Source organism: Pezoporus wallicus, unplaced genomic scaffold, assembly GCF_028554395.1.
Source record: "Pezoporus wallicus isolate ANWC-B61680 ecotype Strahan unplaced genomic scaffold, APGP_CSIRO_Pwel_v1 contig_447, whole genome shotgun sequence".
Lineage (NCBI taxonomy): Eukaryota > Metazoa > Chordata > Aves > Psittaciformes > Psittacidae > Pezoporus > Pezoporus wallicus.
Window position 1 is genome coordinate 879151 of NW_026636385.1, and position 144179 is coordinate 1023329.

A 144179-nucleotide genomic window follows, 5' to 3' on the forward strand; every position below is an offset into this window, starting at 1 on the left:
CTTCCCATTTTCATTTGATGCTCACCTCCTCAGTCTTCAGTTTTTTGATAGCTAGTGTCTGGTCTGAGAAAACTGAGAACAGTTAGCCTTGGTTTACGTTACTTCTGTCCTTCCTGTGTGGTCTGTTGAATGTGATGCTGATTTCAGTGTGATCAAAAGCATCTTGGCTATGCTGCTAGTAAGTTGCCATCTTCATAATTGAGAAGTTCCCCTTGTTTTCTGCATTGGCATTACTCAAAATAAGATACAATAATATACATGTGAAAAATGGAAACAGCTCTGCTGGACACTATAATCTGGCTCAGAAATCTTTTATTCTTGCATGTTTAACATTTTTCAAGTACTAAAGTGTTGCAAAAACAATACACCAGTATGAACACAATTTTAGAAAGTATAAATGTGTGCAAAACTCAAGTGAATCTCCTTTAACCACTCAAAAACAACAAAAAAATACACTATTCAGTAACTTCTTCTGCTGGAACAACTTCCAAAAGCATCTGAAGGTGCATAGTGATGGGCTCTGAGGGGAGAAAAGTTACTGTTAGAGGCTTATGAGAACAGTATTTCTATTCAGACTTGTACTATTTTCCGAAGAAAATTTCCTGAAAAAAATGATCATTGTGAGTAGTTGTCTGTGTTTTCTGTATTCATATCTCAAAATACAAGGGATGGGGAGTAAAAACCAGATTCAAGATGCAGCATTGTAGGATTTCTAGACTTTGCATTTAGGGTACAGTGCTTCTGATCGTATAATTATGTAATATTTAACAATAGTGGGGGGCAGGAGAGACAGGGATGGATATTTTTCACGTCTTTAAAACTACTAATTCTGCCCTTTTAAGCTGGTTCCCCTTTCCCTCTCATAAGTATTTGTGTATCCTGGTATTCCATAGATAATTGCAAAGAGTTTCTCCTGAGATTACACAAAACACGTTTTATAAATGGTCACGCTGGGTTCTTGCAGGTTTCACTTTACTCAGCAGCACTGTCATTAATTTCGGTCTTAAATGTTCTTAACATTTTCTTCAGTGAGTATAGTGAAATTGCTAGCTTGAGCTCAAAGCGGTCTTTTGTGGCATGAGAATGTATGTCTCCTAATCCTTAGTTAATGGCTAAAGCCAGTGTTTCAAAATGTGGAGAGTCGAACTAACTTTACAGATAAAATAATTCTGTTCCTTTTAAGTCAGTTTCTTCATGCTACTAAAGATACGTATTTCTTTTTTGTAAATGAAGTTTCATTCTTCTTGAAGCCAAACCACTTTTTTTCAGAGGAAGGAGTAAAAATACACCCCCCTTTCCACACCCCAATCATGATTCAGATGGGATGGCCTATTTAATGAGCTTCAGCAGTTAATCAAAAGCTTAGAAGTACTGTTTTGAACTTGGAGCTGGCTATGTGAATTATACTTACTTGATATTTTTTGGGGCCAGTTGAATTTAAAATAAACAAAAAGTACATAAACTATAAGTCCACTACCTATAAATAAAACACAGTACAAATAGGCCAGTTCAGGTGCACTGATGACTGGTGCCAATATCAGTAAAATGGAGGCTAATGTCACTGCGACTGGAATGATGGTTGGTATCTGCAAGATACAAAGCACAAAATTACTTGTTCTTTTGCTGTTCTTAAAGTTGCATGTATGGAAGAATAATTTCATTGCCTTATGCATATTTTCCTTTCGAAATTTCCAGCATCAAATGGGGCAGTAGAGTAGCAAGAAGGATAGGGAAAACTCTTTTCCTATATCGTTGACCAAGTTCTCTTTGCCTAAATGGCAAACAGAAGTGTAAAAATTTGTATTTTAATGTATCTGGGGCCCTGACTCAAGTGAAATGACCTGGGGTCTTAATCTGGGTACTCTTTCAGTGGTAGTCTGCTGACTAATTGTTTCCCATTCCTGAAAACCTTGCAAACGGATGTTAAATATGCAAATATTTAGGATGAGGTTGTGTTTCATTATTTCTGGGAATGGAGGAAAAACCATTTTGAATGCTGAACTTACCTTGACTGGTCTCTTGAGGTCTTTTCTTGTAAACCTCATAACAATGAGTGCAAGGACAGTTAAACCGTAAAATATCCAGATTGCAAAACTGCAGTAATTTATTAGTGTGTCAATGTCACCGGGGATAATATAAATAATAGCAACGATCCCCTAAAAATGAAAAGAAAAATGAGTATAGTCTACTGTAAGAGAAGGCTGAATTTTACTTGTGTCAGTATGGATGATGATCTGTGAATGCTTTTCCTTAAACTTTTGGGTGTAAGTGTATTGCAAGCACCTTTAAAGATAGTGTCCACATCCTGCTAACATAATAGTATTTGTATGCAATCTTAATTACATTTTAAATCAAGACTTAAAATTTGAATGCATTAGTCTGTTCTGTTGTTGACTGTGTATCTAGGAGTAAGTGAAGATGCTAAATACATTTTTAGGTTATTACGGTTACTGGGAGTCAACAGCAATTGAATTTTCAACTTATCTTGGTTTACTTTGAAAATAAACAGGTAAAAATAAGATATTCTAGATTTATTTTAAAATGAGTATATTTTTGTGAGATGTAAATGCATTCTTAGAGGGAGGAAATACAGTGGTAATAGCTTGCTTTTAACATCCTGTGAAGTTAATACTGCCTAATAGTAATAATTTACTCTCTTAATTTGTTTTCATGCTGTGGATTCTTAAACATTTTGATTTTAAAATCCAGTTCTGCAGTGAAACTGTTAAAATTAAGAAGTTGGGGGTGGGTATATAGTGGGGTTTTTTTCTAATATATGTTTAGGAATTACCTAGTTAGTCAAAGATATGTGTCAAGACTGCAGGTAAGGAATTGTGGAAGTGTGTATTCCTAGAAAATTTTGTTGGTAAGTTTTCTGTACATAAAAAATACTTACATAAAATATGATAGCGGGGGCTGGTGTTAAACGCTTGACACTAATGTAAGATAACAACTTTAGCATGTGCCCTTCACGACCTGCAACATAAACAAGTCTGACAAAACAAACACAAGGGAATCTAGTTAGTGTAGCACCTAGACTTTCAACACCTTGCTGGAAAAAAAAGAGTACACTCACTTTGAGGTGTGTTTTACTGTGTGACTACACCCAACTATAAATACTGATATTTCCCTTGATATGCAATGGTATCTAAATTATGTTACAGGCTGGAATAAGGGAAGTAGCCAGTATTACTGGTGAAACAAAGCAGTGAATTTGAAACCAATTCAGAAACAGTATTAAATTAGTGAACTTCAAACTAGTTTCAGAATCAATTTGCACATTAAAATTATTTTGGAAAAAAACATGTTAGCTACTGTGTCCCTTTAAATATTTCATTTTTTAATTTGCTTTGTATCAGAAAGCTGTATTGACAGCCTGTCAACAAACTGGTCTTTAGAGCCCTCTGTTATTCAGCTGTGTTTGAGATTTTAAATATTTATTAAACACTAAATGGAGGCATTAATGGAAGCAATAAGGGACCTTATCATTTTCTAAACCTTCATAGCCAGGTTGACAAACAATATAGTTAGATTTGTGGGTACTTTTTAATTACATATTTTACATAGGGATCAAAAGAATGCCTGTATCTTTGTGTGTAGATACGTATGTATATAGAATTCTTTCTATCCTTCAAAAATTCTCATTTTAAAGTATTTGGGATGGGAGCTTACCTGCCTGCAGTAAAACAGGTCCCATTGGCAGATCCAATTGTAGAAAAGGCCACAAAGACAGGAACTATCCAAGAGGCTGGATAAAGGACTCTATCTCCGAATGTCTGGGATATGGGATTAAAATTAATAATTTTTTCATTTCAGTTTACCATTTGGTATATTGAGTAATGTTGGAGCCTCTTCTGAAGTACAGTAAATGAGTATCTAAAGTATGTCACCATTAAAAACATCAGTTGTATATTTTGTATAGTTACTAAAAATGTGTTTTGCCAGTTGAAGACCTGGATTAAGTCATGAGCCACTCTATAGAGTGGAATATTACGGTGTTTGAGATGCAGCATCTGTAGGAAACACTGGGAGACATGTAAAAAATAAACACACATTCTGTTCAAGACACTTGATTTGGGAATGCCTGCAGAACAGGAAGATTGCCACGCATGCATGAGCTCTTTCAACCTATGTGGAAGGGGTTAACACTAGCAGCGACAGCGTGACAGCCTGAGCCTTGTAGGTGCACCAGTGAAAGGCAATAGTCTCTCAGCACCCTTCAGTTTTCAGCTGTGCTGTGGTATGTGGGCTGCTACTGCAGGATGGAGTAGAGCTAATATAAGTACTGTAAATGCATTTGAAATCCAACTTTTGAAAGGTTTTGCGGGTTTAGTTGAGGGTGATTAACCTTTTATAGCAGGGCAAGCATTAAGAGTAACATCAGTGTTTCTTTGTCCAGTGGTAGGACACACCAGTGCCAAGCAAGAAGTCTGCTTTCAGATGTGCAGACCTCATTATACTGTGCCCTCCTGCTGTTTACCTTTCTGCTGCTCAGTGGCAGTTCTGATTTTGTTGTTAGTCTGACAAGTTCAGTGGTAGCTGATGTGTGGTGTTTAGATTGTAAATTTTGTGGTACATTGAAGTCCTTTAAGTCAATATATATACTGCTGTACTTCTTGATGCCAACAAGATGTTGAAATGCACCGAAGTTCTGAATTTTAATAACGTCTTTTAACATTGTAACTTTTTTTTTTAAATACTTAAGAATTTCTAAGTTCATGTACTTCAGTGTGCTGCACTGCATTTGGCGTGCATGGGACATACTGTTTGTTTTCCCCAAAAACTAATAGTAGAAAAAGTTGCTGCATGATCTCAACAGGTGAGAACCATGTCCCACAGAAAATTTACTGAGTGGAACTGCAGGGACAGATACATCTGTTAAGATTTTAGAAATCTCTATCATCTTTAATTTTATCTGTAATAGTCTTGTAGTAATACAAAAAGGGTAATTCTTAGCTTTGTTGAGGAAAAAAAATAATGAAGTGAATTATGGACTCCTTGCTGCCATCTCCAGCCTGACAAACTTTAATCTGGCGTTTTTGCATGTGCTTTTTTCTCAGAAATACTGGAAATACTGAAAAAGGCAAAGCAGCAGCCATGTGTTATTTTTCCTTCCACTTTCTGGTGCTTATGGAAGATAATCAGCCTCGAAGCTGCAGTGCTCACAAAATGTTAGCTGCAGACTCCATTACTTTTGCTTCCTTCTGTTTGTTTTTTTTTCTTGGGATATGACATAACTACTCTTGTAAGCATCACTGAAATAACTCTTAGATTAAGAAATGACAGTGGATGGTGTGGATAAAGAGGACACTGACAGCTTAGAAATTGATTGTATCCTAAAGAAAAATTACAGGTTCCTTTTTTGCTCATATGACTTTAATGCACACAGCCTTCTCCAGATGCTCTATTACAAAATAAAGTGGCTTACCACAGCAACTGCCCGGGACTGCAGGAGTTCTGTTGAAGTCATTACGGTGAAATATGAAATGTTTATCAGAACGTAACAAACTGTAACCAAGGGGATTCCAATAATTATAGATAGCGGTAGATTTCTAAAGGATGCAAAAGTAAGACTCTATCAGCATTGCTGTATCACTGGTAGAGTTGTCATAGTAAACTGTGGACTCTTACTTTTCCCCATATGCTCTTTAGGTGTATTTACATTTCCTTATTGTAGAGCCATGGAAATCAGGACTTAAAAAAAATTACAAACTTATGAAGCTTTGTCTATTAAGTGCTCAAGCTGAATAACCGTTGCTTTAAAAAACAAGGCAAAATATATGCCTGCTTGTACAGAAATAATAGTGTTCAATTTTTGTCATTAGAAACACTGCTTTCCTACATGGTTTTACCTGTAAGGATTTTTAAGTTCTTCTGTGATGTAATTGAGTTGATTCCTGGAAGGAGAAGCATTCATACAATGTTATTAGCAGTCAGGTGTTGAAATGCTAATACATTATGAAGTCTGGTGTTACTTGTGCTATTGATTTTTACCTTTGCAGTTAGAAGGGTTTGTGGGTTTTTTTTTGTTTTCTTTGTTTATTTTGGTGGGGGTTTTTTTAGTGGTAAAACTGCAGGACACAAACCTGTCTGAGCTTCTTAGCCAAATGTCAGCCTCTTGATTCACCATCTTTCCCTCCATTATCTTTTCCTTCTCACAGTATCTTACAAGTATCTCTTGAGATTTTGAAATGAGATTGTCTTAGTTCTTGGATAAAATAATCCCAGAAGAACAAAATAAAAATTTGGCAGACATTATCTCAAATTACAGGACTGCCTTTGAGCCTAAAGCTTTGCAATATCTGAGTCTCTTCAAATGAAAACAGAAGTGCACCCATCACAAGGACTGAAGTGAGTCATGTTGTCTAGAAAATGAGTGAAAACCTTTTTAAGGATTACACCAATCAGAATTATAATTTCAAAATACTCGTTTTTCCTAGAGTGTGTAGACCAGATTAAAACAAGGTTTTTACTTGTCCACTTCTGAAAGTGTGAGGAGTTGGTATTTACAATTCAAGAGACCGATCTTCAAACATCAGTGCCTGGTAGTTATATATACTGAAATAATTAGTTAGGCACCAGCTGCGCTGTCACCTTAAAACAGGTGAATTTCTGAATTAGCAGACTTGAATGCCTGAGTTGGGAATAGAACCTGAAAGAGTGATCCATTTAAAAACAAATTCAGTATAAAGCGTCTACATTGGACTTGCTTTGCTGGAAGTTAAGAGTTACGTTCTCAGTGCCATCCAAAATACAGATCTGATTGCAAGCCTTTACAGTTTGAACATTTAAGAATAGTATTAATGGATCAGATCATGATACTAGATTTATGCCAACAGTCTGTGACCAACTGACATTCCCTTTAGTTTCAGGAATTGAAATGTGTAAATTGTTTTCTGGATTGTGGTAGAGATTAAATATTCCTGCCAGTAAGTTTATCCCTGGGAAAATAATTCTGGAAAGCACTCTTCTGGGTAGTAAATATAAATGCCTTATGTAGAGCGTAAATGTAAACCTAAGTTCATCCATGTATGTGAATATTTTCAAATGTGTCTTGTTAAATCTAATACGGTAGATAATAGATAAACAGATGCGGAGAATAAAATTTAAAGCGTCTCAGGGAAGAAGACTTAATATTTTTTACATTAATTCCAAATGAAAAAAAAACCAAACAATTGGAAGTTGAACCTTATGAATTCTGACCTTTTTTTATGTCCTCCTGTACTAATCAGACACCACTACATTTCATAAGAAATGGAATTTGATGCGTAAGCTGCAGGGGCTCTGGGAAGGCTATTTGGCCTAACATAGTGGCATTAAAGTTTATATTAGTTATTTATATTATATTTATATTCTCATTACCACAGTATCTTAAGTACTGTAGCAACAAAGCAGCAGCTCCTTTCAGGATCTAGTATAGTTCCTTTCCCTTATAAACAGGAACTTGAGGGTTTGGGGGTTTTGTTATTTTTCCAGAATTCATTAAGAGATTCTTAATAACAGGTCAGATGTTAACTTTTTTCAGATCTCATCTGAGTTGTACAGAGGAAGAGTAAACCGGTTACAGGATGTTAAACTGTAACCGTTAAGTAGAGATACCTTACCATCCATCATATGCCCAGAGTCCATTATAAAATGCCAAACCAATAGATCCAAAAGAAACTGAACTGTCCTTGTAAGAATCTTTAAAATTTTCTGTTTTTCCTGCAAATAAGACATAGATTATTGGTCAGTATTGAAATTAATTCCTTTAATCCCCACCAGATGAAGAAACATTCTGACAGTTTAATTAATGCCGATTTTTATTAGTTGATCTGTAGTGCTACATTTCCCACCCAGCCTTTCTCTAAAAGAAAATACAATAGTTCCCAAGAGATCTGGAACTAAAACTCTGAAAACAGAGGTTTATTTTACACCACCTCTGTCCGTGGCAAATTGTTTAACGTCATAGCAGAAATTAAAATAGTTTTTGCAAGTAGTGTGTTTAATTACCTTGTGCAAGGAGAACAATTCCACTTACAATAATGATTGTGACAATGATCATTTTAGCAGCCGTGAGAAAATTCTGGAGATAGCTTCCCAACTTCACACTCAGTGAATTCACTGTTGTAATTGTCACTGAAATACATATTCATGAATTTCTGTATTAAATTTGTCAGAATTAGAAGTTGCTTCTTAAATACTTTCCCCTCCCCGCCTTACTTCACTACTTTTCCATACTGCTGTTTGTCTATTATTATTGATACAGGGGGTTTTAACATACTATGTTTGGATAACTTTTAAAATTGTGGGGAAAACCAGTTTTCTGAGTCAGGCACTGGTGTATCTTGTCTCAAAATCTTACCAATGGCAGCTGCTGCAAGACACTTGATGGCGACTTGGGGTGGATCACAACCGGGATAAAAAGGAGCTAACGTGTATTCCGCAAAGCTGAGACAAATGATTGCAAATGAGCTGGGTTTGGTGACCAGTAAGCTTGTCCAAGAAAATAAAAACGCTGGAATTGGGCCGAAGGCCTCCATAAGGTAAGGATATTCTCCCCCAGATTTTGTGATCATTGTACCAAGCTCAGCAAAGCAAAGTGCACCTGAGTAACAAGGAAAGTGTTACTAGCTTAGTTCACGTGCTTTCTAAAACAGATTATCACTTCTTAATAGGTAGAAAAGTTGAGAAAATAGATACATACAATGCATCATTACTCAGTTCATGTTTTCGGTATGTTTTACTGTATATGCAAAATAAAATTTTAATTACTTGTGAGCAACTGGAAAAAAATACACTGAAACTATTTTACAGACCAGAACTGACTACTGTTGGTGTTACAGACTTCAACAAAAAAAAAGTACATTCTGATTTTATATTAGATTTCTGCTTAAGAAACCAACACAGTAAGAAGCATCTAAGTGACAGCTGCACTGAGTGACCTACCTTTGGGAAACTTGGAAAAATGGACTTGCTGCACAATTTTAAATTAAAATGTCAACTAAGCTTTGGAGTAGAGTGATACTTCCAGCTGGCATCTTTCTCTGCTGTGTACCTGACAGAGTGCCCATGGAATTCCCTTTTTGGTTATCTTTTTGAAACTCATTTTGAGGTGCTTGGCACTATATTTTCAGAATATAGAATTATAGAATATCAGAATATAGAATATAGAATTAATATAGAATTAAATTCACAAGAAGGAAAATGGCAGAAGTACCTAGCTCACTGCCAGTGAATGTCTCAGTCCCTGTGATATAAGTAGCAAAGCATTGTCTTTATTAGTTACTGGATGAAGTAAGCAAAATTAAGACTTGCTTTCAGAATGAACTGTAAATGTGCTTTGCAGTCTTAAAAACCTATGAACAGCATATACCTTATTTCTCTTTGCTGAATACTGGGACACCTACCAGGATATGTTACTTTGGTCTAGGTGCTAATGGCTAATTTGTGAAATGAGAGTAGTACACAGAAACAGTAGATACAAAGATTTACCCAAAGATTCAGTTCCTTTGTTGATTCATTTACCTAAGGTTGCAAGAATTCCACAGGCTGCCCACATGGTTAAACAAGGACCCACAGCTCCCACATTGGCAAGTACTGATTTTGGAGAAACAAAGATGCCTGAGCCAATAATTGTTCCAACAATCATACAGATTCCACTGATGAGGCCAACCTTAAAATAAAATGAGACATTTTAGTAAAATAACTTCTGATAATTCAGTAATTGCTTCTTGGTATAATGCAGTTATGGTAATTGTCATTAGTGACTTACCTTTTTCAGCTTCTAACATGCAACTTCTAAAACTAATACATGAAACTGAAGTTTCTCTTTTCTTTGCATACGCACCCTGTGGTGTAGTCCTGCTGTTCCCACAAGTCCAGTTATTTGGACTCTGCATGCGTGTGTGTTTGCTGTATTAATCCATGCTTTGACTTGTGTGGGGCTCAAATCTAATGTTGTACAGGTCAGCATCCCCTTTCCACTCTCAAACACTGGAATTCTTTTATGAGCACTTGAGGAATTCTGAATTTTCTAAGCTTGTAAAACCTGATTTCTTGGATGGAGTTGGGTTTTTTTGTTTGTTTGTTTGCTAGTTTGTTTGTTTTTCCAGCAGTTGCTTTCACTTCATTGCTTCAAGTATTAGCGCACAGGAATTTACTTGATGCTGCTAAGTGGTGAAAGAATCATGTTACTTAAGTTTAAAGAGGAATTCCACTCCCTCCTGAGCGCAAGTGGCATATCTGATTTCTATGGCACCGGTAATTTTCTGGAGGAGACACCTTTTTACTTGTATTTCTGTCCCAGTGGCTATAAATATCAGCAAACTTCCAGAATCAGTGAGCTGAAAAACCCATTTCAGCCTCTGAGAAGTACTTGTGGAAGGAAAAGGCAAAATTTCTGAAGTGTCTCACTTGATCAACTTCAGTTACCAGATAGCAAAATAATTCAAAGGCTTCAAAAAATACATATTCTTACTTTTTGTGTTTTTACCAGAGCTTTGAGCAACCTGGTCTAGTGGAAGGTGCCCAACCCACAGGGTGGAACTAGATGAGCTTTATGGTTCATTCCAACCCAAACCATTCTGTGATTCTATTTGACTAGTACTTAGTAGTTTCCTGAACTGCAAGGCACCCACACTGCCGCGATACTAGCACATCGCAGCTAAACTGGGACACAACTGCAGGTTTTGCGTGCTGATGACTGCGCACAGAGCCTCCCTTTGCCAGCCCCTCACACACCGACAGACTGAAGGGGGAAAAGAAAATGGTTTACCTCCTTTTGTAGGTTCATTGCTTGGGGTTCATGGCTCTGAATGGACTGTCCATCCTCTTTTTTGTTGTCTTCTCCTTTTCTTTTCTTCAAGTTTTCTTCACCCATTTGGTTTACTTGCTGAAATCTCTAAGGAAATGCAAACAAAATATTGGTCTAGCATATGAATGTTAAAGTGTACATTGCCAGAAAATACAAATGCATGTGCACACACTTGCTCCCAGGCAAAGGCCTTCCACCCAACTATCCGCTCAGAGATGAAATCCAGGACGCATTAGTTGCATCTACTTCATCTCATCCATCCTACTTGCTGTAGATTTTCCTCATACCCACCTAGCAGTGGATGTCTTCGGCTCAGGTTACCTTCAGGTGACAGGATGTCCTTCCTGGAGCAATCTAGGTTTTATAGCTACTCCCTCCTTTGAACTATTCCAGAGGTTTAGACAGATTTAATCTCTCTCCCAAAACTATTCTGTTTTCTTATCTAGGAGCCTCCTCTCACCTTCTTGGTTAATTTAGGCCTTGTCTCATTTCCTTGGACGTGCAAGTACCTGCTAAATCAAAGGTGTTTGCTGTGATTGATTGTCTAATTAGCAGCTCTTTGCTTCAAAGAGTTATGGTCTTCTCTGTGTTGACTCAGCCTGAATGTCTCCTACAGAACTTTTTGTTCTGTTTAGAATTAGAATGTAAACAGATTGCTTTCAAATTGATGGGGTTAGGTCCTGAGTCTCAAAAGATGTCTAAGTCTCTTCTCCCCTGAGGACCTACAGCTACAATTAATGGAATCTGAATGCTGAAGATCGTTTTGCAGTTACACAGACAGTAATTCAGGAATGCATCATGTTTAGGCAGCTTAGCTAGTATACAGAAGTTCTTCACTACAGAAACCATAGCTTTTTACATTATCTCAGAACACCTATCTCCATATCAGTCTTCAAAAACATCTGAGCTGTTAGTACATCCAGTTTATGTTTTGAATTAAAGATTTTCAAAAGGAATCCATAATGAATCCAACCTTTAAGATTAAACCGTGAACAGAAAATTGCCCCAGTAAGGAATGCGGGGCCTGGGTCACTGAATTTTATTACAGCTTTGTGCCCAATTTCTCTCCTTTAAGTCATGTATTAGAATGTTTTAACAGTCATCTTTTAGCAGTTATACATTCACTTACCTTTTCTTATTTATGTTTGCTTGGTGTTAATTGGGCCCAGGAATCTCTGTGTAGTGTCTGTCTTTATTTCTCCCGTTAGATTTAGCAGCCACTTAGAGAGTGAGAGATGTTCATGTCAGAAACCAGAATATGCAGAAGCAGCAGTGGCTTAAGTACAGAGGTTATAAAAGGTAATCATTAAACCCATTCTCAGCCAAGAAGCTTTCAGATATGAACCACAGGTAAGCCAAGACTGCAGTTAGTTTATCTTTGAAAAAAGAAAGAAGTCTTTGTTCCATTACTGAGAATGTTTGTCCAGTACCTAAGTAAGTGGTATATTGCATAGTGAGAGTGAGCCATTGAAGAGTCTATTTTGAAGATTTTATATCAAGCAATTTCTAACTTAGAAATGCCTCTGAAAGATAACCTTGAAGAGGTTGTCACATTATGGGTGCATTATAAACATGAGTCCAGATGTTAGCTGTAAAACTGTTGATGTTTTTATTTTGAGCAGGTAGAGAAGTGTAAGCAGGGATTTTTTTCCTTTGTTTTTCATTAACCTGGAGGCAGCTGAGTGGACAGCTTGTGTTCCCTTCACTTGCTGTTCCAATTAATTTTTCATTTTTGTAAATGTTTAAAAGTCCTGCTTTACTGACAAGTGCCATTCTCTCTGTTTCCCTACAGCTGTATAGCCTTCAAAAATGTGTTGCTATCCTGAATGCTGAAACCACAGTACCATCTTTCATTCTGGCTAGTCATTCCTAAAATACTTGCACAAAACAAGCCTTAATCATGTTTCACTTTGTTGTTTTTGGCAGCACAGCTCCACAGCTCCTTCCCTGCTCCAAATCAGTAAGTCCCGATCAACCTGCTCTAACTGCAGCTGACTTTACTTTTTTTTTTTCCTCCAATATCTGCTGTTAACAGTAAAAGATATACTGGTATTAGCTGCTGATGTTAAATACAGGTTTATCTTGTTAAGATAATGCCTCCTGAACAGTAGCACTACAGGACTGGAAATAAGGCCAAGTGGTTGGACCTAAGTATCAACACAGCATTATCCTGGTGATACGTGGATAGGCTCCACAACTTGTTAAGGTTGTAAAGTAGGCATGCTTTATTCAGCGCTGAGGTGCATGGGGGATTGCTCCTCCAAAATCATGTGCACCCCAGCGTTGTTCTCCTCTATATTTATCCTCTAAACTATTTACATATGCATTAGATTATGCAACACACTTATTCATGACCTATCCCGCTTCGTATTCTAATGAGGTAAAGGTCCTTGCTTGCATAGGGTCTCCTGGTGGTCATGGGCAAGGGTCTGAAGATGAAGTAAACGAGTCTTCCCTGAACTTTTCATCTCTAGTCGTTGCACATGTTCCCTGGTGATTTAGTCACTGTCCAAGCTGCAAAGCAGATCTCAGTCAGTTTAGGGGTCCAGAGAGCAGGAACCAAGTTACTGTTCCTTCCTCTTATCAATAGCCTTGGTCCTCCCACACTGTTCCGGCAAGCATGATAAGTGTTGAGCAGGCATTTGTTGAATAAGCACGAGTAAGCAGTAACATTGCTAAGCAAGTGGATTAACCCTAACCCCCCTGTACATCGGTTAACCCTTCGCATCACTGGCAAGATTTGACAGTTGGCATTCTTTTTTTTTTTTTAACCTTTTGTTTAAGCATGCAGGCTTGATCCACAGGAATTCCAGTCTCTTGTAATGTAAATGTAAATCTGTGACTAAAAATGGACTCCAAGAAAAGGTGAAAAAGATGTATGTGGGGTTATGTTCGCCATGCTTGATCCAGACTCTGGGCAGTGGATGTCCTTCTTCAGACCAGATTGGAAAGTAATGTCAGGACTGAAAACAAAACCAAAGCTGTATTTTTTTACATTTTTTTAAATCACTGTCTTTTTCTTCTATGTGTGTGGGTTTTGGTTTGTTTTTTGTGTGTGTGTGTTTTGGTTTTGTTCTGGTTTCATTTTTTTTAACTCCCACTGAGTTAGGTTTGAGCCTCAAGAGAAGCTCTTCCCTCTTAACTAACTTCTTGTTCCAACATTGCCACCTGAATGATGGGTGGACAAATTGTGTTTTTTTTTCCTACAGATAAAGAGAATAAAGAGTGTTAAAATCAGTCTTACTACACGCATATGAATAGCCAGGTATCAACAACTTCCTTTCCAGTATCTTTTACAGGGACTTTAAAATATTTTTCATTGCAATTGCAGTGTAGAATTAAACTAACATTTTTGTATCCATCAACTGCAGATGCTTCATTTGGGATCAGATATTATGTAAGTACTTCTATGTTCTGTATAGCTGATAATTATGAAATTAAGTTGGGTTTATTTCTCTGAAATGCCACAGAGACTTTGGAAATAGCTAATGTGAAAAGAAAAAAGAAGGGGGGAATCATACTATGAGACAAACCTTGTTCCTCAAAATTAAGTAGGCATCCCTCTCACATCATCTCTTCCCTGGAATTTCCAGACAAAAAAAAAAAAAGAAAGAGAAAAAACTTACATAATTTTGATAAAAATATAATGGAGTTTGTCATATTTAATTCTATGTTAAGAAATGCTTTGCTCAAGATTTTGTTTTAGATGTAGTGTAGGTAATCTTTGAAATTCTTTGTGCAGGTCAGGTGCATGTTCTGCATGTTCTACATGTCCAGTGATGTTTTCAGGTGTCTTCCCCCTTCACTGACCCCAATCAGATCTATATTCTTACTTTGTTTCTTCAGGTACAGTAAAGGTAACATTGCAAGGATGTTGTTAGAGTTTTTGTCTAGGTAATCTGTTTCTTTAGTCTACCTGGAATGTGTATTTGGAGAGTTCCCATCTGTTCATTGGTGTCTTAAATCTCTGCCTGTGACTTGACCATGCCTGGGGTTTCCTTATGAAAATAAAAAAGTAACTTCATTCATTATTAGTTTTAGGAATTAATCTTCTTGGGATGCTATAAATTCATTAAAGGATTTGCAATATTACCAGCAATCCTTTTCCTCAGCCACTGAAGGAAAAAAGTAAACACTGAGTTCAAAGATTCTACTGCTATTTTTGTCATGGGTAAGAGAAATGGCATTTTTACAGCAATGGGAAGAGACTCCTTCCCTCTCAAATATACACATAGATGAAGAGATGAAGGAGTTCAAATTCCAAGGGGCTACAGAAACAAATACTCTGAGGGCTGGTCCTGTCTAAACAGTGTAATTTGAACCTTTTCAAATGCTATTTACCAATTAAATCGTAAAAAGTAATTTTCAACTTCCAATTCGGGAAATAGCAAGGGTGCAGTATATAAGTATACCTTTATTATCATTAGTCACTAATAATAAAGGTTAATGTTTGGTAGGGTTGGTATTTATTGCTTGCAGTAATGCACATGCTATGCTTTGGCCAATACTTTAACCAAATAGTAAAAGGATCATTGTAACCTGCAAATTTTAATTGTAGCTTAGCAGTATCTCAGAATGGGAACTTTCCATTCTTACCTTCCTACTTGACAGATTACGTCATTTTAATCGAGGATCCATCTGTTTACATGCACTTGCTCTTCTTTGAATCCTGCCATTAACAGATATGCTATAAAATGTGATCGCACTACTATCACCCTTAAATGCATTTGAATGTTTTATTTCTGAGTAATTGCAGATATGCTGCAAATGGCATATAAAGAAGCAATCTAAACCACTGTGTCGATGCTGGGTTATGCCACTGGATTGCAAACTGCGGGAGTCAATAGGAAAGATTAGATGACTATGTAGTTCTTAATCTCCATGCTATATATGGGTTTTAAATACCAGTGTTTTTCCTCCTACTTATTTCTGGGCTACAGTGTGGTTCGTTTTGCTTCTGTGATACATAAGACTCAAAGATCTTCAGGCCTGCTAAAGGTTTTGCACTAGACATGGCCAAATAATGTATATTTTTTAGGAAGACAAAGATTTTATTGTATTGCATTCTTTTAGAGCAAAGCTGTTCAGAAACTTGCAAGTGCTGGGAACATAATTCTATCCAAAAGAACACACAAAAAAAAAAAACCAAAGAGTCTAATCTTAAGGATATTCTGAGGGAATTTTGCTGCTCTCTGAAGGAAATTAGCTTGAGAATATGGCATTAGTTCTTTTCCAGAGCTTTCAGGAACTTTTTAAACAGTTAAGGAAGTTTTTAACAGTGCTTCAGAGCCTGGCCAGAATTGCTGACTCAGGGCCTTCCTAAATGGAAGAGCTGTGCCTGGCCAGGCAAGGGATTGTAGTCCCAGAGGAAAAGATTTTAAGAGCTCCTGATGCAAAGTGCCAGTGCAGAGGCATGAATTTTTCATGAAGAAAAATCTTGGGAGGCTCCCTCTTCTCAGCTGCTAAGAGCAGTGTTGTAGATAGAAGGTTCTGGCTTAAAAATGGAGGGAGGGAGGAAGGAACAAAGAAAAGTTGGGTTTAAATGACTTGTAAATGGGCAGGGGGAATTACCTAATAGGGTAGGAAATCAGAAAATGAATGACTCAATTCACAGGACCTTAGGGAATTTCTGCCTTAGTGTCTTTATTGAGTGTCAAAATCTCCCTTGGTATTTACACAACTGAAGCACACTGTGCGTCAGTACACACACTTCGCTCTGATGAAAAAGTAATAAGTAATGCCAATGTATTTTAACAGAAGTTGGAAAATGCATTGGAACTACTGAGGTTTACTCCAGAATCTGCAGTGGTTTGTTTGGGTTTGAAAAGCGGAGACAGTGTTTTGGGGTTATTATCACATTATTTAACCCAAATGTTTTTTTTTTTGTAGGGAAAGTTATGTTCAGTTATTTTTAAGGTCCTTTCCAACCCTAACTGTTCTATGATTCTATGATTTGTAGACAGGATATGCTGGCTGTAGACAGGCAGCAATGAACCTTCAATATGACTGCACTTCCACAGATTCTGAATCTGTTTTTCCGTTTCTTGATAGGAATTGGAGGATGCTACACGGTTCTATGGTGAAAGGAAGCTGGCATTTACAGGCTGGAAGGTACTGGAAATGGGAGGGAGGTGCAGTGTATCGGTATGCTGTGTCAGCAGTGGTTGTGGTAATGTAGTGAAGTTGTTAACATCAGGTGGGTAGCAATTCGCTGATAAATAGGCATGGACAGAGTTTTTGTAGTAAAATGATTTCTTTAATATCTACATTTAGTACAGTATCTGTGAAACAATGTAAAGTAACATGTTTTCCTTAATACCTGTGCACTAACCAAGCTCACTTGATTATGCAAAATTCCAACACACTCCACACTTGAGTGTGTTTGGAACTTGTTCCTAAATACAAGGAGATGATTTACTTGGAACAGAATAGTTGATTCTTCATTCCAGCACTTTAAAGATGCATAAAAATCGTTACCTGTACAAACAGGAAGAGTATTCTGCTGTTTGTTTCTTTGTGGTACAATAGCGCCTGGCATTAACAGCTGTGATACTGAACTATAAAGGAATTGGCTGCAGTAAGTATGACTTATCAGCAATTCTGTCATAATAAACTGGTTTTATTCCTCTGTAAGCAAAGCTGAAAGTGAAGAAACCGTATAACATATCAATTTTCAAAGGGCTTTTACTGGTGACTCTGTTCTCACCAGCAAATTGCAGCAGCAAGGCCTAAAAAAGTGTATTTTAAAACATCTGTAAGAGAGTAGATGAAGAATTAATTGAAAAGGTTGGGCAGAAGGAAGCAGTGGCTCATTGCTAGGCTAGGAAGAGGTTTGTTCTGCAGGAGTGTTTCCTGGGTCTGGTCTGTTCATGTTCCTATTTATGTTGCAGCTGACGGAAGATACTGGGAATGACAGATCTGTGAACAGTATGAAAATGGGGAGGATGCTGTAATGGAGTGAGCTGGTGAAGGGCTACAATGTTTTGCCCAAGGAAGTTAAAAGGATTCCTTCATTATACACCTTTAATGAAAGATTAATCTGTTATCTGTCAGTAGTAGCCCAGTAAATCCTCCTAAGGATAAGGCTGTTTTTCAGTGATCCTCAATATTCTGTAGTGTGCTGGGAACGACACCAAGCATAGGAGAGGAATCAGAACAAATGTACCAGCTTTGGAAGACATAGTTGGAATCACGGAAAGCTGTCATGGTTCCTTAGTTAGTGTGTATAGAAGACACCCTGAACGCTTTGTATTCATGCTTGTGAACATTGAGAAGGACTCGCAGCAAGTGCTTTGGAATGTGCAGTGATTTCTATGCAAATCGTGCCACTGGAGACAGCAGAGCAGAGCAGACCTTTGTGGGTCTGCCTGGTTGCTGCAGGAGGTACAGGTTTCAAAGGTGTACAGTACCCACACAATGTCCACAGTGTGCAGGGTAGTACTTCAGAGTTTAGGTAACAAGCTCTTCACGAGTGTGTGTGACAGCACCTCTGCAGCCTCTGTCACCTTCACGGTTTTGGATTTCCAAAGGCGGTTGTTTCACAGGTCAGCCTGTGCCTTTGGTACTTCTTCCTGATGCTATTTTCTTCAATGAACTTCATCCCATTACTTAGTGTAGTTCAAAGGTTACTTAAAGTAATTTATTTCCATCCTTGATGTTAACAGAACAGTGAAGAATGATTACAAGTTTTGTGCCTTCCTTAGTTTTCACATGCTAGTTAAAAAAGGAATCTGCAACTTTGTGTATCCCAGAAGTTCCATTTGCTGTGGTTTAGCAGCATCACATTTTTGTAATAGCAACAGTGGAAACAATTAAATTGATCAATGGCTAGTATTGTGTATTAGGGGTAGCTAAAACAATTGTAGAGGAGACAGTTCTCTTTGACTCCATGGAGAAATGGTAAGATGCCCGATTGTAGCAGTTAATTGGGGTTCAACTGCAGAGATAACATATTTAAAATGCTTAATCCTTAAAGAACTGACACACACCATATTGTTTACTTTTTATTCTTTTGCACTGTTTGCTTCCACTATTTGTTTCCCAGCTGAAGCAAGACAAGCAGGGCTGTCTGCTGTGTTGGTGCAGGTTACTGGAACAGCCTTTTGCAGATGCTACAGAAGGATTTCACCATGTGTCAGTTGGTGCCCAACAGATACAGATGCAGAAGCAGCATCCAGCAAGTGCACGGTGTGGTGTGACATGGTGAAAAAGCACAAATCCCTTGCAACCAGAAACCCCCTTCAGAACTTCACAAAGTTGGTAAGTTCGTATGAGACCAGCTCCTGTCTGGACAGGGAACCACTGCCTGCTGTTTGGGATTTTTCATGCTCACGTTCTTGAAAGCAGTGCTCAGTGAAGCTGGTGGCTTTGGTCTTAAAACACCATTTAATAATTTGTAACCACTGTCATAACCTCCTCCAGGCTTCATGAGGGTAACTTCTCTGAAACCTAAAGCTTTATGGATGATGCTGAAGAAAAGCTAAATTCCTACTACTTCTGCAAATGTTTGTGGTTACAATTTATGTATCTTACAGCAGGATGACCGCAACCCCTGAGTAAGAGCAGAGTCCTGGTGCTAATGCATGTACAACTATGTCAAAGCCATGAAATAGTTTCCTTCTGCTTTGGTGTGTTATCACCAAAGCAGTTCAGTATCATATAAAGACTTGTTTTCCTTTGGTAGAGATGTGCAGATTCATTTTGAATGGGTAGGAGTTGCTTTAGTTGGCTTTTGTACTGGGAAAAAAAAAATTAAATTACATTATAGATTTTCCAGCACTGGTGTCTGACTCACCAATGATGATGTTATATATGGTGTATAAATGTTTTCATTGGCAGTGCATCTTTATGGAGTGAATTGGTAATGAGAAATTAATACCAGAGAACATTGTCTGTCCATTCCAGGAGGATGGATCTTGTACTTGCATGGTAGCATGCATTTGGTATTAAGAAACAAAAAGTTTTCCATTTTCTGTGTTCTAACTTAATTCTAGCCTAACCCATTTAAAACTTGTTTTTCCCTTCTGGTTTCAGATGGAACCAAAGTAGATGAGGCTCTCACTGACATGGTTTTGTGGTGATCTTGGCAGTCCTGGGGTAATGGTTGGACCTCTTGATCTTAAAGGTCTTTTCCAACCTAGTTGATTCTATGAGTCTAGTCTGTAATTTGTTTTAGTTACCTGACTTGAATCAGGGTTCCTTCTGCTGGGTAAATCCTATGGCAATATATAGGAAAAATCATATTCCAAGTATTTTCAGTTTGTGACATAAAAGTCTCTAGGAACAGTTAAGGTTAGCCTGTCTGTCATCATTGTGATGGTTACATTGCATCTTCCTGTGGTTCATGGTAGGTTTATTTGCCTCATCCAAGTTGTATAAAGCGTAACAGAGCAGCTGTGTCTCGGCCATTAACCCAAGGAACCAACTGAACCGACTCTTCCACTGGACAACTCTTCCATAACCTCCACTGTCAAATAGCCTGTCCGTGCATCTGATTTGAGCTGCAGTGGTGAGCTATGGAAGTGCTCAGTGCTGCTTCACCATGCTTGGTACTGGCAGCAGGAGCTGGCACCTTCCTCAGGTGGTGTTTCAAGCAGTTGACTTCAACACTGTGTGTGTGGATGCTGACAATTAAAAATGCATCTAACTCTTACATTATTATATGTTTTAATATCCTGATTAACTCCCAGTAGTGGTTCCTGGTGGTGTCTGGTTATCAAGTAATGCTGTTAAATCCCCTCCTGACTGCACCTCCTGGAGTTCCTCAGTTCTCAATATTCTGAAGCTGTAGGCAGTAATAGTGAAAACACCTAAAATGCCTCCAGTTGGGTCGGTTTCTAATGTCTCATTTGGGCTTTTTCCAGTGCTCAAAGAAAATCAGTTTTTAACTGCTGCTTAAGTGTAGAAGTGATGGTGGTCGTCCTTTTAAGATGCTGCTTCCAGTTAGCTTTTGAGACACTGGATTTTTGTTTAATTATTGTAAGTAGTGGTGTTGCCTGTTGGGGAATCGTAACTCTGAAAATTACCAACTTTAGTAATTTCAGTGGGATTATTTGCGGGGGGGTGTGTGTGTTGGGTTTTTTTGGTTGTTTTCATCATGTTTAAATGTTGTGTTCTAATAAAAAAGGGTGGTTTTTTTTTCAGAAGAGCATTTCTGTGTGATGCCTATCTTTTATGTTTTTTTTTCTAGTCCTAAAACTAGTGCAGTAAACATGATTTTCATGTTCTTTTTGGACACAGAAACATCCTAAAAACAAGCATTTTAATGTAAGATGAAGAACATTCAGAACTTCATCTGTCATCTGAAAGAGACTTAAGGGAAAACCAGTTCTTTGAGAAAGTAAGAGTTTGTTTCCAAACTGTCAGAAGGCATTGGAGAGAAGCGCCTGTCTAATCATTAATGCTGTTTGTAAGACACTTGACGGTCTTGTAAATGTGTTTGCCTTTGTTAATCTGAAACAATTCCTGGATTTCACTGTCCAAGGATGTCAAGTACATGATCTGTACATGTGTATTTCACATAGCTGTTAACAGCTCTCCTTGGTGTACCAGAGAGTGCTCCTGAGCCACAAAAGGTCATTTTAACTCACGGGACATTGTGTTTTCTCTGTTTCCTTGCATATGCTGTGGAAACACTGTGGGATCTCCCAGGGATTCGATGAACTTTAGCTCATTTAAAGTTTAACATAATGTTTGAATGATATGCAAATGCCAAAGTGAGTGTAGCATTTCTGCATGTAGAGGGCTGGTGCTGATGTGCTGTCCTCTGTCCTTTGACCCAGGTATTGAACACTCCTCGAAAAGGGGAGCTGGGGAAGAGGCAGCTGATGTGGCTGGGGTGTCATTCTCAGGCATTCCCTCTTCAGTGGGAGAACAGTTAGACCAATATAGAGAGTTCTGAAAATCTCACTTGTGCTTCCAAGGACTTACCAGTATGATTGGGTTTTCCCTGTGCAGTTTACTTAAGACTTATTCAAAAGGGCAATTAAACCCAGAGGAGAGGAGTGTGCCACGACACTCCTTGCCACGCAGGCAGTAAAGATGCTTCATCACCAACAGTGAGAACATGCAACACATTTTTTTTTTTTCAACTTTGGTCATATTCCATGTGTCCTTTATTTGGTGATTTGGGAAGAATTTATTGGAATTTGTGTTTTAAATTGAAACATATATAACAGAGATGCGTTATTTACTGTATCAGAAGCTGTCTTGCTCTTTGCTTGTTTTGCGGCAAGGTATGTGTCTGTGCTTGAAGGTCAAGCTTACCAGTTTGTTAACTGGGTGTCTTTTATGTGGACTCCAAGCTGTGCCACGTTTTGACTCAACAAGGAACAGCTTTTTCTTCAAAAGCTGAAGTCCTATTTTAGGCTTAATCTACACTGCTGATGGTACAGCTGGGTAATAATACTAGGTTTTTATTCCGATGACGTTGAAAATACAATCATTTTGAAGAGGGCAGATCTTCCATTACATCTTGTGTTGCTGAAAGTCAGCTTCAAGCACCGTGTTCTGTTTCTTGGCTAAGATGCATAATGCATCTTTGCTCTTATCACTGAAATTCTTGCTCAATTTCACTTTTAGTAGTGGATGAAAGTTTCACATCACAATAGTTAAGATCATGTCCATATAGTAGGTCCTTCTGAGAGCTTTCATCTAAATGTGGCTCGTGAGCTATGGCAGTGCTCCACACGTTGTTCTTTCCCTGGGATTTATATAAGAGTTCTCGCATTCTCCTGTTTTCTTTGGATGTGGATTCCCAAATGACTTCAAGTTCCCCTTCAGTTTTCCTTAAAAATAAACAAAATTAAAAAAAAAAACTAATTTAAAAAGTGCTTTCCAGCAGTACATAATTTTGATATGTGGATAAACAAATAATAAACTGCAGGTGACATTTGAAATGATAATTGAAATTCATTCCTGTCCTGGGTTCAGCAGTAGCAGTCATGTTTTTTCCTTTGTGTTAACTGGTGCAGTGCTGTGTTTTGACTTCTAGTTTGAGAACAGCGTTGGTGAAGCCAATGTTTTCGGTTGTTGCTAAGTGATGTTTACCCTGACCAAGGACTCTGTGAGGCTCATGCTCTGCCAGGGAGGAGGGGAAGCTGTGAGGAAGCAGAGACGGGGCGCCTGACCCGGGCTAGCCGGGGAGGTATTCCATACCACAGCACGTCATGCCCGGGGTGGGGGGTAACTGGGAGTTACCCGGAAGGACAGGGGCTTCCGGGTGGAACTCGCTTTCTTGGCCGGTGGTATCGTATTCTCTTCCCTTGTTATTTTCCCTTATCATTGTTTTAACTGATAGTAGCGGTGGTGATTTGTTGCTGGACTGTTCTTGTCTCAACCCGTTTGTGTTGCACTCTCTCGGACCTCCTCCCCGTTCCTCCGGGAGCGGGGAAGGGGAGAGCCCCGGTGCAGGGTGGGGGAGACGGACACGGACCTCGATTGTTGTCAGCTCGGCACCACTCACTGGGAGTGAGTGAACAAGTTACCTGACTGGGTTTAAACCACGAAAATTCCTTTTTTTAAAAAAAGCTAATTGTAATGCTAGAGAGGCGAGGATGGGAAAAAAGATCTGGACCCATGTAGTAAGTAAATTGGATTTAGTCATAGAATCCCAGACTGGTTTGGGTTGGAAGGGGCCTTAAAGCTCATCCAGTTCCAATCCCCTGCCATGGGCAGGGACACCTTCCACTAGACCAGGTTGCTACAAGCCCTGTCCAACCTGGCCTTGAACACTGCCAGGGATGGGACAGCCACAGCTTCTCTGGGCACCCTGTGCCAGGGCCTCACAATCACGTTGCAGAATTTCTTCGTAACCTCTAATCTAAATCTACCCACTGTAAGTTTAAAGCCATTCACCCTTGTCCTGTCACAACACACCCTTGTAAAAGAGCAGCACAGGCAAGGTCCAAATATCATGACTGTCGCTGTCCACTGAATCCAGGACTCATCAGTATCTGTGGGGCTGTGGTTCTGCTTCCTAAGATGGGCTCGTCTGTACCACATGCCCCTTCTGCCAGGAGTCCTGCATCTCTTTGCTCCAAGGCTGAAGTGTCTGATCAGAAGGTCGCCTTGGTGCTTAGCTAATGCCTCTTTGTGGAGGCCAAATACAAGCTCTGGAAACCTCAAGGCCTTTTAAGGCATTATAACTTTATGGGCCTGTTTGTCTTGCCACCCAAGCATAAATGAGTGAATTATGTAATGTGTGTTGGGTGTTTTTTTCCTCCTTCAGGGTGCTGCTGCTGATGGTATGGTTTTCTCAACACTCAAGTTTCTTCTGAGAACAGCCCTCCCCTCCCTCCTCTTACATCTTCCTGTATCTCACCAGAAATTCCCTCAGCTGTGCACAGCACTGCCATCCTTGACTATGACTACTGTGACATTACCCTGTACAGATCACAGCCCCAGAGGTGACCCCTGGGACTCCTGTTACTGGTAACCAGTGTTACCATGCCCATAGCAGCTGGTTCACCTCTTCAAACACAAACTTGGCATGTAGAACCAGATACATACTCAGCTATAAATGTGTCCTGTTTCCAGATGTCTTTTGGAAAAAGCACCAATGTTTCTCATAGATGTTCACTGCTGTCCAGAGAAGCTGTGGCTGCCCCATCCCTGGCAGTGTCCAAGGCCAGGCTGGATGAGTCTTGGAGCAACCTGCTCTAGTGGAAGGTGTCCGTGCCCATGACAGGCAGTTGGAATTGGATGAGCTGTAAAGTTTTTCCAACCCAAGCCAGTCTGGGATTCTATAAAATGAGTAAAAATAAAAACTGCACTCAATCCCAAACCTGGCCAAAAAATGCAAGATTTGTATTTGCTTGAGAGTAAGCAAAATGCCAGTGCTGCACTGTGTTTGAAGATGAAAAAGTCAACAGAAGTAGATTTTAAAGCAGATTCTTCTTTACAAAAGACAAGAGCTTTCTGCCCTCACTGAAGTCATCCAACCTTAATCTGTGAGAAATGTTATTTGGGCTGGCACAATAACTCATTTTCATCTGTCATCTAACAGTTTATTTACATAATCCTTAACACAAAGATTAACAATCTGTATTTTAGATTAACATCCAAAGCTCCTACGATTGTAACTAAGTCTATTTTATGTGTGACCTCACAGGTAGGACAGCTCCTCTCCTTTGCCTGTGCATGGCTGTGAAGATTTTCTACCGTTGGCCCTCTTCTGAGTACAGCCTAAAGTAGTTCATAAATCAGACATTTAACATCCAAAGTACAGCAGCTGTAATGATCTCCTAGTACTGCTGCTCTGCAGAAGACTTATGAAACACACCGTGACCTTAGGGTAAGTGCCCTCTGAAAGAGACCTGAAGCATTTATGAACCTGGTTTTCTCCCCTGGAAGCACATTAACAACTTTGTTCATATCTGAAACATGCCATACAGCTAAGGAAAGGTATGTGATAATGATCACTCAGAAGATTACTCTGTAAACAATTAAAATGTCATTATCAGCTGCTCAAAGAACAGAAAATGGCTTCTTATCAGTTCCTGTAGGCAAAAGGTTGCTGTGAATTTCCAATATTCTCTAGCAAAGGCTGTAATTATTGAGAAGGTTCTACAGAGCAGCTTCTAGGAAAGTAAAATTTGGGTATCTTTAGAAGCTTTAAAAGCTTTTCTTTATCTAAAGAACAATTCACAAATTCACAGAATGGTTAGGATTGGAATGGACTGATTTTGTGTGCTTAGTGAAGAAAAGTCAATTGAGCCTGAAGAGGGAAAAGGGAATTTAGTATACTGTGTGGAAAGTGTAATTAATTATTTGACATTGCTGTGTTACATCATCTCATTTACCTACTTTGGGGGTAGAAAGGTAAACTTTTGAAGATCCATATTTTGGGACTTTGAATTATGCTACATCTAAAAAACCTCTTTAACTGTCTGTTAACCTGAACTCAGAGGTATGAAATGCAATAAATGATAAATCCTAAATAAAGTATTTCCAAATAAATGTGGAATAGTCAAAATACTGTTTTGTCACACTGCTTAATAGCACTGTATAAAGTAATCAAGAGAAACTCTGCTGATATCAGGTAGATGGTACCAAACCCTGTTTTTCTACTATTCTTTGATCTATTATTTCACAGAGGCTGAGATGACTTGCCAAATGACTGCTTACTTACCTCTCTTCAGTTGTAAAAACTTTTTGCTGTATGCTGATAAGGTCAATGTGATATGAATCTTTCCACTGCCAGAAGGAAAATGTGCCTTTAAAAGACTCTATTAAAAGGACATTTCAACACTGACAGTCATAATCTTGTACAATCTGTTAAATTATCTTTTTATACTGCACATAGCCCATCTAAGTCACTTATTAACAGAACAGTAAGGTAAGGAAACCCATCACATGTATTCCCTTAATTTCCTACTATTCTGAAAGCTGTTGAGGGGTGTGGAGGGGAAAGTGTTCAGCCTTTAGTAGAAGATTGATAATTAACATGCACCTTCATGATTTACAGACACACACCCCAAATCAAAGACAAGGTGCAGATTATTAGTCTTTTTGAGAAGAAATCTGAAGAACAGTAATAGTCATCCATCCCTCTTTCAAAAGGTCTCAGAGTTGGAAATTAAGAGACAATACCATATGAGGCAAGAGCTGGCAGCTGTGTGTAATTGCCTCCCCTTTTACACATCAGATTTACTTGGATTGCTCCTGCCTGTGACTGATTACCTTTTCTGCTGCAGCACTTCATCCAGGGTTTCCTGCTTGTCTTGCAGCAGACGCTGAAGCTGCTTCACTTCATGCTGGTACCAAGCAGTCTTCCCAGCAAATTCTTTCTCCTGTTCAATCATCTTAAGACTGATATCTCCAAGCTTCCCAGTTGCTTTCTTTTTATATACCTGTAACAGTTGAAGATAATAGGGAAAATAGGATTAATAGCAGAAATAAGAATAACTTACTACCAAGAAAAGAAATAGCTAGGGATAGTAATTAGCAGTTTAATCTTTACATTGGTGCTGCCTTGCTTAAATATGTGAAGAAGGTTGCATTATGGTTTTAGTTACCTATTCATTAATTTGAAGGTGTTAAAATCAGTTTGTTCTGCATATAAACTAGTGTGTACAGTGCTGCATGTTCATCATGAGAGTCAAAAGAATTAGCTGGGAAAAAAAAAAAGGTTTGTTTTCCAAGATGCAAAGCTACATTGCATAGCATGTGTCGCTTACTAATTGTCCAGCAGTCATATTTATCAATACATAGAGAAAAGCTGAACTTTCAACTCTGTCAGTAAATGCCTCCTCCAGCTCCAGACCTGGAACCTGACATTATCTATGCAGGGCAGGTGCCTATCACTGTTACAGAGAACTAGAAACAACTTCCTCTTTTAACACATAAAAAGGCTGATAAAGAAAGTGGTCAATAGTACTGGTGAAATCCACTTTTTGCCTAGTGGTCATTGATCATCCAGCTACTGGGAAGTGTGTGTTTTAACCTGGACTCTGCCTCAGCTATAAGGGATAGATGTAAGTCTGATCATGCTCCTACGATTGTAACTATGTCTATTTAAAATGTGTAAGCTATCTCAGCAGAACTTCAGCACTTCACTAAGTGAGGGGTACCCAGGCTGCTCCCTATTTGCTGTGAGAGCCTGGCGGGGTTGGGGTGGTTCTGGACACACTGACACAACTGCTGGCACTTAGAGAACTTTCACAGTAGGCTACCACCGTGCTCAAGACAACGTCTTGTTAATTTTCTCTAAAGTGAAGCAGGTAGCAGTTAACAGACTTGTGGAGATGCCGATTTTAAGGAAGCGGGTGACAACATGTAGCTGGAAGTGGTAGTATTTTCCTCCAGAGCTGCAGAGGGTAGTCTGCCCAATGTCATGGTACTGCCAGTATGTAGTACGCACCCAAGATGAGGAAAGATCATGGATGCAGCAGCTGGTACTGAAGCTGACATAGCTCCTGTGATGATACAGTAAGTATGGCAAAAATGCCAACAAAACACCCCATCAAAAAAGAAATTGCTATGCTAGCCTTTCAGACTGAAAACACTGGGCAGGGGGGAAGAAAGTAAAATGGATATATTTAAACCTTTTTCTTTTTTGGTACACAAAAGCTGCTCTATGCATAATAATTTACTGGTTCTGTCATGATATTGAATTCAACTACAATAGTTCAGTTGGAAGGGACCTCTCATGATGATTCAAATGCGGGTTTAAGCATTTTATGACTGAAGTTAAATGATAAAGTTCCATGCGTCAAGGACTCTCATGATTGCTGCTGACAGCATATCAACTCCTAAATGCAATAATGACTATATGGGTTTTATGGTTGGTTTCCTCACTTCTATCTTCTCCAGGGACAGACTGCAAATTAGTAAGTACTGTCTCTCCTTCCTGCCAGATGGACCAAGCCTAGATACTGGTAGGAAAAAAATAAGGGCAGCCTGTTTGTTGAAGTTGCATGAAAATTAGGGGAGTTAGAGTGGAAGATGCTAGATGAGAGGTATCTTCAGTATAAAGGTTGTTTTCTACCTATTTTTACTAAAACCTTGTTTGACAAAATTACTATCAAACAGAGATTCAGAATCCATGAAACAACTTGTTATAATCTGACCTCATTTTGACAGGGTGTTTAATTTAAAGATGAATTACGTTTGCACTGAAGGAAAGAAAAAGGTGCCTGATGATGAACTGGAGTGCAAAATCCATTATCAGAGATTTACTATTCACAGGTGCAAGCCTGAAATCTTGAACCATCTTCCCAGAACTTGTGCTAGATGTTTGACTAAAATAATTCATGTAGGAGACAGATCTTCCTGTGTTAGCTGTCCCTTTTGCTGCTATGAGACAGGAATCCTGATGATACAAACATTAGTTCAAGCTCATACTAAAAGACAAACCAGTATGGAATTCTGACTGTAAAAAAAATAGTTTCAACATAATAAACCCTGGCATCCTCAAGTTCTTCCCAAGGATCATCAAACTGCTTCATAATTACAATTATGGAGGTAAAAAGAGACTCCCCAGGGACTCCCAGTCAAAGTTCTGCCTCAGATTACTATGCTGACCGTGGCACTGAGTCATATCTCTAAGTTCTCAGGATCAGCTGGACCAAGATCTCTTTTCAAAGCTACGCAAGCACGCTCCCAGAATACTGGTATCACTGCTTGGATTTCTCTGCTTTGGTTCCCTCCCTCTTGGGATCTATGTACTAGTGATTCAGAAAGTGAGCCTAAGATTTGTGCGTGTGAGTGTTGTTCCCTCCAGTCTAACAGTACGTCTTGTATATGGCTTCTGCCAGTGCCTCTGCTCTTCGCAAACCTGAGATGCAGTGTTTTATCACTGGTAAATTTTTAACTGAACTATAAAACAATCACAAACTTTAACCTTTATTGACAGATAAAAATGTGTCTAGTATGATATACATGTATTTTTGTTAAAGCCCAATAACTTGTGTGTGAATATGAGCAAAATGACAACATGGCACTATTCTGTGTTTCTTTTACTACAAAGATGGTGGTTACTATCATTTGATCCTGAAGTAAAAAATTGTATTAGACCACCATCTCATATCTGCCAACAGAACAGATATTTGAATGTTATTCAATAACACCCTTACCCTGCTTTTATCAAATACATTGTCAGAAACAAAAACCAAGAGTCCCATTACAAGCTAGTTCAGATTTGAGTCAAATTTGTTCTGATGTCAAAGAGAAACATTAAATATTCCACTGTACAATCCAATTTTTCAGAAAGTTTTGAGTAATAAGAATTATGACAATAAAATCTTGCAGTTGAATGTTAAAGGGCCAACTAAAGAACAGTTTTTGTGCTTTAATATTTTTCATGATTCAATATGCCTGAAAAATTCTCACATCAACTGAACTATATAAAGGTAGAAATAAACATAATTTGTTTTCAGAATTAAAATACAAAACTAGGTTTTGTTTCTTTAACACAGATCCTGCAAAATAATTATCTATTTTTCCAAATATGTGTATTCCATCTGTTTGATAATACTCTACTGTTATTTTCTAAATTTCATATGGTTGTATTGATAATTTACAACTTTTTGCCCAGTGAAAGCTTTGTAAAGTTTGTTTATAGTAATTGCTACATCCGAAACTGAAAGTGGATTTTTATAAAAAGAATCACTTTTATTTGCTATTTTAAGAACAGACAGTTTAAAATATCTAATAAAGCTGTGCACAGAAATGGCAATGTGGTCTGGGGTTTTATTTTAGCAATAACAATTACTTAGCTTTAACGACTTTCACAGTGATTCTGTGTTTGATTACAAATCTATCAGAGCTTGATTCAGTTTGAGACTTCTCAACGAAAAACAAATCCCACAGAATTTTTTGTTAATTTACTTTAGAATTATAGAATCAGAGAATCAGCTAGGTTGGAAAAGACCTTTAGGTCTTAACATCTACAGTTTGGTTTACTTTCTTTGGTTTTAATTCATGGGATGTGTTGATCCTTACAAGGGAAGCGCAGAAGGAGTTGGTCTGTGTTAACACAGTAGTGCACACTTCGATGCAGGAATAGCTGTGTAGTCTTCACTGGAAAAGTGCAAGGTACAGGGACTCTCTGCTTTAGGGTAAACTGCATAAACTTGACCTAGCACAGAACAGCTTTTTAAAGCAATATATATTACTTTCTATATATGGAAACAAATGTACCAGATATCCTTCTCCTTCCTTGAATTTACAGTAAAAGCCATTATGGTAGCACCAAAGATATGAAACCAGAAGTTTCAAATGTATTTCACACTACACTACAACTACACACTACAATTTGTGTTTGTTTGGAGAGCTGTGAATGTGACTTATAATGTATTCTCTAATGAGGCTACATGTTTGAGTATCATCTGAGTATCTAAACCTCCTATACTATGGCCACACGAAAGTATTGATGATAACTGCAGACTCAAGAGATGTTTTTCATTCTTCCAAATCTAACTGTAATGGGTTTTAAGTTGAAGCATTAGTACAGGCTCAAAAAGTAGCAGAGGATAACTGGGTTACACGACAGAGCAAAAATGAAACACAAGCAAGAGTTTTTAATTACTTTTACAACCACTACTAATTCTCCAGGTAATGGTGTAAATGTGATGACATGACGTGCAGATGTTCAAATACAATAGAAAAAGATGTTTGTGAAAACTATAATGATAATCTATTTTGCTTTTTAAGAACTCTGTACAAAATAATCCATGAGTCTTTCATAGAACAGACACAGATTAGCTACTGACTTTTCTCATTAAATAATCCAAAATGTTTTACATAACATTTAGCTTAGAGTCAGTGATTACCTTAACTTTTTCTTCCAATCTTCCCAAGCGTAGACTCCCTTGTACTATTTTGTTGAGAACACCATGATTCTCTTTTTCCAAACATTTGACCTGCAAAGATGTAGTACACATAACTAAACATAATCATTATTTTAGACAGGGCAGAAAACACACATACACTAAGGAAGACAAAGCTATTCTGTTTTGCGCTTCAACAGTCTGAAAAACAAAGATGAAAAAAAAAAAACCTTGGAAATTATTCTAATAGTGGCTAATTAAGAAATTGTCAGTTGACTGCAAATACTATTCTATTAACAAAATAAGACTTTGAAACAGTTTATTCTGAAAGGATTATAGCTACTGATAATGTAAACCCAACCAATCCTGTGCATTTTCTACACATGGATATGTAGGAATCCCATTTGTATGCCTGAGATTCACCATTCTTCAATTCGCCCTTGGGTGAGATTTAGTAGGTTGCTCTCCAAAGAACCCTTGCAATTGGCAGGGATTCATGCAAGGAGCATGCCTGATGTGGCTTATCAAATGCTTCTTATTTATGACCGTTTCCATAATTTCAAAAGCACTGCATTCTCAGATATAAAATGTAATCCAAACAAAATCTGCATAAACTGTAAACAATTAAACAATTTAAAAACTGTAAGAGACTTCAACTGAATCAGCAATGTCTGACCACCTTGAATGACCCATGTCACTCCAGAGACACACCTCCTTTCACAGAAGTCACAATTAACCAGCACTGCTGAAGTCATGAGCTTCTTGCTCAGTCAGTGGCATTCTGATTTACTGTGTGACGGCTGAATCATACAATATAATAAAGTACCATTTTGACAGCTGCTAACTCAGGATTACAGTTCATCTGTGTTGCGCTGCCAAAATTGATTTAATTATATTTGTTGCTGCTCTGTTTTAATGGATTTATCAGTAGGCTGTCACTGTTCCTGGAGCTAGTAAAATTAAGATTATCCATTCATTTTTGTGAGGATGTAGTTACGATTTGCTTCTTTTTTTTCAATCCTTATTAAGTAAGAATACAGAGTAATTAAGTGCTGGATCCTTTTGGCTCTCCATGTTCTTCTGGAATAAATCTGTGTAAAAGGAATTACTGAATTTTGAGGGGAATGATAATACATTTTAAAACATACATCATGTCCAATAGTGGGTTTTCATAATAATTAGGGTTTGGCTCTGGTTAAATTTTGTGTTTGTTTCTTTTCTAGGCCTTATTATTAGACAACATTATCAGAGTACCTGACTACAAGATACCTGCCATCTAGCTTTTTGCCAAGGAACATTTTAAGTTCAGTGATTACAAGTAGGAACAGATTGTTCTGATTCAGCTCTACCAGGCAGCAAAGTAAACTGAGTATTTAAAGGTTTTACTCATACTAGACTATTTCAGTAGAAAAAGTCTGTATCAGAATATCTCCACTGTCAGCCCAGACACAGGGAATTCATAAAAAACCCCAAGACTTGTGTGCTGTTTAGTTTCTAAGCCACAAGATGGAGAAATAATGGATGACAAATAAACTTGGATCATCATCATACCCACAGGACAATGTTAGCCTGGAGGAAGAAATGAATTCTGTTTTGTATGACAAGACTGAATCAGTTTACACTTGTCTAAGGAAAGTTTTGGTTGTAGTTGACTCCGTTTTGGGCTGTTTTCCACAGACCTACTGTGAGCTCTCTGCACGTACAGGAAACGATTTTCTAGTGTGTACTTCCAGGTGCAGGTTTCAGAAGGGAAAACTATGATGTCAGATATTGCACACTGGCAGAGACAGGGTTTACACTGTCATGTGGTTATCAAAGTTATGTTAAGACATTTCCTCCTGAAAAAGGCTTTTACTGTTAAAAGTATTCTGAACATCTACTAGGGTATTAGTAAGCACACCACACGAATGACATTCCACACATGTGGTATGCCGAATATTTGAAGGTAGATATACCAGAGACTTACAGATAAGAACCAGTTCCCCTAATTCCTAGGAGATGTTTATTGTGCCTAGTTTCACAACCCTAAAGTCCACTTAGCAGTGGACAAGGATTTGAGTTGTTCCTCTTATAGAATTAGGAATTAACTACTACGGAATCTTTTTACCCAACACTGATGACAACTTTTGTCTACTACTTGAACAGAAGCTAAAGAAGCTTTATTTTAACAAAGTTTTGTGAAATGGTTTCCAGAACAATTTAAAGACAGAGTGCCAATAAGTAAAATTGAAACCGTATCCAAGATCTTGTAAAGGAAACAGTTTGCTTCTAAAAAGCCCAGCAATTTCCAAGCTGTCCCAAAACTCAACCAGTCTGTCAAAATGACCGCTCACCAAAAAGGAGTAATAATGCGCACATGGATCCACAGTAGAAGGTCCATACAGATCACTTCAAGGATAATTTACCTTGGATTCGGAAATACATACTAAAAATTTATGGTTGTGTGCTATTTTTCTAACGTGTAGCTTCAACAACTGAAGCCAATTTCTAAAGTCAGGTTAAAAACTCTTCTAAACTTTATATATACCACTGCAGATACTAATGCTAATGCTTAATTATGTTATCTCCAGAAATTAGGGTAGTTGTTTTTAACCAGTCTTCTAGAAAATAATCATTTGCTGTCCCTATCCTGTTCGCAAAAGTCTATTTAAATAGCTAAATCCCTAAACTGAAATTATAGCTTTTTTCAATAATTCAAATTAACAATTACTTGTGCCAGTAGGGTGATAACTGTGTGAAATACCAAGTAACATTAATTAAAGGTAATTACCAAAAAAATAAGATGATCACGTTCCTGAGTTATCTTCTCCACCAAACCAATAAGGTTTGTTAGATATAGATGAGCTGCAGCTTCTTTTTCTGTTGCTTCCTCCAAGTGCACTTTCAAAAGATCTACTTTTTTCTTCAATTGTCTATAAAAATAAAAAAGGGAAATCTTAGGATTGGGAATTAATAATGGCATAAAAAAGAATTTACACTGCATGTGCAAATTAACTTGCACAAGTCTCAATCAAATATACTGTTAAAAACATATCAGCTAAAATATCTGTAATGCAAAAGTATGATTTCCCATTTCTGGGGCTGTTTTTCTTTACAATATATTGTGTGAATAACAGTAACAATGATTCAAAAAAACAACTTGTGCAAAGGCTACAAGCTCATATTTAAAAAAAAATATAACAGTAATATTAGGAAAAAGAAAAGTTTTACTTTTTGAAGTACTGTGAAGCCAACTCTGAACGACTCAGGTGTGCGAGAAGGTCTGCAGATAACGTAACACCCTGTTTTTTCAGGTGAGTACATAAATGATAATTGCTATAGCTGACTGTTAGCATTAAAGATACATTCTTAATTTGCATTTAGCATTAGAAAAGTGTGTATAAAAAACTTATGAAATTTCTGGACAACGAGATGTGACAAAGATACGTTTAGGAAACACGTTTTCTTCTGTAACAGGTAAAAATTACACACGGTGAGATGTCAGACAATGTTTTTATAGGTATTTCTGCTGCTGCCTTTAGAAATACAACTATTTATATATAAGAAAAAGAGAATGTGGTATGACCTGTTTGTCTTTTGTGTCATTTGCATCTCAGTTTCCAAGATCTTGTTGCCAGTCATGACGTTGTTTTTCTCTAAAAGCAGTTTCTTGTTCTGAGCTTGCAGTGATGCTATCTTTCCCATCAGATCTTCCACCTCACACTGCTTTTTCTCCTGCTCCTGTTGTAAATGGCTGCAAATACCAACAATGTACAACAGGCATCCTATACAGACCTGCTTCACTAAAAAGCTAAGTTACAGTAAGATACCCATGTTGAAGGTATGAAAAAGATGCACTGGGAACGTTTAATGTTCAGTGGTGACATCAAAAGAGAGGAATTACAATCTCATACGATATCAAAAAATGAATGAAACATAATACAAACAGAATTATTAGAATAATTAATCCTGACTGCAATTGAAACAGAATTATGAAAATATCCTGTATAGTCCAGATGTATTCTCTTCCTAATTTTTCCCAAAGAAATTACCAGCAATGCCAAAAAACAAGTTCTGTGAACTTTCCATGAAGGTGTTGTACCACCAGTTTGCTTTTGAAAGCAAACAAATTTACAGGATGTCTATAGAAAAACATTACTTCACAGATCATGCTGCATGACAGCACTTTTGCATTGCACTGTTTTGTGTTATTTCCATATTGTAAAGACTAAAGAAACTTAGTATTTTTAGTTTAGAATTTCAGGATCCTTCAGACATTTTCCTAAAGATGGAAGAACATTTTATATAATAGTGTTAACGGAACTAAATAGATTTGACAAGAACTGTATTTTTAATGCCTCCTCTTCTACTCTTGAAAAAGGTACATTCAGAAGTAAGTACTGTTATGGTAGAAACATTTCTATTGATGTCTCCAGATCTAGGATTTCCTTCTGTAAATTTAGTTGTCGATAAAAACCACAACAGTATTTTTTGAAGTACTCTCCTTACACTTTAAAGTTACTTTCCTAGATTACCAGCAAATGTTTCTATTCCCCTCTTACCTACAGAGTCATGTGTATGCGTATCTGTTTAAGTGGATGCTTTGTGGAAGTTTCTCCATGCACCCTATGTAACCTCATACCTTTTTAAATCGTTTACCAAAGCAAAGTGCTCCTCTTCTGCTATTCTGCTATTCAACTTGGCTTTTAGCTCTTCACAAGTAGAATGCAAAGCTTCCAGCTGCTTCTGGTACTCTGCTATTTCTTTTTCTTGACCCTGTTTCTTATCTTCCAAGATCATTATCTGTTTGGTCAATTTTGAAGCTTTAGGAGGAAAAAAAACCCCACAATTGAGCACTGTAGAGCTACATCAACTCATTAACTCCAACTACACCAGTAATATGTTAATTCCCAGTTGTTCACAGCATTCTGAAACAGTGGATTTGCTAAAGCTGTTAAGACTGCTTCTTTTCAGGGCTCTAAGCTATTTGCTCACTGAAATGTCATTTTACTCTCAAAAATCCTATGATTCAGACTTTGTTAATTCAGGGAAAGAACCTAAATGGAACATGATTTTTGTAGCCTAGTAGGTAGAGCACATATTTCAAAACTGCCTAGTTTCTGTCCACTGGTATCTTGAGTTTTTCCTGTAGTATGTATTTCAGTCACCAAATATGCTGCCAAAACAGTTGCAGGAACTCAATGGAAGATCAGGGTCCTTGTTTCCTCATAAGAACTCCAGCAACAGGTGACAAAATCTGTCAGTGTTTCCTAGGGATGTTCTGACAACTCATACCACACTGCTATTTGAGATTTGGAAAGAGGAGCGCCTGATTTTGTATTATTGTCCTCTGGGCTTGGGTACAAATAGTTATCTTTTAAACACAGGTGGATATATATCTATCTGTATCTATATCTATATAAAACTAAACCAGAAACTCAGAAACTTTAAATGCAGAAAGGAAATTATTTATGAAATTAGGTGGGAAATGAATAAAAAAAATTCAGCAGTGGAGTTTTGCCACATAAATTCACTTAATGAAACTGTTCTCATCAGTGACTTACATGAAACTGGCATGATTAAACATTTTTCAGAACATCCTAATCTGTGAATAAAAATTAAATTTTGCTTTTTAAACTTCACTAAGAAATCTCAGTTGCAGTTTGGGGATTTTAAATTATAACACACTTGTTCTCTTTCTAATATCAAGTCAGACTAATTAAGTAGTATCCAGAGGAATCCATCACTGCAAAAAATAATTAGCAGCAGAAAAATAAATCTCAGCCAAGAAATAGTATTTACAGGCAAGACAAGAAATAGCTAGTGTTCTGAATTCAGGCAAGTACAAACCTCTGATAAAACAGCAATAGATAACAGATTATTATTTGAGGATGCATGTAAATTTAAGCCAGTATCAAATTATAAAAGTGTAAAATCAAATATTGCTGCATGTAATTAACTATATTAAGCAATAAACATCGGTTACAAAGCAGAAAATTAAAAGCCCTACAAATTCTAAATTGAAATTTAAATAAGCAAATACCCCACAAATACCAACCTATAAAATTTAAAGTGCTCTTAAATTCTGAGAAGGAGCATATTGCTGTTTAACAGCTCTTCTCACATCTTCAGAGGAAACAGATCAAACTGGAGTATGCTGTTGAACATCAATAGGTGATACTGACATTTCTTCTCAGTATCAACTGACATCTGAGAGCTTCATTTCATATTAGGGTTACCTACATTCAGCAATGCTTTGTAGCCATACATGAACTTGAAAAAAACCCAAACCAAATCAACCCACCCTGCCCAAAAAAACAACAAAACAAACTCCCCATCCCAAAACAAAACTAAACTTGCAGAACCATCTTTGGTGTGGCTAAAATGACTAGCAACTCAAACACTTTACCTTCTTGAACATGTTGTCTGTGAGTATCTTTTGCTTTAGCTTGTTGAATTTTGAGCTGCTTCATCAACAGTCCGTTTTCTTCCAAAACCAGCTTGGCTTGAGTTTGCAGCTGCTGCCTGCAGTGACAACCAGATTATAAATTAAATATAATTCAAATATTAACTTATGTCCAAAGAGAAAACGCTAATGGCTTCCAACAGTGTGAAGTTACAAAATCATATTTGAACCTCTTTAAAGAACAAATTATCCTAAGTGAAACAGTCCCAGCTTTCTCAGACTTCTCTCATATAAGAGAATTAAAGCTACATAATGGTTCCAGATGACTTGGAGACAGCTATGTAACTACTGAGCAAACCAGATTTGTTTTCAAAACACAAACCTGATATCTTTATAACATCCTATTTAACCAAATCTATACAGAAACTAAATACTTCTATAGTTCTGCTTGAGGAAGCTCTCACTAACAGTTGATGTTATTGGTTAAATCTGCAGAGATTAAGACTGGAAGAGACATACTGAGCCATGAAGTTCTCCTAGTGTAGAGTCAGTGTCATATGGTCCCTTCCATACAATTACCACCTACATAATCAGTGCAGTAAGAATGTGTATGTTCACTGCTCACAGTGGATGCTATTGAAAAACCTGTTACACTGGTTAAGAATCCTGTTCCAATTTCCACCTTAGGTTTGTTTATGGTGAAAGAACACCCACTTGTCCTAGACTCTGCCCTAGTCCTATAAAAACAGCTTATGTAGTTCTTTGTATGCCTCCTGTTCCTGATGTGCCTACAGAAAGCAACATTGTCCTTTCTCAGCTTTTGTTTGCTAAAGGAGAAAGGCAAATCTCTCTAAACTCAAATAAAAGAGGCCCTCCTTTTCCTTGGCTACAGAACAAACCCTTTCAGCTTTGTTTCCCTGTACTTACATATGGATGACTGAGACTTTCCAGATTTCCATGTGATTGTGTGGTTATTGCCCAGCCTCTACTAGAAGGATTTATTCTAACATTCCACAGGACTAGACTTCCTTTGTTTTTTCCCTTTACAGCTGTTGCCCTGAAAAGCTCACAATCATCTTGTGATGAACCAGTATGACCAGTCTCTTCTCCATCTCAGTTACTAACTGACTTAGGTAAATTGTTATTAAGCCTCATAAGTATTTTATACAATTTAATTTCCTTATGTTTGCAAGATTCTTCTAATGCCCTATTCCAGTGAAAAACTGAGGCACATTTGTACTATCAGTAAAAGTATAAAAGTTAAGCATGTAACCTGCAAGCTCTGGGACAGAATTACATGGGCTTCAGGTGCAAAACTGCATATTTAATCTTTACTTCAAGATTATTCCAGGCATTGCAGATCAGCACAGCCCCTGCAAGACATAATCATGACCCTACTAACTCTTCAGCAAAACTTAATTTGCTTTAGGGGAACAGAATTTTCCCTTAAGGGCTGTCTTAAAAGTTTGCATGCAACAAGCAAAAAAATGAGTAGGTTTTGAATTAATTTTTATTAATATTACTTGCCATTCTGTAGGGGTAATAAAGTTATTTTTATTTAATTGTTCATGCAGGTCTTCATTCTCCTTCACCAACTTTTCAACTTGAACTTTAAAATTCTTCATATCTTTCTGGAAGAGAAAAAGAATCCACATAAAATTCTTTAGCAGTATTCTGTTTTGATTTTTACATCAACAAAACTTATAAATATATATGCCGGTGTGCCTTCTAATTCTTCTGTTAAAAATGTAAAAACATGCTACAGGCTGGGCGGAGATTCAGAGCAGCCCTGCGGAGAAGGACTTGGGGCTGTTGGCTGATGAGAAAATGAACATGAGCCAGCTTCAGTGTGCGCTCTCGCCGTATCCTGGGCTGCATCAAAAGCAGCGTGACCAGCAGGTCAAAGGAGGTGATCCTGCCCCTCTACTCTGCTCTCCTGAGACCTCACCTGGAGTATTGTGTGCAGTTCTGGTGTCCTCAACATAAAAAGGACATGGAACTGTTGGAACAAGTCCAGAGGACGCCATGAGGATGATCAGGGGACTGGAGCACCTCCTGTATGAAGACAGGCTGAGAAAGTTGGGGCTGTTCAGCCTGGAGAAGAGAAGGCTGCATGGAGACCTCATAGCAGCCTTTCAGTATCTGAAGGGGGCCTGTAAGGATGCTGGGGAGGGACTCTTCATTAGGGACTGTAGTGGTAGGACAAAGGGTAATGGGTTAAAACTTAAACAGGGGAAGTTTAGACTGGATATAAGGAAGAAGTTCTTTACTGTTAGGGTGGTGAGGCACTGGAATGCCCAGGGAGGTTGAGAATGCTCCATCCCTGGCGGTGTTCAAGGCCAGGTTGGACAGAGCCTTGAGTGGCATGGTTCAGTGGGAAGTGTCCCTGCCCATGGCAGGGGGTTTGGAACTATATGATCTTAAGGTCCTTTCCAACCCTAACTATTCTATGATATTCTCTCTATTCACCTTTAATTCAGATGTGCATACTTCACTTCTAAATGGCTTCCATCTAGTAATATTTGATTAAAAATAATATAGATATTTGAATTGTGTCACATTTTTGCCAAGTGTCATTCGAGTTAAGCAAGTTGTAGATCCTTAAAATATGGATTTAAAAAAATAAATTCTGGAAATTGCTACATGATACTATATATTATCAATATGAACAACATAAATTTGAATATGGTAGGATAATACAATGAATTTACAGTAATATAAAACTGTTGATGTTTTCTCCTATTTATATGGTTTAATTTTTTTAAGGAAATAAATTATTTTGAAAACCTATGGCTGCTCTTCTCTGAAGCAAATCACCATTTTTCAAAGACTCACTGACAAAAAAGTACTTCTAAGGAGCAAGAAGAGTACTCATTCCTGAACTAGCTGTAAGTAAATATTCTTCTACCACAAAATCCACAGGCCTGTAACTGGAAGAACAGTTACACAGGGCACTGAATCCCCTGTTACGAATCAATCACAATTGTAAATTCCTTCTACCACTGACTGTGTTTATGTCTTACTCTATTCAGAGAATCCAATTCTTGTACATGCCAGTGTAGTGCTTGCTTCTATATCTGAACAGGCTGTAAAAAAAAGCAAGCCAAGTAGGATAAGATAGCACAGTAACTATGCATGGAAAAGTAAAACAAAGTCACTTTTAATTGGAGTCAGAAAACAGCTTTGTCAAAGACCTTAAAAAATTTTCAGTACTTTATTTCTACTTTAGTGTAAGTGGTCTTTAAGTGGCAACTTGCCTCATGTTCTAGATGCAAATCTTCCTTTTCTCTTATTCTGTCTTCATAAGCCAATAGGAGAGGTGACAAATACTTCATATCCAACTAAAAATATAAAAAAATCAATCCATATAAATCAATCACAAACCACAATCTTATCAATATTTTTTACTATTTCTCCTGTTATCTATTGTTACTTTTAAAAGCTGTTTCTATATATACCTTGCAGACAAAAGTGCAGGGCTTATACAAGCATGCAGACAACTACATGCAAAATAATGCTTCAGAAGCACTTCAGAACAACACTTCAGGGACAAGCTTTGGAAAGGACAAATCTGGATGCTATGCCTTCACTAAGAAGCAGCTATTACTTATATATAAAACAGCAGAATATGTATGCAAATGAATATGAAACCAAGATGAGAATACAGTTAATAAATAATCTAGCCCAAATTTATTACTAAGTAGGAAAGGAATTTTTACACTCTCAAACCTGCATCTTTAAAACTAAAATACATATGTATGTACTTCTTGGATATTATATATAGCTAGAAAGGCAGAGCAGAAAGAGGACTTCCCTATTTCTGTACAGTTCTGAATAACAACAAGAAAGGAAAAATGTAAGATCCGATTAGCATTTCAAGGAAAAATTGTTTCACGTATTACAAATTCAGTTTCACAGACTGTCTTCTTCTTGCCAGAAATTCAGAAGCACCTGGAAGACCGATGACCATTCCTACCATGGGAATCACTGAAATATGCTATTTTTTTTTAGTATCATCTTAAAAATAACCACAACATTATTAAGAAGATTAACAATTAAGAAGATTAACAATTTAACAATATTCCTTGAAGCAAACTATATGCTAGACAATACTAAGGGAAGACGGAAGATGGTATTTATGATTATCAGGGTAACAGGACTTCTACTTAATTTACATCCAGTAGTTCAAAGTCAATGATTATATGCAGCCTGGAGCTGCAACTGGAGCTGCACACTTCATTGCAAAGTTCTGACCTACATCTTTTTATGCAACAAACATGAATGTTTATAATGTTGTACTTGTATGTGATGGTTCAGCAGAGCAACTAAGTAATATCCAGAATACTTTAGATCCTGTAAACAAATTCTACCACTTAGTCAGAAAGGAATGAGCAGGTAAGTGAAAGTATTACTTTACTTACCAGCCATGGTGGTGGTGGCCCTTTCATGGGTAAGCTTTTCAGTTTCAGATGCTAAAGGGGATTTTTAAAAAGATACTGAAATTATTTCCTGCTCTTCGAAGCACCAACAACTGTCCATTGCAATCACAATTATTAACCCAAACAAGCTTATGTTTCTAATTACATGTGTTGCATATGTAATACACACTCAACAGAAGTAACCAAAACTGGAAGTTCAGTATATTATTAATACAGGAGAAAGTCTAACTTCTTACAAGTTAGATTTAATGATAAATGCTTAAATTTCAGAAAAAGCCTATACCATTTGGCCAATTTGGAGTAAAGTCTTAAAAACTCAAGGATGAATCAAAGGACAATGGGACACTTCAGTACAAAGTGCTTTTATAACCAAGACTCTTACCTCTTCTTGGGCCAACGGCCTGAATTTAGTTTGATAGCGACTTAATTCTACATTTAAACGATGAACCGTCCTTTTCAAAGCATCATTTTCATCTATCAGTTCTTGCGCTTGTTGTCTGAGATAAGGCAATTCTGTAGCCTCCTCTATCAAAACAAACATCCAACAAAAAATTTCAATCGAAATTCAAGGAATGTTCACATTAATTTGCAAGGAAAAAAACCTCAGTAAGCTAGAATCATAGGAGAATTTCTCTCAAAATACTGCAATGGAAAAAGCCCATGAAAAAATACTAATAAGAAAATAGTACATTTCAAACCACCAACTAATTCTTTTTCATGACCACGTAAGTATTCCTTGACAAAATTTTTATACACGTAGAAAATACTTTTCCGAAAATACTCTGCACAGATACTTACTCAAGACAGTAAGCGAAAACCTACTACTGAAGGAATAGCTTGTAAGAAATTAGAAAAATCAAACAAGGTAACTACATATGTTTCTCCCACCTTCTCTATGTGACTTCTCTGCAGCTTCTTTAAGTCTTGTGTTTTCTTGTTTTAGTCTCTTCAGCTTTAATTGCTGTTCTTCCATTTGCTGTTTTGTTCCCTGAAATTGCTGAACCATAGCCTGGTATGCCTTGTTCAAAGACCAGTTTTCTTGTTTTAGTTCTCTGAATTTCTCTTTACTCATATTTTCCTGTGCTTGTCTTGCCCGTATAGACAAATCTGCAATGCCACAGTACAAGGTATTTAAACAGTTTTCAGACTCTGAGTTTCAGCAAGTTTAATACTTATTTCCTAATATTAGCATTATGTATGAACGATATCTGTAAGACATTAATCATCTCACAGCTCCCAGAAGATAAGGCCACAAAGAATGAAAAAGTGGATTTGCAAAGAGAGCTACATGGTAGAGTGGCTGAAAGCTCCCACTTTTCTTTCAGACACTGAAAACGTTCCTTCTTTAAGGGGAACAGAAAGTGTCAGCAGATTTCCCTCTCCCTAGCATCAGTGACTAGAGAGTTAAGACAGAAATATCCACTGAATTGCATGCACCCTGCATGGGCCAGTCAGTCCTCTTGATCCCTCCTTAGTTTTATCCCCTATGTAATGAAAGCTTTGCCCTCCTTCTCACTGAACAGGCTTCAATGATCTGTTACTGAACAGAAGTTACTTAACAGTCCTTACAGAAGTAAAACTTAAGATCATCTGCAAAATCATGGATATACTTGTTGCATCAGTAATAACAGACCACACATTCAAATTTTTCTTTCATCTGTGTGGGCAGAAAAGCTTCTTAAAATGAAGGCTGAGATTCTATCCTTACCATGAGACTTTTAAGAGTCAGCATTATCTAGTAGCATGTAGGCGTGAATATAGCTTAGTATAGAACAGATCCCTAGTAAAGAATATATATAGATTTGGAGCTCTCTCTTGTAATTGATGACATATGACAGCTTAATGTGTTTAGTAATATTTCAGGCACTTATGGTCACTGTAAACTTCCTGTGGGAAGGCACAGGATACTTGGACAGCAGAGAAATACACAAAAACCCAGTAACTCATGACATATCCCATCCACGTGACACACAAAGCTCAGAAGGTGCTGTGCCTGGAATTGTTACATGGATGCAGTAACATACAAATAAGGCATTAGACAGACTGTGCATCTGCTATCACTGTACGTTTACCACTTCAGTTGCAATGGAATACTAAATAATGGTGACATCCTCTAGTGTAGATGAAACTTAAGGGATTGGAAAGTTCTAGTCTGACTTTATTAAACATTTCACAATCATTTATTTAAGATTCCAAAAGTCATTCAGATTGTAAAATCAAAGCAAGTCTAAAACACCTAACAAAAATCCCGGAACTACTGTTTTATACATGACAGATCACATAGCACTTTCTCACCTCCTGCACAGGAGAATTGCTTCCCCTTCTTCCCCCAGTTTAGGTTTAGAGAATACAAGCAGGAAAATATATTTTTATATATATGCATAGTATTAAAGTGAAGACGTGTAGTAAAGTAATAGAAAAATCAGAAGTACCTGGGGATGGCGGAGGCTTTCCACGTATCAGATTTTCAGCTACTGATTTCTCTTCCTAGCAGAGAAATAAAAAATTAGATAATCTGCTTTAAAAGTTACTTTCTGAAGTACTCTGAACAGCATCACTGCTGGAGAACTTAAGAAACAGAACTTTTGAAGCAGTTTGTTTCATATCAACAATTTCTCATTTATGCATTTTTACCTCATTTTGCCACTTATGGATACTTGAAACTTAGTATTTTTCTTTAGATGCACAGTCCTTAAAACAATTTTATTGCTGACATAAAAGATACATAAGCATAAAGCTTCTTGACCAAACAGGATGGATAATAGCTCCCAATTGTCAGTTTGTATAAAGTAAGTCTTTAGGATAGTAAATTATGACATGAACTGTCAGTCCCTAACTGTGACTCAGTGAATAAATTAAAAAGTAAAACATATGTGGTCAAGGACTTGAAGAAAGAAAGCGACCTTAACAATGGAAGAACTGACCATTTTTGCAAATAATGTTCTAGCAACTTGATCTAGGAAACTAAACTTCTGGGTATTCTTTTTCAAGCTTATGAAAGCATGCAGATGGGCCCAGCTGGGAAACCAGATAAAAATTTGCTGAAGCCAGGCTTAAATTTGAAAATTAATAGTAAGAATCATCTCTTGCTATATAACATGATGTCTTTCACATGAAGAACAACAGAACATATATTTAAAAATGAATTAACAAACCCCAGCTTTTACATGGCCTATTTACCTACATAGTCATACTTTTTCAAAAGGAATTATTAGCCATTCTTGTACTCCAAAAGAAATATATTCCCTAGTAACAATAAATTAATTTTAAGTGACTATAAACTATCAGCTCATTATTACACTCTTTCCCCCCAGATTTACAAATTAATCTCCTTACCTTTAAATTCAAGCCAAGACGTTGGTGTTCTGCCAAATTAAAACAGATTTTTTCAGTCAATTAAAAAAAAAAAAGCATTTGTAAGTCTGTAAACTGTAAGGGTTCATATGGATATGTAACCATATATATACTGCAAATAAATGTAAGACAGTTATTCCAAAAAATCAGAAATTACATCACTAACTTTCCATTCTCTCTCTCATGGTGTATCTGGATACCTTACTTCACCTCATGCTGTACAGATGTAACTATGGAAGAAATGAAGCTGTACTGCTACCTTCCACAATTATAAGTTCACTAAAGGACAAATGAAATATTTCTATTGATTTTACTGAGCTTGAACTCTATTGCACCTCTGAAAGTGCAAATCTGACCACTCCCAAGATCTGCAGCACTTGCTATGTAGAAGTGGGATAAGAAACTGTTTATGGGTCCCATTATTTTCAGTTTAATGCATTCACTTCCCAAATGGTTCCCAAAGCAACCCATTCTTTCTGAACATTGTTCTCTATGAAGTTTTTCAAGTAATTCCACTGAAATAATATTGAAATAACACTGGGAGCCACATAAATAACACTGAAAAAGATGCAGATTTTTCCAAAACGACCCAGTTCTGCTTTCTGGTTTATATCCAACAGCTAGTAGACTTCTGCCATCCTCTGTCAAAACTGCATATTGCATCTCTGCAGCAAATTCTGATACCCACTTCTCCCGATTTTAAAAGAACTGACAAGATAACTATGTAATAAATTAGTAATTGCTCTTACTCTCTTGTCTTATTTTTTCATTCACAGTATTCCATTGTTACAAGAAAACAGCCTAATGTCATAGAATCATGGACCTGAATATAAGTAAGAAGTTCTTTAACTGTTAGGGTGGTGAGGCACTGGAATGGGTTGCCCAGGGAGGTTGTGAATGCTTCAACCCTGGTGGTGTTCAAGGCCAGGCTGGACAGAGCCTTGGGTGACATGGCTTAGTGTGAGGTGCCTCTGCCCATGGCAGGGGGTTTGGAACAAGTGCGATCTCAACAAGAGCAGAGTAAAGGAGCAAAGCAGAGTAGAGAGGCATACTACATAAGAGGGCATGCTATATGAGAAGACATACTGCATTAGAGGGTAATACTATATAATAATTTTACTTCTTAGGGGAAATAAGGGCCTTAAAAGGTATGCACTTTGACTTAAAGCAAGCTTATTTACCTTGTATTTGCACATTTGACTCATCCACCAGCACCTGAAACTCAGTTTCATGAGAAGATGCCTGCTTTTCACCATTTGTATTAGGAGATGGTGGAAACCCTTCCTATATAAAAATAAGACAAGCCAAAAATCATGATAACACTGTTGAAATAGCCCATGTGTCTTGACATCTGTATGAAATCTTCAGCATACTCTGTCCCAGTCACACAGGAAATTCTACTCCAATATTTTAAGACAATAAATTAGAAGACATACTCATTTTTTGCTTGTTTTAGGGCTCTATGCGTATAAAATCTAAACTTCAAAACGATCGATGAGAGGTAGAAAACTATAATAACCATTCAGTTCACAGGGTAAATATTCCCTGTCATGATATTCAGTCACAAGAGCCTGTGAAATTATCCTACATTTACTTGTTTGCTCTTAATAAAAAGTCAACCATTTACCTACTGTATCACAGCACTGGGGGATTCAAGAATAATTTTTAACACTGCCTTCACTATTTTTCCTGTTACTGGGATACAAGTGTCCCACATACTCCACTCACTCCCTTTTTTTACCCCTCATTCCCTCCTCTCTGACTACTATTCCTTCAGTCAGGGGCATTTTCTGGTTTCTTCCATATACATAGCATTTTATTGTCTCTTTACTATTCAGTTATTTCTTCCTGTTTGCTAAAATTTTGCGTAATTTTAGACTGAATTCTAAATGTGTCTTAGGAGTATTAAGCTGCCCATTGCTTGTTATTACTTGTCAAGAGAATCCAAAACTGTAACATAGAAAAATCCAGTTGTCTTCAAGACAACAATTATTTTGTTTGATTCTGAATACCCTGTCTCTATCTAGGTGTCTGCTTGTTAGCACAATACTGAATCATTAACCATTTAAAAGTAGAGTTCCTACTACTTTTAGCAACCTACCTATATAACTGTTATGCTCAACATAAAATATTGAACATTTTACAAGACTAATTATGCAAAAGTACTATATACAATACCAGTGTTTTTCTGATAAGAAAAGGTATGTAGTAATTGGGGATATGCAGTTTGAGATCAACAAACCTAACTCAGGTAGGAGTAAACGAACCACAGAAAGAAAGATGTGAAATAAAAATTAACTGTCTGAAGAATAAGAAGAGAATGAAAAGTCTCAGAAATATTTAATACTTGCATGCATATATTAAAACATAGTAAAGGAATTAAAGCATTTAAAAACTCTACCTTTTTCTTCTTGCAGGAAACAGCATAAATTGCATTGGTTCTAGCATTTTCTCCCCTTCTCTCATTACTCTGACAGCTGGACTCTACCTCTTTCTCAGCATCCGAAAGATAAGTAGCCATGTCCTCATCCTCACCATAATTGCCTGATATTTCCAGGGACTGCACAGGAGATTTGTCACTACCATCAAAATTCCAGTTGGGCCTGCAAGTAGAAAGCAGTTTAAAGTCTGTTTTAGCGTTGCTTACTTTTCCATAAAAATAAACACTAGTAAAGTAGAACCATGGTCTTACAATATACACAAGTCCAAATAGCCAAAACAAACACGACATCTAAGCTTCTGTTAGCTGCAAATGAGGAATATAGCCTATCTGTATGCTTTAAAATAGATGGTTAGCACTGCAGCTACATTTTCTTCTCTGCCTTAAGAGGAAAGCCAGATCAGAGATAGAAGGTTGCTAACTCTACTGGAAGAAGAGTCCGAAATAAGTATTTAGCACAAAGGAAATATCTGATGTAATTCAGATGATTACTCAGTGATTAACTGTTTATGTAATTGATTGTTACTTAGCAGAAATAATACATGGCTTTACATGTGACTGCTGTGTAATCCAAATCTCAATGTTATGCATATAGTGAAAACTGTATGCAAACAATGTTTTATAAGAAATGAGGTAAGGACTGCAGATGCTTCAGACCCAATTTATGATGTGATGAGAAAAAGTCAGTAGCTATAATAGCAGGAGTTTGCTGTAACTCTAGAAAACTTTTAGCACTGGCAAATTCTATTTGTAATACAAGGTATCAAACCACAAAGTATGCACTACCCCATTCCAATCTCTGTGGCTGTAGCATATGGCTCGAAATATTCCTGTTCCACATAGCTGGAATCACTTTCAGAAAGTGATCGCTGCCGAGGCTGAGGAATAGCAACAGTGCGCCCTGTTAGTGTTGTTGCAAGGATAGCAGCTGCTAGAGCTGATCTGGAACAAAACAGAATAAAGCAATGAAACAATACCGATGTCTCCTCTGTGCTCTGCATTTTATGCCTTTTTTTTTTTTTGCAAAATATTTTCACTATTTAAGCAAAGCAAAATGTTCACAGTCAACAGGCATCAGCAAAAAAATCCCAAAGTAAAGCACAAAACCGGACAAGCTATTTTAACACAGTTATCTTAAGAGTAAAGCACAGTATCTATTGGGTTTTCCAAATCACATGCATGAAAATCATGGAATATACCGAGTTACATTCCCCAGATTGACAAAGATAATTTACAGTACTTAGCATTCACTTTAGCCATAACAATACTACCTGGCATTGTTTTGAAACAGTGCTCCATATTCTGTTATTCTGCCTTCTAGTTTCCATTATTCCCTAATCTGAACCTTTTACTGGTAACTGAAGCTGTTAATAAACGCTGGCACGTTGCAGAGTAGGGCAAGAGTAAGTAGATAGAAGCGCCTATTTGTGGGATGCTGCAGTGAATAGGGAAGAGCAAGATGTAGAAGAAAAAACAAGTAGGAACCAGGATTAAAGAAGAGAAACAGTGAGGACTGTAAAAGAAATAACAGCAACTGGAGGCCAAAAAAGAAGAGGAAATGAACTAGGATTAAGTAGGAATGTTACAGACACTAGAAAGACCAAGGAAAACAACCAGAACTGAACTAAACAGAGAGAAAATAAATAAAAAACTGTAAGAAACTACAAATGAAAAGAAAAATAAAGTACTATTTTCTATTTATGCAACTTTCCTATGCAGCTAATTCAAATCCAATCCAGCATGGTTTTACATGCCAATTCTTTTAAGTTCTTGCTTTTTTTTTTTAATATACAATAAAGTGGCATGTTAGTTACATTAAATTTACACTTTTCTAATGAGCTAAAATTTCCTGACTCGTACTACACGCTACTGTAGCCAAATTCAAAATAGCCCCAACTTTAAATAGTTGTCTTTTATTGACTCAGGTTTATAATAAGTTATATATTCATAATGGTCATTGTCCTAAATATTCAGCATGCTTAGGAGTGGAAGAAAACCAGGAATCTTTAAAATTCAAAGAAGGAAACTGCCCCAGTTAAAAATACATTCTATTTCTGAAAAGGTTCACATAAATACTACAACAAGGACATGCAATTCTTCTAATCATGCTTTTCTAGTGTACAATTGCAATTGATGAAGAAAAAACCAAACCAAAACAAAGAACTAGACACCTACCTGGGCCTTTCTGGAGAAGGGTTTGGACTACGAGGGGGAGGGGTGCGGGGAACTGCAGGTTTAGGAGCTATGGTAGCAGCAGGGACCAGGCCATGAGCTATATTTTTCTAAACAATTTAAAATAAAATTAGTTGACAATGACTTTAAGGATCATGATTAAAAAAAAAAACAACAACCCACAGAACTGAACATGCACAAAACCTAACAGTGCAAAATATCTTAAAAAGGACAATTACATGCAATTAATATAAACAAACTAAATGGTTCCAAGTTTAACTTTTTAACATGTATTAACAGCTGTTAATAAAGGTTAGAAATGTAATTTATGTAAGAGCCATGCACGTAGGTTTTTCATCCACTGTATTACAACCTGCGAAACCAGAATTTGAGCTTACTCAATTCAAGTTTGGCTTGGTTTGGTTTTGTTCTTTTTCTTCTAGAAATTTAATACAAGCTCAGAAAAACTGGGGCTGGAGCTCCCGACAAAGAGTACTTTGAATGGAATCACATAATGGTTGAAGTTGAAAGGGAGCTCTTGCGATTACCTAATCCAAGTCCCTGCTCAAAGCTGGGTAAACTAGAAAGGGCTGCTTGGGATCCTGTCCAGTTGGGTTTGGAGTATCTCCAAGGGTGGAGACTCCACAACCTCCCTGGGCAACCTGTTCCATCATCACAGTATTTTAAAAATTATTACTGTGGACCACCCTTACATTGGTCCTTGCAGTATATTTTTATATTATTACATTTGAGTTGAATTTTTTTTGTTTGAATTTATGCCCATCTGCCTCGTCTTTTCTCTACACATTGGAAAATACTATGTCATAACCAAGCACATTGCCTTTTTTATGGAGTAAAACAGGCTAAGTTTCTGGTGTTTCTGCAACAGTTTGGAGGTTGGGTGTTTTGTTCGTTTGTGCATGTGTGTGTCCCGTCCTTGTCGTCGTCCCCCCCCCCCCCCCCCCAATTATTCTTGGCTGTCTTCTCCAGCAGGGTAATGAACAGGTGAACTGTGGAATATTTCTGCCTTCACAGGAAGGCGCATCAAGTAACTAAATGGTGTATTACGTCTTTTTACTCGATCTTACACTGCAAATGCTCTTTAATTCTAGAAGTCTGCCTGGTATTTTGTTAACTAAAGACTATTAACAGCAGATGTCTTACTGTGATTACCAGGGAATACAGCTGAGGGAGAAGAATGCTGTCAAACCTCGAAGTAATACAATATAAGGTCAATACTTTGTTTTCATTCTAGTAACAAAAACCCCCATTTCAATTACTTCAAGAGCGTCGGACGCCAACATCCGCACCGTTGCTAACAATACTACAACCCTTGGCTGCTCTAATCTTTCAGTACGAGCTTTCATCAGTTCCCTCTGCAGCAGCGACCGCGCGCTCGGAAGATCACCTCCCCAAGCGCTAGCAGCGACCGAGCCGCGCGTCCGCCGGGGGATGCAGCCACGACAGCGCCGGGAGGGGAAGGGAGGGAACCGCACCCCGCCGGGTGCTCTGGAGCAGGCACGCAGGCCCAGAACTGAGGAAAGCACCGCACCAGCACCCAGTCTCCGCACACCTTTTCTGTGCTTAGGATTTATTTTTCTTCCCGTTTTTCACTTCAAAGTGCTCAGCCATCATCGGCATCACCCGCAAGGCGCGGCCACCTTCCCCAAGTGCCTCCTCTCGCCCCGCCCGGGCACGCACCCCCTCCTGCGCCGCTTCACGGGCACGGAGACGCGGAGTGGCAGAAGCGGTACTCACGAAGGCTCCCCTGCGGCCTCTCCTGAAGCTGAACGCCACTGGGGCCTCCATCGCCATCGCCACCGCCTCCCGAGTACTTGTCCTACGCATCCGACGCTTCTCTCGTCGCGAGCCGCCTACTAACAACGACGCGACAGATTTGCTGCGGGTTTGCGCTTCCCCAATCAGTACGCACCTTACTGACTCCTCTACCGGCCTTAGCAACCTACCAGTGGTGAGGCCCGCCCCCCTCCGCCTCCTCATTCGCTCAGGGGCGGTGGGGCTCTCGCTTCCTATTTGCTGGCTCCGCCGTCAGACAGGCGCGCGCTCGGGGACTCGGTGCTGCGGCCCCCAAGGGGCAGCTGCGGTCCTGCGAGGTGGGGGCGCCTGGGACGGAGCTCAGCCTCTTCCGAGCAGGTCAGCGGTGGCCCGGCGGGACCTTTAGGCCGGTGCCCCTCTCCTCTCGGAGGAGCCGGGCAGGGCTGCAAGATGTGGCTCGGGGTGGTGGTGGTTGCGGTCCTACCGGCTCGTCTTTGGCTCTTTAAATCGCGCCGGACCCTCAGAGGCTCCGGTTTTCCCCTAAAGTTAGAACACCGCATACAGCTGAAAATCATTTCTGCCTGCTGATAATCTGGCTGGAGAGATACCTCTCGAGACAGGTTTGTGATTGAAGCAGGCTTTCTCCTAGCAAGGATGGATGAGGGCGTAGAAAAGGCAGTGTGCGTTTGTGGTTTGTTTTTATGGTTTGGTTTTGGTTTTGTTTGTTTTCTAGCCATCAGCTTGTCATAATTCAAGTATTTTTCTTACTGACTGTGTAGTTAGTAGAATTTGCAAGCAAACAGCCTGTATTCAAGTAAACAGAGATGCGTACTGATTTTATGTGTTAACTATAAGGTGGCATCAGAGAGGAGATAGTGTCTCTTCCAGAGTATTACATCTTACACACTTTAATAATAAAAGATTGTAGCCGGTTTATAAAATGTGCTAATCTCTCTTCCACATTTTTTTTTCTAGGGTAAAACTGTAACCACTGACAATGAAAGCAAACTTTCCTGTGGCAGCAGGATCTGTAGTTGTACCTTACGGGCATGTGATTGGAAATGAGAAGTGGAGAGGGTCAGAGATAGCCCAAAGGCTGCAAGGTAAGCACAAGCTGGAAGAGGAAAAGCAATTTGGGCAAAGCTTACCCCTCTGTCACTTAGTATGGTTAAGACTGCCTGGAATATGCTTTACTCTGTGTCTGATTGATCCTGTATTTGTGGTGCAATCTATGTTAGCAGGCTGAAAATTATTTTTTGTCTATCATGTGTCTCCACGGTCAGTTCTGTCATACTTGCATAGCTGTGGAGCACTGCAGGGAAGGAGCAGAAGTATCTGCTTCTTGGGAACTGCAGCAGTGGGACTATTATGAATATTCATGTCCACTGAAGTCCCTTGAATTTACATGGATACTGGGACTGTGCTATCATCTCTTGGCACAGCAAACTAAATTAAGGTGATCCTTCCAGAATAGCATGTGATAGTCTTTGTTAAAGACCAGAGTTCACCAAGAAGCTACCGTACATTCAAGTCTGTAGTTTGGAAGTGTTATTAATTGGCATTACTAAAGGCATCACACAATACTTTGAATTGCTTATAGCAGCTCTGCTTAAAAAGATGAAAAGCTTTCAAAGAATACGAAGCTCATTGTCAAGTCACTAGGATTACTGACACATTAGGAAGATTATGCTGTGAAGTAATTATTAGTATATTTTCAACTACTGTTTTTTTTTTCTGTTAACCATCTCACCTTCAGGGAAAATTAGACTCATCTTTGAAGATGACTTGGGACTTGTGGATTTTCATATTTCAAACAGAATTTGCATTTTATATATTTCTGAAGCAGATTTGGTTGCAGGGGATGAATTCAAACGAAGATTGGTTCGGTTTAGAAATGTAAGTACTACACAGAGAAAAGGAAGAGTTTTCAGTTGGTATTTGTTTATTCCATGCTTCTGTGTTATTTATAAATTCTAGTGGAACTTAACTTTTGTGATAGTTTACACCTGAAAGCTGAAAAAATAAACAGCTGTTTAATTGTTGTACTAAACATCAGTACAGTTACTGCAACTTCTATTTTTCCTCTGTTCCAGGCAGCTCATACTCAGTAGAGATTTTCTTTCTGTTGCATTGCATCTACTTGTCATTAACAAAGTCTTTCCTCCTTTTTTCGTTTCCATACAGGCCAGTAGTCTTGGGGGAGTTGTAATTGTAGAGAAAACTCAAATAAGTGATCAATACTTCTTAGCAGTACAAAAGTTTGTTGTGCTAGAACTTGGAATGGTATTGCTTCCTGTGGGAAATCAAGGAGAAGCTTCTCAACTTATTATTCAGCTAGTAAGTTTTTACATTAGTGGACAAATATGGGGCATGAGAATGACCTGTTTTCTCACACTTGTCACCCTTTTCAGAAAGAATACCTGGATCTTAAAGGAACACAATGTATTTTGTTGCTTAAATGTAAGGAATAAATGCAACAGTAATAGTTCAGTGGAAAGAGGGCTTATTTGGGAACAAAGAAAAAGGGGAAGAGTACTGGATTTTTATGTGATCGTGCACTGAGGTAGCACCGAATAGCATTAGGCAATCTTCATTTCAGTTCTCTGTCAAAAACAACTTGAAATTTTGCCTTGTCTCATTCTGGGGAAACTGTGTTCTTAGTTGTTTCTCTTTTCCTTCATCCATTCCCTGATTGCATCAAAAAGATGACAAATTCATTGTTTTAATTCATGGTTGGTGTTAAGAGACTTGGCTTCCTAGTGAGAGGTTGTGGATCTGCCTCAAAGCCCATAAGGGCACACACTTAAGGAGGGAGCTTGTTAAAACTTCCCGGTGATTGCATTGAACTCAGTTAAGATGAAAGGAGCTATTTTAAACCGCAAAAGCAGCGCCCCAGCAGAGGGCACGTAGTGTCGCTTACGAGTTTGTTTTGCTTCAGGTCCGTGACCAAAGTAAGGATCACAGCAGTAACCCCTTTCTCCATAAACAACGTTCTCGGCTGGCAGAGCCATCGGTGTTTCGGATGGTGCAACAAATTCCAGGAGTTGGGAAAACAAAAGCTCTGCTTTTACTGCAACAGTTTGGAAGCATCCACCGGCTTTGCAATGCATCCATCGAAGAGCTTGAGCTACTAGTTGGACAAACGGCAGCACAACAAATCTACACTTTTTTATGTTCTTGATGGGCACATGTAGTGCTGTTTTGGAAAACAGACTTTTTGTTTGTTTCTTAGAATTATAAAATTTTGTTTTCAGTAATAGCTTATTATGGCTATTTCTATAATCCTGGTAACAGTTGGAAGGTGTTGACTGATTATCTAGGTATTCTGCTGCTGCTGCTTTACAGCTGTTCCACCCATGTGGATTAAGCTGTGAAAATTGCTTTGGGAAGAGGTCTGTAAAGTGTTTTGCATCTGTCTTGTACAAAAACAAGAGAGAAAGCAGTCTTTTTCAGCATCCATGAAAAATATGGAGAAGCAATTTGCTTGCCTGCTTTCATCTTCCAGAAGTAAACACCTTGTTATAATACTGGGAGGTGTGATCTTCTCAGTAGAGATGTGAGTTACAGTGCTTTAAATAGGTAGCATCTATTGCTTTATAGTAATATATTTTAGAACATTTTGGAATTCCTTTGGGAAGTCCTACAGGAATAAATCTTTGACTTTATACTAACTTATTTCTCTGGTTCCTTTTTCAGTTCACAGGGTGTTATCAAATTTAATCCCATGTGCCTAATATATAATCTTGGTTAATTAATGTTTTCTTTTGAATATAGGTTGCAATAATAAATTTCAGTATATTTTTAAATATTATCAAGCATAATGTTTTAATTATAAATTATAATATGCTCTACAACCAAAATAGTATGCAAAATTATCAAAATTCATAATTTGCCGTATTCTTCCAGTATTCATATTTTCAAAAGTTATTTGTAAAGAGGATGATTGGTTTTCCTGACATCCTGCATTTGATTTCAAATTATATTCTTATTTTTTAAGAAGGGTAAAATTGCCTTTTCCCTTGGGTGTCCATTAAGGAGGTGTATAAAAAGCTTCTTTCAGTCTGCATGGTTTTGTATCACAACAAGAAGGCAGTTGAGCAGGATTTTCAACTCCCTTTTGAAACTAAAGATAAGTGAATAATAGAACCTTGGCACCTTTGTGACCCAGTCTCACCCGCTGGTTTGCAGATAAACCTGTGTTATAGTTTAAGCCCACTTGGTAATTTAGCACCGCCCAGCTGTTCACTCACTCCCCTCTTCTGCCTTCTGGGTGGAATGGGGAGGAGAATCGAAATAATGTAAACCCTATGAGTTGAGATAAGAACAGTCCAGTAACTAAGGTATAACACAAAACCACTACTGCTACCGATAATGATAAGGGAAATAACAACGGAAGAGAATATAAAACTAAAAGCAGAAACGAGAAAAAAAAACAAACACAAGTGATGCACAATACAACCGCTCACCACCTGCCAACCCATACCCAGCCTGACCCGAGCAATGTTCTGGGCCTTCTGTGTGACTCCCCTCGGTTTCTGTACTGGGCATGATGTGCTGTGGTATGGAATACCCCTTTGGCTAGTTTGGGTCAGGTGCCCTGTCTCTGCTTCCTCCCGGCTTCTTGTGCCCCTCCTCCCTGGCAGAGCCTGACACTGATCAAGGACTTTTCAGAGTAAGCGTTACATGGCAACAACTAAATCACTGATGTGTCATCAGCACTGTTCCCAGACTAAAGCCAAAAAACAGCACTGTACCAGCTACTAGGAAGGAGAAAAACAACTGCTACAGCGGAACACAGGACAGCTGTTATTTATATTGATTCTATAGTTGGGATGAAAGTACACTTACTTATAATTTGGGCATAAATATTTAACTTACAGAATAATAACCACCAGAACTTTCCAGAACAAGATAATACTTTATAATAATTACTATTAATGGACTTATAAACTGAGCTAATAAGTAACTGCAAACCTTCATTTTAACTTTATAGTAGCCTTGTACATCTTTGTGGATAGAAACAAATATTCTTGTGAGCTGAGCAAGAAGGTAACTTACTATGAAATTAGTATTTGCCTTAAGTTAGCTGTTGGCTACCACTTGGTGTGAGTCTTTACGTAGCTGACAGAAAATACAAAGTATTTATTTAAGAAGTCCAAATTTTTACTTGGGCTTTTGGAGGGGGTTGGGGATGCACTTAAATAAAAGACAACCCCCAACTTTTCCACAAGGACTAGCAAGTGTGGTGATGGGAATGGAAAGGCAGTTAATCATGCAGCTAAGAGGAAAGATAGCAGCAGGAAGACTATCATGGTGGGCTAAGAAAACAAAGAGCTAGAACTCATGTGACTTTAACAAAATCTTTGGCAGCTTGATAGTAATTTTTATCCATACATACAATGTAAATCTGTATGCAATATTGTATGGCAGGATCTTACATATCAGTACAATTGCTGCTGCTTGTGTGTAAAGAAGTGCTACTACAAGTACGTGCAAAGAATTAACTACTAAGGATAGGTGAGTCAAGTAATATACAACATTTTTTTATGTACACTTTAAAGGGATACTAGAAATATGTTAACATTCCCTAAGGAAGCAAGTTTTAGATAAGTCCCTGTATTATACAATACAAACTGAAGACAAACAGTTTCTTAGGTTTTTCTAAGCAATATTATAGAAACATGCAAGAGGTACAGCAGCACCAGAGAGTGAAAGCCTACAAATTATGTGATATTATGGAAGCTGCAGCAGAATCGAAGAGCTACTACAAAGTGGCATAAACTGATTTTTATTATTCTTAAATAAATCTCATCAACATATTTACACCTATTACATAAGAAACTAAAAATGAATGACGACTTTCAAGTCTACACTCAGATAAAAACTTGCCCTTTATTTTAAGTTTTGAGTATCAAACAGCATATATCTACTCTGTAGATGGCAATGCTAACTAACACTACAGTGTTAGCAATCTTCAATTATTAGCAATTTCAGCAAACAAAAGAATCTCAGAGAAATGCTCACACAGTTATTTTTTGTCTCCCTCCTTAATATATACAGCCCAAGCTTACTCATATCCATTTGGTTTTTTACTTGGTGTGATAGTAAATAAATATTCTGCCACTCAGACTCAAGCACTCTTTTTATCCCCACAGTTTATGTACTGTTGATCAACATACTAGAATATGTCAACTTTAAGATTTGTTCCACAGCTATCAATTTTATCAAGACTAGCAAGATCCAAGTCTTACAGTAAGTTAGTTTCATCATTTCAAGTTTGGAATAAAACCTGTTTTTAACAATCAGGCATTTAAAATGTAACCTGGATCAGAACAAGAGCAGAGTAGAAGCCTTTTATAGTTCAAAAGATCTTCTGACTTCTAAGACTTATGATTCTCTTCCAGAATCAAATTAACTGTTCAGTACACCTAGTACTCACAGCAAGCGTCTCTCTGTAAAACCCATAATTACATGACACTGCCTCTTGGCACAAGGCTGGTTTCTCTGAATAACATTGTCTCTTGCCTGTGGTTTGTTAAGATAATTCTTAGAGTAGTGTTAAGTGATTAACTCTAAACTTTTACAGAAAAATCATCCTTAATGTTTGTTTTGCATGCAGCATCAGTTTCTAATAAGTAACTTCTATCAGTTATTAAAAAAAAATCAGTTATGATACTGTATTTTGAAATTCCAAAGGAATCCAGTCCTCACCTAAGCAATTTCATCTTCTACATCTTGTTATTGCATATCTCCCAAACCACTTCATTCTAACCTTCAGTACATAAGTTTTACAGTTTTTGCCAGCCCCTGACCTTCATAATGGCTCAATGCACAGTAAATTGTCAGTGGCATTTGTCTGAATTTATGTATGTGTATATATAGAAATAAAATTGATCAACATTTTTATATACATTCAAAAGAAACACATCATGTTAAAAGATCCTTCTGAAAGATTCAATACAATGAGCTTTCTGTATTCAGAATTGTGAAGGGAGAAAGCTGCTTCTTAACCTGAGAGCTTCCAGCCACAGCTGAAGGCAGGCAGAGGGTGCTTGCAGCTTTCTGTCTATTTTTAGTTCCCCAACTTAGAAAAGGCAGTTTCAGCGGGGCTTTCTTCGTCTGATCAATCTTATCCTCTTCCATGGCTAAACAGATTAGGGAGTATGTCTTCTGCATTCCCACTGAGTAAGTTGCACTCTTACTATGCTGTAGGAAAGAAAGAAGAATTACAACAGTCAGCCAAAATGGGTCAAAATTTTGAAGATAACAAAAGCTTACTGTGCAAACAGTTTTCCAAGGCAAAGCACAGCAAGCTTTCTGTGCTAATGACATCCTAACAGAGCACAAGGCCCTTCAGAGTGCTGCTGTTGTGGTATTTTGCCCATATAGACTGAAGGGTATACTACACACAGTGTAACAGACTTGAGTTATAGTTAGCATTTGCTGCCTTCTAGCACAACCGTATAATATAAAACCTCCCTACAAAGCTTAGGTATGTAGTTCTTGCACAAATCTTTGAAGGGAAGTCTTTTTTTGCTGTTTTTGGACAGGTTCCATGTTGACTGCAACTATGACAACAACAGCACATAGGGAATCCTTTAGGGATACCTGAAAGGCACAGCCTACTCTGTCCTATCTGAGCTCTGCCATGAAGCAATTTGATTATATTGTAGTCTCTTATTTCCAGTAGCAGCTTAGAAGGGCAGGGCTACAATTCCTTATTTTCAATAAGAAAAAATCAACTTCTTAAACCAAGAAAACCTAACAGCAGTAAAAGTACCGTGATCACTTCTACTAAGGCAATGCTACTTCAGTGCCTAAGCTTGCCAGGGAATGTTAGAAACAGTGGATTTAGCTGAACTACAGGTTCTCTCACGCTACAAACAAGTTACTTAGAGCTTAACATTTTTTAATCTTGTGATCATTTTTCCTTAGTCTAAAGCTTCTACAGCAGCTTAGTAACTGAGTAGACAGTTAAAGTCCACCAAAATAAAAAATACATATACTAATTCATGATGTAACACAGAAGTCATGATAATTTATGTTACCAGTGCACAGAAAACAAGCATGTGGTCTTGGATGTTCTATTTCATGCCATTATTATTGCACTGTGGCTTTTCCAGTGCTGAACATGGCAATATTTTCATCCTCTATGCCAAGTCAGAGGAAAATAAACTATGCCCTGAAATTTATAATGCAATTCATTTAAGTAGCTCCACTACATAGAAACCCACCACTCAGCCATTCTTGTGCACCCATCTCTACTTCAGCTCGCCAAGTCAGAATGATTTAAACAGGCTGTTTAAAACTGAACACATGCATGAATGCTTTATATGTTCACTGATGGAGTGGGATATCTGGCTACATGAAAGTAAGCATTAAGCAGGGACTGAAGCCAGGAAAGTGAAAAACACTCTCACACATCCAATCTGCAAAACACTTTTGCCTCATTACATACCAGAGATGCCGTTGTATCCTGGCAGCTGATAACCTCAAACTTGATGGGCTGCTCTCCCACACTTCTGAATTTTTCCAGCACCTCATTCACTCCGAGCCACTTGCAATCCACGCCACCAACTGAAACTATGTAGTCGCCTTCTTTTAGGCCCATTAACTGTCAAAATATGCACAGGTTATTATCTGGAATTACAAAGAAGGGTAAAATATTTTTGTCATCAAATGCTATCTACCCTAAAGGCATTTTCCTCTTAGATGCTATAAAACCATTGTCTAGCCAGACATGTGGGACAGAAGTGTACATATAACATGAAAACACAGAGCTTTTTTGAGTACATAGATTACCTATGTGAGTTACCACTGATAAATGTGATTCTGACATACTCAAATGTTGGCTCTTTTTATGTCCTTTTCACCTTTCTCCTTAAGTAAACAAAACATGTTTTTAGCTACCCTATCATCCCCCATGAGATATTTTCTTCAGTTTTTATTTCTCTTTCTTCAGTATTTTTATTTGTACTTTTGTGGTTGCTGCAGCCTTTCCTATAGCAGAGCTGTGCTCGTTACTGCATAGTGCTTTAGCCCTTTGTTTCTCCCCCAGAGAAGAGCAACATATTAGAATCCAATAATATGTCTTTCCTCTCTTTTTCCTTGGGCACATGCTACCTTGTGTTGCCTTCCCAAGTCTCATCCTTACTGTTGTTGCCATTTCCTAAGGCCCTTTTAACTTCCTGAATTACATAGGCAATAACATTTGCTTTTATTATTTGTAACTTTTTATCTATCAGGTGAGAACAGAGGAATAAATTGACTCTAGTTTAAGGTGATGCCAGGGATTCAGATACCATAAGGTGTACACAGCACTGAAAATGTGCTCAGATTATATGAATTGACTACACTGATGTATGGTAGAACTCAATAAAAGCTCCATACACCAGTATGAACAAGTTAAAGTTACATTTAAAAGATTGTGATGCTAGATTCTGGAGACATCATTAATATTGCACTAATGTAGTTACCGCTGCAGAACACGCTGGATCAAGACAACAGATTTGTGCTGGTGAACCTCCTTTAAGACTGAATCCTAGCCCTCCTGCTTCATGGTGGATATGAATGGTACGTGGAGCTGTCCATCTCTGCTTGGCTGAGAACACTGTCAGCGGGCCCTGGAGGTAACAGCAGCAGGCACGTTATGGTTTATTGTCATTCATAAGTAAGCATTTCTAATTTTAAGTTACAATGCTTTAAACTCATCTTCTGTAGATTTTACTCAGGTTAACTTTCAACTACTTCAGTTGAAATGGAGCAGTGAGATTTATCCCAGAATTTTAAGGTGTCCCTGAAGTTCTCTGCCCTACTTCGTGACAGTTCAGGCGATAATTCAGAGTTGGATGACAGCAACTGCCAAGTTGTTCTGGGATGATTGATAAGGTGTTCAGAATCTTCTGCTGCAGCAGGCTCTAAGGTCCTGTTTTACTCAGTTTTGGAGGAGGATAACTGATTCATGAAACATTGCAAATTCTGATCCTAACCACAACTCCCAATTCCCTTTGCCTGCTGATACACAGAGCCACCCGAAAGACTGGCTTTGTAGCATGCAACATTTCACACTCGGCATGCTCATCTCCAAGTGCAACATGTTTGTCCCTGCCTATAAATTGTACACAATTATCCACTGAAGCTTCATGAGACTTTTATGAAGGTTATCAAGAATGAATACTGTGTGAAGCCTCATACAAACAGCACTTTGCTAGTCTCACGCTCTCTCTTACGTCTGAAGCGAGGTATGATCTTTCCAATAATGTCTGAGGAAAAACACAGTTACTACAGGATCATTTTTGAGACTAAAATACTTGTGTCTCTCCCCTCATACTGGAATGAACTTGTACTTGCTAACAAAATGACAGAGGTTGGTCAGCATTAGCATGTTACATACCAGCCTGTGAAAGAAGTCTTTAACTTTGACCTTCGATAACTGGGGAGCAATTGTTTCTATTTTATGCTCTGTTTTAGCTGAAACAAAAAGAAAGCCAAATTAATTTTCTCTCAATTATTAGTTAGAAGACATAATTTTTTTTTTCTTGCATTCCAAGCTAGATAAAAATTTCTCCTAAATTCTTACTGGCCTGTAGAAAAAATATATTTTTGTGAAAATTTGTAAGACATATCTGAATTACTTTACAAATATCTTCAGAGCTCATACTATCAATACAGAAAACTTAACACAATCCACCCAGACAAAACTATTTGCTATGAAGATGCTGTGTCCATCTTCAATATTTCTCAGGAAAGGAAATTAAAAACCAATGCTCATTCTTTCCCTATGCTTCCAAGAGTTGGATGAACTGGACTAAGGTAGGAAGAACCAATAGCAGTCAAACTGAGTTAACACTTTAGGCCAATATAGGAGTTGTGCTTCAGGAAACGGTAATTTCTCCCATCACATGATTTTAGTTTCCTCATTTTTTTCTAGCTCACAAGATGCTTATTCCATATACATACATATATATATGAAATAAAGGTATGGCCCCATGAAAGCATATACATGTATGGCTAGATACCCTTTAGTTCTAGCTGTGTACACTTACGGAGGATATCTGGAGCCTGGATTAGACTGAGAAAGTCATCTTCTGTCTCTTGCTGAGCATATTTGAGAAGTGAGCGCTTGTGTGCAGCTGTCAGAACCTCCTGAAGAACATCAATGTTTCGAAGCTTTTTGCACAGACCGCAGACTCTCAGAGCTTCTTCGTGGTAAATGATGGCTTTGCGCAAGTGTGCTTTCCCTGAAAAAGCATTAGAAACTGTTGGTTGTCATCCACAGGCAATAATTAGAAGGTAATTTTCAAACTGTATCCAGTAGCTGTGTGAAACTGGCAGTTACCCAGTTGTTTTCTCTGAACTTTGTCCTTTAAAACGGTGAGAACCAACAGTCCATCAGGCATGTAGTCATACATCTCGGACAAGGCTTTCTCCTGCTGATCTTCGTCATCACCAGGCTGCACTATAATAATTGAAACAGAACGTCAGCCGTCACACATCTCCTGGTGCTCTGTTCCTTTAGGTGTATCGTTGTGTACTTACTACTACCTTCTCTCCAAATGCAGTCAAATATTGTTACACATAGATACTGATAGGAATTTACAGGTTTTAGGACTTTCATCATTTTTATCATCTGCAATATGCAAGCAATACTTATATGCCAGAGTACATCAATAAAAATTGAACAATTTGGTAGCATATAATGATTATAATTTATGCTATTTTGCAAAAGTTACGTAAATTAACTTTCACATTATTCTGTACAGAACAAAAAAAGAAAGGCCTCACACCTGAATGGGAAAATGGCTACAAATTAACATATATTGAAATCCAAAAGTTCCTGGCTCCTAGTCTTACTCAGACCAAATTATAAGTGTTTGTGTTTATTACTGTTATTTATATTAATATATAGAAAATGTATTATTCTTACATTCATGGTCACACAGAATGGTGGCAATGAAGTAATGTGCCAGAGCTTTGTAGTGGTCTGACTTTATCTGTGCCAGCTTAGACCAGGAATAGGGGATATTTTCTTTCACTGGCTCCTGATTCATTGCAGTGTTAACCAGCATGTAAACCTCTCCCACCTAAAATAAAGCACAGCATTGAAGTATGAGAATAACAGTAATTATTAGGAGCTCAACTAAGGGACAGTATATGCAACCTCGTGATAATTTCATGTGCATCACACCAAAGGTAGGGAAAACAAACAAAAAGACGATTGTTACAAAATATCAGAAATAAGTTTTGAGAAAATTGAAATTCCATCTCTGATTTTTCCCTTACAAGGAAAGAAAGCAAATCAATTTTGTAGAAGAACAGATGGACTAAGTCAATCTATGTGACTTCAGAGTTCAGCAAAAACATGATAAAATACATGGGTTTTAATTTACAAATGCATCTCATTGGCTCAATTCAGCTGAGAAAGAGGATGAAACACATTACTTACACAATAGGTTTGTACTTCGCTTCTGAAACTGTGGAGTCCGATCTAGCCTAAAGTTTGTGTGGTCTAGTTAAAACGGGGCTACTATCTTTTATGGAGGGGAAAGAAAATAGCTTTGCAAGCAGTGAATGCTGCTTTAATGGATCAAACAACTCCAACTGATAGAATTAAAAAGTCTTTCCCCTGCAGCTAATCAGCCCTACAGATAAGTGAGGGTAGCTTTACAGGGTTGATAGGGAAAGCTTTACCCATTTATCTGGTATGGAACCAATTATACATCTCCTTCTCTGAAGTGGCTCAGAGAGCATATTCATGTCTTGTTGGCATACCCAGTTTTTGATGTCAACAACCTCATGTCAACATATACTGTGTACAGCTTGCCTCCCCAGTTTTCAGGCAAGTCCTGCAGCTACCAACCTGACTCAGCTTATCGGGGTCTTTCCCCCAGTTACAAATTCATTACTCTTTTGGGCTTGTACTTTTTAGGTTTGCATAACCTCCAGCTGCTGGGAAAGACAACAGGTTGTGTTCACTACTTAACAGAGAACTACAGAAACAACACTGTCGCTTTGTATGTTGTTCTGTGGACAAGATCTGCACTGTTTGAAAGAGCAATATGATAAATAGCTTGTAAAAAAAATTCAGAAAGTTCGCTGCCCAACTATTTCAGCATGTTTCTGTTAAACTTCATGAATTATGGCTTTTAAAAATCATAACAGTTCTAAATTAATTATATTTAATTTGCAGCTATCTGCATTTTAATCATCTGAGAGGTTGTGATTCTCATTTTAGCTTGTCCATTGTTACACTCGTGTTTTTCCAATGGTTGTTAATGTTTATATTTAAGAAATTCTGCTTATATTACTAGAGGCTGTAGCTATTACCACAGCACTGTAAACGCTCATTTTAAAATATGAGACTCAAATTTTAGCCTTTACCTTGGCAACTTCCTGTGTCATTTTCACTAGTGTGAAAAACTCGTTGCGTATTCCAGGGAGACCAATTTGCTCAAAAACACACTCTTGAGCTTGTGCAAGCATCATTTTTACTAATACGTTCAACATAGCTGGGCTCATATCATAGCTTGGGGTGTGAGTAAAGGTCTCCTTCAAGTAGCTCAGAACTCCTGAAATTACAAAATGGGGGTTTCAGCATTACAAAGAGGAAACTTATGAATTCGATTCTAGCATGTACCATAATAATTAGGATTGAAAGCATACTTTCTAGTATTGCCCTACAGCAATCTGAACAGATTCTTAGTACACATGGAACTAGACTGAGTTACAGATTTTGCTTTGCATTCCCATAAAACATCTCCAGGCACAGTTCTCAAAACTACAGTTCAGATGAGCAACAGAAGCTGCAAGTTTTAAGGTCAATACCCTTGGGTTTGCTTCTATCAGTTCTTGTGAACTGAAATAAAAGCTGTGCTGAACTGCCTATGACTTGTATGCATTAGTGGTAGGCTAGGGTTTATACATAGGACAATAGGAAAAAAGAAATCTAAAACAGTTACAAGGAGGTGACAGTAGAACCCTTGGATGGAAGGAAAACACACAAACATATAAACTTCATTAATTTCAAATCTCCTTTTCAGCTGCTGCTAAGTATATTTTGTGTCCTAGTGAAAGCTCAGTTCCATCCCTGTAAGTAAATTAGAATAGTATATTTAACAGGGTAAAATCAGATTCTGCTGTAGACATTTGGCTCCACCAACACATGAATCATTTCTATCATTTCTCAAATTAAAAAGCAAACACTAACTTGCAGTGCAAATATTAAGTAGCAGTTTCATGGGTGGAAGTGTGACCTTCAGTATGCATGTCATCCAACTGGTTTAGTGAGTTCCACTAGCCTTCTAATTGCTGATAATACTACAAAAGTGTAACAATAAGACCTCTGCTTTTTAAGTGTTCCAGCATCCGTATTCTTACTTCTTGCTGCTACATTCAGTTCTGGTCACATTGTGCTGTATTTTCCTACTGCCACTTTCTGAGATTTTTCATTTTGTTGCACTTGTATCTTATATCTTATGATTATGCCCTTATACAGTTTTAAATTCAGCAATGTCTGCCTTTTTGCACCAGAATTCCCAACTCCAGACTTGCCAAGCACATCCCACATACTGAAGGAATGCCCTACTGAAAGGGGCCGAAAATACAAGTGAGGAAATATTTTTTGTTGTTGTTTTTAACTATTTCTGCTTATGCAATAAACATATACACACTGAGAACTTTGCCGAGGAAAAACTGTGCAACATTTTCCATTTAACACAGAGAAATGGTTAATACATGCTCTGTATGATGTCTCTACCAACATAATGAAGAGTGTTACGGAGCCATGCACAGGTACAATGAAATGCCTTCTTAGCACATAGCTTTGGGGCCCTGCAAAGGTTATGTGGCAGCAAAAAATGCATTTCAATTTGGAATTAATTCTGTTCTGCAAATATGTCCAAGTGAAAAGCTGCGGGTTTGGTTTTTTTTCTCTTAATTATTTGCAAAATGGAGACATTTCTGAAGTACTGACTGAAATTTGTTTTAGATGAAATACAAAGGTTGAAAAACTGATTAATAATGCATGAAGATATACTATCATTTTTTTTGATAGCTGTGTATTCATAAGAGGGGTTTCAGGAGACTTCAGCTCTCTGGTCCACAGTTCATATCTGACAAAGTTATATACAGTGCAAACCAGTAGCCACAGATTGTTAGTGAAGAAATAAGTCTTACAGTACGTGTTAATTACATAGGGCATGTTTTCAAGCATTACATGTAGCACAGATGACATTTACAAAAAAAAAAATCTATTTGGGAAAAAAACAAAACAAAAGCCTCTGTAGTATGTTAGTTCAAGAGACATGATTCCCTTTCTAGGATTTGTATTTTTCCTTGCTTGGGACAGATGATTATTTTGAACCTGTTTGACTTTGGAACCTTTGGAAAATACATAGCTTCCAATGAACTGCAAATTTCACACCAGAGAACACAGTAAGATTAATTTTGAAAAGACCATGTGGAAAACTACGTTTAAAACCCTTTATCAACCCTTTAACATTGTTTCTTATACAGATTTTACACCTATGTAGTATCACTGAGGCAAAAGCAATTACGTTGGTGAAACAAAAAATGAACAATGAAGCAGTTACTGTTGGGGTTATAACTTGGACCTCTGAACTGCAGTTCATAAATAATACTGTGGTTAATGATTAATCTGCATGCTCAGACTACAGTTCCAGGCTTTTATTTAATTCTTCATCTCAGCTGTTAATGAGGCTTGAATTTCCCTGTTCTTTTTTTGTGTACTAAAGTCAGATGAGGAACATCAGTGTAAAGACCTTCCCGATATTTTAAACTTTGTACCTGCAGCTCTCTGAAAAGCATCCACAGCGTTTTCAAGTCCAGCCTGGGTTTGACGATTGCATCTTGTTCCAATCTGGGTATAGAGGGCTCCAATGTTGAACAAAATGCTAGCTTTTTCAAGTAACAGGTTTGGCTGACACACTGGGACACCTGTGAAGGAATCGTACCTTGGGAAACAAATATTACAAGTGTTAAGATTAGCAGAGTCCATCAAAAGATATTTTCATGCAGTTTTTCAAAAAAAAGCAGTGGAATTCTTAATTATTTTTTGCTTGTGTGGAAAAGGTGAACAGAAATACCATAGCATAGGACAATCGAGATGCTGCAAGTCAGAGACCAGCTTTATTGGAGGCTTAGTTTTCAGCAAGTTTTACATCAGTGCCTCCATAAGCATATTATATCCAACTCAAAAGTGTCTGTAAGACATCACAGAGGCTGAAAGTATACTGGGGAAGCTGCTGTGTATGCTGCTATGTTCTCGTACTTAGATGTTGCCAAAGATCAACTATTGGCATAGGCAGATATTCTATAGTTCTAAAATTCCTATTTGCAGTTCTGACTAAAAATGTAATGGTTCCTCTTGGCTGCATCATAAAATGATTTTTTTTTCATCATAAAAACGCTGAATTCAGACTCAAACTTTGCTCACAGATGTAGTACAAACTGCTATAACAAATTAAGCCGCTCCTCCTCATTTGCAGGACAGGAATTAAAGTCTGACCCATTCCCCATCTGCATCATGCAACAAGGTTCAGAGTTCAGGAAACATCTACTATTGATCAAAAATGAAGATTATTTTCTCTCTTTTTCTCTTGTGCTAACCTGTAGCCCAAGTCATTTGCCATAGACAACGGCTTCACTCTAAGTGGGATAAAGGTGTACTGTATTCAAGTTTATTCTTAACGCTAAAAGAAAAAACACACACTGCAGGGCGTAGTGGGGGAAACACACTGCCTTGATTCAAATTAAACAGAAGACAGTTACTGATTAACTGTGTTTTGAAAAAGAAGAGACAAGACAAACATGAACTACACTTACCATGTAAATAAAACTCCCATGTGCCTGGTGGGTGGGAAAAATCTGTTCTCTACGTAACCAAGTTGAAGGAAATAACTTATCAGCATCTCAATGCCAGCTTCATCTCGGCTAGGAGTGCGGCAGGCCTTGAATTACAAGAGATTTAAATGAAGCGTTTTCTGTTGAGTTACAGGATGAGTACAGAAACACCCAGGATAAGACTCTGTGGACTTCCGCATAACATAAAAATGTTTGGAATCTGAGAACAGTAAGCTTAAGGCCATATGGATGCATTCCAAATAAAGAGTTTTTCAGTTGCACAAAAGTAGCATGTAACCGTTAAGGAAGCTAAGAGGATCTGTTAATTAAATAAAATTGTAGGTATTTTATGAAAGCTACAAAGAAAGTTTCTAGTATAATACAGGAAACAACACCATTCTACTACAGTTTTTGCCAGATGAATTCCCGTCAACATTCTTCCTGCTAAAATTATTTAAAGTAAAAAAGTAGGCAAGACAAATCTTAGATTTATAAAGTTATGTCAACAGCTCAATCACTTTGCATAACTTTACCCTTTTCTTCACTTGTTCTCTACTCAGATTGCAAAGCTCCTGGACAACAGAGATTCATGTTCCATATCTCAGAAACTAAGTCAATACAAATATGATGAGTTAAAAGTAATAGAGACGTATTCTGATTCCATATAAATGCTAGTATTTTCAACTGCAGATTAAAAGACTTCATGATATGACAAACTTGAACTTACTTGTCTCAAATCCATGAGATCTGCTATTTCGTCTTCATACTCAGAACTGTCTTCACTATAATGTTCCAGAATAAAGTCCTTAAGAAAAAAAGGGGGAATATCCAATAATCAATTAAACTACTTTTTCCTGCAATTGCAAAAGGTACAAAATTGATTCAGTTGTGATTTCCATGGTTTCTACTTCCTTCTAGTCAACAGTACAATAACATATAGCAATGAGACTACAAAAAGACAATAGTAGAAATAATTTGATTTTATATCCAAGATGAGAAATTTCAGTAAAGCAGCCAAACACCTGTCACATCAACTTCATTGGGTTTTAAAACACTACCACTTAGTAGTTTTGAAAAAGATAAGTGAGCCCTGTTAGCTAAAATAACAAGAGAATCAAGTGACCATAAAATCTTGTTAAGTGAAAGAGACTGACAAATTCTTGTCAGCTGTATTAGGGCAATTCCACTTATATTACCAAAGATGCAATGGCATAAAGTGGTACCATAATCTGACCACGGAGATTAACCCACAAAAGTAAAAGCAGAAACAAATGCTATAATGATAAGATAGTTTACCATGAGAAAAATCTACATTGCACAATATGCAGTGGTCCAAAAAAAATACAAAGATGGCTTAAATAGCCAGCAAAGTATATTAGCCAACAAGCAAGGAGCATTAGTGGTGCACCACCACTTCTCAAATGAGCTAGCTTGGTTAGCTCAAGTCAAATCTTCATTACTACTTCCTGTTGCACCAAGTACTTATCAATTATCTCATTGGAACCAAAAACTGTAGAAAGAATTTTTGTTCCCTTTGATTTAACTGTCTCCAGAGTAGGATTTCTTATAATATCTTCTGAGTCCTTGCCCTAGTCAGGTATGAGCAATGACCCAAATAATTGGCAGTTAATTTTTTTAAACACATTGTGATCTCAGGTCTAGGGCCAATAAAACAAAAATAATTTGTACATAAATTACTTCTGCTTCTTCAAACAAATCAGAAGTTATTTCTGTTGACTCTTCATTCCCAAATGTGTCTGAAATTTACCTTGAGGGGGAGTGTAAAGTCTACTTCTTTGGTTTCCTTCAGGCCCAGGGGTACCAAGGGAATGCTGAAAGTCTCCCTGTGAAAGAAAAGATTCAAAAATACTTTGTTTCTGTTTATCTGCCAATAAGATAATTACTTTTATTTGATGACAGGAAGTTTGTATACTGACCGGTGTTCAAGTAAAAGGTACATAGTTTATAACAATTCCTTCAAGGAAAGAGTAAAGAAAGCTTCCTTCCCTCCCCCTGCCATTTAAACCTATTTTTCCTTCAAGGAAAGAAGATGAGACTCCCATAGGTTGGCTTACTGCAATTCAACTTTTATAAACCTGCACAAGTTCTATAGACAGAAAACAGCTCCACAGCTGCTAGATCTGCTACGGTAAGAGCTATGGTAATTAGTTATCATTAGTATTTTACGTGCTACCAATGCTTTCATATGTAGAAGCTATGGGTGTCAAACACAGGGAAAAGCAGGGCTAAAGTGTACCAACTTTAACAGTGAAACATCTAAGAGTAGGAAGTCTGAGAACTACTGTTTCTAAACAACACCAGGTGTTGATCTATAAACAAGTCAACCACTAAAATATCAAAGTGCAACAAAGGATGAGAACTATGACTTAAAAAAAATTGGATCCTCAAGAGAACATATATCTGTACCATGGATTTAAACCTAGATCATATTAGTAAACAACACTAGCTAATGAGGGATAAATGGTGCTCTTTGATTCATAATAGTCTCAAAAGCTGCATATATTGCTCTTCGTTAAGCAGATTAGCCAATAACAAAAAAATGAATGACTAAATAAATAAATAAATAAATATCAGAATTGCTGCCAGATAAAAGTTTGTTGAGTTGGTTTAAAGAGTCAGTACCAGGCAATAACAAGGTTTATTCAACATTCTTTTTCCTGAAAGAACTGACCGTTATTGTTTAAAGCATTCCATTACCAACTACAAAATCCCACGGGTGTGGCTCATTTATGATTTTATCAGCAAAATTACTTTCTTACTGGTGGAAATTCCATCTCAGGAAGGAGGGAATAGGCACGTAGCTTCCTCAGCAGAGGAAGAGTCCTTAAACTGGTTGGCATGATCCAGAAAGTGGCTCTGTTACCCTGAAGAGGACTTCCATGATTCAGAGCCAAAATACCACTGCAGGTAGTGTAAATGATCTGATATCTGATAAGGCTTTTAGAAGAAACACCACCACTTTTACAATAGACTATATCAACACTTCCCCCAAAAGGAAGTGAGACACATGCAAAAGAAATCCTAACTTAGTGATTTAATGACTTCTAATACTACCCACATTCCCTGTGGACACCAACATTTGTCATTCAAAGGAACTCTATTTCTATTTTTTTCAGTTTCTAGGGGTGCTCTGCAGTTAGGGAGGTGATCCTGGGTTCCCATAAGTGAGTAGAAATGGCGTCATACTTCTCAATCCAGTTGAGATGTGCGCAAGTACTCGGAAGTCCAACCCTTCAGATTGGTGTAACACAATACAGCGTAATCCAGTACCATGGGCGTGACAGTTCATGACTATATGCACAATAGACTCAGAGAGCAACTATTAATTGCTATTTGCTATTAAAGGCTGGAGAGCATTTATGGAGGGAGTGAATTATTTTAGCTGATGGAACATAAAAAGCATTTAGAGCTTAGAATGTACAGTACCAGAAAAGCAAAACACTGTTCAAAGCTGAGTGGGGAAGTAGGATCAAGAGAGAAAAAGCTAATAATAAGTTAGTTATAATAATTAGTTAGACAGAATGACTGTCTAACTGCAAGGCTTCTACCTGCCTTGGGGTCTGACCTACTGCTCACCCTTCACTGAGAATTCAAGTATTTCAAATATTCCTTAGCTAGAAAAAGGAATATCCTTTCTGGAGTCTTGCACGCAGCCATAACTTTCCTACTGCTCTCTACACTTCACACATCTATGAAGCCTGGCAAAATCTTGAATGAGAAAAAAGAAATAAACAACAACAACAAAAAAAACACCAAAACATTTTTGTATCAAATAATTGTCAAAGTTTGTCATGGGGGTGGAGAGCCGGAACTTCGGCACATTTTCAGAAAAATTAAATTATATGGTACATCAGGTCATTATTCAGCTGAAAGACACACCACTGGAAATGTGCTTGGTCACTCTACATTAAGAACTCTTTATAGTCCACCTAGAAGTTAGACCTGAGAACAGTGCTAAGAGGGACTCCAAATTATACCATACATATATATATATATCATATGAAGCGCTTCAATTTATGTTTTCAGCTGCCAGTGTTAATCAAATATTTAGGTTTTGAAGCAACAAGGTATCTACCAGATAGAGAAATCACTGCGGTATTCAGACAATAAATACTCTTTGACTTTTGAAGCTTTTTCTTTGAGGAATCTATTACAATTTGAAGTACAGTGTGCTGTTTATAGCTGTAAAAACATCTTAGAAGAAGTCCAGCTTCACCTGCTAAAAATTCATCTGCTAATTTACGGATTTCTATTACTGAATTGCACACCTTAAATATTATTTCAAGTCTGCTTTGAACTCCAACTCAGTGTTCTCCAGCTGAAGAGAGGACTGCTCCACTCACTGCATTTGAGAACAGATGTTAGATCACGAGGTTTGTTCACTCCAGAATGTACTGAACCAGTTCTAGTACTGGAAATTCTGCTAGGGACCATGTGTCTCCCCATACAGGCCCAAGAGCTTTCAGTTCTTGCAATCCTCTGCTTCACAAAGGAACTCTATATCTAAGGATTAGTGGTACATACCTTTCCCAAGTGAAAGACAAATATGCAGACTAACCCTTAGTCAACAAATCTGCCATCAAATGTTCTCTTCATATCAAGCTCTTTGCTCTTTCACACAATTGTTTTCCAGCATTCACATTCACCTAGAAACAGTTTTGTTTCCAAGGGTAAACAGAAGATCTGTTAATAATTGAGTAACTTAGCTGTATACTTACTCTGAGTTTTGATAAACTTCTACTGAGATATTAAGTCCTTCCAATTCCTCCTTTAAGATCTGCAGGTCTGAGTTTACAAAACTCAGTTCCAGTAGTACCTGCTCTCTTACTTTGTTATTGGTGGTTGCTCTGCAGAAAGAAAGGAACATAATTCATTTTTTTTTGCTGAGGAAAAGTTTTGTGCCTAAGCTCAGTTGAGCCCCTTCCTGGCATTCTCAGCATTTTTAAGATTATTTCTTTTTATCTCCTTAAGAGATGTTGTAAGACCAAGAACTTCAGAATTTATTAGTTTTTTACATCAAGAGAAAGCATAGGATATTTTACAGATAACAGCACACAGATACATAAAAGGCTTGCTACGTGCAAAAGGGTTTTAGTGTGATTAGGGTGTCAGGCTCATTTTCAGATACATTAATACTAAAGCATCTTAAACAGAATCACTATCCTGTTTTTCAGATTATGTGATATTTTCATAGAAGAAGATACGAGGGTGGAGGTAGGGGGGAGTCAGGAGATACTTTTACAAGAGGTACTTCCCCACTTTGTAAATTGAATTATGAATAGAATTATAAATTGAAGCAAGTTGAGACTTCTCATCATATGAATACAAGAAAACAACTTTCTCACAAAACTATTACTGCAGAATGCTTTAGAACCAAAAATACAGGTAGAAAGATATTTCTTTTTAATGCAATACAAACTACTCTGTAGTTTTATTTTGTCAGATTCAAATAGGATTTTTCTTTTTTTTTTGTTTCCTTTGCCATTTATACATTTCCATGACAACATTTTGAACTGTTAGCACATTGGTTATTGGTATTTAGCAACCCAGAGCACTTGTGTGATTTCTTACTTGTGTATTTCAGGATGTTATCTTACTATTTCTAGCATGATTCTCCATACAGTATCACTGCTTTCTAGAGTATTAAACTTATCTATAAGCACAGGTATGATTTTAAGACAAAAGGTCTTGATCCATACCCAGGCTTAAGATTATTGTACCCCCATATTAGACAGTACAAAGCATTAGGCAGTAACAAACTTAAAATAAGCTTGCAGCATTTTGCATTTACCTTTAAGACAAAATTGTCATTCATAAATATTTATGAACAACCCTCTTATACATCCAGCCTCCACTGGAACAATTCTCCAATTTTACAGAACACCCTGGTGAAGAACTACTTATTCCAAGGCTAAAATTGTAAACTCGTACTTCATATTATAAATCTGTGTAATATGTCAACTTTCTGCGCTGTACTTTATTGAGTACCTGAGATTGCTTTAACTAAGCAATGTTAACATCTGCTGTCTGTATAAGCCAAACTGGACACAAATACACAGTGGACTGAAGCTAAAGGCACCACCATAGAGGTAGATGGGCAATCTCAGTATTTTAATTATGGCACTAAGCCCTCATGTTTGGCGTAGCTTACCATCCTCCACAGGATGGGGATGGGTTCTAATTTTTTTTTCAGAAACCCCAGCATTCCACCCAGATGAACTTCTCTAATATGGATAATTGCTCTCAACATCCATGCCAATTTAGAGTTTATTTAATTACCTTTCCATGTTTGTTTGTTTTGTTGGTTTTTTTTTTTGCACTGCAGACATACTTTGTAAGGACAAACAGCAAAAGACAGTAACAGGAGCAATGTGATATCCTCAAGACCCAAGTCTACTGTGAATTCACTTTTAACTCGGAAATTCCAGACAAAAGACAATGAAAAGGAGAGGGTGACTTTCAGAAGTTCTAACAACAAAAGTATTTGTGCTAGATGGATCATTTGTTTCAAGCCTAGTGTTTACTTTCAGCCAAAAGTAAAGAAACCTGCATTTCCAGTTTTTCCATAAATCCTACTGCAGGAGGCTCCTTGTGAACAGCAATCAGTTTGCTTCTTTTAGAACTTGAAAAGCAAACAGAATCTGAAAACACAGAGCTTGTTTATTTGGGTTTTTCCTTAGGAGCCTGTAAATACGTCTAGTCATGTAAACTATCTAGTGGTCAGGTTACTTTTAAAATTGCTTCTTTTCAAAGAACTAGTGAGCTTTAACAGTATAAATGAATCTAGATTAATTAATAGCTTAGATCTATCCAGCTTAGAATAAGTCTGATCCTCTGCTCTCCGAACAGGCTCAGTTCCCAGTCTTGCCAATAGCAACTTCAGTATTTCACAGCCAAATTTTAGGACATCTTTAAGCTGAATGTGAGAGTAATCAGTGTTCATATTCGATATTAGTCATCTCTTCAGCCTTTCCAAAACACTCCTGAGTTGACATGCAGAAACATCTACTGAATGTACAGTGTTCAATTTCAAAAGCAGATAAGAATTTTGCTAGATAGCAGAAGACCCAAAGTCTTATTCCTTAAGTCAATGACCAGAAAACAAAGCAAAATTAAATCAGAGGCTAAACCTACACAAGCTTTGGACCCATTGCCTCTCTTGCCAAGACTGGCGATAAAGGCAGGTAACAGACAAAGATGACTGGCTATCAATTAATGTCAAGTTTAAGAACAGTGAATTTATCCAAGTATTTTCATTTCTCTAAGGGAAGTATATTGATCAGGTTTTTGTTCTTGGAGACCTGTTGTTGCTCCGGCTGCAGAGAAGTAGACACTATAGATTACTGCAGATAAGTATTGGGGAAATTTTCAGGTTTTCTGTGTAACAGACAGATTGTTGGAAAGCTTACAGGTCTATTTGCTAAGCAGTTAATCACAGGATAGAGGACAGAGTCAACATAAGGCTATTCCTATGGGGACAGCCACGTAAGAAACTGTATCTTTAAAAAATATATATAAAAACTGGTGTACAAAATATAACAGATGAAGGGCAAAGTCTCCTCCAGTTACCTCAAGCTGTAGGAGAATTCGGTGGCAACTGCAACCCAGCTCAAATAAGACGTGTGCTACCCTGCTACTCCTGTATCACTACTACATGGAATAAATATAGCAACTGATAGTCCTTTCTACCATGGAGCACAAACCTGGAGGATCTTGAAAAAAGCAACAGCATAGCAACAATACCTTTATTTGATTTAAAGTGCAAAAAGGAGTCATTACAATATTCAGGAAGATTCACTTGCCATTAACACTAGCAATAAAGCTGATCAAACAGAGCGACACAAGACATTCTATCCTCAGTTCACTTGCTACAACACAGCAGCTTTGGAAGTGTACTTCATAGCAGGTAATAACTCTGCAGAGTTACATCATTAAAAAAACCTTCAGGGAGATTTACAAAGCATCCAGCAGTAATTTATGCAGCAGTTAAGCAGAATGGGAAAAAACAATAGCTAAGAGACTTAAATAGTGTTGCTCTGGCAAGAAAACTAGGAAGTCATGACACATACCTTAAAAGGTTTTCAGCACCAGCTCTCATTCTTACTGCTCTTAAAATCTGTTGGTTTAGGACAGCTCTTTGATTTTGCAGTTTGCTTCGTCCAGTCTCAGCAAGAGGATTACATCCCTAGAATTAAGGAAACATTTATTATTTTTTTTGTTGCTGTTGAAAGAGACTGAAAAGGGAGGAAGGCTAAATTTGGAGGAACATAAACGGGTGGGTTCTGTATGGATACATATTACCTAGATATGAATTAATGAGACTGACATCAGTGATGAATGACTGACAATGTTTCTTTTCTCAAACTCTGTCATTAAAAGCAAAAGACACACCATGACCAAAGTATTTGACATTAAAATCCAGGCAGAAAATATTTGTTTTAAAGCGTATGTACATGTGTGAGCCAGCCTGTTCTCCCCTAAATGTCTTTTGAAGGTGTTTATCAATGATAACCACATTTGACAGAGCAATATTATGTTTCTACGGGTTTCATAGAAACAGTATCTGGCCAGGCAATAACTCCAGTCAAAGTGTCTGCTTAACCTTTGCAAAATATCAGGGTTCCATACTGGGATGTATACAGACTTGAAATACCACTCTATCAAGACCAGGCTTTGGCGGCATCCCTGCTCACAGTCTCAAGTACCCTTCTAAAGATACCTGCTCTTGTTTCTTCTGGTGCTCAGAACTTCAGTAACCCTCCTTCCCTGTGTTCCTCTCTTTACATCTCTGCTTATCTGCACAACTCTTCTTCACACCCAGGAAATGCTCTTGGGTCTTGAAGCCTACCCTGCCGCAACCCAACAGCACCAAAAATGTAAAATATGAACAGGCTTTGTAAGTCATTTCATCTGTACATTCTCAGAGTGCCAGATGGAATGATTCATCTGCCCATTAGTTTTTCTTGTTACCTGTTGTCCAAACAAATATTATATATTGATTGCTCAGTATCAAATAAGATGGGAAATGGAATACTATGAGATGGTGTAAGATAAAATGAGATATGGAATAATGGAGTTTAGCAGGCTAAAATTATGATTACACCTTCAGACACTCATCAGATTAAGCCCTTAAAGTAAAGCATAACTCCCAGAATTCACCGAAATGCTCCTGTGTATTTGCGTACCTTACACAAGCACAAGACTCAAACTGGAACCTGTGTTTGAGCAGGTCTGAGCCATTGTATTCTGATGACCACTCATAAGCTAAAACTGTTATAGATTAATAGGATTGCATGTTTGTCATTGAAACATGACCTTCACACCTTTCTTAAATAGAAGTTTCACTTCCACTTTTTTACCTTTTATATCTCCCCTTCTCCCCACTTTAAAGTCTAAAATAGCTTTGAATACACATTTATAGCCAACCAGCACTTCCCTGCAGCCTTAGCTACTGATTCTGAAGCTAATAAGACTCCTCTGTTTTAGTGCTTAAATAAAGTGCGTCCTTTTGAGTGGCCTGGTTGAGTATCATTACAAAACTTGTCAGGGTCCTACTGGATTGTGCATTACACAATTAGAAGGCTCAGATCTGTCCAATACAAGTCTTCCCTCAAGTACTCCAGCCACTAAATTATGCACTATTTTGGACCCTCTTAGTTTTGACTCAAAAAATTTGAGTTTTTCTATAACAGCATTTAGAAGTCTCTCAACGAGCTCTAATTATGAGTGGTCAGGCAATGGCATACCAGCACAACAAAACCAAGTATTTAAATAGAACATGAAGTTATGATAATCTACTCAAAGTTCAGTTCTTATTTGCGTTGGCAAGTGAAAGCAAGTTGACTTGACAACAGAGAAATTATTGGATCAATCCAGATTACACTAGTTCAACTAGGAAGCACATAGCCCAATATTGTTAATTTATATTTCTGGTTTAAAAGTTATAAATAGGTAAAATCACAGGTTTGTGCTCAGATATTCAAAAGCACCATTTGCCAGACAACTTGAAAAAGCATACCACGTTAAGTTACTCTTACTACAGAAGTGTTTCTGGATTGAAAGATCAATTGCAGCAGAAGCTAAAACTTGGGTGCAGATTATATGCTCTTTTTGTTGAGAAAGCACTGGCAGCAGGCACAATTCATAGAAGATGAAGCTCTTACTGGAGAGGACATGCACATGTAGCAAACTCATTCATTCATCTCAGACTAAAAGTAGTCCTTTCACTACCAAATACTTTGTGCTTCTTTACACGCATAGAGACACAAGCAAGGCAAATTTAAAGGTACAATGTGGTCTTCTATCCACAAGTTGCTTCCTGCTCTGAGCCTGCTTCTTTTTTCAGCCTGCCATTGTTTTTCCTCCTTTGTTTTTAATTCACTTTGTGCTATATAATCTTTCTCTTCTTACTGGTATTCAAAGTCTTCTCTCCTTCCATTCCACCTGTGCCATTTTCTTTTGAACATCAACAATTATCTCCTCTTGATGTTTGCATTCAGCTTGAATACTTGATCCTCACCTTAAGCCTGCCACCTCTATATCCCTGTACAGGTCTGCAATGCTTTCTTCCAACTTCTTTCTTAACCTCTGAATCCTAGCATCCTTTCTAAAATATCTTTGACTTGCCCTGGTCTTCATTTTTCTCTATAAAGCTGCAGCTTCTTTCCAGAACTCCATTTCCTTCCTGTGTGCCAAAAAGTTCCATGACATCATTCAAATACTTCTTTACAGCTCTACTCCTGTGAAACTTGCAGGAAGATGGATTGCTTGATTCCCAAGCCAATGAAGCTCAGCAGAAGCAGTGTGTTTATTTCAGTAGACCTTTGATCAAGCTCCAGCCCAGAAATCAAACAAGCTCACAATGAATAATGTGTTAAGGCCATTGCAAATGTGCAGCGATCTTCAACTCTGCAAAGAGAAGAAGTGGCAGAGATGTTTCCTGGCTTTTGGGGCAATCACTGCAGGAAGCTTTAACGCAAAGCTTTAATGCAAGGCAGTGACAGACTGAGGTATCCTTCAGTGTGCCTGTAAGTGCTGCACTTCTGTCTCCTGAATGAAAGGCTTCTTGTGGACAGTCTCTTTTCAGGATAGACTCACCTGCTGCAAGCACACACCTCCCTTTTACTTCTCAAGGCCTGTAAGGAACTCAGTCTTTACATTTTGGAAAAATGTTTTTCACATATCCTGAACGGGGATGGGGACACTCCGCTAATCTCTGTTCATTTGCAGGCCTAAAGTCTTTATTGTAATCAGGCTGCCAGAAAACTGGAGAAGTCCCACACAGAGGACAGTGAAAACAGCCAGTATTTGCAAAAAGGCATGGGAAATACACAATCTGGGGAAGATTTCCGCTTGTGTAAAGCACAGATTCTGTGTACTAATAAGTTATTTAGCAGACACATTGAACAAAGTGCTTAATTTTGCTTTCCTCCATGTAGAAGATCCCTTTCCCAAACAACATTTGTTTACATGTGGACAATCCCAAGAACTGTGAGTGTTAATGTTCAGTTCATTACCATATCTGGCAGCCAAACTTCCCAGCTGTTTCCACACCTACTGTTTCATTCTTGTCAACAGGATGTTAGATGCTTCTTTTAATTACTGTTTATTTCTTTGCTGAGCAAAGACTGTTTGGGAAGTGAACCTGATTGTACCCTGGCTTATACACTTTCAGTAAAAATTATTAATAAAATAGTTAAAAAGAAATAGTTATTACTAAGGAAGTTGGAAAAATTACCAAGAATGGAGTATGATATAAGATTTCATTGCATGCATTTGGGGATTGTGTGAAAAGTAAATTGAGCAACTTTTCTAGGAAGACAATTCAAATAGTCAACTCAGCTATCAATTTCAGAGCCTTTTTTCCCCCCTCAGAGCACAGCTGCACTTCTTTATGAAGTGTTGAAAGTGCTCAAATATTATTATCCTTAGATCCTGAACCAAATAAGAGCTTTTTCAAACCTAAGGTTCATTTAGCTAGTCATTTCATTTCTTCCTGCTTGGTTGGAAAACAATGCTGAACTGCACAATTGGGAAGCTGATTATGTTTGTAATATGTCACTATCAGAGGCAAGTCCCGCACAGGAGTTACAGATCTTTGCCATATGTTATTTATATATGTAGTAAGGTAACATCTTGAAACAGATACTCATGTTAGAGCTACATGCTGAACTTAGGTGGCAGGATATCCCACTAGGGTTTATTATTAAGTTTATAAAAATCATCCCACACACACTTATTTGGCCAACAGTTGTATTATGAGTGCCTGTGGGATCCCAGCGTGATGCTGTCAATGTCAGGCCAGGGACTGCCAGCTTAACAGCGGGAGCTCAAGCAGAGCTAGGAAATGGCTGACTGACTGTTCAGGACTCACGTGGGATTGAGGGGGAAAATTTCATTCTACAGCTTACATGAGGACAGAGTTGGTAGCTAAGTAATCCTGGAGCCAGGTAGCCCACTTTGGCTATGGACAGACAGCATCTTGCTTCTGCAAAAGGCCCCAGTGCTTACCTCTTATCTGAAGAGAAGGAGCCTTCAAATCCTCCCAAGTTTAAGGGGTATAGGCAGTACCTTCCTTTTTTCCCAGATTTAGGCTTTAGGCCTTGAGAAATTGCCTGCCACAGAGGGCAGATAGCTGTCAGAAGTACGGGTCCCAAATAAAGCAACAGTTATATTTAATTCGGATGCCAAGTTCTTTCTTCAAGACAGAAGTGTTTTTTAATATCAGAAATCCAATTGTAAAGGAAACAAAAACCTTGACTGTTTGCCAAACAATGAGTAATCACAGTAAACATTTGAAATTAACATAAATATGAGTTACGAAGTAGTGGTTTGAACTCTTACGATGAGCCACACACTGTCTGAAGGTGACACAGAGTTGAAACTGGGTGTGCCTTCTTACTTAAAATAAAGCATTCCTTTCCAGCCAGCACAACCTGTGCTGCCTGTCAAGCACAGCAGTGTACACAAATGGCCATATCCTCCAGGTAGTTAAATGTGTGTGCAACTTCACTTATGCACACTTCTTTGGCTGCAATAGCGATCATAGTAAACAACATGATTCACACCAGTATTTCTAGAACTGATCCCAAGCCCTGTTAAATTATTATATTTATTTCCATTTTTGCACTACTATAATTAAAGTTTCTCTTGGCATGTTTCTACCAGTTCAATTTTTAAAATTTTAGCTAAACATTTCAAGTTTTTCAAGAGTAGTTGTTTTATCCAAGTTAAAAAAGGCAGAGGGAGAGGGGAGATGTGGTCTTCCAGAGCCTGGCCTGCTTGTGCCATGAACAAGTATTTCACAGTTCTAGTGCCTGGCCCAGAGATTAGTACAACTTTAGAACTAGTTATTGTATTAAATTCCATGTACATATTTTCTAGACAATATTGCATCTTGTCACACTGCTCACTAAGCAAAATGAAAATCAGCATTCCTTCACAGATGTCTGTCTCTTGACTAACCAAGTTTCAGATGATTCTCAGTTTCACACGAAGGCCTACTTTCAGTCTTAGGGTTTATGAATTTGTACATGATGAGTGGATATGGCATGGGGGGGATGAATCATCACTGCATTGTTTCTGTCCCGCCAGACAAGGGGAGAGAGAACAAATAGGCAAATAAATATTCCTGTGTCTATGCTAATGCTGACGGTTGCCTGGCTACTAATGACCGAGAAGAACCGCATGAGCTGAACCATGGTGGAAGCACAGGTGCAGCAGGTTACTAAACTGACACACCAACCACAGTTAGGGGGGGGAAGTCTTGCAGATGAAACCCCAAAAGCTAAGGAGGGGAAGGAGAGAGTTAATTAGGGGAGTGCTGATTCACACATTGGTTACCATACCTATCATCATTTTCAGCCTGGTGCTTCATATATGAAACTACTTGTGTTCTGTTTTTAGCCTTTTCCCTTGGCAGGGCGGACTAATATATACAGTATTTCTTTCTGAATCATCAGCTTGGTCTATACGATAAGTATCTAGCCTCTTCACTGGAACCAGAGCTTTAACAGAAAACTAAAATCAGCATTTTCATTAAACTGATCAGAATCTGAAGATTCCTGAAGCTAGCTCTCAGGAGGAGAGCTTCCTCTCCTTCTACATAGCACAGTGGGCAGAACAACCAAACTGAAGACAAGATGCTTAGTGCTGCACCAGCAGATGCTTGGAGAGCTACAGGAAGGGCAACTTTGAGCCGTGAACTATGGCTTTTTCTTATCATTTACTGCAACTTCCTGACCGATGAGAGCATTTATAGAGTTACAGTATGCGTAAGGTGTTACAAAGAAGTAAACCAAGATCGGAAAGATACAGTAGAAAGAACTTGCTAGATGTATCTTCCTTGGTCCACTCCTACCCACTCAGTCATCTGTATGTGCTCCCTCAAACCCAAAACCACAGCGCAGGCATAGTTCTACTAAAAGATCACCACACAAGCTTTGGATCCTGTGACTAGATGAGTACTATTTGATAAATGTCCCAAGTTCTGTATACTGATGTGTTTTGGGGATATTTACTTTGTGAAAACCTACTCTGTGTGTGATTGTGTGTGAGTGCTGTAATGAAAAGAGAAAAGAAATAAAGGAAAACAAAAGGAAAAATAACTTGAGAGATCTGTTTCTCCCACGCAAACTCAAAAGCAACTAAAAAAACCACAAACTAGTAAGATGTCTGAGAGGCCAAGCAATCCACAGAACCACGACAGGCCCAAAGAATAACTACCCCAAGGGTGGGAGAACCACCACGCATAAGCCAAGTGGCACACAAGGACAGACCTGCTTTAATTACTGTTGGTCTTTTGAAAAATCCTTCCTGTTTAAATGCCTCACTCTACTTTTGAAACAAGTTGCTCTTATCATTAGTTTTGTTATTCTTTTCTGCTGACCACAAACTCTTTCATAGGGAAGAAAGAGTGGGGCAGAATTTGGATGAATATGCAGGATATGCATGGTTGATTCACCAGTTGCTGCCAGTAACAGAGAAAGAATGTGGAACTCTGCACAGAGGAGGTCAAGGCAAGAGGCTGATGTCCAAGAGCACTTGCACCACTCAGGAGTATGGGTACAGTTTGCCCTGGCAGTGTACCACAGCATATACTGACTTACACACATGTGATGGCTAAGATAAACAGAACAGTAGCAGAACCAGTTCCCTGCTATGTTATCTTCCCAGAAAGCAAAAGGTTAATAGACAGAAGTTCCATCTTCTTTTTGATGGAAATTAAGGTGCTGCTTCCACTTTGCCATATCCTCTTCAGGACACCAGCAAGAATTTTGTTGTTGCTGTTTGTTTTGTTTTTAAAACTAAAATCCTCACAAGCTCAGTTGCAGCTAACCAAATTGGTTTGGAGGGGAAATGTAAAGGGAAAGGAATAGGGGCAACACTGGCAGAGTTGCCTATACCCTGTGTGGCTGCACAGGTATATTACTGAAAACTAGGTCTTAAGAAAAAAATATAAATAATCTGAGCCAGCTCAAAGCATCTTACAAGTTTTTAAGGAAAATCTAGTTTTACCTATATAAATTTACCTCTATAATTTAATTTTAATTTTACCTATTTAAGTTAGACAGGCCTTTGCCATAGGGAAAAAAGAGAGATAATGGACAGAGATGGGGTAAGGGAAAGAGGAAAAGCTCTCTACAAAGCAGCTCTATCCTTGTTGGAAGGTAATGGAGAGAGGGAGTCTGAGGAATGGTGCAAGTGGGCACTGCACACAGTAGCTGCCACCCATCACACCCCAGACTCACCCAGCAGAGTCAGAGCAAGCCTGACTTTCTAGTGTGGCAACAGAAGTCAAAGCAAGAAATGGGACTGGGCATGTGTTTCCCCATTTCTGGTCATGGCCCTTTACAGAAAGTCAGTCATAGTTTTACAGGGCCTTCTCTCCACAGGAGATAAAGGGTGCTAAACAAGAATTAAGTAAATGAATTGGTTTACATATTGCATCTTGGGGATACTGAGGGTTGCTTTCTGGCATGCTGTATTTAAGACTCCAAAAAGCACCCAAAAGGGCACTGCACAAACTGTGAGCATACTTCACACAGTAATTCATTCCTCCAAAGAAAACACCAAGAGCCTAAACCAAATGGCTATTGTATGAACTGCTCAACTTTTCTCAATTATAAAATGTCACTGTGGACAATATTCTTAAAAATTATGGAGGTCAACCTCATTGTGCATATAGTGCTTGGAAGCCCATTGGTGTTCAGGACTGATCAAAGCAATTGTTTTCACCTTGCTCCACAGCTTACATAAAAAAAAGGTCATTAAGTAAATGTCTTTTGATCTAAAAGCATGACAACTAGCTTTGGAAATTGATGTGATTTTGCACCAGCAAAACTGGTAGACCAACCCTGAAATCCTTTCAGGAAAGCAAGAAGTAGTGAGATTTGAAAAAGGGAAAGGGATACAAAGGGACTCTGAGAAGGGGGAGACCCATGGATGCATACAGACAGCTCAATCACTGCTTTCAGTTACATCAAACTGCCTAGCATGTCATTCCAGTGAACATGTAAGGCCTAAAGTACTATGGTCAATGTATCTCCTTGGCTTCACAGCTTGTATTGGCTCAAGATTCCTGGAGTGGGAATGCTTTAGGTTTTGGTTGCCTTTCCTCCCCCTTCTCCTAGAACTACTGAGTCAGAAAGAAAGCTCTGATCTTTGAGACCATCCAGCTAATGTATAACAAGGAATACTGGTTTCCTGCTTACATCTAACTTTTGGGACAGAAAGCTTTAAGCATCTAGCCTGATGTGAGGTGCACAACTTTATTAAAGACACTTATAAGCTGGATAAACCATTCAAAGATTTTAGTGAACAGATGCAAGAACGTTGCACTGCAACACTGCCTCACCCAGATTTAATCAGATTCCTATTTTCTACTCCTTTAAGACATAAGTAATTCAAAAGTGGGGAAAATGGAAATTGCTGTTTATGATGAGGTATAAAATTGATCTTACAGTATTTTCATATATGAGAAACACTTAATTCCTGACCAGGATGGGGGACTTACATTGATGCTGTTTCCAGTGGGCTTAACCTTCACATACAGCAATGTAATTGAAAACAGTCTCAGTCCCTCAGCAAGTCTGACTGCAGAAGATCTACTTTTATGACTTAGGAACCACAACTTCATGATGAAACTTCAGTTAGTCCCCATCAGTAAAAACAAACAGGTGGAAGAGTTGATTTATCTGACTTAATGAACTTGACAAGTGCATGAAGTCAACTTTTTTACTAACACGCCTCCAGGCAGCCTATGAGCATCCTGTACTATAGAAACCAGAGCTGTGAAAACTCTAAATAATTACAACTTTGCCACACTTTATGATTTCCTGCTGTGGACTACTAAGAAATCAGGGATTACTCAACAAATATTATACTCAAATGAAGAAACCAGACAAGATTTGGAGAAAGTTTTGCTTCAGCCTCTAGTTACACACCAGTACCAAGGCCTTGCAGCTTGGCTGGCACAGGTAAAACTTGGCTCTTTTCAGCTGTGAAAAGTTCCTCTGCTAAAGAGCAGTATCGTTCCTTAAGCTCCTGGAAGCTGATGAATTTGGTAAATACTGGGGTCCAAAATCCAAACAGCCTGTAAGGAAGGCCACAGAGAAAAGTGTCTGGGCTTTCCTATTGCATAATCCAGGTCATGGCTGAAGTACACTGCAGGGATGGGTATCTTTGCTTTAAGCAGCAACAACCTAATGTACGAGGGTTTTGGGGCTTTGTGTTGTTGTTTGGTTTGGTTTTTTTCCCTCCATAGGGTAAGCAGTCTATTGTCTCAGACCCACAATATACATCCCTGCGAGTACCCACACCCCTATTTGAAGCCCATCAACAATAGTTGCAGGTGGAGAGCTGCAAGGGACGACCCAGCCGACGCAGCGAGGGAGGGCTGACTCCAAGCTCCCGAAAGCGGCACTCGTTATCCTTCACCCCCGCTGAAGTTCACAGCAGCCCAGAGGCTATCGGACAAGAGACACTTCATTGTAATTACCCTGTGCTGAAAGAGCTCAGGTGCAGGTTATGGCATGAGCCGCCCACTAAGTCTGAAAAGTAATTAGGACAGATGTTCATTAAAAACTTCCTAACGAGTCTGTTAATTTCATTGCCTTACTCCACCAAACGTTCTTACAGGTACACAAGGCAATTTACTAGAGAGCGAGCAAGGAGACACAGCGAGAAGCGAACAGGGAAGAGAACAGCGAAAGAAAAGAGAAGCTGCCAAGGAGAATTTCACCCATTTTGTGGGGGTACGAGTGCTCCTGTCCCGCAGAGCAAAGCCCAGCGCCGGAGGATCGCGCCGCGGCGGCCGGCCGGAACCCCGCAGACAGTCCTGTTCACCCGGTTCCCTACCCCAAGCGCCGCAGAGCGGTCAGCCAGAGCACAGGCGCCCACGTTCTGCCTCCACGGGACGGGGCTCACGACTCTCCATCAACAAAAAGCAGTAGCGATAGATGGACACGGGACTGCCGAGCCCGGAGTGCCCGTCCCGGCGCGCAGACCGCCGCGCATCCTACCTTCCGAAAGTAGCCATCCTCCGCCGGCTCGGCCGGCTGGCAGCCGCGGGGAGACAGGGCGTCTGTCATCTCCGGGCGGGCGGGCGGGCGGGCGGGCGAGCCCTCCCTCCCCTACCGCTGCCAGACAAGCACTGCTGAGGGCAGCGCCGATCCTGCGGGAAATGCCGGCACTGCCCCCACGGCACCGCCCGGCTCCACCCCTGTGGCAGCGGGGAGGAGCTGTCCGCGCCGTCCCGTCCCGTCCGGTCCCGCCCGGTCCCGCCCCGCCCGCAGCGGTGTCCGCTCCGCCGCGCTGGGGCGGCCCCGGTGAGGTCTGTGCAAGGCCCCTCGGGCCGCTGACTGTTGAAGTCCCGCGGCCGGGCGCTCCAGGTGCCCCTCGTCCAGAGACGGGCGGTGCCGGCACTGGCTGGAAGGGCAGCCCGGTGGCCCGCTGCGCCCTTCCCAGCCCGCTGGCTGCCGTTCGGAGCCCATCTAGCCGCCCCGAAGGGACAGCTCGCTTCTGTCTGCTTCCCTGCGTCCTCCCCGTGCTGCTGTGCCTGGCGACAGCCCCCAGGGTGGGACCCCGGTCCCATTCGTGTCACGGCCAGCTTCCTCGTATGGGAGCCAAGGTTTCCAGCCGGTGGCGGCCTCTTACCCCGGGCTCGTTACTCCGAGGGGGATACTCCCCCAACACCGGGGCAGGGGGAAGGCATTAGTGGGCCAGTGTCCAAAGCTCGCACGGTCACGTCCGTAGCGCCTCAGCCTCCCGTCTAGGGGAGGACAGGAGAACGGCTGACACCGGTCGCAGAGTTCGGAGGGGCTGGAGAGGCTCTGGTCTTGGCCGCTGATAAGAGCAGCAATATCTGGATGAGAAGCAGGACAGGCCCCGGTTCCGGGAAACTGCTGTGGGCTCAATCTCAGCATTGCAAAAATCTGCAGAGTTTGGACTGGAAACCTCCCATCTTTGAAATACTCCATTGTGTAACCGTTTTCACGGTTAGTGGACACTTGAATAAAAAAACCGTCAGTATTGGTTTCTATTACTAGCCAGGCTTAACCATCAGAGTTATGCAGGTATTTTGAAGATGCAATACAGCAAAACACTTAAATGAATATTACCAAACTTGTCTTCTCTCCTCCCCTGCTTCCCCCACCCCACCCGCCCCTTCCCTTTTTTCATCTTTCTTAGAACTGTGGTATAGTTATGTCAGGAACAGATCTGCAGAGACAATGTTTCTTTATCAAAGGAAAAATATCTTTTCAATTGCACCCTCAACTGAAACTTGCTTTGAAAACACTGATGTCTCCAGAGTTAGGCAGCGCAGTTCAGTTAAACTGTGTCTGCTGACTGGTTTTAAGGAAGAAAACTGGAGCCAGCACCTCAGAATCCAAAGATCTGCTCCTGCCTCTTTGTTCACACTCACCCTGGTACTTTTTTCCTCTTTTTAATAGTTCTAAAGGTGCTGAATAAATATATCCAATTATATGTTGAATAGAAATAGGTGAAAGTGGGAAAACAGTTCAACTTGCTTCAATTTCTATTTAAAGTGTGCAAAAAAAAAAGTTTTATTTTTTAAAGTGTTAGAAAATGTATTTACCTGCTAAATTAAAAGTTATTTAAAAACTGAAATCTTGCAAATCAGTGTATAACTGCAATGAAATACATGTAAGTACATTAATATAAATGAGAGATAAATAGTAATTTGCCAGCACAGGCCATGCTGGTATGATCTGGCAGCTGAATTAAAACAGTATAATACTGAATTAAAACAGTATTAATGTGATCATCCTGGGAATCTGCACTGCTTTTGCTGGGTTTTCTTAAAACAGATCTCATTGAAAGGCTCAAATAATGTCACAAGAGTCTGTAGCCAGGCCAAAAGGTCAGAAAGTCATCACCACCATGAGAGACTGTTACCATGGTCATGTGTAAAAGACAAATTTGCAGACGTTTCTGCACAGTACAATACTAAAGATAACTTTAAACATGTCTTGTTGACAAAACACAGCCTTTTTGTTGTTGGTGGTGGGTTCTCTGAATAAAACAAAGTCAGCAGTGATACACACAGCAAGTTTATGCAGCAAACTCAGCCCTGAATCCATGGTATCTTTAAATTCTGCCTTCCCCTTGCTGGGATAAAGGTACTTCCTCATGATTGTGTGAGGACTGATACCAGATTTCTGAAGTAAGTCATTGCAAATATTGTCTGCATTTGGTGAACATGAATTGCTGCAAAAGGCCCACGTGGATTATGTGGTCTCAGTAGCTAGGGCTGAACTGCATAATGATGGGGTAGGAGTGCTCCCTGACCCTGGAATGTAAATTGCAGTTTAGAACATTCCACAACCTGATTTACCCTCAGAGTAACATGTCCCTGCTCTTCTCACCAGTTGGTTAAACGTCTTGTCTCCAGAAGCTTTTTGGTTGCTATTAGAATTTCTAAACAGAGGTGAGTGCATACCACAAACTTTCTCAGTTTCTCACGGTTATGTTACTCAGGAGGTTTGAATTGCTGCATTCTAAAGACTGAGTAATAACAGGCTAGGAATCTGGACACATGTACTCAGAAAAAGGGGCGTATAGCTGCAGATGTTGGTCAATACTTATGTTTAATGTTATGAAAGAGCAAATATGGTGATCTGGCCCACTGGACATGAGAGAGCACCAAAAGCTTAAGAATTTGCATCCAAAGAATTTCTGTATGTTGTGCCTAAAGCATTGAGATTGAAAGCAAGAAATCTTATCTCTGCATCATCAAACCTCCCTCTGGTTACAAAACTGGCTCTATCTGGCTTCGTGCATCTTCGCAGGTAAACCAGCCAGGTGATCCTAGCAATGGCCAGCTGAAAACAGGCACTGAAAGGCAGAGATTGAATTGTCCCAGATTTTATCCCAGGATAGGAAAGGTAATAGGGACCAGAATTTGGACACATGACAATATACGTGGTACATATGTACCTGTGCACATTATGTGCCATATTTCTGTTATGTTTGTATCACACCACTTGCTTAGTCAATCCTGTCCTTCCTATATTGAAAAAACTATGGGAATATATGCAATCCCATCTTCAGTCTTCTCTTTGGCCACTAGAAAATAGTTTCGATTTGGGAAATTAATTTCCTGTCTGTTGATGCACTGTTACATACTGAATAGGAATCTGCTTTGATTTAGTAAGGGCAGGTTCTGCTCTCTTGAAAGAGAAGGTTTCCTTTTTGTGATTTTACAGCCCTTGCAGCTATAAGCATGTAACAAGTGCCTCAAAAAGCTTTTGTCCCAGAGACACCCAGGCTTATCAGGACAAGTACTTAGAATGCTGCTGTATGAAGGGAGAAGTTTCTCAGGGTAGCCTCTTGAATTCTGAACCTGACACACAGTTACATATTTCTCCTCCTGTTGCTGGCGGCTTTGAATATTAAACTTTTGTTCTGAGCAGAAAGACAAAAAGATTTTGTCAGTAACCCTGACAGCCTGTAACTTTATGGTCAATTAATTACATTGCATCAAATTACTCGAGTTAGTATCACACTTTATTTCTGAAGACTGCAGCTCTTAATGGGCTAATGTCTGTCTACTGTAGGGAAGTTTTAGGTGAGGAGACAGGAAAAAGATCATTGGTTGATACTCTCCCCCCCCCCCCCCTTTCCAAATATGTATTGGGGGGACGGGGTGGGACGAGGGGGGAGAGATTGAGAATGGCAAAAATTATTCTAATGGGAGCACAGTAACAATAGTGATGAGAATCTGCTTTGAGACTGTTACAAGTTTACAAGATGTAGATTTTCAGGTTAGAAAAAGTCTGAGAACAAAGAATGGGGAAGTATTCTCAGAAACAAAAGTATTTTTATGACAGATGAATTGAAAGCGACCAGACAGGAACTGCAAGTAAGAAGTGCCAGTAGAAAGTTTCCTTACCAGCAAGTTTACTGAGTGATAGCAAAATGGTATAAAAATGTTACACAAACTCAGTAAGAGGGCTTGGGGTGGCCATGATGTGATTGGCTGTAGGTGCAGCATTTCAGTGCTGCTTCTTCAGGCTAGAAGGGAGGGGCACATGTTAACTGCAGCTTTATCTTCACTGATGGATAAAATAAATCCCATTTCGTATTGAGCAGTTAATCTGCTTCACCTATTCAACTGTGAGAACATACTGTAAACATGACACTGCAGTTTCAGTGGGAATTTAGAATGTAAGGCAAAGCACGGCAAAAACATCATCCCCTTTCCCAGATAAGATATTCAGTGGAGATCCACAGACAAGGGTCTGTGTACTTAAGGGCAATACTCGTTAACTTTTTTTCCCTCTCATTATCTAAAAAACCCCGAAAGTTAGCACTTAGTAGCAGCTAAAAAAAAACGCATCAGAGGATGTACTTCATGTGTCTGTTTCACCGATACAGTAGCCATATGTTGTCAGGAAGAATAATTGGAAATATTCCCACTGAACACAACATAAATTAGAGATGAAGTAGTTTGCTCGGTTTTGAAAAATAAAAAAGTAATGACGTATTTTTTGTACGGCCTGTACTTACATTTTCCTTTTTCTCATTAACAAGTTTTTTAACAGCCCTGTAAATGAATAAATTTTTGCTTCCTTATTTTCTATCTTGATTATGCTGCTTTCAGTCTGAAGTTCCAGAAACCCACAAAACTGTAATCAACAAGAAGCTGTCTATTTGAAGAAATGGTTTAAAGAATATAATAAAGGATATAGGAAAACACTTCTATGTTGACCTTCTCAATGAACGAATTCGAAACCAAATGTTGAAAAAAGAATAAAGAAAGCACCAGAACCAGAGAAGACATGACGGATCAAACCTTCAGGACCCTTACATATGAAATTGCATGAGTCATAATTTGGATTTATATGATAACTGGTGTACCAGCCTGGGACCAATACTTATACCTGAAATTGATGCAGACTGTTACTAAAGTTGTTAATTGTAGTGACTGTTGGGTGTGTGCACAGTTGCCTAAATCAGGAGCAGATCAGGACCTTACATTAATTGGCGTTCCAATTTCCAACACTATCTCATGGACAAATTTGTGGGTGAGCACTAGCAATCTACATCCAAAGGAAAGGTTAAGATTTGGGATAGTTAATCCTAATCCAGTATTATACCCGTGTATGAAGATGTATTACACCAGGAACCAGAGTATGAGATTGTTTGTTTAAATGCCACAGGTGTAAGTCACTATTCAAATTGCAATCACACTATTAGTACATGGCATCGTGGTTCAGTGGTGGCCCATTCCTGAAGGGAAAGGGTGGTATTGGTTATGTGGAGAAAATGGTTATAAGACCTTACCCCCAACTGGAAGGGGGCACGCACCCTTAGGTGCTGTTATACCCAATCTCACTATTATTGACATGTATCCGTCTCGAACCCGGGTTACAAGTTCTGGAAAACCAAAGCCTGATGTCCATCACCGGCTTAAGAGCTCAGTCTCAACCTTAAATCTACCAGCAAGTATTTGAGCTTTGATTCGGGGAAAACTCCAGGAACAAGCTCGCCAACAAAGTTTCAAGTTAACAAGCAGGTATTCTTTATTGCGGCGCCGAGAGACACGGGAGATAGCTCCACCTAACGTGTGTCTCCGTATTGCTAAATGGGCCATCCTTACATAGTCACTGGACACACATATTCATGAGGCTACACATGAATTACATCATTTTCCAGTAAGTTTCCCACGTTTACAAAAATGTGATGGTGGTCTTTTAGGGTCGTTTACTTCTCCCAGCAATCTTCATAACTTCTGGCAGTTTTTGAAGCACCAGCTTAATTAACATTACAGACATAGCAATCATCCTGTCCTTCTACTTATCAGTTAGTTTAACTGCTCCCACCCTGGACATCTGCTAGTCCTGGATACTCCCCATCCCCAGGTCCTGTTTTTCCATTCTGCTTTTCTTACACTTTTAGTGCTAAAGTCCTAAGGACCTAAAACTATGTCAACTACCCTCAAGCACCGCAGTTATTTTCCATTACGAAGCCATCAAACTTAATGTTTATATAGAACTGATAACATTTTGTGCTTTTGTGCCTTCTTGTCTCAAATCCCCCCTTTTTCTGTCCTTTTGCAAATTCTTTTGCAACATTTTATATACTACAATTACCATCTACATTGGTTTTGAAATAATTTCCTGTTTCTACTTGATTCTTGATTTCATTTCTTTTCCAATTTTCATAATTTATCATAGATAGTTTACAATACCAGAAGGAACATTGTATCATACCACAAGTAATATTAAAACAATTAATATTAATATTCCTGCAACCAGTTGCCTTAACCAGGAGAGATCAGGTAACCATGAAGTTAACTTTTACCATATTTCTTCAAACCCCCAGGAAGTATCATCCTTGGCCATTTCAAGAAATATTTTAGTTTGTTTCCAAATTTCCTCCAGATCTGTTTCAATCCCACCACTTTGATCTATATAGGAACAGCAACTTTCATTGATTACAGAACAAACCCCTCCTTGTGAAGCCAATAACATGTCTAGAGCCATTCTTTTTTGTAATACCATTTTAGATAGGCTAGTTATCTCTTCTTGTTCTGCTTGGATTATGTCAGTGGTTTTCCTTTCTAGTTCCTTAATGCTTGCTGAGATATTTACATCTGCCTTCTCTAATTCACTTACTCCCAAAGATGAAATTAGCCATCTCACAAAACTATGAAATGCAGTGTTCCATCAGCAATAGCGTTAAATCCTAGCTTAATCAGTTTAGCAAAACATGTAACCTGGGTTTGAGACGGATACATGTCAATAATAGTGAGATTGGGTATAACAGCACCTAAGGGTGCGTGCCCCCTTCCAGTTGGGGGTAAGGTCTTATAACCATTTTCTCCACATAACCAATACCACCCTTTCCCTTCAGGAATGGGCCACCACTGAACCACGATGCCATGTACTAATAGTGTGATTGCAATTTGAATAGTGACTTACACCTGTGGCATTTAAACAAACAATCTCATACTCTGGTTCCTGGTGTAATACATCTTCATACACGGGTATAATACTGGATTAGGATTAACTATCCCAAATCTTAACCTTTCCTTTGGATGTAGATTGCTAGTGCTCACCCACAAATTTGTCCATGAGATAGTGTTGGAAATTGGAACGCCAATTAATGTAAGGTCCTGATCTGCTCCTGATTTAGGCAACTGTGCACACACCCAACAGTCACTACAATTAACAACTTTAGTAACAGTCTGCATCAATTTCAGGTATAAGTATTGGTCCCAGGCTGGTACACCAGTTATCATATAAATCCAAATTATGACTCATGCAATTTCATATGTAAGGGTCCTGAAGGTTTGATCCGTCATGTCTTCTCTGGTTCTGGTGCTTTCTTTATTCTTTAGTAATGTATTCAAGCACATTGTTTCTTTATTTTCACTGCTGTAAAGGTGGTCAATAATATCTGATACGGTCCACTCCACTTCTCCTGTAGAGGATGTCCTGAAAAATTCTTAACATGAACCCAGTCTCTGGATCTAAAAGAGTGAGTCAGATAATCCATGCTTCTCGCTCTTGTCCCTAATATTCTTTTATTTCTTCTAATATTTTACTTGGCTAGCCTCTTCTTTTGACCGAGGTTTAGTTTGAATTCTTAACAGAGCCAGTGGTAAGGCTTGGTACCAATATAAATTTATTTCCTGACATATTTTACCAGTCTGTTGTTTGATCAGATGGTTCACCTTTTCTACTTGCCCACTGGCCTGAGACCTGTATGGAACATGTAGTTGCCAATCAATTTCTAATTTTTGCTAAATTCTTGTAACTACTTTGCACTGAAGTGCAAGCCTTAGTCGGAAGAAATTGCCGCTGGTACTCCAAAATACGGTATTATACAGTTTAACAATATTTTAATTACTTGTCTTGCATTATTTATTCTACAAGGGAATGCTTCTGGCCACCCTGAAAAAGTATTTGTTAACACCAACAAATATTGGTAACCTCTTTTTCTCAGTAATTCAGAAAAATTTATATGCCAGTGCTGTCTCAGATAACTTCCTCCCACAGTTGTACCAATTTGATTTCTATTTTCAGTTTTAGGATTATTCTTGAGACAGAGCTGACATTGTCACTAATTGAACTATGATATATAGATTCCTTCCTATAATTTGTCTAAGTATTTATACAAAGAGTTGCTACCCAAATCAGTTTTATTATGCTCCTCCTGAACTAGCTTTCAGAGTCGCCCATCAGATATCTGAACCCAACCCTCTTTGTTTTCCTCTCCTTTGAGATCTTCAATCAATTTTCTATCCTCCTTTGAATATCTAGGTTTAGATTTCTCAATGCTTAGTTTGCCGTCAGGGATTAAGGGAATGATTTTAGATTGTTAAACTTCTCATTTGGCTCCGAAGTCAGCCAAATTATTTCCAATTTCCTAATGAGAGTCACCTTGTTGATGCCCTCAACAATACATAATAGCTACTTCCTCAGGTAACTGAACAGCTTCCAGTAGTCGTAGAATTTCTGTAGCATGTTTAATCTGTTTCCCTTGTGTGTTCAAAAGTCCTTGTTCTTTCCAGATGGCACCATATGCATGGACCACACCAAATGCATATTTAGAATCAGTCCAAATATTTATCCTTTTGTCTTTAGACAATTCCAGGGCTCTCGTTCAGCATGTTCCAGAGGTTTCTTTCAAATCTGATCTGCTTGAATATACAGCCTCTATAGTGGCCAAGCAGCCATGTGTTAGTAGTTCTGTTGGTTATTCCTGCAAAAGGGTGCTGGATTTGTTAGCGTCGAGACAAACACGTAACTGCCAGGATGGTTATATGAGGTGCTTTATTGAGGCGCCGGGAACCAGGGGTACGCACCCAAATCTGGTTCCGACTCCCATCACATCGCGTTCACAATTTATACACTAAAAATTTCCTAACTAATACATATTCAACACAGATTACATCATTCACTAATACATATGCATCAAGGATTTCTACATCAGTCTATTACGACACCAGCCTCTTTTGCGCTTGCGCAGCCCCCTCTGGTGGTTGCCCTGATGAAGTAAGGAGTCTTCCTCAGATGAAGTAAGGAGTCTTCCTCAGATGAAGTAAGGAGTCTTCCTCAGGTTGTCCTCTTTACCTTTTCTCTACTTGACTAGTTCCCAATTGTCTTGTGGATGTTAGCATTCTCTTATCTTCACCAGGATGCTTCTGGCATGCCCTTTTTGGCTATCTTAAACTTAGGTTCTGCTTGGGTAGAGTTTTACAATACATACACCCATACTCCCCTCACCATATACAGTTATGTTAGCTCTTGCTACCAAGACTACAATTGTAACGTTTAGTTACAGAGTAACTATGATACAAAACAGCAAAGTTACAATGTCTTCTAATATACAAAGCCTCACTATTGATTTATAAATTACTCAAATATAATCATTTTACTATTTTATATGATTATTTTATTGTAAAACCTTCACCCTCTCTAACAGATTGACAACATTAGTAACCACGATTTCTATATCATCGTGTTCCACAAGGGTGGCCTGATATTTTAAAAAACAGAATCATAGAATCATAAAATAGTTAGGGTTGGAAAGGACCTTAAGATCATCAAGTTCCAACCCTCCTGCCATGGGCAGGGACACCTCACACTAAATCATATCACCCAAGGCTCTGTCCAGCCTGGCCTTGAACACTGCCAGGGATGGAGCATTCACAACCTCCCTGGGCAGCCCATTCCAGTGCCTCACCACCCTAACAGTAAAGAATTTATTCCTTATACCCAACCTAAACTTCCCCTGTTTAAGTTTTAACCCATTACCCCTTGTCCTATCACTACAGTCCCTAATGAAGAGTCCCTCCCCAGCATCCCTATAGCCCCCCCTTCAGATACTGAAAGGCTGCTATGAGGTCTCCATGCAGCCTTCTCTTCTCCAGGCTGGACAGCCCCAATGAAGGAGATAACCAGTGGGCTTCTTTCTGTTCCAGGACTGCTAATACAACATAGGACACTAGTACAGTAATCTTTTGTCCCAAGTTAAATTTGTGAGCCTCTTCAATATTCAAAACAACTGCTGCCACAGCCCTTAGGCATCTGGGTCATCCTTTGCTCACTTCATCCAGCTGTTTTGAAAAATACACCATTGCCCTCTTATAGGGTCCTAGTTTCTGAGCAAGGACCACTGAAGTTACTCCCTGTTCTTCACAGGAATATAGCCAAAAGGATTTAGTCACATCCAGAAGTCACAGAGCTGCAGTTCCCATTAGCTCTGTTTTTAAATTTCTAAAAGCCCTCCTCTGCTGAATCAATCCATTCTAAAGACAGAGGGGTTTCTTTTAACAGTTCATATAGTGGTCTTACCAGAACACCATAATCATGTATCCAAAGTCTGCATCATCTAGTCACTCCCAGGAACGTCCAGAGCTCCTTGATGGTCGATGGTCGTGGAGTTTGACAAATGGCTTCTTTTCTAGCAGTTCCAAGTTCTTTCTGTCCTTCTGTTATTTCATATCCTAGGTAGGAAACTCGGGTTTGAATTAGTTGGGCCTTTTGTCTGGTTACCCAATAACCATTCAGTCCCAGAAAATTCAATAATCCCACCATTCACTGCACACATTCTTCCTTTGTTTCTGTTAAAAGGTCATCCACATATTGTAACAGAGTCCCTGTCTGAGTGGGTGGTTTCCATGATTCTAGTTCCAGTGCTAACTGACTTTGAAAAATCGTTGGACTGTTTTAAAACCCTTGAGGTAATACCATCCAAATTAATTGGGTTTTCCTTACTGTGGCAGGATTTTCCTATTCAAAAGAAAATAAATTCTGGTTTTCTTTGGCCAATGGTAAGCAAAAGAAAGAGTCCTTTAAATCCAAGACGGCAAACCATTTCTAATTATTATTTGATTTAGTCAATAAGGTATATGAATTAGCTATTACTGGATGAATATCCTCTACAAATCTGTTGATTGCTCTGAGATCTTGAACCAATCTGCAACTTTATTTCTTTACTGTCCAGATAGGAGTATTATGTTCCAGTTCACATTCAATTAATAATTTATATTTTTAAATTTATCAATGATTTTTTTAGTTCCCTTTCCTGTAATTTTAGGGGATATTGTTTTATTCTAATTGGGCAGGCCTCCTCTTTTTATTTCTACTTTAATAGGCAAAGCATTTTTCACCTTACCTGGAATTTCAGATGCCCATACTCCCAGATATACCTGATTAAGGATTTCTTCTATTTCAGGGAGGTCCTCCTGTTCACTTTTCTGTTGAATTAAAGATAAACTCAAAACTGCAACTAATTGATCATTTTTAACTCTTAATTCCATTTTGCCTTCTTTAAATGTTGCTTCTCACCCTAATAAAGATTTCGGAGAATTAGCATGCATAAAAAGTTATGCATTCCTATTTGTACTTAAGGGTTTCAGAAAGAATGCCTCTTTTTGCCTTCCCCCCCCCCCTTTTTTTTTTTACTTGGTGGCCAGTAGCTCCCACATCTGTAACAAATTCATTTCCCTCTGATTTAACGCCGAATAAGTTGCTCCTGTATCCACTAAAATTCCACTTTATCTCCCCTAGTCCCTAGCTTCATTATAACCAGCGGATCTGCTAGAGTAGATTCCCCATGTGCCTGTCTAGTTCCAATTCAGCCACCGGAGCCACTCCATGGCACTTCCCCCAGAGCAGTCTCATTTTCAACGTCCAAACTTCCCACAGCACACACACAGATCAAGTCCCACAGAAGAACCCATCCCTCCACCTCTGTCTCCCCAGCACTCACCCCACGCTCAAACACAGGAGATACCCGAGCTCCCCTCCTTTCCCCCTTGGTTTTCCTTAACTTCCCCAGTATCACAATCTGAACATCTCTCCAGCTTAGCTTTCAGTTTTTCCCTGTTCTTCTCCAAAGCCAAAATTAAGGGATCTGGAGGAAGTATACCAATTTTGCATTCCTTCTCTCAGTCAGTCCGGGTGGTTTCTTAAAGTGAAAAATATATCTGCATACATTACTTCATTCCATTTTCCTTGCCACCTCAAAAACATTAATTGTAACAATGTATCATAGCTCAAGGTTCCATTTTTAAGCCATTTTTCCTGATCTTCCAAAGCATACAAAGGCCACCACTGGTTACAATATTTTATCAACGTTTTCTCATTTACCGAGCCCCCAGGAAACCCTCCCAGTTCTTTCCAGTGTGCAAAAATGCACCCTAAAGGACTCTTTTTTCAAGATCTCTCCACTCTGCTGATTTCCCATTATCAATCTCGCATTCAACACAAACACACGGGATCCCACAGACACACTCCACACAGTTAAAACACTTGAGACAGAGACTAAAATTCTATCAAACTAACGACAAGTTATAACAGTCTGGCACCAGTACCAAAATTACAAGACCAAAATCAGAACTATAACAAGCCACAACATAAGTCAAATACCAGTAAAATCCAAAACTTTTCCTACAAGGAGCCCACTGCATCTTGCAGGACCCAAACGACAAGACGCCCTCTGCTTCTTGTGGGTGTATACCAAAAGGACGCTAGCAGTCGGGTATACAATCATAGAATAGTTAGGGTTGGAAAGGACCTTAAGAACATTCAGTTCCACCCCTCCTGCTATGGGCAGGGACACCTCACGCCAAATCAGATCACACAAGGCCTCATCCAACCTGATCTTGAACACTGCCAGGGATGGAGCATTCACAACCTCCCTGGGCAACCTATTCCACTGCCTCACCACCCTAACAGGAAAGAATTTCCTCCTTATATCCCCTGTTTAAGTTTTAACCCGTTACCCCCTGTCCTATCACTACAGTCTAATGAAGAGTCCCTCCCCAGCATCCCTTTACCCACGAGATTTCCTATCTCGGTTTATGGAAGGCTTCCAAACCTTGCGTACGCTTACCAAAACAATTTACCAAACCGAGATGCCCCCTGCACCTTACAGACTATACAAAAGAAAAGAATGCCTTTTATCATATGGTCCTTGTCTGCTCCCGCAGTGATCCGAATGAGTTGAGGGGTCCCCCTGGGAAAAACTCCCGAGGGCCCTAGGGAGCCCTGTCCTCAGCGGGTCCTGCAGCCGAGCAGAGAGGGTCCCATCTGAGTCGCCAAATTGATTCGGAGGAAACTCCAGGAACAAACTCGCCAACAAAGTTTCAAGTTAACAAGCAGGATTCTTTATTGCGGCGCCGAGAGACACGGGAGATAGCTCCACCTAACGTGTGTCTCCGTATTGCTAAACGGGCCATCCTTACATAGTCACTGGACACACATATTCATGAGGCTACACATGAATTACATCATTTTCCAGTAAGTTTCCCACGTTTACAAAAATGTGATGGTGGTCTTTTAGGGTCGTTTACTTCTCCCAGCAATCTTCATAACTTCTGGCAGTTTTTGAAGCACCAGCTTAATTAACATTACAGACATAGCAATCATCCTGTCCTTCTACTTATCAGTTAGTTTAACTGCTCCCACCCTGGACATCTGCTAGTCCTGGATACTCCCCAGTAGATACTTACACCAGCTTAATGGGTTCATTAACACCACAAACATAGCAATCATCCTGTCCTTCTACATATCAGTTAGTTTAACTGTGCCCACCTTGGATATCTGCTAGTCCCAGATACTCCCCATCCCCAGGTCCTGTTTTTCTATCCTGCTTTTCTTACACTTTTAGTGCTAAGGTCCTAAGGACCTAAAACTATGTCAACCACCTTCAAGCACCGCAGTTATTTTCCATTACAAAGCCATCAAACTTAATGTTTATATAGAACTGATTATATTGTGCTTTTGTGCCTTCTTGTCTCAGCTTTCATTCAAAAATGTCGATTTTTATTGTACCTGTAAAATATGCAAACCTATCAATATTTTAGTTTCATTGCAACTATCAAAAGACATTGTAATTACTACCTTACTTAACAGCTAGGATTAGCCAATTGTCACCTAATTTAACAGTAGTAAACAAGAGAGAGTTTACCATGGAAAAGAAAATACCACTGTGATACAAAAGCAAATAAAAATTACCCTGACTCTTTTAACATAACAGGTAAGACAGTCAAAAGATTTTCTGTTAACATTGTGTGAAAAAGATTTATTTAAGCCTGTGTGTTAAAATCATATGGAATTGACTATTCAGGAACAACTATTTTCACAGCAAAGGGAAACAGCAACTGTGCTAACAGCTCATTTTGCCACTGTAGGTTCTAGCTAATGGCTTGCTAATTAGTACTGATGAGAAAAGATAATGTAGGTAGATAAATGTCTGTGCCTTCTACTTCATTGTGTTAAAGTTAATTAGAGATTTAAAGTAAACAGAGTACTCCCTGTTTGCATGGGACAGCAAATAAGTATTTCCTACAGAAACCTGAAACTCCGGTAGTTTCACTCTGAAAGAAGCCAGTCTTGTGCATACAAACGTAAGTACTGGATTAGAGATCAGCCACTAAACTTGCAGAAGCCTCATCTGCTGAGGCAGGAGTATCTCAAGTCAAATTTTGACTTATTTTCAAGGATTTCAAGATCCTGGTGATACTTGCTTACAAAAGCTGTGGATTGATAGACTCTTCAGCACAAAATGAAGGGCTACTGTTTGGGTTTACAGTCCTTTGGGGTTTTGGTTTTAAAATGTATAATATATTGTGCTTTTAGTGAGTCTGAATAAGGTAAAACATAAGCTTGAGAAATTAATCTAAATACGAGCTTCTCAGGGATAACACTGGGAATTAAAATCCAATTTTTGAACAGCTGGTTCTTACTAGGGAACACTTCCTGGTTCTCATGTAGTCTTTGTATAGAATATACTCAGTTGCACGTTCCCCTTGTGATACCACACCCCCCAGCGAGGTGTAGACGCCTGGAAGCACAGCGGGACACGGCTCTTCAGGTACAAGTCTGGGGCAGGCTCCTGCACGGGTACCTGTGCACGGCCTGTTTGAATAGCTCGCAAAACAATGCTGTTAGACAAACTTTGCCACGTATCGGCTAAGGCTTGTAATTCAACTAAATCCGCACCTCCCTTGGTCATACTGATCCAGGGTGGAGTTTGCTTTACCCCTGGATTTAGATAGGAAATGTTCTACAGTGGTTTTGCTGCCCTTCCCTTCGCCCAGAGCGCTGAGGAGTTCGGGGACAGGCCCTCCTCTGGAGCATTACGCGTTTCCAGGTAGCCGAGCTAATAGGCACTATCGAGTGTCTGTCAGTTTTTAGTTAATGTCTTTTTAAAAACACCGAACACGTTTCTGATCGTGGGCTGTCAGCAGCACACTGCAGCATTCCTCCATTTCTGTACAGAGCATTCCGGGACGGAAGGGCTGGCCGGAGTCGCTGAAGAGCCGGGTTTGGGACCTCTCAGGCGGCCACCAGTGGCGCCTGAGGGACGCCCAGGACAAGCTCCGGTCACTGCCGTGCCCCGTGCCCTCCAGCTCCGCGACACCGCCTAACGCGCCCTGCCCCGCTGCCGGGCTCAGCCTTCCGGTCTTGGCCCCCTGAGGGGCGGGGCGGGGCGGGCCCCAGCGGAGGCGGTACCGTCCCGCCCCCTTGGCGTGACTCAGGTTTGTCCCGCATGAGCCGCCGTAGCGCAGAAATGGCGTCGGCGGGGTCGAGTGATAGCGATGGAGACGAGCTGGTGAGTTACGGGACTGCGCTGCAGCCGCTGGCGGAAGGTGAGAGAGCTCACGGAGCAAGACTGCTGCTCTCGTGGGCTCCGTCGCGCGTTGCGGTGGGCGCTGGGGAGCACCGCGGGCCGGGAGGCGGCCAGGCTTGTGGGGCTTGTACTGGGGAGGTGTCCGGAGGGCCCGCACACCGGTTCGGCGCAGGGCTGCTGCCTTTCCTGCGGCCTTCGCTTTGGGAACGCTAAGGGTCGCCGGGTGGAGCGGTGTGGGAGCGGAAGGCAGGCTGCCCGCCGCGAGGATGTGGGACGTGATGCTCAGCACTACGCCGGCTTTCCGGGGTGTGGGAGAGGGACTGGGGTACCAGGTCTTGCTGTGATCGGAGCGGGGGCCGGTCTGTCTCAACTGTCCTTGCGCCAAGCCTCGGAAAATAAAAAATACGTACGTGAAAAAAAAAACGGCGTTCAGGTGTAACAGCTGAGCTCTGTGCAGTTACACACGTTAGTATAGTTGTGTTCTCAGCAAGGCAAGAGAAGACGCAGGGGAGGTCTTGTAACAGTCTTCTAGTACCTAAAGGGGCCGACAGGAAATCTGGAGTGGGACTTTTAACAAGAACATGTAGTGACAGGACAAAGGGGAACGGCTTTAAACTTGGAAAAGGGTGGATTTAGAAGAGATATTATGAAGAAATTCTTCACTGTGAGGGTGCTGAGGTGCTTGCACGGGGTGCCGAGAGAAGTTGTGGCTGCCCCGTCCCTGGCAGCGTTCAGGGCCAGATTGGATAGGGCTTGGAACAACCTGCTCTAGTGGAAGGTGTCCCTGCCCATGGCAGGGCTCTGAAATTGGATGAGCCTTGGGGTCCCTTCCAACCCAGACCAGCAGGTGATTCTATGAATTTCCTACTTGGATTCAAGAGATGGGCTTGGCATTGTTTTTACAGCTGTGACTCCTGAGTCCAAGCTACTTAATTAATACAAATATTGTTAGAAAGTGGCAAATTCTCATGTCAAAGTTGATACTGTAATTTCTCAAAACCATTACCTGAGTAATGAAATCCTGTCAGGGCTCTTGTATACTTAACAACTAAAAGTGTCCTTTCACAGAAAAAAAAAAAAAAAGTTCTTGGAACTCGTTAGAATTCAGGATTTCTACTTGAACACTTCATGCCTTTATGTCAGCAGCAAACGTCAACAATGTATACAAATAATATGGCTAGGAATAAATGTGAAGTGTGTGATGCTTTCCACCACAGGATGGCTACTGTTTGATCCAGTTTTTAATTGGAATTAAGAGATGGCATCTGGAGCAAGCGGGGAGCCCATTCTTTATGCAGGGTTGTGACTTACTTTCTGATTTAACTGTAGGTGAACGACTTAAAAAGCCAGTTCCTCTTCAAGAGCAGACTGTTAAAGATGCAAAGGGACGATATCAGCGTTTCCATGGAGCGTTTACTGGTGGCTTCTCTGCTGGCTACTTTAACACTGTTGGCACAAAGGAAGGTTGGATACTTTTCTGTCTTCTGAGGAGGGTTGATTTGTTGCCGTAATTTGATGCCTTAATTAATTGTCATTAAGTGTTGGTTGGGTTGGGTTTTTTTGTTTGTTTTGTTTATGTATTTTTTTTCCTTTCCTGCTATTTGTTATACTGTAAATAGTTGAAACGATACTGTTGAAGTTAATTCCCCTGAATTTTTGGACTGCAGTTTTATAGATGTTCCCCTGCTCTCAAACTTAAGGTGAAAAGTTGAAACGTTTGAGTTGCTTTCAAATACTATATTGCAGTCTCTTACTTGGATACTTACTCTCTTTAAAGGATGGGCTCCCTCGACTTTTGTATCGTCACGGCAGAAAAGAGCAGACAGAACTGTTCTTGGACCAGAAGATTTCATGGATGAAGAGGTAAATTTAGAAAGTAGTAGAAATCTTTTGGAATGAGTTGCCATGACAGCAGGTTTTTCAGGCAAGGAAATCTTAAATCGAAAAAAATGGAAGTGACTTTAAAATTACTTCTTGTGTACAGTGTTATACTGCTGGGTCCTATAGGGTGTTTCATAGGTCCATGTAGGAAGTTCCTGTAATTTCCATTTTAAAACCTAACCAACCAGAAAACCAAAATCTCCTGAACTAAACAGATGACCAAAAGCACCCAAAAAACCAAAACCAGAACTCAAGCCTTTCACTTTATTGGAAAATACAACTACTTTTGAAGGTGTTTAAAAACGAGACCAGTCAAATTATTGAAAAAGCAACTGTATAAATGGCTTAAAAAAATTAGCTGATGTGGGGGTCATATCCCCTTTTCTTTCCTTTGCCATTACAGTGAATAACCTTTTGAGGGAAACATCGTTTTAATCTTCTTTTTTTTTTCTTTTTTTTCCTCATTTTGTCTATATTCCCCAGGATTTTAGTGAATTTGGGATAGCTCCGAAAAATATTACAACCACAGATGATTTTGCATCCAAAGCTAAAGACCTGATAAAAGAGAAAGCAAGACAGATTGCAGGAGTAGTTGCTACCATTCCAGGAATCACTGCATTTGATGATTTAATAGGCCCATCAAAGTAAGTAAATTTATGTGAGAGTTAACCAGATGATTTCACTTAGAAGTGTTGTATTGGCTAAAAAGTAATGTTTGATCACAGTAATTCATGAAAGAGACTTGGAGATCTGCAGTGTTGCACTTTCCAGGTGGCCTCAGCCTGGATTTTTGTTTTGTATGTGCAGACTCTTAGCAGGTAGACATTTCCAAACTGGGATGTCTTGTAAATGAAGATGTTGATACATTCAGTTTGGATGTTAAAGTGGGGCGTATAATTTTGAATGGTAGATATGTATTGTCTTAAAAATATTAAAGATGTGGTTTCAGGCAATTCCTTTTGTTTTCTACTTAGAATAACAGTTGGGGTTGAACTATTACGAAAAATGGGCTGGAAAGAAGGACAAGGAGTTGGACCACGTGTCAAAAGAAAGCCGTGCAGGCAGAAACCTGGTAAGTTCAGTGAAATTCCTGAACTTCTAATAGAAAATTAGCATAGACTGATGAGAAAGATAATTTTAAAACCTTCTCTTTGGTCTGTTTCTTTAATCTTGGAGAAATTTCACAAAGAGTTGTAATTTAGCATTAGTTGTAATTATGCTATTATGTGTCTTGCAGACCCTGCAGTGAAAGTATATGGTTGTGCATTACCACCTGGACTCTCCGCGGGTTCTGAGGTATTGAACAGGCAGAAATTCTTTGTTTACTTACATGAGAATAGGTGCTAAGGCGTTTAACTCCCCCCTCCTTCATTGATGTCTTTGGTATTTTAACATGCAGTTCCAAGCTTTTTAAAAAGTATTCATAAATATTTATCCTTACAGTGAAGAAAGGTTTTTTAAGTAAATACATTTGTTCTTTTGCTACCTAGGCAGGTGTAATTCATACGTACTTTCTTACATAATTCAGGAAATTCAAACTTGCCTAGTCTCATGTTCACTAAATGTTGTAAAAACTCAGCATAAAAAAACTTTAAGTTATATTTGCTGTTAATACTTCTATTTTCTACAAGGATGAAGAGGATGAATACCAGCCGGAGAATGTGACATTTGCACCAAAAGATATAATGCCTGTAGATTTGATTCCAAAAGAGAATGTCCATGGACTTGGCTATAAGGGATTGGACCCCTCACAAGCTTTGTTTGGTGCCTCTGGAGGAGGACACCTGAATCTCTTCACAGGTGATTCTGACGATACAAGGAATTTAATTGGTGATCTGAGGCACAGTAAAGGAAGAAAACTAGGTATTACGGGCCAGGTGAGGACATTTTTAAAAGCATTTTATTGTTAGCGCAATGAAATCTAAGTAAGTGTTGCGTTTTCTTCTCTGGAAGGCACCTAGTCATTATAAAGTTGTAATAAAATATTAAATGTGGTTTGAGAAGAGGATTTTTAAAATTTTTTACTTAAGGTGAAGATGTGGGCAAATCCATAGAACTCTTACATGCCTCCACTTACTGATACTGTTAAAAGGAACTATGAAATACCTCAGTGGTAAAGGTGGAAAAAATTTTTGTCTGTCTTTGATTAGAGAAAATTAACATTCAGTGCTTCTTTAATTTATATTTTTGTTCAGTTTTACTTCCACTAATGTTGAGTCTGTCAGTATCCTGGGTTCAGCAGTAGCAGTCATTTTTCTCTCAGTAGCTGGTGCCGTGCTGTGGTTTTAGACTTTAGTCTGGGAACAGTGCTGATAACACACCTAGTTTTCTAGTTCTTGCTCAGTAATGCTTACTCCTATCAAGGATTTTTTCAGTCTCATTTTCTGCCAGGGAGGAGGGGAAGCTGGGAGGAAGCAGAGACAGGACACCTGACCCGAACTAGTCAAAGGGGTATTCCATACCACGGCACATCATGCCCAGTATAGAAACTGGGGGGAGTTACCCATAAGGGCCAGATTGCTGCTTGGGTCAGGCTGGGTATTAGTCAGTGGGTGGTGAGCGGTTGTATTCTCTTCCCTTGTTATTTCCCTTACCATTATTAAAATTGGTGGTAGCAGTAGTGGTTTGTGTTATACCTTAGTTACTGGACTGTTACTTCAACCCATGGGAGTTACGTTCTTCCGATTCTCCTGCCCATCCCTCCACCAGCAGGGGGAGGAAGAACAGGTGGAGTGAGCGAGTGGCTACGTGGTTTGGAATTGCGGGCTGGGCTTAAACCACAACTGTCAGCTAGAGAGGTTTTGCTTCCTTCCATGGTATTTGTAGTTCTTAAGTAGAAGCATTGTCAATTTATATTTCTGGGAATTATACTTGTTTAATTTTCATGCCAACTTAGTTTTTTATCTTTTGAGAACTTAACGTGCTCTTAGTCAGACTGTAGATGTTACCCTGTGGAATTAAGCTACTGTTCTCATCCCGTATAGGCCAAACTCACTGTCTCTCCCTGCCAAGAGAGTGGAATATATTTGCTTTTGTGTTTGGTTGGGTTGGCTCTTTATTTCACTAGTTGGTAGCACTTTTTTTTTTTGTGAAGCTGTACATTTTTCCCAGGATATATATACGTATACTGGACATCTTGTGTAATACAGATGAATAGATATATATGTAGATGTGTTCTGACATGACTTAAAAATACTAATTTTACACCTCTGAATTCTTGTGTTTATTTGAATATGTATTTTAGGCTTTTGGTGTAGGAGCTTTAGAGGAGGAAGATGATGATATTTATGCAACTGAAACACTATTAAAATATGATACAGTTCTGAAAGATGAGGAACCTGGAGATGGCTTTTATGGCTGGACAGCACCTAAACAGTATAAAGCAAACAAAAGTAAGAACTGGTTCTGTCTGAAGAGCTGTAATGTAACTTGTATTGGGGGTGGAGGAGGGAAGAAGGCAGAAATGTAGTCTCTGTTTGCCAAGTATTTGAATTTTCAGGGGACTGGTATCTTCTAGCTCTGATTTCTGGAACATTATCTATTCTTCCTTCCTTATTGAAGTGTCCAAATCTGGAAATAATTTCCGAAGTCCTACACTAATCCCAGTGTATATTAAACTCCCAAATTCTGTTTTTTAAAGGACAACATGCATTGCTTTGTGAGATGCAGTATTTAGTTCCACTGAACAGCTGTTTGTGAATCATGGCTACAAAATAACACCAATACTTGCAATGAAAAATTTTTTTTTCTAGATACACTTGTGTATTTTCAAATTAATTTGTAAATTTGGTCTTTATATCACTTTAGAGCAGTTTCTAAGTGCATGAAATACTGTAGTTAATGTTAGTTGTACACTATTAATGGCGCTCATGATCTTGGCTAGGCACAGCAGTGATACTTTTGCCTTACTATGAACCATGTTCATCCTACAGCAATCTCTCTGGTAGCAGTTTTTTAGCCATACAGTAGTATCAAGATTCAGACCCCTTAATTTTAAATGAAAGACAACTACAGTTACACTCAATAAAATATATTGAAAAATGGAAAATAATCAGAGAAATGCTTTTTGCCAAACATATATTATTTAAAATCTGACCGATTCTCTGGTCATTTTGTAGGGTCAGAAAGAGAAGTTAAATACACAGGCATAATCTTGGATGGTTTTTTGCTGGCATCAAAATCATCAACTCCAAGCAAGGTAAGCAGATACTGATATTTAAGTATTAAGAATAACATCAGCAAATTGACATGTGAGCTGTATGGATATGGACTTTAAGGATGCTCACGAGCTTTTATGTTCTTAGTTCTCATCAGCAATAAAGTTTGTGGAAGGAGCAAAATTGTAGTGTTGAAAGCTATAATTGAATAATGGAAACCTAAAACTTGTCAGACTAGTGGGTGAATTTAGATTTTGCCTATATACTGGCTTTGAACAAGTGCCTTTCACACTGTTGTTTGGCATAAAGTTAAGAGGAATGGTTTGATTTCACTTTGAAATAAAAAGTAGTACATATTTTATTTCTGGATCTTTTAGATGCAACATTCAGTTTTCCATAAAAATCGGGTCCCATACTTCTGTTGGTAACAAGTGAATTTGTTAACTTTGTTTCAGATTTGCCTCATTTATACCACATATATTTGCATAAATGAGAAAACAAACAGAATTGTGGTCCTTTTTCTAATGAAGAAAAAGGATATTGGTATATAAAATTGCATTGTTTGGGAAGCATAGGGATAACCTTTGGAGTAACAGCTTGAATTAAGGAAAGTGGGGGAAAAGGACTGTGAAAGACATTAAAATACAATAAGCACAGAAGTATTCAATAGTGCAATTAACTGATTAAAACATGTGACTTTTGTTAAGAAAAGTAATTATTAAGCAATACCTAGAGCTTTTATCAAATAAAAGCAATGCATGTTAAAACTTGTTAATTTTGCTACAGCTTGATGTACATTTTTCCTAGTTTTCGTAGTATGTATTAACAATGTAAGATTGTTCCCAAAGTCTGTATTACGATGCTACTTACTGGCTGGGTCTGAAAGAATCAGTAGCTTGTTATACCTGTTTCTACTGCTGAGGTGTAAACATGAATTTTTAGAGTGAGGTGACTTTTACTGAAACACATTTGTAAGTGTTGCATACAAAGCTGTATCTCTTTGTTATTGTATTTTTTTTTTTTTGTCGTCTCCCTGCCAAGATATATCCACCACCTGCCCTGCCACGAAATTACAGACCAGTCCATTACTTTCGACCTGTGGTAGCAGATGGGAATGAAAACTGCCATTTACAGAAGGCACTAGAGGAATCAACTGGAAAACTTGAGAAGGATACGAGACAGCAAAGCAGGCATGCTCTGAATGCTTCCCAAAGGAGGGAACAACTAGGAGAGCCTGGTCTAAAAGGTACTGATAATATGGGACAACATCTTTGTTTGGGTATCAGGTCCCCTATTTGTCTATATAACAGCAAAAATTTGGTCTAGTCTGAACAGTATTTGCTAATGTAAACATACTAAATCTAGTTGGCTTAGTTAGAATACCTCATCATTGTTCAGTTTCATCTCAACCGCTTGTTGACATATCTGCCTATATTTTTATTTATTTCAGTCTTTTAAAGAGTAAAAAAGTGTGTGGGATTGTGTTTTGCTGTGTTATTTTTATTTTTCTTTTGTGGCCTTATTATGGATTTAGAATACAAAAGGCTGTGAGGTTTGGGGTTTTCTTTCCCTGGAAAATGAGGTTTCACTGAAATACATTCAAATTCACTAGAGAAGTAATTTCTAAATGTGGTTTGCATTTGTATCCCCAGTACTAAAGTTTACAAATATGTAAATGTGTGGAAAATAGCATAAGACATGCATGAGTGGCCTTTTTTTTTTTTTTTTGTCATCTCTGCTATTACACTATTAATTGCTGCTTAAGAGCATTTTCTCTGAATGTTTGTTCATAGTTGTAGGCTTTTTTCCTCTACTGAAGTGGCAGAAATAGCTATAGTAAGTTTTTATTTCTTACTGCTTTTCTTTTTTTGGTTTTAGGTCCAGCTCCTTCTGTTTTGGAATATCTGTCTGAGAAAGATAGAGAAAGACTCAAAAAAGTGAAACAAGCATCTGAACAAAAAATGAAAGCAAAAATAATTCCACAGGAGCCCCAAAACAGCAGCGGCCAGCCAACCTCCCTAGATGGTGCTTCTCACAAATGGCTAAAGTTGTTGGGGCCGCAGTTAGCAGATGCTGGTTCTAGTGACTTCAAACCATTTGCAAAAAATCCAGAAAAGCAAAAAAGATACGAAATTTTTGTGAAAAGTCTTAAACAAGGAGAAAAAGGTAACTGAAGAGATTAATTCCAACACTTTATTTTGTCTCTGAAAAAAATTCTTGAATTATTTTTTCCTTTTCTGTCATTCCCTTTTTTGTCCTGATGTGTTTTATGTTCACTCTGAGTTCTCTTCCACAGCATTTCTCCCTCTATTTCTTTTAACGGCCAATATTAAAAGAAACTTTTACTGATACTTAATTGTGTTGACTTCAGGAAAACTGCTCAGTAATTAAGTGTCAGCAAGACTTGATTTTAGGCATGATATTTCACATTTTGATTCTGTAGCAGAGGTGAAGTTCTACTTAATTGCCTGGGTTTTCCTTCTTCTATTTGCCAAAGTAGGCTTTAGCTTTGGTCAGTACCATGAACTATATATGGAATAAGCATTTTCATTAAGTTTGTTTCTCTTTGAGGAGTAGAAGTGACAGATCCTATAAAGGCAGAAAGTTCACAGTAGAATGAAAGGAAAAATCAAAAGAAAACCCATACCATATATTTTCAGAGGAGATAAGAGGTCTGAAGTTGAATGAAGCAGTTCATACTTGTCAAAGCTTGTATTCAGTGTCTTTTGGATACTCAAACTTCTGTCAGAAAAGTCTGTGGCTGTCAAATCGGAGCATGCATGCTCCCAAAAACCTCAACCCATTAATCTGCTGTCCTTGTCCTGCTTCAGTCTCCTTCCATTTTGTTTAGGTTTTTGCTATTAAAGGATACTGTGGTGTATCTTACATTAAACCAGGTACTTTTGATGCCTTGTGGTGAGTTCCCTGGTACTGTGATTTTTATGTAAGGCATAAAAAGCGAAAATCTGACCTAGGGAGAGCAGCAGCAGCAGGTGAATGTAATTGTCTTAAAATGAAAAAGTGAGGGTTGGCTTGTTTTTAAAATTTTAAGGTACAAAGAGGCTATTGGACAAGAAGAAAAAGGGCACCAGCAAAGATTTGCAGAGGAAAGGGTATAGTGTTAGAAAACCTGTTTTTATTGTAGGATTTTTTAAAATAATCCTTTTCACTGTATGATAAAAGACTTCCTGCTCAGTAGCTGCTAATGGTTATTGCATTGGGATGGACTACTTGATCTTTGAACCCATAATTCCTCCATTCAGGACTGGGGTTTCCCCTGTGTAAAGTTGAATGTCGCTAAGGAGGTGCCTACAGGCATATTGATGAAAATGTGGAAATATTTAATTAAGCTGAGTGATTAAGATTCTCATTCTAAGAGTGTCTTTGCTTGGCTAGTGTTACTTCTGGTAGCAAATATGAATCTATTGCTTTAAATAGGATCTGTATTGTTTACAAAATTTGTATCCAAATTCTGTGTTTATCAGTGGGCACTCTATATATCAGAAAGCTCCTTGAAGTTACCAAAGGCTGGCTAGGTTTCCTCACTAGTTAACTTTTTTGTTCTGTGTCTTAGTTATTTGATACAGATTTGGATTATACTTCTTGTTTTAAATGCCTATTAAATACGTTAGATATTTTAAACATTCCTTTAGGGGGCAGTGAGTAAGGAGTCAGCATTACGAGTAAAATTATTTGAAGTATGTACCTTTCATTTGACAAATGCTGTCATTCTTGCAGTCGTGAAAAATTACTCACCAAGGATAGCACAGTTGAGATAAATACTATTCTTAAACTAAATACTCATTCAGTACTTGTGAAAATGGTTGTTTATTATATTGATTTTTTGTTTTAAAAACTGTCAGACCTAACCAAGCTGTAATCTCTGCTAAACATTTCCCTCCTCATCTTACAGTAGATACATTGGAGCAATATTTAGACCCAAATACGACAGAATGGGAGCGAGAAAGAGAACAAGAGGAGTTCTTCCGTGCAGCAATGTTCTACAAGTCTTCCAATTCAGCGCTGTCTTCCAGGTTTACCCGAGCCAAATATGAAGATGATGTTGACAAAGTCGAAGTTCCTCGGGACCAAGAGGTATGTGTTGTTCATTGTTTTAGTACGTTCAAGTTACAGTTGCTGCCTTATCTCTGACTTCCAAAATTCTTTCTCTTTACAACTCTTTTGCAGATGCAGTGTCAATGTTCTGTTGCCTTACGTTGAGCAAACTTTTGATAACACTCATTGCATACTAAGCAGGAATTTGTTAAACTACACTTACATATTTTATGTTTCTATCCTGTTCTTAAGTCTCAGTTATAGTCAGTTTGGAAGTTTTTACTTATTTAGCAGCTAGAAATGTTTGACTTTTTCAGAAAGATATTGATGATAAGGAAACTGCTGTGAAGATGAAGATGTTTGGCAAACTCACAAGAGACAAGTTTGAATGGCACCCTGAAAAGCTGTTGTGTAGAAGATTTAATGTTCCTGATCCATATCCTGAGTAAGATCATTGATACTGATATTTTTAACGCTTTATGAAAATTCTGAGTTTTTCATTTGCTCGAGGAAGATTTGGCTTGATGTTATCTTCTTATGTCATAATAGATGTAATATAGAACTGCCTAATGTTTCTATTTGCCTCATAAAATATGGTGACCTCTGACAATATAGTATGTTTTAAGGATTACTGTAGCTGTTTCAGCTTGTTGTAGATAATTTGAGGCCTTTTCTGTGTTGGGAGCAATCGTCAATAACCATTTTTATGTCCCTCCAGGTCTTCCATTGTTGGGCTACCAAAAGTGAAACGAGACAAGTATTCTGTTTTTAATTTCTTAACTGTGCCTGAGCCCACCACATCTGTAACTCAAGCAACAAATGAAAAAATCCAACAGAGTAATAGTCTCAACAGTAAGTTTTCTGTTACTTTATTAATTTATGAGATAATAGTATAGAAAAATCTTGTCTTTGTCATGGAAAAAATACCTGATTTATTTTCTTAATTAAAAAAAAAAAAAGAATTGAATTCAGTGACATAAAACATCGAGACAGTAGTATTATGCTAGTTTCTTCTACCTAGAAGATCTTTATAGGTCGGGTATTCATTAGAAAGATTTAAAAAATGTCAAACTCTACTGAAGAAGCTGAGTAATTTAAAGTCAAGTAGGCCATCAAACGCAGGATAATTTGGCATGCAACTGATATGAATGTTTGGGATGTTTCTAGAACCAAAGAAACCTTCAAGATGGGATATGTCAGATAAAGAGAAGGAGAAAAAAGATTCTATCAGTGAATTCATTAGTCTTGCTAGATCAAAAGCTGATGCTCAGCAGCAGCAGCTGCCAGTGCCAGCAACAGAAGAAGGCGGAACTGGGCTGAGTGAAAGTCTTCCTGCTGAGGTGAGTTTACAGTGGTGTTTGAACTTAAAGGGGAGTAGCTGTAAACATTCCCAACCCTGAAATAAGGTTGGGTAATACATGTATTGATTTAATACAGATCAGTTTGCAAAAGAGCTAACTCAGCTTAAGGAGATGTGGGACTGTACTGTGAAGAATTTTGAGGTTATAAGTGAGAGATGTGAAACATTTACAGCATACAAGGAAAGCAAGTATGACTATACCTGAAGTAGGGATTTAAAAGAAGAGAAAATACACCTTAGTAGTCTGGGAGTTAAATTTGGTCCCTTTACATCCCTTTTGCTCTTAGGTGCAGAAGATACATAAATATATATATGATTTTTTTTTCCTTTTCCTGCTTTGAATAGAGAACTGTGGATACTTTGGCAAGAAAAGGGATGTTTTCCATTTGCTTTAAATTTAACTGTGTATAACTGAAGTTTGAATTAATGAATTAGAATTTATAATATCTGGGGATCTATTTTCAACCATCTGTGTAGCACAAATTGCACTACTCTTTACAGGACACTGTCTTAGCTTAGCAGTGTTTCAGAGTTCTACTGTTTCAGACTAGCAGTTCCTAAGATTGTGTATTTCACAGCTACTGTGATACTCTAGTGTTCTGTAAATACATGTCAGCATATTTGAAGTTACTGCCTAGCAGGGAGGGATCATTAGTTTCTTTGGTGTTTAAATGCAGTTTGTTAACGATGTTGTTTTGCAGGCAGCTAATGAAGATAAAGATCAGGAAGAAGACAGCAGACCATCCATAGACTTATTTAAGGCCATCTTTACAAGTTCCTCAGATGAAAAATCTTCTTCATCTGAAGAAGAGAGTGAGGAAGAAGAGCAACCATCTACTTCAGTAGTAGATTCAGAAACCACCAAGCAAGTTGATCCCCCAGGCAGTTCTTCATCTAATGTACAAGGTAGTACTCAACAGATGTTCATTTTTATAAATACATGAAAAAAGCTTCATTTATAAATAGTGCTGCTAGGACAATGCTAGGCTTTTGTGCAGATCATCTGGCACTGGTGTTGCTGTAGAAAACGTGAATAATACAGTGCTGAATAAGGTCTTGCATGTTCTAGGGTTATTTACATTGCCATATGTCTTGTGTAGATTTTGCAAGCTAGCTGCTCTATGAAGCTCTACTTGCTATACAGTGAGGAGGAACAAAACATCTAATGTTAGAGCATACATAACAGAAATACAGCGAAACTTTTCTACCTGTGATAAATTCAAGATAGATTGATCGATTGACTGTCTTGTGGTGGATATTTGACAAATTCAGAAACAAATAACTTGCACTTCTCTGATAATAAAAATTCAGTCTTTAAATACTGCCATTCCAGTAAAATACAATGTTGAAATAATTTTACTAAGACATTGGAAGTTGCATATTATTTATATTCTAGTTATAAAATTTTCCAGAATACTTAAACAAGAGGGGGAGAAAACCAATCTTTTACTCTACTTACTAGTATTTAATAAGTGAGCTGTAAAAAGTTTCTGTATTTTCAGGGTGTCATTAAATTAACAAAATGTACAATAGCTTACAATGAAAATACTTTGTCCACTTACTGTCATACATCTTGTGGAGACTTTTATTCATTCTAAGTAATGGAAGGGTAGTACTGTGTTACTAAATGAAAGCAAACATATGCACTGTTATTAATTTAATTAGTAATTGTATAGTTTAAAAGGTCAATTTTGATTAAAAAAAAAAAGTAAATCCAACAAACAACACAGAATGTTGACGGCTTTCAGAATGCCAGCTATCCAGCTGTCCAAAGCAGTCCGCAGGGAAACATGATGCTCATCTATTTGCTTTCTTGGGAAGTTTTTAGAAAGCCTTCTTTAACTTTCTTCAGCACTTCTTGGGAAAAAAAATCTTACTGTATATTCCCTTCAAATAATGACGTTTTTGTGTTTTTTGTAGAGAATGTGGTTGCTACAACTGATGCTGGTGTTCCTTTGTTGCCTACTTCAAAGCAGGAACTGGATACATCTGAGGAATTTGGACCAAAATTGCCTCCGGCTTTTTATTCTGGTAGGTTCTGTAGACTTCTAACGTTTAAATTCTGCACATCAAAATTGTATGCAAAATACACAGTATTCCTATTTAAAAACCATTTGCCAGTAGGCATTCTTAAATGAGATCAGCAAATGCTTTTGTTAACACACTGTGGTCCACTAGTAGGAACCTCTTTGCCTATGTACCAATTTTGCTGTAGCTCTATAGAGGCAATGATAAAAGAATGTAGTGAAAATGACTAGCATTATGGTTTCTTTTAATAACGGATTGCAAGGTCATTTAATTACAATAGGGAGGTTGCAGTTAGGAGTTTTAGACATTTAAGTTCCGTTTGAAAGCTTAGTTGTGGGTTGGTTGGTTTGTTGTTTTGTTTTTTTTTTTTAACCTATCATATTAGTTTAAAAGTAAAATAGAATTTAATAATAAAATTACTTTGGTTTTGGTCATGGGATTTGTTTTGATTTTTTTTTTTCCTTCATTGGCTTTGCTCTTTAGGCTGTACTTGGCAACAGGAACTAGAGGTGCCACCAAGTTTTCCTGGGCCTCGTAAAAGAGAAAAACAGAGGAAGAACAGACAGAAACAAAAGACTAAGCGAGAACACAAACACAAAAAGGAAAAGGTATTTAATTTAAATATAAACTGTCTATTGATTCTTTGATTTGCCAGTCAAATTTTTTTATTATTTATGCTGTTATCCAGGTTTACCCAGGCCAAATATGAAGATGATATTTTATAAAATAGATATACTGGGACTAGAACTTGTTTTTCAGGTGTCTTGAAACCTGAACTTCAGAACAGACAATTATCCAGCCTAGCGAGCTGCTTTTTCCATACACACAGTGGGACTACAGATCCAATATTGTCAATTGTTTAATGTTACATGCTGAAGATACTGGGCATATTCTGGGAACTGCATATAATTCATGGCTTGTTTACAAATAATAGTAATGAATTTTCTATTTGGGGGTGTGTGTGAGGGCTTGGGACAAAATGAGTGATTTTGGTGTATTGTATGGATGTATTTTTAGCTCAGTCTGAGTAGTGGAAAAGAGTCACTCTTGAGCGTTCTGTTTCAGCTAAGCTTGGAGTCTACACTGTAATCAACCTTTTGCTGTTGTTGCCTTTCAGAAAAACCCAAGTCGTTTCACAATGAAATGAGGAATTATTTTTCTTCTTTTTACAGAAAAAGAAACATAAGAAACAGAAAAACAAAGGAAAACACAAGGTTAAAGAATCAGAAGAAGAGAGCAGCTCAGACACTGCAGATAGCAGTGACAGTGATACAGATACCACAGGCTTGGCAGCTAAAGAACTTCTAAGAAGGTAAACAGAAAGTATACTGAAAGACTTTAAAATTTTGCAGTAAATAAGCAAAAGCATCATGCTAGTGAACTTATTTGCAGCAAATATGGATCAGCCCGTTTCTTGAGGATGATAAAATACTGCTCATTTTTTTTAATGAAGTGAAAAAGATTACAAATAATTAGGACAATTAATCTAGAGGGCGTTCCATTTTAGGGTAGAAGTTTCTTAAGGTAAATGGCACTAAATACACAACTCTGCTAGTTACTGGAGGTTAAACATATTTTGGGAAGGTATTTTGGATGGGAATCTCTTTACTTGTAAACATTGGAAGCAACACTGTCTCGTTCATAACCTTTTGGGCCTGCTTTGATTTGTTGATAATTAGCAGTAGATCTGATTCAGATAGATACTTTGTGTGGCATTGATTAAGATAGCTCTGTGCTTGAGCAAGGACCAGTGAAGAAAGCGGAACAGTGCTTGAGTCCTGTATGTGTCTGCTAAATTTAGACTGCTCTTGCATTTTTATGAAGTAGAGACTTGAACATAGTGCCAACAGAAATGTGAAGATCATGAAAAGAATGATTCACATTTTATTTTGCTCACAAACTTGAAATAAACTACAAACTAAAGTAACTTGTCTTAAGCTCAGATCATAGTCAACTTTAATTGCATCCAATGTGGAACATTCACTGTGCTGGCTTTTGTTTGGTGTTTGCTACTAGCCAAAGGAGAAGTCTCAAGGTACTTGTTGAAATACCACATGCAGCTGGCCTGATGGCAAAATGATTGGGGTCTTGGTGATCAGTGAATGGACATGTGCCAGTGGAAGGAATAGACTTGAAATGACTCTGCCTTCCAGTCCTGTGGAACTGAGCTGCAGTTAAAAAAGAAACACTTAAGTAACCTAGCTACTTCTCCTTTGGTTTCTAAATACCTAAATATACGGTTTTATGCATTTTGCACAAAACAGACTTCTTCATACAAGCAGTTATTTTGGAAGTCTTTGCATTTGCATGTGTCTCTTCAATGAGAAAATGTTTTTATCTTGCTAAGTCAGATCTGTCAAACTAAGGATTAAGAAACTGTTCAAGTAATTAAATGGTTTTAATGTTGGATTTTACATATCAGCTTGACCTCTTTCTTTTTCTTTCTCCCTTTCAGATTAAAACAACTTGAGCATTGAAGAGGGTCCTTGCTTTCTTCAGTGCTGTGTGACTGGATCTCAAATTTTTGATCTCCTCCATGATGGTAGATCAGCTGTACACTTTGAAGCACAGTAGAACTGTATTCATACTGAATTTGTTTGAAAGCAGATATGTGTATGTTAATTTTGTGGTGCTTCACATGTTTAAAATATATGGATTATGGAGTGCTGAAAAGACCCCTTCGTGGGCAGCATAATCTGAAATCTTGCAGGTTTGATTTCAATTAACATGAAGCAGTGTATTCTAAAGAATATAAGTATTACAAATAGTTTACATAGGTCATTGCCTAGGACCTCTAAAATGGTGGGGATATGTTTCAGCCTGAGTTACGTTAGAAAGTTGATTACTAAAGCCATGTAAATTTTGCATTGGGTGCAAATATTTTTAATGAGTCTAATGCAGAATTTTGCATTGCAGCTCTCATTTCATAACTCTCTAAGTGGCTGTACTTAAAGAGTTATTTTTACATCTTCAAAATATATACAGCATTTACCATAGCAGATCTAAACCAATAAACTGTCATTTTGACACAGATTAAGGCTAATGTACTAGCAGATTAGTGCTATAATCTGCTTTATTTTATGTAGTTACAATGAAAACAGTTTATACTGTTGTTTGTTTCATGCAATATGCAATTGTCATCTTGTAAAATTATTTTAATGTAAACTATGAAATAATACTGCATTGTATTTTTAATGCTGAGGTTGCAAAAATATACCCATAGAGCTCTTCCAGGTGTGTGTGGAAACCAAAACAATATTCTTGCTTAAAACTGTGAACAAAAGCTGTAAGTGAAATTTACTGTCTTTGATGGCAGTTCTTTGGGGCATGATTCAATTTATTTCCAGTATCCACAGCTCTTGAGGAGGGTGAACAAACTGAGTTGTCTCATGTTGACACATGGACTGTGGGATTTGTGAATGTAAAAGCAGCAAGAAAACTTGAGTTATGGAAGGAGAAATAAAAAATTGGACCTTGAGCTTGTCTCCGTTACAGCAAAAAACAACCAAAGAACAGGACATATTCTTACAGTTACTGTCCAGAGGCGTGCTGGTGGGAGCAGCACTGCGCCCGCGCTGGCACAGAACCTATGTCCCCTGGGGGAGCTGCGGCCCGGCCCGCCGCGCCGCCTTGCCGCCGCCGCCGCCTGAGGGAGCGCGCGGGGCGCTATGGTGGCGGAGGGCAGCTGTCGGGACTTTTTGGCCCTGGGGGCACCCCCGGAGCCTTCCCTGAGGGAGGGTAGCTGGGATAATCGTGAGCTGGCAGCGCGGGTATTCCGGGAGGGGAGGGAGGGCTGGATGGTGGGAGCTGAGGCTGGAAAGGTGTTGCTTTGCGTGGTTAACACTCATGGCAGCTAGATGTTTGTTAGCTGTGTTAGTTTTGTTAACACACAGATGTGTGCTGGACAGTCATCAGTGAAGTCCTAAATGTCTGAAGAAAAGCCTTGTCAAGATTTGTAATGGTCTTGGCAGAAATGGCGTGGCCTAAGAGCTTAAAATGTGCTATCCTCAGCTTAAGAGCTTCATGTGCAGGCATTCTCTGGGCCATATTCGAGGAAACATATTCGAGGAAACAAGTGTTTGAAAGACTCAAGAGACTTAATGAGATTTAAAGATAAATATTATTTTCATGAAAAGAAGAACAATTGGGAAAACAAACCAAACCTCTTTCCTTTCCAGAAAAATAAAAACAAAACCTACATCCATCAACTTTTCTTCCTCAACCAGATTTGGTAAATGCGCACCCAGTACCCAGGAGAGGATGTGAACCCTTCCCCGACAAATGGAACTTGAAATACTCTTTTCCCGTTCTTGCTTTTGTGCTGTCAAAAATGATTTCAAGGGAAACTACTTCTTTATTCTTTTACAGATCCAATTCGGTATTCTGAGAGGACACAGTGACACTGTGAGCTCCTGTCACTTTTGCTATGGAGACACAAAAATACTGTCATGCTCTTATAAGTGAAGCTCTAGGTATGTTGTGAATGCAACAACAAATTAAAAACCTTAAAGCTGAAATTAAATGAGGAATGCTATACAGGCAGGAAGACTGACTGAATCATCAAGGAGCTGTCTGAAGATACTTGAGTTTAAAAATAGCAGCTGTAAATGTGTTTGCAGTTACAGACAAATACTAAAACTCCTGGTTTATGCTTTGAACAGTCTTTAACTTTAAAAGGTGACTCTTATTAAGCCTATGTGGCATACACTGAATTGGAGCACTGGTTTATTAATATTTTAAAACTAAGTTTGTATGCAAAGCTTACCCTTTTTCGCCAGAAAGTTCCTTTTCCCCATGTGTTATGTGTGTGGCTGTTTGTGGAGAAGTAGACTTAAGAGATCACACAGTTATCAGCATGGCTGCAGTGTTTTCATACTTTCAATGTTTTCATTTTGTTGCTTGCTTTTTATTTAAGTTTTGATTTACACCTTTTATTTTCTTCTTCCTCCAAGTTTTGTGTAGTTAGTTGGGGTTTCCCTAAAATTCTAGCCACCCCGACAAGGCAAAAGTGAGATCTGAACTGGGGAAGTGTCCAGGTTCTGGGTGTTGAATCTAAATTTGGTCTAAAAGCAGGCTTGGAGACATTGTTATTCCAGCCCTTGAATTCTCTGCAAAAAAGCTGACAATGTAGCCATGCTAAATAGCTTGCAGACATTTAACCTGGTGTATAGTAAACAGTCATAACTTAATTTAAGGATTGGTAATGAGTTATAGGAGTACTTTAATATAATGTGAATACAGATGAACTAATTCTATAACACCTGAAGTGTTGACTTCTTAGCAATGCCATTCTAGGTTTCTACCATAATCTAAACCTTTTTTTCAGATGTACTGAAAAAGCCCAAGAACTCCAAAAGTGTAGAAGGTTCAGGCAGTTTTTCCAGCCCATGATGTTATCCAGGGGCTATGGATGGCTCAATCTAAGAAATGAGGAAGTCTAGAATAAAAAATGTCTTGTCTTTTAAAGATCAGTTCCAAAGTAAATACACATGTGGAGACCTTAAGCAAATATTGTAGATAGGAGAAATATAGATAAGTATCTCAGTGTGTTAGTCATGACATTTATGGTTAATAACAACTGTCATGTTGACAGTTTCAAACTTTGCTCCTTGTCTGAACTCAGAAATGGAACTTGTATTTTTCTGTGTTTAGTGGGATGGTGTTCAGCTGGCTCACATGCAACTGAAATAGAGACCCAAAAATAAGAAATTCCTTTCTTTTTTTTTTTTTTTTTTTAAGCATGGTAAGTCCATGAAGTTTTTGCTGGAAAGGCTATAATGTGCCACTTGCCTGAAGTGTGGGAGGGCTAATCTGTCTAAGAAATTTGATTCTTACATTTTTATCTAAGAAAGGCTCAGTATTTCTTGAGCAATACTTATTTTTCAGAATCTATGTGAAAGTATTTGCCTGAGTATTGGGAATTTTCTGACAGCCGTGTGTGGGCAGGGTTTTGTTCATTTATTTTGGTAAAACCAATTTTGTCTGCACAAGCCTAACTTCCTCTTCTGCATGAACAGCTGTAACAATTAGAATTCGGGAGAACACAGAGGACTTGGTCACAGGGGGTTAGGCCAGCTCTGACATATTTCACTTTAGGATTTTATTTTCCTTTGAAAGAATAGATACCAAATGATTGAGTGCACTGAGAAAGCATGTGAAGTATCTCTTGAGAGCTGACAGTATCTCACAGACAATCCACACATCTTTCGGAAAACAAAGATTAATAGGATGCACAGCAGGCAAAGATGAGGTGAGTCTGGAAGGGCACTTGTGACTGCAAGGCTTTTTTGACTTGGAAAAACAGAACAATATACAGTAACTTTGATGGTTTGTTTTGTTTTTTTATTTTTCCTTCAGTCTTAGAGACATTACTAACAATTCCAGTTGTGTCTGATTGGGTCTGTAGTGCATTGACACACATTCAGAAAATAAGTGGAAAAAGTGAAAATAAATTTACTTTCACTTCAGTTTTGCCTGTTATGAAGAGGTACCAAGCAAGTGGGATAGTGAGAGTCCTTGTAAGGAAGCAGCTTTAAACATGAGACTTGATGACTAGTGGTCAGATGTGCAAGATTTTATTCTCATATTGAAGACAAAAGAAAAAGCACAATGCACAGTGAAGGGTGCCTGCTTCTTGATTCTGAAACCTCTTGGTGCTTATGCAAACAAAAATATAATTGAGTTAATTGGATTAATTATGGAAATGAAAGATTATTTGCCTAGATGAAGGTATGATGACTGATCCTGTGATACTTTGATCTGTGAGTTGCTTTGCATGGCAGCTCTCCTCCTGTGTATGTGTCTGTGTTTGGGGTTTTTGTTTGGGTTTGTTTTATTTTGATGTTTACAGTCAGGCACCATGATCCATTTGTAAAATTTGATACATTATTTTAGTTCTGTTACTAAAGAACTTCAGGGCTTTACTCATGTGTTAGGACTGCACTATGTTTTGAACATTATACATGTATGACAAAAAGGTGGTCCCTTCCTGAAATCACTTAAAACACTCTGTGTAACAGACTAAGTAGGTAGAAGATGATGGAAAATGATAATGACCTTAAGTTGCACCAGGGAGGTTTAGGTTAGGTATCAGCAGCAATTCCTTCACTATCAGGCATTGGAACAGCCTGCCTAGGGAAGTGGTGGAGTTGCCATCCCTACGGGTTTTTAAAAGACATGTAGATGTGCCAGTCAGGAACATTGTTTAGTGGTGGACTTGGCAATGCTGATTTGGACTTGATGATCTTAAAGGTTTTTTCCAACCTAAATTTATGAAGAAATACTTGCCAGGATTTAGGTATGGACTTGGATATGGGACTCTAAGGAGGTCTGTTTTCAAGAAATTTCTGGTGGAAATTAACGTGATGTGCAGGAGATAAATAGAAGCCTGCTAGATGAAGAATGCTGTTTCAGTCAGTCTTGAAATAAAAAGAAGGAATAGAGAGTCTGGGATTGTGAGAGTAACTCAAGTAAGACTAAGTTTACTGGTTTCACGAGTTCTGTTTTCCCATATTTTGTGATGCTTTGTATTTTTTTACAATTTAGCAAAGCACTTCCTAATTGAACTAATTTGGATTTTTTCAAGGATGTTGAGAAAGGTTTTCCTATTCACATTTTTGAAGAACAACACACTGCCCCAATTTCTGAGTGCAGCTTGACTCCTGATGACAGAAGGTGACTGTTTTCTGTCTTAATTTATTAAAAAGACCAAAATTCACCTTGTTTTTGTGATGTCAAGGTTCAATTTCAGTGCATCTGGAAACATCTAGTACAAAATTAAGAACAAATAATTTACGTTTTCATTCCTTCCTATGATTTTCTAACTTGTATGACATCAAACTTCTTTTGCTGAATTTGGTGCTTCGTAAGTCATTCTGTTAAAATTTTACCTTACATCTCCATTCCTCCATCTGCTCCTTGTACTTCTCTACATACTTGCACTGTCATTTATGCTGTCCATACTCTTTTTACTGTCAGACTCCTTTATCCACATGAACTACCATAAATTTCACCTTGTTCTCACCTACAGTTTGTACAGTAGCCCTTAAATCTTTTCCATTTTCTGTACAATGTCTGCTGAATTAAACTATCTTTTTGTTGTCTGAAATGCATGTTGGAATAGTCTAATAGGTATAGAGAGGTTAGCCGGATAGATTATGGCCTCTTTTAGGGTAAAGGACTCAATTTAATTCTGTTTCTGAGTTATATGTGCTGTCAATCTATTTTTGCCATATGTTCTGAAAGGAGTATATAAGTATGTATCACTTGTATCAAAGAACAACATTGAATTAGCCAAGGTTGAGGGGTTCATCTGTCAGTAAGATTTATATCTTCATAAAAATTCTCTTCTGTCTGTATCATTTATTAATATTCTATAGCCTTTCCATTAAGCCTGTCTTGTCAATTAAAGAAGAAATGCCTCTTAATCCAGTGTCAGTCTGTGGCTCTAATAATTAAAACAACTGCAGCATATATTAATGTTCTGTTAAGTAGGTCATGCAGTGCCTCCAGGGGTTCTGTTTCTTGTGTATTTTATCATTAAGTCATAGTTCAAATCAATTTTTATTAGATTTTAGAGTTGACCAATTAGTTTTTTGGTTATGAATAGTACACATGCTATACTGCCTATTGCGATTGTGAAACGGCAAGTAAAATACCACTGCATGGAGCCCTGGAAACCACTCCCAAAATGCCACCGATTCATAAGCTTCTTACGGACTTTTGCATTACATGCTTCTGCTTAGTAGCAGAGATTGTGTTGCTTGCAGGAAGTAGGGGGAAATACGCAGGAAGTATGGGTTGCAGGAATATATGGAGAAAATAAACACTTTAATAATTGTGGTTTTAGTTTTTAGAATGTTAATGCATAAAGCTTCTTGGGAAAATGTATAAAAGTGACAATGTGGCTTTTTTTTTTTTAGAGGTCAACAGTACTAAAAATATTTGTCACATCAGGTGACTTTCAGTATTACTGTAGGTATTTGGGAATATTCTAATGAAACTCTGCAAGATTTTTGACCTCACATTTAATGGAAACCCAGCCAGTTTTAGTAAACTCATATTGACTAGCTTTGTTGTCTAATGTGGCTTTGTGTATGTGCAGAGCAGTGTTTGTGGTAGAGGGTTACCCAGCAACAAAACCACTGCAAATCCCAAAAAACCCTACCGACAAGAACACTTCACATTCATTGAAGACATTGTAATGGCTTTAAAATTATTCTAATGTTAGAAGTAATTAAATACCTTGTAATAGATGAAATTGAGATGACTGCACTGAAAATTATGCACATGACATTTTTATTATTAATTTCTATCTCAGCTAAGCTGTGCAATAATTTTTGCTGTGGCCTTTAAAAACCTATTTTAAGTTAGTGTGGGGATGTCAAATTTTTGTCAGAATTAAAAGTTGTCAGTTATTTTTTAATATAACGTTCTTTTAAGTGAAAACATTGATTGCTGTTTTCATTAACATAATTTTTAGAATGGTAACATCATCATATGATAACACTGTCAAGGCTTGGGATATGGAAACAGGAAAAATGCTTGTATGTATCCTTTTGAACGCATCTTGCGGAAGGTACAACTAAAATTCAGGTTTATTGCTTTGTTATTGATAAATAAGAAAACACAACATTCTTCATTAGCACAATACAATATAATTAGGGTAGATAGATAGGTTTCATTTCTAGTCCTACTTTTGGTACTGTTAAATGCTTGATCTTGGGCAAGTCTCTTGATGAATATGTCTCAGTTACATAAGGGTATGATAATAATAACCTGTCTCAGAAGATACATTTAAGATTAAATTAACATTTTGGGACTTTAACAGAGTGGCCCTATATAAGGTTATTGCTAATGCAAACATAGAAAGATTGGATATAAAGACACCTATCAGCTTTTACCAAAACAAAGCAATATCAAAAGCCTTCTTTCTGAAGCTGCTTCTAGGTAATATCAAGTTTGCTGTAAGACTCTCTAACTGTCAAACATGTTTCTAAAACCTTTTATTTTCTCTTCATTGGACAGCAGAATATGATGGCATTGTAACTTCATGCAATATTTCTTCTGATGATAGATACGCGATATCTAGTTCTGACAGAGAAATTGCCATACATATTTTTGATTCAGTAAGTACAACACTAGTGGCACACATCTGAGGCTAAGACTTAAGACTTTTACGTATTGCTCATGCAGCTCTTGAATTTTCGTCTTTTATTACAAAATACTGAGAAAACCAAACTATTCAATTCAGTTCAAATATCCTTACTTGAGAAAGGGAAAAGAAACTTCCCTGTAAGATATTAAAGGCAGTATTTTTAGCTCAAGCTTATAAAAATGAGATAATGGGCCAGAATGCGACCAGCACTGATTCGTTTTTGATCAATAATTTTACTAGTGAGGCCTCAGTCCCACGAGGCTTCCACTCAGGACTGCAGGTCAGGGAGTTTGCCATTCATGCAGAATCAGCTTCAGAATATATGAGCAGTCTCACACACGTTAAATTAGCACATGCTCCTGTCAGTCTGAGCCTGATGGTAAAATCATCTGTATTTAAAAAGTGCAACTAATGAATTACTGGTAGTAGGACTGCCTCTGTTGGGTGACACTATCAGGACATACTTTGTTTACATACTTTAATAGGCCTATTTGATCTCAAAGTATTATTAGATGAGTGCTCCCTGAGAGTCTGTTGGCATTATCATTGGCATTAGGGCCACACTTCCAGACTTACTTTCAGGAATGGAGCAGAAATTTTACTATGGGGCAGCATGTGAATTTACACTGTATGTGTATGTGTGTGCCTGGGTACAGGTTCATATTTTGTCATATCTGCAGTTACTGTGAGGCCTATCTTTCGTTGCTAGGTAGGAGAGGTGGTGTCCTGGCCAGTGTAACAGCAAGTTTGAAATTAGAGTGTTTGTGTTTGGAGATCCAGATGTAATTATTCAAAATAACTAATAGTTTCACTTGATGCATTTTGATCACAAAAGTACAGTCACAAGATGTTGTTTTGATCCTGATAACCAGAGAGTGACTTCAGTATCATACGATAAGACCATAAAGCTATGGAATATGATAACACGATCTACCTCAATTACAAGTAACGAGTAAGAAACAATACTACACTTCATTATCCATGGTGTTATTTGTAGCTTTCACAATTATCAGTGAGATTTATTCTAAGGTTAATACTAGAGAAAATGAACAATAATTGTTGAACTAAAGGAAGCAGTACACAAGCAAATGACATATATAGGAAGTGTGACTAAAATAGTCCATTCAAGCTTCCTGCTGTAAATAATTGAAAAATTGTATTTTGATGGCTGTAAGCATTTCTAGTGCTTTTATCTTTTTTTAGACCTTCTGTGTTCTTGGATATATGTAGAGGTAAAAGCATATGCAATATGGTACTGCAGTGTAAACTTCTCATACTGATTTCTACTAATTGGGAAGAATGCATAATAATTGAGGAATGAGGAGATAAAATGTTACTTAGAATAGAGAAACCTTTAAAAACATTGTAGCATGAAGCAAAAATAATACAGATGAAAAGGACAAAATACACCTAGATGTTGGGAACTGAAAACTAATGATGAGTTCTTGGAGAATATTTTGTGGTAATTAGGTTTTGCACTGCAACCAGATCACCTTAGCCCTTCATAAAATTCATGGGCCTCAGAGCAACCATAGGATGATCAACTCAGCTCCTAATGAGCTCCGTTTAAGACCTGACAGACTTTGAAACAATCTGTTCCATTGTTTCACTGCATTAATCATTAAACAGGATTTCCTAAGGTGGACTATTTTGGCTGCAGCTTGAGCTAGTATGTTTCTGTTCAGATCCACCTCAAACTTGGAGATCAAATTATTCTCTTATTTTCTTCTACATTTTCATATAACTTTTATTATAGCTACTGAAGTAATCTTTTTAGTAGATTAAACCATCCTTCTTCATTTAACATATAATTATTATTTCCTATTTTACTGATCATTTTTATTGATCTCTGAAATCTTTCCAACTGGCCCACATTTTCTTGAATTATATGGCCCCATAATGTGTTTCCTCTACCTGGAAAAAATATGAAATTAATCATTATTACATGCTTCTCTGTGGATGCGCCTCTTCACACAAAGAGATTTACTCTGTTTGACAGCATGGTGGTGAAGAGGAGTCAGTATTTGTTACATACTTCTTAGAGAACTGCAGTGTAGTCTGTTGTTTCAGCTCCTTATCTGGGCAGTTGATTATTTGTATGTTACTACAGAGTGTCAGACTTGCCAAAATCAAACCCCAGATATCAGATTATTGATCAAACACTGTAAGACTCTTGCACATTATAGTGATGACAACATTGTTTCCCATAGAGGTGGTTATAAACCTTTTATTTTCTTGAGAACTTCTTCAATTTGTGAAGATAATTATAGATTTTTAATTTTAACCTTCTCCCTTGTATAACTGCAGACTCTTAGGCTTCATATCTGTACTTTTTATCTGATTACCTACATTGTTAATGGAAGTATGAAATAGGACAGGTTTCAGGACCACAGTGCAGTGTGTAGTTTCATTTTCACAGTGAACCAATTACAACCACTCTCTTGAGAACAGATCATTTTTCCCTATATGCTTTTGGAGAAGATCATGCCCAGTGCCAGGAGCATTGCTCAGTGTGATCTCCTGAGCCTTCACTTGTCTACCTCGTACGTTTCTCACTGAAGTCAGTAAGGACATTATTTAGGATTTTATTATCATTTTAAGAAGGAAGTATGCAACAATAGGGATGTCAAATCAACTGTTAAAAATATCAATGGCTTTAAATAAACTCAATTAATTTAACTTTAAATTCTTAAAACAATAACCAGAGAGAGAGAGTCTTCCTTTAAACATGGTAATAAAATTGTCTTTGACAAATTAGGAATTACTTTGGATGGGAAATTCAATCTGGAACATTGTAATCTTTCTTTTAAATTGCACTGACTACAGCATTGTTTCCTGTAAGAGATGCTCATAATCCCCCCCACTGTAGATTTCAGGAAGCACTGGAGACCCCACCCAGTTCTGGAACATCCAGATTTCTTTTCTGATGGGTATTGCTGCTTCCAAAATTAGACTTGAATCTAGAATTGTTTAATCTTTTTCCTATGAATGTTTGAGTTGAAATTTAAATGTAGAAATAAATGCATGCTATTTACTTCATGAAAAATTGATGGCGCTTTTTTTTTTTTTTTTTTTGTAATTTAATAAGATGTGTTGTAGCTGCTGAACAATTTCTTGTTAAACTGTGTTCAAGATTTAACAGCTGGGCTTCAATCCTGCAAAATAACCTAATCCCATAAGAGATTTAAAAGCATGTGCTGGCTGTGAGTTTGTAAGCAGCTCCAGAGACTTTCATAACTATTCATATGGTTAAAATTCAGAATATACTTAAGATGCTTTACTCGATGGACAGGGTGGAAGATGTTGCAGGAAGTTCTCAGAGAGATTTGTAATGGTCACCGAATCTCATTCTTCCTGTAGTTTTTATCTGTATTTCAGGGGACACACCAATGCTATCTCAGATTGCTGCTTTACCTCTGCTGGTCATTACTTGTGCACCGCATCCTGAGACAAAAGCTTAAAAATATGGTATATAAAGAGAGGAGAATTTCAGTGTCATGAACCTGTTTTCTTGAATGAAGGACATGAGGGTTCTGTTAGTTCCTGCGTTTTTAGCCAAGATGTTGAGTTATCTTTCTATTAGTGCACAATGTATGTTCATACCTATGCATAGAACATCTCAGATAAACCATGAATGACCATTCTGTAATCATGTAGGTAATTAATTCTTCATTTCCAATTATAACATGTTTGACTATGAGAAAATGATGTCCTGGTTTTGGCTGGGGTAGAGTTCATTTTCTTCCTAGTAGCTGGTGCAGTGCTGTGTTTTGGCTTTAGTCGGAGAATGATGTTGATAACACACCCATGTTTTAGTTGTTGCTCAGTAGTGCTTACCCTGATCAAGAGCTTTTCAGTTTCTTATGCTCTGCTACTGAGGGAGCACAGCCAGAACAGCTGACCTGAACTTGCCAGAGGGATATTCCATACCACAGAACATCATGCTCAGTATAGAATTGCTCTCAGCCCAGCACCACTCACTGGGAGTGAGTGAACAAGCTGTCTGGCTAGGGTATAAACCATGACAGTTTATTTTTGGGCACCCAGAGTGGGGCTCAAGGGGTTGAGATAACGACAGATCTGACCGGATTAATAGTCACTCGTCACAATGCTGATTTACTGGCACTCAAGGTTGTTCCTCTTGATCTCACAGTTTCAGTATATCGTATCTTACGTCCATCCAGTATTTGCTGTATTAGTGTTTTTCAAGTGTGGGGCTTGGGCTAAGGCTTTTGTCTCATTGTACTTTATGGTAATGACTTGTAATACAATAGAATCATTGATCATGAAACTGATCTGGCTTATGTTCCCAGTGTGGTCACCACCTTTATACTTTGGGAGGTATATAATAGAAGTGCTTAGCAATTACACATCTTTTTTTCTCCTTCTCAGGTAGTCAATCTGTGAAGGAGACATTCTTTTACCCTCCCAGTCCTCCCCCCAGACCATTTACATTTGAGAGTTTTGAAGTTTTTGAATGGCCTTTTAATGCTGTTGAGACTTGTTTGCCGATAGTTGATGGGGATCACCATGCTGGCATGCTTACAGAGTGTGTTTTGGCTGATTTCAAGAGTTAAGCAGAGTCAGGTTTGGGTCTTGTCTGGGGTCAAATGACAATGCAGGAGGACCAAGAGATTTTCCCTGAGGCTGGACAGCCATGAGTGGCAGGGTGTGTGGGATAGTATGGGCAAGTATCTAGGTCAGTGGGCTCCTCCAGTACTTTGGAATTTCACCACCGAACAACTGCAAAATCCAGAAGAATTAGTAAAACACTTAAATGAGGTGTGTGGTCATTCTGTCCATACCAGAGACGGACAAATCATGGCAACGTGCTGGGGCTTGACCTATTCTTACAGGGCCTTGTTCAACACTATCCAGCACCTTCAAAAGGAAATGAATATTGGTGGATCTGAGGGCAAAGCAACAGTCTGTGCAGCTACTCCAGCTCCAAGCACAGCAGCTTCACCACCCCCAGAGACAAGTACAGTCGCTACTCAAACTTTGGCTGCAATGAACAGCGTAGCTACCCCAGTGGCAAGTACAGCAGCTGCTCAAACTTCAACTGCAACAGACAGAGCGGTTACCCCAGCTCCATGCACAGCAGCTGCACCACACCCAGCAACAAGTACAGTTGCTACTCAAACCACAGTGATAATCACTGCAGCCAAACCAGAGGACCAATTCGTACCAATATCAGTTGCCCCTGTACGCAAGAGAACAAGCAAAAAAAGAGGCAAGAAGGGTGAAGCAAGATGAAGAAACAATGAATTCAACACCTGGTCTAGCATCTGATCAGGAGTCATCATCACATGATGAAGAAGAAGAAGAAGAGGTAACTTCTTGACCTCGGACCTCAACCGAGCTATGGAATATGTGAAAAGATTTTACCTGCCAAACAGGGGAGCACATCATCACCTGGCTACTCCGATGCTGGGACAATGGGGCCGATGGTCACGAACTAGAAGGTACAGAAGCCAAGCACCTGGGATCACTTGCTAGAGAAGGGGGAATTGACAAAGCAATTGCAAGAGAGAAAAAGTCCCTCAGTCTTTGGAGGCGGCTCTTGGCAGCTGTGAAAGAAAAGTCTCCATACAAGGACGACGTTATGAGTCGTTGGGCCAAGTGGACTACTATAGACAAAGGCATCCAGTCTCTGAGGGAATCGAGATGATCTATCACATCAAGCCGAATAGCGGGGATACACCCATAGATCCAGATGAAGTTGAACGTACATGACCCATGTGGCGAAAACTTAACGGAATACACTGTCATCATATGACCATTCATTGGCAACAGTAACCTGGAATGGCATAGTGTCGCTAACAGTGGATGAAATGGTTCATAAACTCCTAGAGTTTGAAGACAATCTCACCCCTTCCATCATCTCAGCTGTGGAAAAATTGTCCCAGGACCTGAAACAATTGAGGGACGATCTATCTGATTTATCCAGCTCCTCGTGTGTACCAACACACATCTCAGCTATTGACACAAGGCGTCCTATTGTTCAAGAGAGGAGATACCGGAGGTATACGCCATGGGCTACCCTATGGTTTTACCTGCGGGATCACGGAGAAGACATGACAAAGTGGGATGGAAAACCTACTTCAGCTTTGGAGGAACGGGTGAGTGAACTGAAGAGGGGAGCAAGGGCCAAGACTGATCGTCCCATGAGAGCTACGGCTTCAGTCTCTGGTGAGCAGTTTCCCAGATGGAAAGGAAGAGCTGATTTTACTCCAGCTCCTGTGATAACGAAGAATAATCCCTTTTACCACGACTTAAGTGTCCAATGCTGTGATGACCATTAGAGGGGCCCTGCCTCCAGCCAGGTGGAGGTAGGAGACAATCGGATTTATTGGACTGTGTGGATCAGATGGCCTGGCACATCAGTCCCACAGAATCACAGAATCCCAAGGGTTGGAAGGGACCTCAAAAGATCATCTAGTCCAGCCCTCCTGCAAGAGCAGGGTAACCTAGAGTACATCACACAGGAACTTGTCCAGGCGGGCCTTGAATATCTCCAACATAGGAGACTCCCCCTGGGCAACCTGTTCCAGTGATCTGTCACTCTCACAGTAAAGAAATTTTTCCTGATGTTCACATGGAACCTCCTATGCTCCAGTTTACACCCATTGCCCCTTGTCCTATCACTGGACATCACTGAAAAAAACCTAGCTCCATCATCCTGACACTCACCCTTTACATATTTGTAAACATTGATGAGGTCACCCCCCAGTCTCCTCCAAGCTAAAGAGTCCCAGCTCCCTCAGCCTCTCCTCATAAGAGAGATGTTCCATTCCCTTAATCATCTCTGTGGCTCTGCGCTGGACTCTTTCAAGCAATTGCCTGTCCTTCTTGACTGTGGGGCCCAGAAGTGGACACAATATTCCAGATGCGGCCTCACCAAGGAAGAGTAGAGGGGGAGGAGAGCCTCTCTTGACCTACTAACCACACCCTTTCTAATGCACCCTAGGATGTCATTTGAATCCCCAGGGGTGGAAACACAGCCCTACCATTTGCCATGGACTGCACTGGAACAGGGGCAAGCTCCAGAACACCTGCAGTACATTGATGACATTATTGTGTGGGGTGATACAGCGGAAGAAGTCTTTGAGAAAGGGAGGAAAATAATCCAAATCCTGCTGAAAGCTGGTTTTGCCATAAAACGGAGTAAGGTCAAGGGACCTACACAGGAGATGCAATTTTTGGGAATGAAATGGCAAGATGGATGTAGACAGATCCCCACAGATGTGATCAAGAAGATAACAGCAATGTCTCCACCAACTAATAAGAAAGAAACACAAGCTTTCTTGGGTGCTGTGGGGTTCTGGAGAATGCACATCCCAAATTACAGTTTGATTGTAAGCCCTCTCTATCATGGGACATGGAAGAAAAGTGATTTTAAATGGGACCCTGAGCAACAACAAGCCTTTGAGCAAATTAAATGCAAGATAGTTCATGCAGTAGCCCTTGGACCTGTCCAGACTGGGCCAGATGTAAAAAATGTACTGTACACTGCAGCTGGGGAGAACGGTCCTACCTGGAGCCTCTGGCAGAAAGCTCCAGGGGAGACTTGAGATCGACCCCTTGGCTTTTGGAGTCGGGGATACAAAGGATCTGAGGCCAGCTATACCGCAACTGAGAAAGAGACACTGGCAGCCTATGAAGGGGTTCGAGCTGCTTCAGAAGTGATTGCCACTGAAGCACAGCTCCTCCTGGCACCCCGTTGCCCATGCTGGGCTGGATGTTCAAAGGCAGGGTCTCCTCTACACATCATGCAACTGATGCTACATGGATTAAGTGGGCTGCACTAATTACACAACAAACTCAAATAGGAAATCTCAGTCGTCCAGGCATTCTAGAAGTCATCATGGACTGGCCAGAGGGCAAAGATTTCGGAATGTCACCAGAGGAGGAGGTGATGCGTGCTGAAGAGGCCCCACCATATAATAAACTGTCAGAAAGTGAAAAGCAGTATGCCTTGTTTACTGATGGGTTCTGCTGTATTGTGGGAAAGCATCGGAGATGGAAGGCAGCTGTATGGAGTCCTGGACAACAAGTTGCAGAAACTGCTGAAGGAGAGGGTGAATCGACTCAGTTTGCCGAGGTGAAAGCCATCCAGCTGGCCTTGGACGCGGCTGAAGGAGAAAAGTGGCCAGTACTTTATACTGACTCATGGATGGTGGCAAATGCCCTGTGGGGTGATTGCAGCAATGGAAGCAGAGCAACTGGTAACGCAGAGGTAAACCCATCTGGGCAGCTGCACTGTGGAAAGATAGAGCTGCCTGGATGCAGAACCTGGTGGTGAAGGTACGCCATGTAGATGCCCATGTACCCAAGAGTCAGGCCACTGAGGAACACCAGAACAACCAACAAGTGGATAAAGCGGCTAAGATTGAAGCGGCTCAGATGGACTTAGATTGGCAACATAAAGGTGAATTACTTTTGGCCTGGTGGGCCCATGACACTTCTGGCTGTCAGGGCAGAGATGCAACATATGGATGGGCTCGTGGTGGAGGGGTGGACTTAACAATGGACACTATTGCCCAACCTGCCAAGGCAAGCGCCATGTGCTTACCATGGTGGAAGCAACCACCGGATGGCTGGAAACATACGCTGTGCCCCACACCACTGCCCAGAACACTATCCTGGGCCTTGAGAAACACATTTTGTGGTGACACGGCACCCCAGAGAGAATTGAGTCAGAAAATGGGACTCATTTGCGGAATAACCTTGTAGACACTTGGGCCAAAGAGCATGGCATTGAGTGGGTATATCACATCTCCTACCAGGCACCAGCCTCTGGGAAAATCGAACGGTACAATGGGCTGTTAAAAACTACACTGAGAGCAATGGGTGGGGGAACTTTCAAGCATTGGGATACACACTTACCAAAGGCCACCTGGTTGGTCAACACCAGAGGATCTGCCAACAGGGCTGGCCCAGCCCAGTCAGAACTTTTACATATTGTAGAGGGGGACAAAGTTCCCGTGGTGCATATGAAGAATTTGCTGGGAAAGACAGTCTGGGTTATTCCTGCTTCAGGTAAAGGCAAACCCACTCGTGGGATTGCTTTTGCTCAGGGACCTGGATATACTTGGTGGGTAACGCGGGAAGATGGGGAAGTCCGATGTGTACTTAAGGGGATTTGATTTTAGGGGAAAACAGCCAATGAACTTAATTGTATGCTGTTGCCTGCTGTGTAATACTTTTATAGCCCATCGACTAGATGTCTCCAGGTCACCAGCAACTAGCCCTGACTTCCCTCCAACCATCATCCCAACAGAGAATGAACTTTGATGAACCGGATGAGTTCCGCAGTAAAGGAACGACCAGCATCAGCAGTCAACGATCCAATACTGCACACAGCCTTTCCTGCCCTGAAAGATTGTTACAAGAGATGGAACCTGACATCATGGACCGAATGGACTCGGCAACATTACAGTGATTGGTCCATGCACTAAGAAAATGATCTCTTTCTCTTGGTCTGTGTGTATATGGATGTATATATGTGGGGAGAACGATGGTATATTGAAAATGTGGGATCTGAGCATGATGTGAATGGTATGGAATAAGGGGTGGATAATGTCCTGGGTTCAGCAGTAGCAGTCATTTTTCTCCTTGGTGGTAGCTGGTGCAGTGCTGTGTTTTGACTTCCAGCCTGGGAACAGTGCTGGTGATGCTGATGTTTTCGGTTGTTGCTAAGTGATGTTTACCCTGACCAAGGACTTTGTGAGGCTCATGCTCTGCCAGGGAGGAGGGGAAGCCAGGAGGAAGCAGAGACGGGGCACCTGACCCAGGCTAGCCAAAGAGGTATTCCATACCACAGCACGTCATGCCCGGGGTGGGGGGTAACTGGGAGTTACCCGGAAGGACACGGGCTTCTGGGTTGGACTCGTTTCTTGGCCGGTGGTATTGTATTCTCTTCCCTTGTTATTTTCTCTTATCACTGTTGTCGTTGGTGGTAGCGGTGGTGATTTGTGTTGTACATTGGTTGCTGGACTGTTCTTGTCTCAACCCGTGGGAGTTGCACTCTTTCGATCCTCCTCCCCATCCCTCACGGGAGCGGGGAAGGGGAGAGCCCCGGGGGGAGGCCTCAATTGCTCTCAGCCCGGCAGCACTCACTGGGAGTGAGTGAACAAGCTGTCTGGCTAGACAGGGTTAAAACAGCTGCTCTTCTGGGATGGATTAATACAAATTTCTGTAGATAGTGGTCTAATTGGCTGTTTCTTTTGCAATTTCATATCTCAGTACTCCAGTGAAGTGACTCCTGAACTGGTGGCAGCAGGTTAATCTGCAGTCATAGGAAAACAATGTCTCCTGTGTTAGACAGCCAAAATAAATACATAGCAACTCTGTGGGGAAAAATGTACCTGTGTCTTGAAGATATGCAAATGCAGATAGGCCTGTAACTATTGAATCTGAAAGCATGCTTTCCACACTGACCTCTACTTTTTTATTAACAGTTGTACAATTTTGAAAGTATTCTCCTTACTTTTCTAAATCAACAAAATCTCCATGTCTGTTTTTTTTTCCACTCCGTTGTGTGCTTGCTAAATTTATGTGTTTATATTTACAAAATTAAGAACATTAACAACAAGTAGCTGCATGGAACTTCTACCTTGTTAAGCTATGACTAATAGCTCATTATTTATTATTTTTTATAAAGTCTGACTCAGTGTTAGAAGGAGCCTCTTTTATTAGTCTGCATGACAAAGCAAAGATAAAACACAGTATTCTGATTTTACATTTCAGCATCCCTTGTCATGTCTGGTGGATATGACAAAGCTGTAGCTACACGGGATATAGATGCAGGCTATAAAAAGCTAAGCTTAAAGGTACTGAGCTCTTATTTGGTCAGTAGTTTGATGAGAAACTGTAAGATGTATTGCTGTTTTCAAAAGTGTGTATTTCATTAGCAGACAAATACCCTTGCCTGTCCTTTTTAGATACAAGCAGGAATATATCCTGGATTTGTGTGATTTAATTTCCTAGAACAGTACATTCCTGTACAATTAGCTACAAAGATACTACCTTTGTCAAGTCAGTTGTTAACAAGCTCTTAAAACTCTCTTTTTGTGAACAAGCTCATGTAAGGATTGTGCTGAATGGACTTGTACCTATATTTTAGGAGAGGCTTTCGTCCAGCAAGTAACAAGAGCCTGAATAGTGCATATATTCATTTTGAAATATCACACTCTTGCATATCTGTGTGTTTACATGCTTATGTCCACTGAAATCAGTACATTAAAAGGGAAGCACTCAGAAGAAATGCAAATATCCGTGTTGAGCTTAGCTAGGTTACATAGTTATGTTACTGCTTATAGTGATGGAATGTGGTCCAACATCTTACAGTTTTTAGGAGGCACAATTCTGCAAATAAGGTAGCCATTTAGTATTCAGCTATCCTTAGAGCTAGGCCTTCTCTTTTCTTCCATATCCATGGTAATACTAGCCAAAATTTGAGGCAGAAAGTAATACCTGCATAAAATAAACTAAAAAAATTCCAACTCTCATTAGGTTTGCTTTGTACCACCATGACTTTATATTTTGCAAACATACCATATTGTATTACAACGCTTTTCCTTAATTTCTTATTTTAGTGGAAACAATCCACTAATCAGACATGTGGATCAAACAAAAGGATTAACAGTATTCATAAAGTTATGTGCATGCATTTTGCAAATACTAGTTTCAGAAAAGTCACGTGATGTCAGAGTTCAGATTTTTGCAACCTTGGGTCTTTCCTGTCTTATGATTTAGTGGACTTTGGGTTTTTTTACTTACTGCATCTCCTATTCAAGATGTAGTTAAAACACTCATGAACAAACCTACCTGGAAGATCTCAGAAAAGACCACTTTCATTCTAAACTTTGGGCTTAAGAGTAGCTTTCAACTGCTGTCACATTCAAAATAACGTCTTCATATAGGAGAGCTTGTAAGCCTGTGCCTTACGCTTGTTGCCTTAAAGGTAAACTTACCTACCCTCTGGAATTGGAACTGTTCTAATTAAACCTTTTGAGCAGTTACAGTACACCAGTATTGTGCTTTATACAACATAAGTACTGCAAATTTCCCAGTTCACAGCAATCACTGTAACTAACTTGGCTTCCCATAAAAAGAGAAGGCATCTGTGTAAATGCTGGTATCTTCGTCACTATGGAGAATTCCAGTTTAGTATCCATGCCTTGGTAGAATTGTATTCTGGGCTCATAACTAAATTTAAAAGCATGTTTTAAAGATGTTGCTATGAAAATCATGCTTTATGTACACGTTTGAGTGCTGTGTGCTGGAAAAGTGTATGTTCATTTTACACTGTATTTCTCAGGTGTGCCATTTGTCTATTAAAATGATAACCATGCCTTCCTAAAATCTAGGAATTTTATCTATTAATACCATTCATGTTTGACAATCTCCATAGCTGGTAAATAATTTGTTTTAGAGTTTAACCTGTTTCTGTTCTTATGCTGCCTCAATGCTGTTAACCTCAAATCAGCTGTGCTGCTGTTAATGTGAACAAGGGTATCTTACACAGCTGCTTGACTATGACTTGGCCTGCTTTTGGAACTGGTTTCCTTCCCTTAAAATGGGGGGAAGCTGCTGTCTGTTCCCACAGCTCCGTTATCACCGGATAAACAGCCTCAAGAGTTTTTAGGTAATGAGTGTCAGAAGTCCACTCTCTCTTCACATTTCTTTATTAAACTGTTTAAAAACCAGAAAGGATATAGGCTTAAATGGAGCTTAAACCCATGGTAGCTGTGTAGCTGTCATTCTTCTGAGTGCTTCAACTGTGGGTCTGCTTACTAGAGATAGTAACCACAGGTTTTCAGGTATCTGTAGGAAAGTATGAACTTCATAACATTTTTTTCGTGATGAGCATTCAGGCAGTCTAAATAAGAATTTTCTCACTGCATTTCAGAATGGATTTATGGTACAAATAGCTGGTTTTATTATGATAAAAATAAGTTCTTCCCCCCCCCCCCCCATGAGTTATAAATACATTTTGCTTTACTGTAGGGTCATTGGGACTGGGTGACAGATGTTGCTATCAGCAGAAACAACAAATGGATTCTTTCAGCCTCAAAGGTAATTGCTAATTGCTGATGTGATTTCAAGAACTGACTTACAAATGCGTGTGAATATTTCATTTCTTGTTTTTGGCTTTTTTGGGATTATTTAACAATGGTCAAGTTGCTCATGAAAGTGCTAAGTTATGATCAGTATTTTTCTCAAGCAATTACAGAAGATCTTGAATTTGGGAAGTACATTTACTTCTGGCTATTTTAAAATGTGCGGGAAGTTTCAGATTGCTAAAGATAGTTTCCAAAGGCATGATATTTAAATGTGAGAGAGTTTAGCTCTCATTTTGAGAGGGCTCATCTGATGAGATGTGATTTCTTCCTTATGGAAATGATATAAATCTCTCTTTTGGTAGTATGCAAAACTATCAAAATAATTGCACCTTTTTCTCAGGATTTTACTTTGTGATTGTGGAATGTTGAGAAGATGGATGACGTACCTTCAGGGACAGAAATCAGAAAAGAAAGAGGCTCAAAAATTGCTCAGGTTCAATCACTTTGTTTTTTTAATTACACCTTGTATTTTATTCAGACAGAAAATTTGAATGTTAAAAGGAAAGCTGTCAGATTTCTAGGCTGAAAACACAAATTTATTGTGTTTGTTCTCTCTGCAAAAATTGTCAAATCCTTCTTTGTGAGTGGGATGTAGGCCATTTTAAAAGTTGATTTTGGTAAGGACACCAATTTTCATATACAGGTGCATTTTTGATTTTAGAAAAAACAGCCAGGTATGTGTACTTTAAAAAATAAACATATTCTGCTTTTCTACTCATGGTGCTTCTGCAGTGTAATTGGCCCCTTAGACATGAGCATTACTAGACCAAGGCAGGTAGTACTCATGTGCTCCTGAACATAAACCAGCTAAAGGAATTGAAAGGAGTGTCATTTTAAAGCTGAGACTGTATGTATTCTGACTTCTATAAATTAGATAGAGGTGTTAGGAAAGGAGAACATTAACAAGCCTAATAGTATTGAAACATGCTTTTTATTACAGTTCCTCAATTGGTTTTGGTAGTGGATTTGAAAGAGCTTTGTGTACATTTTCCTCCTTGTCAATAAGCATTAACTGAAAGTGCATGAAAAATAACTTTTTTTTCTTTCTTCTATATTATTTTTATCAGACTTTCTTGTTCAGTAGCAGGTATTCAAAAGCAGGTAGCAACTTTGTAAGCTTTTAAATAAGTTTTATTAATGTGCCAGCAGTGAAAATGTGTACATTCCTAAAAGCATCAATTAACAGAAATGTGAGGATATGGTCAACATTGATACAGGCATTTTTTTTGTGTGTGTGTGCATTTTAGCAAAACTTAAAGCATACTAAAAAATTAAAAGAATGTCTCAAACTTTTTGTAAATAGTTTCGCAAGTAGGAAATTCTCTCTGATAAAAGTGCCTTAAACTTCATGAGTATGTATGTAGTCAGTGGAAAAACTTATTTGTACTGACTGTAGTGGCTTAATAGTTCATCTAAGATTATTGTAATCTGACAATTTTTCCATTTATTATTTTTCTTTTTTTTCATGTCTCCTTTAGTCACAGAATGATCAGGTAAAAAAGTAAGCAAAAAAAGCCCTAAACCATCTAGTGCTAATTGCCAAGATAGGACAGCTAAAAGCTGAATACCCATCAAGCCACCCAAAAATGTAAAGTATAGTAGTTTATTAGCTGAAAGAAATAAAATCAGAGTTCACATAAAAATAGGGGTTTAGTCAGAAAAAAACCTCCAAACCATTTATCCCCAGAATAAATTTTGAGCAGCACTATGTGTGTCAAACCACACAAACTCAGTGCATCTCAGAAGTCAGACCTAGATATAGATGTACATGTGTATATCGAGCTGTAACTTCATGTGTGAATTAATGCACGTGTCATAGGTGATTAACTGAAATGCCATTTTTTAAAATTATATTTACACCAGTGTGAAGAGTGTGAAAGACCTTTCTTGTGCCTGCAACGTAGTGACTCTGAAATGATATCCAAGTGTGTCTTCTGTCATCTGTCTTCTCCACAGAGAAAAATTTTGTCATTGTCACCTACTGTTTCTCCTGATCTTTAAATTAAACGAGGAGTCTTGGGATGTTAATGCATTTAAGTGGAGTGTCTGTACATCTGTATGTAACACATGTAGAAAGCTAAGACTTTCCTCTAACCTTGCCCTACTGTAGTAGTCCATATGAGGAATAATAAAATAGATCTTACTAATCCACTAAACAGCTGGGATGTATCAGGTAAAGACTAAAATCCACAGGAGTAGAAAACTTACTTATGGTCCTTGGTACTAGAGAATAAAATTACTTACCTGTCCTTTGGTGAATTTACGAATATACCACTTGAAGGTCAGTCTTACTGAAGAAAATGTGTTTATGTAAATTATTGACATGTTTCCTTACATTCTTTAGATAAACCATTCTTCTTTACTATGGCAAGCAAAGAACTGATGCTGTCAGTGAACATAAGGAAGAGTTCTGTGGGAAAAAAACATGAATAAAACCATGACCTTGATGCAGAGAGTTGACCAATGTACAGGGGGGTTGTACAAGCGGGCTAGAGGAATTTGCTTGCTTAAACAAAACTATTGTCTGTTGTAAATGCCTGCTAAGCAGAACAAAGGCACCTGGTCCTATTGATAAGCAGCTATTGATAAGGAAAAGCAGATGCCTGAATCTACTGATAAGGGGGAGAAGCAGATGGTTTATGGCTGGGATACCGACCAAACCCTAAGGCCATATGTGAAGACTAAAAGGTGAAAAGCGCAAGAAAAGGAAGACTCATTTACTTCATCTTGAAGAGCCCTACCCACAGGAGGAAGAGTCATTTACTTCATCTTGAGACCCCTGCCCATGTCCAGAGGGGGCACTGCACAGGTGCAGAGGACCTTCTGGATCATTATAATATGACGTGGGGATAGGACATGAATATGTATAGACGTGTTGTGCAACCTTATGAATATATATAACTGTAGAGAATAAATGTAGAGGGAAACAACACTGAGGCACGCATGACTTTGAGGAATTATCCCCGTGCGCCTCAGCGCTGAATGAAAAGCATACCTACTTTACAACTTTAACGAGTTGTGGAGTCAATCCACGCATCAAACTTTTTCATAACTTGTTGACATACCCCTTAACAAAATATTTGTAAAGGAACTTTTGGGCACTGAGGGTAAGTTCTGGTTCATGCTTGACATGATGCAGCACAAATGAATTCTGTGTAATAAAGGCTCTCTAGGAGCATAGTATTTTTCCTACCCTTTCTTAGGAGTAACCCTGAAAGGATTACATCTATTCAGTATATATAAGAATGCTAAATAATAAAATATTAAGTATTTAAAAATGTTTGGAAACCTTATTCCTAAAACCAGCCTTTTCAACCTTTCCTTTTAAAAGGAGCTTAAAGTGGGGATAATAGTTGGAATGGGGCATGTGACAGTCTGGAATGCAGTTAAGCTATGGAAACAAAGAAATCCAAGTAGGTAGATCTTTTTCCCCCTTGTTTAAATTATGTGAATTGTGTAACAACAATTACACTTGAATCCAAGGTTAAACTAAAACTGTTTCAAGGGAATAGTCTGTCTTGTACAGATTTGTGGCTTTGAATAAATATTACATGATAAATCATAAAACTTTTCCAGCATTCTTTCCCTCTTTACTCGTTTTGTTACAGAGGTTCAGAGAAAATGCAGTGTCTGTGCTCCTATGTTTGTGTGTTTTTTAAACAGATCACATAAAATATGCATGTTTTATAGCTGAATTAATTTGGCTTTAATGTAGTTAGTAATACTGAATTAATTTGTGTGTTAGAAAAGATTAGTCCTAAAATAGTTGTTATATTAAAATTGGAAGTGTTTCTTTCTTTACCCATTTCAGCTGGAAAAAACAATACTCCATTTTTTTTTTCCACGGAAACAGTTTAAAAAACAGTTGCTTTACAGAGGCTTGGTTCATTTTGCATTAGTAACGTGAACAGGTTGGGGATTTTCTTTTGAATGAATCCTTTTTCTATTTTCCAAATTGAGAAGAACAATGAATTCTTACTTTCAACTTTTAATAAAACCAGTTTTATTAGTTACTGCTGGTTTCTGTCCATTACCATCACCTGTTTAGTGCTTGGGTGCCATGCCAGTCAACTTGCCTTCAGCCCTGAACTGATCGCCCCTGCAGCAGCAGGCCCCTTCTTCGCAGCACACGTTTTGCAGAGAACGGGTAATTACGGACAATTCACAAGTTGGAGCTTTGTCTGCATTTTTCTGGCTTTTGTACCCCTGTAGTCTGACTAATGCCCTAGGTCGCTGTTCTTACCTGATGATAAAACCGTAAGGCTGTTTTAGGCTAAGTCAGTGTGGCTGCCTTTCCGTAGGAGCTATTGTACGAATAGCATCTGTACTTCCACAGAATCCCAGAGTGGTTTGGGTTGGAAGGGACCTTAGAACTCATCCGGTTCCCAGCCGCTGCCACGGGCAGGCACACCTCCCACTAAACCGGGTCGCTCCAAGCACCGTCTAACCTGTGCTTGAACACGCTGACGTCGGAGGTACAGCCCCGCGCCGCGCAGCGGGGCCCGCAGGGCAGTGCCGCGGCCGCTCCTTCCCGGCTGCTCCCGGCGGTAGCTCCACCCCTGCCCACCTGGGCCGGAGCTGGGCCCACAGCCGGGCTCAGCCGGCCTGCGAGGGCGGCCCGGCAGCGCTGCTGGCGGGACACCGGGAAAGGGGCGGACGCCGGGTCATCGTCACGTCGATGCAGTAGGGCCTGGGAGAGAGACCGATTGCCGCCCGGCGCCGTGGCTTAGTTGGTTAAAGCGCCTGTCTAGTAAACAGGAGATCCTGGGTTCGAATCCCAGCG

General features: G+C 38.8%; 5 protein-coding genes and 1 non-coding gene across 10 annotated transcripts in view; 3 read left to right on the forward strand and 3 right to left on the reverse strand.

Annotated features, from left to right (window-relative positions):
• Positions 1 to 295: 295 nt before the first annotated feature.
• On the reverse strand, positions 296 to 12070 carry SLC7A9 (solute carrier family 7 member 9). 4 transcript variants are annotated; one of them, XM_057400166.1, is made up of 13 exons: positions 11925 to 12070; positions 10757 to 10880; positions 9508 to 9655; positions 8345 to 8587; positions 7993 to 8118; positions 7605 to 7704; positions 5853 to 5897; positions 5429 to 5552; positions 3673 to 3776; positions 2897 to 2993; positions 2007 to 2156; positions 1412 to 1586; positions 296 to 520 (listed from the first exon to the last, which is right to left on the reverse strand). In XM_057400166.1, exons 2-13 carry the CDS (start codon positions 10859 to 10861, stop codon positions 456 to 458), a joined length of 1482 nt encoding a protein of 493 aa, XP_057256149.1. In that variant the 5' UTR covers positions 10862 to 10880; positions 11925 to 12070; the 3' UTR covers positions 296 to 455. The 4 variants fall into 4 exon arrangements, with proteins under 4 accessions (XP_057256149.1, XP_057256150.1, XP_057256151.1 ...); XM_057400167.1 differs by lacking the exon at positions 7993 to 8118; XM_057400168.1 differs by lacking the exons at positions 3673 to 3776; positions 5429 to 5552.
• A 10123-nt stretch (positions 12071 to 22193) lies between these two features.
• CEP89 (centrosomal protein 89) lies at positions 22194 to 51856 on the reverse strand. The gene is made up of 19 exons (XM_057400209.1): positions 51614 to 51856; positions 49859 to 49965; positions 48470 to 48625; positions 47645 to 47846; positions 46425 to 46527; positions 45226 to 45254; positions 44322 to 44376; positions 42778 to 42996; positions 42272 to 42414; positions 41872 to 41922; positions 40704 to 40791; positions 38974 to 39077; positions 37454 to 37565; positions 35687 to 35867; positions 34631 to 34798; positions 33836 to 33977; positions 31069 to 31158; positions 26477 to 26646; positions 22194 to 22581 (listed from the first exon to the last, which is right to left on the reverse strand). Exons 1-19 carry the CDS (start codon positions 51854 to 51856, stop codon positions 22344 to 22346), a joined length of 2601 nt encoding a protein of 866 aa, XP_057256192.1. The 3' UTR covers positions 22194 to 22343.
• A 727-nt stretch (positions 51857 to 52583) lies between these two features.
• FAAP24 (FA core complex associated protein 24) lies at positions 52584 to 55302 on the forward strand. The gene is made up of 4 exons (XM_057400133.1): positions 52584 to 52734; positions 53388 to 53527; positions 53816 to 53968; positions 54570 to 55302. The coding sequence occupies exons 1-4, from the start codon at positions 52629 to 52631 to the stop codon at positions 54810 to 54812; spliced, it is 642 nt and encodes a 213-aa protein (XP_057256116.1). The 5' UTR covers positions 52584 to 52628; the 3' UTR covers positions 54813 to 55302.
• Positions 55303 to 57403: 2101 nt separating this feature from the next.
• On the reverse strand, positions 57404 to 87118 carry RHPN2 (rhophilin Rho GTPase binding protein 2). Of its 2 annotated transcripts, XM_057400170.1 has the most exons (15): positions 87034 to 87113; positions 76582 to 76697; positions 73231 to 73359; positions 70260 to 70335; positions 69219 to 69296; positions 68474 to 68598; positions 67436 to 67602; positions 65012 to 65199; positions 63558 to 63714; positions 62970 to 63089; positions 62677 to 62871; positions 62025 to 62101; positions 61108 to 61254; positions 60090 to 60245; positions 57404 to 58837 (listed from the first exon to the last, which is right to left on the reverse strand). In XM_057400170.1, exons 1-15 carry the CDS (start codon positions 87100 to 87102, stop codon positions 58586 to 58588), a joined length of 2052 nt encoding a protein of 683 aa, XP_057256153.1. In that variant the 5' UTR covers positions 87103 to 87113; the 3' UTR covers positions 57404 to 58585. The 2 variants fall into 2 exon arrangements, with proteins under 2 accessions (XP_057256153.1, XP_057256155.1); XM_057400172.1 differs by lacking the exon at positions 76582 to 76697 and having other exon boundaries at positions 87034 to 87118.
• A 15450-nt stretch (positions 87119 to 102568) lies between these two features.
• Positions 102569 to 119588, forward strand: GPATCH1 (G-patch domain containing 1). The gene is made up of 20 exons (XM_057400173.1): positions 102569 to 102647; positions 103958 to 104092; positions 104406 to 104491; positions 104993 to 105153; positions 105484 to 105581; positions 105747 to 105805; positions 106141 to 106386; positions 107754 to 107901; positions 108628 to 108707; positions 109708 to 109912; positions 110545 to 110832; positions 112580 to 112761; positions 113040 to 113167; positions 113441 to 113574; positions 113890 to 114062; positions 114784 to 114988; positions 116003 to 116113; positions 116594 to 116718; positions 117283 to 117422; positions 118566 to 119588. The coding sequence occupies exons 1-20, from the start codon at positions 102569 to 102571 to the stop codon at positions 118585 to 118587; spliced, it is 2805 nt and encodes a 934-aa protein (XP_057256156.1). The 3' UTR covers positions 118588 to 119588.
• Positions 119589 to 144111: 24523 nt separating this feature from the next.
• The window catches only part of TRNAT-AGU (transfer RNA threonine (anticodon AGU)), a 74-nt gene continuing 6 nt past the window's right edge, over positions 144112 to 144179 (forward strand). Inside the window, exon 1 of the tRNA in view lies at positions 144112 to 144179. This exon is cut by the window's right edge and continues 6 nt beyond it. This is a non-coding gene — a tRNA (tRNA-Thr).

Coding starts and splice junctions, on each gene's coding strand:
- SLC7A9 (XM_057400166.1), bottom strand. CDS start 10,861: ATGGGTGAAGAAAACTTGAAGAAAAGAAAAGGAGAAGACAACAAAAAA. Junction 8,588..9,507: donor TGGAATTCTTGCAACCTTAG/GTAAATGAATCA, acceptor CTTGTTACTCAG/GTGCACTTTGCTTTGCTGAG. Junction 521..1,411: donor CTGGCCCCAAAAAATATCAA/GTAAGTATAATT, acceptor TTCTCCCCTCAG/AGCCCATCACTATGCACCTT.
- CEP89 (XM_057400209.1), bottom strand. CDS start 51,856: ATGAGGAGGCGGAGGGGGGCGGGCCTCACCACTGGTAGGTTGCTAAGG. Junction 39,078..40,703: donor GCATCTAGAACATGAGGCAA/GTTGCCACTTAA, acceptor TCTTCCAGAAAG/ATATGAAGAATTTTAAAGTT. Junction 31,159..33,835: donor GTGATCATCTTATTTTTTTG/GTAATTACCTTT, acceptor ACATCTTTGCAG/GTCAAATGTTTGGAAAAAGA.
- FAAP24 (XM_057400133.1), top strand. CDS start 52,629: ATGAAAGCAAACTTTCCTGTGGCAGCAGGATCTGTAGTTGTACCTTAC. Junction 53,528..53,815: donor GATTGGTTCGGTTTAGAAAT/GTAAGTACTACA, acceptor GTTTCCATACAG/GCCAGTAGTCTTGGGGGAGT. Junction 53,969..54,569: donor CTCAACTTATTATTCAGCTA/GTAAGTTTTTAC, acceptor GTTTTGCTTCAG/GTCCGTGACCAAAGTAAGGA.
- RHPN2 (XM_057400170.1), bottom strand. CDS start 87,102: ATGACAGACGCCCTGTCTCCCCGCGGCTGCCAGCCGGCCGAGCCGGCG. Junction 69,297..70,259: donor ACTTTACACTCCCCCTCAAG/GTAAATTTCAGA, acceptor TTTTTTCTTAAG/GACTTTATTCTGGAACATTA. Junction 60,246..61,107: donor ATCCAGCGTGTTCTGCAGCG/GTAACTACATTA, acceptor ATATTTTGACAG/TTAATGGGCCTAAAAGAAGG.
- GPATCH1 (XM_057400173.1), top strand. CDS start 102,569: ATGGCGTCGGCGGGGTCGAGTGATAGCGATGGAGACGAGCTGGTGAGT. Junction 105,582..105,746: donor GCCGTGCAGGCAGAAACCTG/GTAAGTTCAGTG, acceptor TGTGTCTTGCAG/ACCCTGCAGTGAAAGTATAT. Junction 108,708..109,707: donor AATCATCAACTCCAAGCAAG/GTAAGCAGATAC, acceptor CTCCCTGCCAAG/ATATATCCACCACCTGCCCT.